The 131,270-nt window shown below is 43.4% G+C and overlaps 4 protein-coding genes across 10 annotated transcripts in view; 3 read left to right on the top strand and 1 right to left on the bottom strand.

Annotated features, from left to right (window-relative positions):
- Nucleotides 1–9,604: 9,604 nt before the first annotated feature.
- Nucleotides 9,605–91,158, bottom strand: PTPN11 (protein tyrosine phosphatase non-receptor type 11). Of its 3 annotated transcripts, none has more exons than XM_035017041.1 (17): nt 90,938–91,158; nt 71,570–71,665; nt 69,118–69,240; nt 62,395–62,589; nt 59,770–59,962; nt 55,307–55,423; nt 54,525–54,638; nt 38,372–38,468; nt 35,581–35,660; nt 35,298–35,456; nt 31,498–31,629; nt 27,393–27,559; nt 26,376–26,443; nt 25,726–25,877; nt 16,217–16,329; nt 14,293–14,394; nt 9,605–13,612 (listed from the first exon to the last, which is right to left on the bottom strand). In XM_035017041.1, exons 2-16 carry the CDS (start codon nt 71,641–71,643, stop codon nt 14,325–14,327), a joined length of 1,854 nt encoding a protein of 617 aa, XP_034872932.1. In that variant the 5' UTR covers nt 71,644–71,665; nt 90,938–91,158; the 3' UTR covers nt 9,605–13,612; nt 14,293–14,324. The 3 variants fall into 3 exon arrangements, with proteins under 3 accessions (XP_034872932.1, XP_034872933.1, XP_034872934.1); XM_035017042.1 differs by having other exon boundaries at nt 27,393–27,547; nt 90,938–91,157; XM_035017043.1 differs by lacking the exon at nt 71,570–71,665 and having other exon boundaries at nt 90,938–91,157.
- Nucleotides 74,892–76,036, top strand: LOC118018300 (charged multivesicular body protein 4b-like). The gene is made up of 3 exons (XM_035016694.1): nt 74,892–74,909; nt 74,992–75,144; nt 75,704–76,036. Exons 1-3 carry the CDS (start codon nt 74,892–74,894, stop codon nt 76,034–76,036), a joined length of 504 nt encoding a protein of 167 aa, XP_034872585.1.
- Nucleotides 91,159–105,412: 14,254 nt separating the features above from the next.
- Nucleotides 105,413–111,006, top strand: RPL6 (ribosomal protein L6). Of its 2 annotated transcripts, XM_035017039.1 has the most exons (7): nt 105,413–105,475; nt 106,374–106,610; nt 106,704–106,802; nt 107,966–108,109; nt 108,870–108,918; nt 109,709–109,893; nt 110,814–111,006. In XM_035017039.1, exons 2-7 carry the CDS (start codon nt 106,374–106,376, stop codon nt 110,964–110,966), a joined length of 867 nt encoding a protein of 288 aa, XP_034872930.1. In that variant the 5' UTR covers nt 105,413–105,475; the 3' UTR covers nt 110,967–111,006. The 2 variants fall into 2 exon arrangements, with proteins under 2 accessions (XP_034872930.1, XP_034872931.1); XM_035017040.1 differs by lacking the exon at nt 107,966–108,109.
- A 19,677-nt stretch (nt 111,007–130,683) lies between these two features.
- The window catches only part of HECTD4 (HECT domain E3 ubiquitin protein ligase 4), a 180,547-nt gene continuing 179,960 nt past the window's right edge, over nt 130,684–131,270 (top strand). For all 4 annotated transcript variants that reach the window (XM_035017036.1, XM_035017035.1, XM_035017038.1 and 1 more), the window contains exon 1: nt 130,684–131,087. In XM_035017036.1, the coding sequence (XP_034872927.1) occupies nt 130,911–131,087 (177 nt within the window). In that variant the 5' untranslated portion in view covers nt 130,684–130,910. The remainder of the gene's footprint in view (nt 131,088–131,270) is intronic.

The raw sequence follows: 131,270 nt of genomic DNA, 5'->3' as shown, positions 1-131,270 counted from the left end.
AAGAAAGAAAGAAAGAAAGAAAGAAAGAAAGAAAGAAAGAAAGAAAGAAAGAAAGAAAGAAAGAAAGAAAGAAAGAAAGAAAGAAAGAAAGAAAGAAAGAAAGAAAGAAAGAAGAAAGAGAGAGAGAGAGATAAAGAAAGAAAGAGAGAGAGAGGGAGGGAGGGAGGAAGGAAGGAGGAAAGAAAGAAAGAAAAAATGAAAAAAGTTAAATTTTTAAATGGTTGGAAAAAAATCAAAAGGAAAATGTAATCCTGGGACATGTGAACATTAAATGAAATTCAATCTTCAGTGTCCATCAATAAAGTTTTATTGGCACACTGCGCTACTCATTCATGCATTATCTCTGGCTGCTGTCTTGCTCCCACAGCAGAATTGAATGGTCATTAACAGACATCATATGGTCCACAAAGCGTAAGATATTTAGTATCTGGCCCTTTGCCGGAAAAGTTTGCCAACCCCTGGTGGAAAGCCGTGTTTTCGGTGTAGCGCCCAGGCTTGCTGGAAGATGAAATAAGATTATGCAAGGATAAGTCTACCGCCGGTGCCTCGCACTTAGCAAGTGCTCCATCCAAGTGTGTTGGCTTTCTGCCTCAATTCTCTCATCTGTAAAATGAAGGCAATAAGAGCACCTCCCTGGTATGGTGGTTGTGTGGATGTAATAAGAAAATGCAGGTCAAACACTTGGTACAGTACCTGCGTATAGTAATCACTCAATACACGGTAATGACTGGCTGTTAATGCAGCTGATTGCAGCAATGCAACTTCTATGGACAGGCTGATTGTCACATTTATTATCTCGGTTAATCTGCTTAATGTTTCATGCAGAAGTATTTCAAATGTTCAACAGAATACACAGAACATATAATCTTATAAACCTATGATCTTCTATAACTGGCTATAAAAATTGATGACTTGGAAACATTTAGCGAAAATAGGCATTTTTGAAGTCCCTGGCACCCCACTTGGCCCCTCTCTGATCCCGTTGTCCTCCTCCCTTCCTCAGGCCAAAGCGACAACTATCCAGAGAGTGGGGGTTCTCTTTCCCATACTTTCCTCTCTAGTTTTAGTTTCTCCGCACATGGCATTATTGTTTTCGCATGTTGCCAAATATGCAAAATGAATGGTCTCATTCTGTTCATGTTCTTCCATGACTTGCTTGCCCCTTGGTTCGTATGGTTGGCCCACCCTGATGTGATCTAATCCTCTCCTCTGCTGTATCAGACATCGGCGTATGGGAAATTCCCCCACTGAGTCTGTCCATTCTTCTGCAGAGGGGGCCATTTGGGGCATCTTCCATTGCTTTGCTCTTACAAACAAGTGGCTGTTCTTGTTTGTGTATGTCTGCTAACTCACTGATTCTGCACAGCTGCACAGGCAGTACATTATGACAGCCAGCCCCTTTCTCAGTGAGGCTCTGAAATCTTCTTTTTTTGTTAAAGATTTTATTTATTTGACAGAGAGAGACACAGCGAGAGCAGGAACACAAGCGAGGGGAGTGGGAGAGGGAGAAGCAGGCTTCCCGCTGAGCAGGGAGCCCGATACGGGGCTCAATCCCAGGAGTCTGGGACCATGACCTGATCCGAAGGCAGAGGCTTAATGACTGAGCCACCCAGGCGCCCCGAGGCTCTGAAATCTTAAGTTACTTGCCCAAGTCACACAGGCAGGACTCCAGACTGGGCCTTTATTCTCTGCCTTCCCCCAATCTCAGCTCTTTCAAATCACCCCCTTCTCACATTGAAGCAATTTCCTACTTTTCCAAAGCAGAGGACATGACCGACCCATTTCTGTTCCCAAGGTTAAAAGCCATTAGCAAAAAAACAAAAGAATGTTGGCACTTCCAAAAAAACAAAAGCATGTTGGCATGTTTGAATTAAGTTTTGCATTCTGTGCCAGGGAGAAAGGCTAATGGAGGATTTGCAATACTAATTGACTAAAGGAGCAAGAGATTTCTGCTCAACAATGACCTTTTCTAAGGGCCGTGTAAACCCAAATGCAATCCGTGAATTTTATTCACATCTTCCCTACTATGTGCCATCAACTGGTAAATTTGTATAACACAGGAACAGACTATGTCAAGGATCTTCCCAAGCCCTACAGGAAGAACGTAGATGTTTACTGAGCACGTACTATGTGCTGGAGAACATCTACAGTCATAAACTTCTCAATGGTCCTTCACGGAAGATACCATGATTTGCATTTTCCTAAACAGGAGTCAGGATCAGAGCCTTAACTGACTTGTCCAACATCACAGAGCTAGTAATTGGCAAAACCAGGAAACAAATTCAAGCCTGTGCTGTCCCAAAGCCCTGATTTTCCAAGGAAATCCGCACACCTAGGACAGAAATGTCCTATCTCCACCTGGACCCTAAAAGTCAAATGTATTTAATATCTTAAACCAAAATGTTTATCCTAACTTATCCTTAGCAGAAACCTGATGGCTTATTCTAAAATCTAAAGATAAGAATTATATGGTCCCAAGCAAGGATTTTAGTCCATTTTCAAATGGGGAAAATGAACTAAACACAATAAATCAGTTCACAATGGGGCACGGCTAGAGGATCATTCGTGTGGCTGAAGCTCAGGGGTTTTTCTGTCCCTAACTCAAACCTTTGTTAGGCATTTTCTAAAGACTTCATACAAAGTAACCCTTGGGGGAATCAACGCTTTAGAAAGACGGAAATTGATTTTAATGTGAGAAAAAAAAAACATGGTAATATGGAAAGCAACAATCAAACATGTATGAATGGAGATGGAAAAAAATTGCTTTTACAAGTCTAGAAATCTATCAGGACCCAGACATCTGTCACCTCCTGAACAGACTTTAATTTTAGAGTTTGCTTCCTTTAAAAATTTTTCCCCTTTTCTTCCCATAGTTAGATGGATTTCACATATGCTTGGGATTTCACAAACTCGGTCTTGGTAGGTGTGATATCTAAGAATATCTGAAGCTGTTTCCAAGTCGTTGTGGGATGACGCTTGTCCTGTTCTTTGAAATCCAGCCTTTGGATTTTTCTTACTCCTCGTGGCTACTCTTGTGACGTCAGGTGATTCTCAAATCCATGTCTGCAGACAAGAACTGACCCAAGACCGAGTATCATTTCCGGTGGCCTTTTTCTGCTCATAGAAATCCTCCAGTGCATCATGTTTCAAACTACAAATGCCTCCTCTGGTGATCTTGTAAAAATGCAGATTCTGATTCAGTAGGGCTGAAGTCAGACCTGAGACTGCATTTCCAACAGCCCCAGGTGATGCTGATGGTGCCGGCCGGCAGACTGCTCCTTGAGTGGCGAAGCTCCAGCGGGCTTGTTATTCTCTGCTTACCCCCTAGCCCCACCCCAGATCCATTCTCTGCCCTATAGACTGTAGCACCTGGACTCCTGGCTCTCTGGCTTCCGGATGGGTTAGGCCAATGGAAGGTGGGGCCAATGGATTGAGCCAATGGAAAGCAACAGCAGGAGATCAGAGTGCCATATACTTAAGATAGCAAAGAGTACTTTGCAGGTGTGATTAAATTAAGGATCTTGAGATGGAGAGATTATCCTGGATTATTTGGGTCGGCCCAATATAATCATCTGGGTCCTTATAAGTGAAATAGGGAGTAAGGAATGTCAGCATGAGACGCGATCAGCTGTTCATGGCTTTGAAGACAGAGGAAGGGACCAGGAGGCAAAGAATGTGGGAAGCCTCTAAAAGGTAGAGAAGGCGAGGGAATGAATTCTCCTCTCCAGTCTCCAGAGGAATGCACCCCTCCTAAAACCTCAACTGTACTCCAGTGAAACCCATTTCAGATTTCTGACCTCTAGAACCATAAGAAAGTAAGTTTGTGGTGTTGTTTTTTTAAGATTTTAGTTTTAAGTAATCTCTGCACCCAACGTGGGGCTCAAACTCGCAACCCTGAGGTCAAGTGTTGCATGCTCTACCAGCTGAACCAGCCAGGCACCCCAAGTTTGTGTTGTTTTAAGCCACTATGTTTGTATTAAGTTATTAACACAGCAATAGGGGATCCAGAGAAGAACAAGACAAAGTCCCTGTCCTCTCGGAGCTGACATTCTAGTGGAGAAGACAATCAACCAACAAATAAACAGAGCAGGATAATTTGAGGTGGCGACGTGTGCTGTGACAAACACAAGACAGGGTGACATAATAGAGAGTGCCTGGGGAGGTCTCCACTTTGCTTAGGGTGGTTCAGAAGGGTATTTTTGGGAAGATGACATTTGAACTGAAATATAAATGACAAGAAGAAGTCAGCCATGTGACAATCTGGAGGGAGAGCCTTTCAGCAACGGGCGATCAGCATGCACAAATGTCCCGCAGAGCTTCTCAGCCAGGGAAGGTATTAACCCCCTCCAGGGGAATTTGGGGTGCCTGTGGTTGCCACCGTGACTATGGGCACCATTGACATTTACCAGGTCGGGATCAGGGATGCAAAATACTCTAAAATATGGAGGAGAGGGGCGCCTGGGTGGCTCAGTCAGTTAAGTGTCTGCCTTCAGCTGAAGTCATGATCCCAGGGTCCTGGGATCAAGCCCAGCATCAGGCTCCCTGCTAGACACCCCAGAGGGAGTCTGCTTCTCCCTCTCCCCCTGCTTGTGCGCTTTCTCTCTCTCACTTGCTCACTCTCTCAAATAAATAAAATCTTAATAAATAAATAAATAAATAATAAGATATGGAGGAGAGTCCCATGCAGGGAAGTTCTGTCCACTCCAGAAGCCCAGCAAGGAATTGGGATTTGATTCTGACCATGACGGGAAGCCACTGGAGAGCAGAGGACTGTTGGAATCCGATGTGCGTGTTTAACAGACCCCTCTGTGGGGAGAAAGGCAATAGTGGAGCATGATTGGAAACGGAGAGGCCACTTAAGATCTTTCCAGGCTCCAAGAACACTGTTGCCCTATCTCCCTGACCTTCACAAGTGCCTGTGGCTAGATGAGAGTGGTGGTAGTAGAGATAGGGAGAAGCGACGGAGTATAGATTTTGGAAGGACAAAACCGGCTGGTGGGTTGGGCAAGCCGAGGGTGGAATGTGAGGCTCAAGGAGTTGAGGGCGAGTCCCACGTTTCTGGCCTCAGCAACTGGGTGGTGGTGACACCGCTCTCCACACAGATCTTGAACTACTGAGCGACAGGTGCATGCAGGCGCCAAGCACCGGACACACGGCAGCGAGCAACATAAGACGGGGGAGGGTACCTACCTTACGGGTAAGAAATAATCTGTCCAAACCTTCCAATAGTGGCGGACACGTAACTGTCCCTTAGTGAATGAGGGGTAGCGTGGGCATGTCCTTCTAGCCCCTTAGTCTTGAGCCAGGCCTCGCCCATAGCTGTTCTACTTTCCATCTTGTATTCAGCCTGTGTGTGTCTCCTTCCCTTAAATGGGCCATAAAGTCCTTTAAGCCATGGATTAAGACAGACACCTGTTTTGTTATTCCCCCCAGCACCCAGCCCGATGCCTGACTCATTGTACTCATTAATAGGCAGTTGAATGGATGCATGCTTGCATGCATACTGTTCGGCACTTTTGAATCTGAAAGAAAATCTGAAGTCATTCTCAACCCAGTGGCCGGGATAATTAAGACCGGTCTCACGTGACCGCTGATGTAGAGATCCAGCATCACCGGGGGTGCTGAGAACGTGTTTCCCGGGCTGGTCTCCTCATTCCCCCCTGAGAATTATAATCACAAGCAAGGCCAAAACCACAACTCCCAGCCCAGACAGGTGTATCCCACACACACCTACAGAAGAGTTTACAGAAACAGATCCTGGTGACTCAGTAATTCCAGTCACCTCAGTCAGTTGTAGAGAATTAAACATCTTTATTCCCCCCGGAGGTGGGGAAAAAATAAAATTAGAAAAATATAGCTTTATTCCTAAACTCAAAACAAGACAGATCCAGAACCCAATAGAAAAAAAAAAAAATGTCAAGCAACCTGAAGAGTTCACAGAAAGGCCTAAAAATGCTCAGCCTCACTTTTGTGAGAGATGCAAACGGAGTTACATCGAGCCATGATTTTTTTACCCGTCGGACAGACAAGGTGTGGGTCTGACAACATGCCAAGCGGATGAAGGTGTGAGGCAACAGGCTGCCAGGGATAAAGCAGGTACACCCTCACTGGGGGACGATTCAGCATTACCTATCCTAGTAAGAAGTGTAAGACCCCAGCAACCAGCACCTTTACCGAGGGACATGTGTTCGAAGTTGGTCCCGGTCCTCGGGGTATGATGGGAAACTCTTCATGCGAGGTAAGACGTGGAGAGATCTTTCCCCGTGTGCCCTACTGAAACTTCGACATTTTGTTCTAAGTGAATGTATTATCGATTCAAAAAATACGCAAGATTCCAAAATTCAGAAGAGCCTTAAGCCTCAGGAGAGGAACACTTTAAGAACAAAGCCATGTTGGTGAATGGGTGCAGAGTTTTGGTTGGGATGATGATATGGTTCTGGAGATGGACGGTGGTCACAGTCATACAACAGTGTGAACAAAATGGTTAAAACGGTGAATTTTATGTTTTGTGTATTTTACTACAATAGAAATAGTTTGAAAACAAAACAAGCACCTGAGACTGAATCATGAGGCCGCATTCAAATGCCATCATTTGGAAGACTCCGTCACACTGCTAAAACCTAGGGGCTTAGACCACCCAAATTCTCTATGAATAGTCCTGCTTGAATGTTATTGTTCTTTTTTTTTAAGATTTATTTATTTATTAGAGAGACAGCAGAAGCAGGAGGGGCAGAGGGAGAAAGAGACTCTCCAGCAGACTCTGCACTGACCTTGGAGCTGGACACAGGGCTGGATCTCACGATCCTGAGAACATGACCAAAGGCAAAACCAAGAGTCCGATGCTCAACCGACCACACCACCCCAGGCGCCCCATAATGTTATCATTCTTAATAAAGGAATTTTATTAATTGTAAAACTAAATGGCAATTTTTTAAAGTTTTTTATTTATTTAAGTAATCTCCACACCGAACATGGGGCTCAATCTCACGATCCCCGAGATCAAGAGTCACATGTTTCTCAGACTGAGCCAGCCAGGCACCCCAACTAAATTGCAATTTAACTTTGCTTTGTGAGTTTCTATGAAAACACGACGCAGGAAAAAAAATCCTTTGCCTCTACGACATGAATTTTGATTTTTCCCTTAAAAAATGTGATGTTGGTGATGATTATATTCAGAATTAAATGGCTCATTCCAAACCATAGTGTACACTCTAAATTACACAAGGAAGTCCTAGCAAAACTGGCCTAGATGACCCAAAATAGTGAATTTAGACAAGAACTGAACAGTTAAAAATGCAGTGGATAGATACACAGAGACTGGAAACACTAGAATATGTAAAAATGTACTCCATTTCGTTGCAAAAATGTGTCCCTAAAGTTCTAGAAAGCCATCCATATGGATCACGATAATTATTCTTTGTTCAGTGATAGAGATGCAAGAGTTGAACAGAGAAACAGCTATTGTCTTGCACGTTCATTTTTAGAAAGAGATACACACACACACAGAGGTTCCCCACTGGTCAGGAAGAAGCTCAGGCGACCCCCACGACTGAATTCTAACTCCCCCCTAATTCATTCCTCTACGTATTCATTTGACATTAACACCCCGAATATTGACTACTCCAGTCCAGTTAGAACTATCTACCTCAGGGGCGCCTGGGTGGCTCAGTCGCTTAAGCATCTGCCTTCAGCTCAGGTCATGATGCCAGGGTCCTGGGATAGAGTCCTACATCGGGCCCCCTGCTCCTCAGGGAGCCTGCTTCTCCCTCTCCCACTCCCCCTGCTTGTGCTCTTGCTCTGACAAATAAATAAATAAATAAAATATTTTTAAAAAAAAGAACTATCTGCCTCCCCGGCTATACCCAGTGCCTCGAAAGCAGGAACTGTTTTGTTCATCCATTCCTCAGTGCCTAGCCCCTTGGCGGGGTGGATTTCATCTTTGCTGAATGGAAGAGAATCTGACCCCCAAATCCCTGCCGGTCCGGTATAACTCTACAGTCTGATCAGGTAGAGAGGACTTCAAGTCTGAGAAGCACGTGCAATCTCTTTGTCCATACGCTGCCGGCAGGTTTTTCAGGGCAATATCACTTTCTCACAACCTTTATTTTAGGAGTGGTATTTTCTATCATGATGTCACTTCAGGATTTAAATCATCTGACCTCAAATGACATGAGTATCAGCTCATTGGTAACTGCTGCTATTGATAAAACAGCAAATCTCTATTTTGGACTCATTATCATTTTGCAAATTCAGTTATTTGGAAGCGTAGCTGGGTCCTGGGGAAGGGGGGTGCGGAACGGCACCTGCAGTGAAACCATTCGCTCGAGGTCCTGCCAGTCCCTTTATGCGGCCTCTCACAGCACAAGCAAATGGCTGGAGGCAAAGCATACATGTAATGGGATCCAACAGTGAGCAGGTACTTTCTTCAGAAGCTTTTCACTGACAAGAGGACCGAGTCAAATAAACCCTCAGTTCTCTGTCCACAATTGATTTGTTACGGGAATTCCAGCTTTGTCTCTAATCTGCACATTTCCTTGGGGGTTTTTCTTGTGAGTAGGAACTGTAGAACTAGAAGGCTCTTTCAGGACGTGTGGAAGACAAGATATCGTCACTGCCTTCTCAGGATCTCAGGAAGGATTACGGGGAATGAGGCGTCTCCAGGCCGCCGGCGCACCCAACACCTCCTCTGGGACCCCAGAGGGTCACCACCACGGTAGCACAGAGCCCCTCCTCCTAATCCTCATCGTTTGGAAGGACTTGTCTCATCTCTGTCTTTCCTGCTGTCTGGGCAGCCTGCATCTTCAAGCACTGCCTGTATCCGTTAGCATTTCTGCCTTCTGACTCGTGCGAGGCCCAGCTCCCACTAGAATGTCACCCCTGGGAGGGTGGCCACCATGTCTGTCTCAGTCACCGCTTGGCCCGAGTCTAGCACACGGGAGGCGTCTGGCATTGCCCAGGGGCTCCCTATTTTGTGAATGGCTAGAGGACTGGTCTCACCACCAAAACCAGCTGAATCTGACTGATAGGCGTTAAGTAACTCGGTTGAGACCGAGAGGACAATAGTTGTTTCACAGTGCAAATGAGTAATATGAATCTCTCCTTAGATTTACAGCAGAGAACTGGGAACTACCTGTTTTGTTTCTTGTAAAATGGGTTTCTTTCTGCCAATGTTCATGCAGTGCTGTCAGAAGCAGCAAATGGCCTTGTTTGCTTGTGGCCTAAATCTATTCTCAAGGGACAAGCTGGTGTCCTGTGGTATACAATTTACTCCTACGAGCCTCCTCCGTCATCTGCTCTCCACATCCCCACCTGGCACCATTTACATTCAGTTTGTATGTTTCCTGATCATTTCCTGTATGTTTTACAGACATACTTTCTATTCGTTACTCCTAAGTTCTTGCAAATAGAATCCCCTGCCTCCCGAAGCTATTCACTGAGTGGGTGCTCAATAAATGCTTGAGGAACTGACGCATGTATTCTGTATTCCGAGTTATCCTCTAGATAAGAGCTGCTAAATGTCAGCATTTGGCCGGTAGAAGAGGTTGAGTGACCTATAATCCCAGTTTTTCCTGGACATTTCCAATGACGTAAATGACCAATACCATAATATAAGAAAATGGTTTTATTCCTAATTCTTAGTTCCCATACAGTTTACAAATACACGTTTACTCTGATAATACGGCTTTGCAACCAGCAACGCAGTTGAACTAACACCCATAAATACAGGTGGGGAGACCATTAACATCCACTAATGTTTCTCTACATAAACTATTCTTTTCATGTCATTTTTTAAAAACAATTGCAAACAGACTACATAATACGTGGGCAAAAAGGCAATGAAGTGAATGTCTTGAAACACTAAATGTATAATAAACAGTGCATATTATCAACATTTACATGATTCACATCAAAATGATGACATCCTAAAATGTATTCCTTTTAAAGGATAGATTTATCAATAAAATATTACATATCTTTTAATACTCTGGTACAATACTTCATATAATGCAGGAAAATTAAATGTAGGTCTAGTCATCAGCTTAATAAAGGATCCTTTTCCGTTAGCTTTTATTAATAAAAGAATCACAATTATGTCATAAATAAACAGGCAAATTATTAATTACATGATTTGAGGTTTAGGATGAAAACTTGTAGAAATTAGTTTGATATACAGTAAAGTTATACAACACACTAAAACCAACTGTTTAATATTTTTGCCTTGTGTGAACTGCCCATAGTGAAAAAAGAACAAACTTTTCAATGATGGAAGATACAATAAACTGTATTTTGGAACTTATTTTTCAAGAGGAAGAGGGAGAAAGGTTTCAACAACATTAAGGGCTAATACAGATCCTAATAAAGGCATCTTGAAATCAGGGAGGCCATGTGCTTGCTATATAAAACTTTATTGCCCCAACAACATACAGAAAACAGAAACTGTACTGGGTGTGTCCTTATGTCTACAGTCTAAGTTCCCCTTATGGATTAATAAGCTACAACAAAACACTTCACAATTGCATACTCTTTCCACATTCCCCCCAAACTAGAAATAACCCAGGATGTCATATTAGTTCTTCAGATCCCCAGTAAAATAGCCCCTAAAAATAATCTTGATAATCTTCTTGGCTGTTCCAAAGCAACTAGGCTCCATAAAGAAAGTACAAACACCAAGAAAGTCATACGGCAGTTTTCTCATCCCCATTTAGCCGCATCTGAAAAGTCACTGATTCAATGGGAGAGAGGTCCGTGATTTTCAGGAGGGTCACACACTGGAGGTGAGGTGTCTTTTTTATTTATTTATTTATTTTTAAAAAAAAGCTCTTAAGACTCTGAAATTTGTTTTAAAAAAACCCCAATACCATGTGTCAGATAATTTCTTCACCCCAAATATAAAACCCTATGCTTATCATTTTAAAATACTCAACCAGCTACAGGATATTGTGCAAATTTAATGTCTACCAGCAACCCGGGAGCAGCCTGCATCCCTGTATCTATCACACCTACTTGCCAGGTAACCTGATTCAACCTACTCAAGTTCTGACTGCGCTGGCCCCGCGCCCTCTGACCTCCTCACAAACCACCTCTTTCGAACTTTCATTTCCACTACTTTTTAACACCTGCACCTCCAGCTCCCCACATCTTCACGGCCTCTCTCCCTGACTCCAACTCGGGGAGAGCAATCTCATCTGAGAACCTGCAATCCCCTTTTCACCAGACACACGACAAACCTCAACAACCTCGGGACTACTGCAATCTTGTCTTGGCAGAAGTTTACATAACATGATAGTTTGCTGACTTCGTGGAGGGAAATCTAAATGAAATCAATGTCCTGTAACAAACAAAGCTAGCCGAGATCAGGCGTTTCTGTTCCAAGCACAAAACAACTTGATCTTAAGCTACAGGCAGAGACGTTAATGCAGCACATATATTTGTACAACCAAACCCTTGTATGCTGGTGAAAGACTTGGCCCCCAAAGTCCAGAGTCTCAACTGTACCACAAAATCAAGGCAAACTAGAAAATTTCAATGTGACAATGCAATAAAAAGAACAGGACTCAAGATCGTTGTTGCACATACTGAACTGGAATCTCTTTCTTTACAAGCTTGACAAGAAGACAGCAGTTATTGACATTCCCCTTAGAAGGTAATTACCTCTGGGCCACACCTGCGTTCTAAAGCCATTCTAGGCTCAATGGGGGGGGGGGGGTCAATGTGCATTTTATCTGTGAAAATGGCAGCGAAGGCAGTCCCCAAACTACCTCAAGTTTTCACGGGAGGTAAAGACCTCAGAACAGAAGTACTACCGGGGCTGGATCGGGAGCCAAAGTCAGAAGAATCTGCGTGAGGAGACCGTAACCTTATGGCCAAGTCACCGTGGCATTTTATTATCTTTACAAAGTCAACCAATGACACTTCCACTGAAACATACTCACTGAAGGCTGATTCCACACACAGGGCAAAGAGGATGTCTTTGGAGAAGGCACTTCAGGTAGAACGGTAGCAAATCTTACTGCTTGATTAGAACCAAAATGAACTACTGCTAATTCAGTCTGAGGCAAGGCCTCATGAGGAGCACCCCCTCTGGGCTGCAGCCTGCCTGAAACCACGGGCAGGGAGGAAGCACTGCCCTCTGCGGGGGGCCCCGGGACAGGGTAGTTCTGCTTTCAGATGCTCTGCCCCCTCAACACATCCATCCTTACGAGACCAGTTTCCCCAAGTGATGGCTCAGAAAATATGCTCAGAGCCAGCAGAAGTGGTTCAGGAAGCTTCTAGAAGGCCCTCTATTTCTCAGTTTGACTTCCAGCTTACACCAGCTATTGGAAGCAGCTTCCATTTCCCAACGTCACCAGCAGCTTCTACTTTTGCTAACAACTGCTGTTTTCCTGTGACACTGGTTCTGACAGCCTATTACTCTGGGGGGCCCCCCGTGAATCACACCTCTGCTTCATGCGCTCGTGCCATCCCCCCTTCCTGAATCTGGGCTGGGCCTGTGATGCTCTAATCAATAGAGGGCAGCAGAAGTTCTGGGTTTAAGTCTTAAGAAGGCCTGGCCATTGCTGCTTGATACCCTCGGGAGCTCTGAGCTGCCATGTAAGCGGTCCAGCTACCCTGCCGGCGGGGCCCCTTGGAACCATCGCATGGAGGAGAGGCCTGGGGACCTGCAGAAAGCAGCCCAGCCACCCCAGTGTCTTTGGGCGACCAGCTGACCACACGGGCAACACCAGCGAGAGGACAGGAACAGCTCAGCTGAGCCCAGCCCAGACTGAAGAAGAACAGGGAGGAGGCAAACAAAAGAAGTATGGTTTCAGCCACTGCATTTTGGGGTGGTTTGTCACCAACAATCGATAACCACGACACTGGTTGGTTATCCACAGATGCGCTTTTTCTAAATACAAGACGATGACTCAAATGAAAAGAAAACATGACAAACATTTTCCCACCACCTCCTTCTCAGCCAACAGGCTGAATGGTGACTGGCGATCCGCTAAGAAGAAAACACACCTTTTCTCCCAAGTTTCCATGATTCTTTTTTCCCATGATTTTTTAATGGCAATGCAAAGGTAGAGAGTCGACTTCTGACAGTCCGGGGCCACTGGCTTAATGATCATTTAGCCAAAAAAAGAGGCCATCAAATGACTTTTCCACTACTGGATAAGCAATGATAAATGAAACTGTTCTCACTCCCACGGGATGTTGTCACCCTTCCCAAAACGTTTTTCCTCTTAGAAGTGCCCTGTCATCCCTCACAAAGAGAAAAATAATTGAATTTTTAAGGTTATAAAAAGAGAAGAAAATGCCAATAAGTAGAATTTGAATCACTGTCATCTGTAAAACACAAGAGCACAATTAACTGCTTCCTCAATTTAAAATAAAATTCTATGAAATATAACACTGTCTACATTGTAGAGACGATTTCTTCTTATCTGAGGAAATGAGTAATTGGTAATCAGGTATTGTTGAGTTAGAATACAGTGGTCTTTAAATGGTTTCGAGTTTTGCTTATCCAAAGGTAGTCAACCACAACACAAGCCTTCCAAATTCAAATCATTCTTCACACATACTTTCTTGCGTCTGGTCTTGATCTTTTTAGGGAGAGGGTAAAGGTCCACATCTGGGGAAGAAATAAGTTAGAATTTTTAAGGAGCACACATCTAAAAGTTTCTCAAGGCATTAAACCATTTTTCAAGGAGATGGACAGCTTTTAAATACACTACCCGCTGCAATGGGAATTTCACCGTGCAATACTGAAACTGTGAGTTTCCAACACACATCACGAAGTGGGTCACTGTCTACAGAGGTGACTGACAGGGAAGAGGCGAGAGGAGTTCCCAGCAACAGAGCTCGTAGGAGTGTGGAGGTGAGAGGGGTGCAGGCCCAGGGATGCCAGGGCCCTGGGTCAGACAGCCCGGCAGGGGCCAAGGGGGATGACAACTCGGGCATCCTGGTGCCGACCCTCCAGAGCTGAGTCCCCCCGCTTCCCGGGTCCCCACAGATCATCTCCCAGCATCTCCCAGGGGCACTGACATCTACTCTTGCTCACTGGTACCAACCATCGCTCCACAATGAAGTACCAGCGTGGCCCCTCCCAGAATTAATTCTGTATTTGGTTTCAATCCTTAATGAACTTGAAAATAAATCCAGCTTAGAAAAAAGGAGCTTAGGAAGAGAAAAAAGAGGCTGGTTCGTAAAACTTCGTCACGGTGCCCCTCGCTAGAATACTCACAAACGATCTGCCTGCTTAAAAACACCACAAGTGATATCAACAACCGGTGAGCGCCTCCATTTAAATACCTAGGTCTGTGCTGACGTCCTGGTGGGTGTTCTCATCTGAAACTTTTCTGCGGCTGCATCAGACCCACGTTTTCATAGACTCTAGCATTATCTTCTCTCATTCTGAGAAGAAAAAGAAAAAAAAAGAAAGGAAAGAAAACATGAATAAAAACGCCGACCATGCTGTCCAAGCTCGCATGGTATTTATAAAGCACATACTCCATTCTTTGAGGACCCGATACGGTGCAGACACAGGCCCCAGGAGTTGCGTTCTAGGACGGGCTGTAAGACATAAAACATACAGCAATATCAAGCTCAAAGTGGAGTAAGAGCCTCGAGTCCCCGTGCTCTCTGGGGTTGGAGGAAAGCGAGCCTTTTTTCTGGCGGGCAGAGCAAAGGAGGCCTATATGATGAGGCCTTTGAGTAAGACCTTCAAGCCGGTGAGACGCGAGCACATAGAAAGGACAGGTATTCGTTTCACGCAGAGGGATCCTAATGGGCAAGAGGTCCAAGGAAGGAAAGTGCAGGAGCAGTGAGACCCACAGACCCATGTAGCCCCAAACCCAGCTACATGAAGGGGAACAATGAGGGTGAAGCTCAGTGGTGGTGCAGGGCCCTGGGATGGAGGGCCAGTGCATCCGAGGCCAGACTCCATTCTGCTGAGCAGGGAGTGGAGATCAGAGCAGTCTTAGGGGGACAGGGGACCCGGCAGCCATAGATGCCACTCTGAGAGGAACAAGAAGGGGCTTGGGGTCCGGGGTATCCTGCGTTACACCCTGTAAGGAACATGGTGGGAGTGGAGAGGCAGAGAACCTGCCGCACGGCGAGGCCACTGGCAATAAGGGAGTCGTCAGAGTTCATGAGCTCTGCCAATATTCGGGGAACGCTCTCTGGCCAGGACTCAGAGCCCTGACGAGCTGGTGCCAGGGCAAATGACTGCAGATAGCAATTTAAAATACCAACTTTCCCCATCAGTCCACCGGGAAAGGAAAAAGCAGGCAGAAGGAAGAGGCAGCTTGGTGGAGAGAACACTTTTACTGTATAATTTCATTTCAATGTTAACTAGAAGCCAAATGTAAATACAAGCCTCATATTTGCTATCTAAAACGTGTATATAAAGTATTAAAGTCAGCAGGGCTTTAAAAATTCACATCAGAAGCAAACAGAGATAAGACTCTTGGGGGAAAATAAAAAGTAAATGTTATACCACAGACTACCTTAGAATATAGAGAAAAACAATAATTTACGACTGCGGTTCACATAATCGATTTAACAAATGTTCTCCTAACACATGTTTTAGCTTAAACAAGGGGTTGGCAAAGTTCTTCTGAAAAGGATCAGAGGGTAAATAGTTTAGTCGCTGCAGGCCATACTCAGTCTCTGGCATATAATATTTTTTGTGCTGCCGTTTTTATTTTCATTTTTTTTAAATATAACCCCTTAAAAACCATTCGTGAGCTGTACAAAAACAGGGCATGGCCAGAATCTGTCCCGGGGGCTGTAGTTTGCAGACTCTTGGTTTAAAGGCTCAAAGTAGATGTCTGTTCTCTGTTGACCAGAAAATTAACAGATCATGACGGTGTCGAGACATTAATGGTCAACTTATTTACTTTTACTTAGCAAAGAGTCTTAACCAAAGGGGTGTTACCCACTTTTGTTGTCTATCATTAACAACAGAAGTTATCCCCACCCCATAAAAAGGAAAATGAAGATTCTTCTTAGAGAACCACCACTTGATATACCGATAACCTCACATAATCAGAAATAGTGTACCAATCGGCCTTTGGTTTAGGTGAATTAAAATTTAGTTCAGAAAGCCACTGACACACTCACCAATCAGCTGGGCAACAATAATGACAGGCTTGTGCTGCAAAGACCTGCTGTTTTTTAAGCTTTTCTATAGGATTGTGTTCAGGTAGCAAGAATGTCCTTCATTATTACTTACTCTGCACAAGATGGTGTTGGGGTACAAGGCGGGAGGGGACTCTGATCTCCACTTGTCTGGTCCGTTAGAGAATACTTAATATTTGTGTATTCATGCCCTTTCCTCTTGCTTTTCTGAAAAGTGAAGATTGCATATATGAGGAATTGGACTTTTTTAAAGGGAAAAAGAAGCAAAGAAGGCATTTTACCAGAGAGAGACGGACAGACAGGCAGACAGAAAGGCTGGACCCTAAATAATGATATGTTGATCAAATGTCAGGGAATTCACCTCAATGTAAGTAACACCGTACAAGTGAAAAGTACTTTTGAACCATGTAATTCAAAAGCACAGAGTCATGCATTAACAACTGAGTATATTAAATCAAATGTATCTCTTTCTGAGCTAAGAGAGAATTCTCACTTTCTTTGCCACATTAACATCTAATCATTTCATAGTTCACTTGCAACACATTTAATGATTCTCAGATAAACAGCTGGGAGAAGAGTTCCAGAAATAAGTTCACTCCAAGTAAAACTGGCCCACAGGTACAGAGGATGGTAATGCTTTAGCGTCTCTTCCCCGCCTCCCACCCAGAAAAGACCCTAGCACCTTTAAAACTTCATTTTTGGCTCTAATGATACTCTTGAAAAAAAAAAAAAAAATTGGCAAGGAAAACCAGCAGAATGTAATCTCATTACAGATGCAGAGTGAACTGTATTTGGTAGGAGTCCCGGTTAGATGATTTATCACTCTTCACTCTTAAGTTCACCTAAAAACAACCAATTCTGAAAATCGAACCCACCAATCATCATTATATAATGTTGCCTTCATTCTAGGATTATTCAAGAAAACCAGCAAATATTAGAAAGCGTGCCCACATCAAATACTGACGTGTAGCAGAGACTTCCATTCGGCGCTGGGAGAGGGTAAATTGGTGCGCTCTTAGTCTGAACTCGCAATACTGACCAGTTAGTATCCAGTAATAACAAAACTATATTCGACAACCTTGAACATTCGCTTCTTGAGAAACTCACACACAGAAGCCTAGAAGGGCTATGAAAGGATGTCTAGTGACATGTTATTCTTAATAATGTCTACACCAAGAGAATGAATCAATGTGATGTATTCCTATCATGAAATAATCTGCAACAGTGAAGAGGAGCAACAAAAAGAGAGACTGTGTGTGTATCAAAACAGGTGTCATAATCAATGTTAAGTGGAAAAACACAAATTACAGAACAATAAAACAGTAAGATACCATCTGGCTAAACATTTTAAACGTATCAAACAATGTTATCTACTATGTGTAGATTATTGGTATTTGTATTTTAAAATATAAAAAGAGACTGCAAGCAGGGGTACCTGGGTGGCTCAGCTGGTTGAGCGTCTGACTTTGGCGCATGATCTCTGGTCCTGGGATCGAGCCCTGCGTCCAGCTCCCCACTCAGTGGGGAGTCTGTTTGTCCCTCTCCCTCTGCCCCTCCCCCTGCTGGCACTCTATCTCTCTGTCTCAAATAAATGAATAAAATCTTTAAAAAAAAAGATTGCAAGCCTAGTGATTGCCCTGGGGTTCCAAGGATAGAAATGAGGGGTGCACTTGGGCTGACAGCTGTACCTGCCACATTTGATTGCTGTTATAAAAGGAAAAAGAGGGGTGCCTGACTGGCTCACTCAGAAGAGCGTTTGACTCTTGATCTTGGGGTCGTGAGTTAGAGCCCTACGTGGGGTGTAGAGATTACCTTAGTAATAAATAAATAAGTAAATGGGAAAAGACTTGGGACGAAATGTGACAAAACGTCCAATTTAGGTATAGTACTATTACTTTAAATTTTTTTCAAAATGAAACATAAAACAAATTTAAATTCACTGGTGAAGGTTCTTCTTCCTCTCCTTACTCAAAACTCACCCCAAAACAGTAGAAAATCTTATTTCACATACAACAAGAGTTGTTACGACTCTAACCTATAAATTCTAAAGCATCTCTGCGACCATATGTGAACATGGGACCAAAATAAAAAGGCAGCTGGACAGCCTAAGAGATTCCCTGTCTGACTCTCCACAGAAAAAGCCTGACATGAACAGGCAGCTAGCTGCTTGCTGTCTGCCTCATCGTGCTGTCTGCAACCGTGTGGAAAAGGAAGCGTCCTGAAGGACGACTGGGTGCCCGGGCCCCTGGATGACCCCATGGAGCCGAGCTGCCCACTTCCTTCCCAAATGGCCTGCCAGCTCAGATTTTTACGTTAGGAGAGAAGTGAGCTTCTATCTTGTTGAAGCCTCTGTTATTCAGACTCTGTTAAGGCAGCCCAACCAGTTTGTTAACTGACCAAGCAGCCGTCACGGAACTTACAGTCTAGGGAAGAAGTTGCAGAAAAGAAATCCAAGGAGAAAACGTTTTGCTTACTCTACACAGTATTTTAATGTTTTGAACAACTGTTTTTAAAAATCGGAAGGCCTTAAAAAGCAGTCACAGATTTTTAGCACTGAAATACTGACTTCCACAGGAAACATTTTTTTTTTTTTTTTAAGATTTTATTTATTTATTTGAGACAGAGAGAGCACATGAGAGGGGGGAGGGTCAGAGGGAGAAGCAGGCTCCCTGCCGAGCAGGGAGCCCGATGCGGGACTCGATCCAGGGACTCCAGGATCATGACCTGAGCCGAAGGCAGTCGCTTAACCAACTGAGCCACCCAGGCGCCCAGGAAACAATTTTTTTAAAGCTAGAATTTAAAATGAAACATGAAGTGGAAGACCTGGCAGAGAACATCACTTATTTTAAAACTTATTCTGGACAGTTGGGCACCGACTCTTGGTCTCAGTTCAGGTCTTGGTCTCAGGGTTGTGAGTTCAGGCCCTGTGTTGTGATCCACACTGGTGTGGAGCCTTATTAAAATAACTTAAAAAAAAAAACAGGGGAGCCTGGGTGGCTCAGTCGTTAAGCGTCTGCCTTCGGCTCAGGTCATGATCCCAGGGTCCTGGGATCGAGCCCCGCATGGGGCTCCCCACTCAGCGGGAAGCCTGCTTCTCCCTCTCCCACTCCCCCTGCTTGTGTTCCCTCTCTCGCTGTGTCTCTCTGTCAAATAAATAAAATCTTAAAAAAACAAAAACCTTAATCTGGAGTTGAAAAATCCTACCTTGTTTTTTTTTTAAATAAAAATGTGAAATATACAATCAGTAAGTTGAAGCATAAGCTTGCTTTCTACTCAACACTTTTTTTAAAATTGTGGTGAAAGGAAAACAACAGATAACATGAGATGTAGGCTCTTGACAAAATTTGGGGTGCAGAGGGCAGTACTGTCAAGGATGTGCGATCGGTGGGCAGCAGGCCGCCAGAACTCCTCCGTCTCATGTGACTGAAACTCTATACCCGCTGAACAGCAACCCCCATCTCTCCTTCCCTACTACTTTCTTGAAGGGAAAAAAAAAAAAAGTACTTCTACATAAATTACAAAAGAATTTTCTAATGGGGAATACTTAATACAAATGAGACAGGAATTATTTCAATGAATTAAGTCATTCAAAGAAAAACATAAAAATGTTGGAGCTTCTTAGCTTATTGAGAAAGAACAAGAAATAAAACTGATCCACAAATCAGATGAGTTTATTTCTGAGTACTGTGACAGCCCAGGCTGTCCATATAGAACAAGAAAAAAATCTCAGGGAATAGGGGTTGTTTTGATTTTAGGGGGGGCGGAGGGAGACTTGTTACAGAGCCCTAAAAAAATGGTCTGAAATTGATCTATCCTTCACCTGGATTCAAGGACACAGCAGAGTTACCAAACTATTTGTAATATTTATAATAAATCTTACGGGCTTGACAGTTGATACAGTCAAGGTTGAGAGGAGGGTCCAACCACAAGTCTCAAAAATCATCTGGCATTAAATATCCTGCCATGTGAAGTAATTGCAGTCCATTCTTAAACTGTAAATTACAAAAAAAAGCCTGTGGTGCCTGGCTGGCTCAGTTAGTAGAGCATGCGACTCTTGATCTTGGGGTCGTGAATTCGAGCCCCATGTTGGGCATAGAGATTACTTTAAAAAAAAATTAAGACTACAAAATAAAGCATATATTAATTAAAAAAAAAAAAAGAAAAGAAAAGCCCCAAAGCCAAGAGCAGGAAGAAAGGATCAAATGAAAATGCTCTAGGGGCATCTGGGTGGCTCAGTCGGTTAAGTGTCCAACTCTTGATTTTGGCTCAGGTCATGATCTCAGGGTCGCTGAGATCAAGCCCCATGCCATTCCGTGCGGGGGGCAAGAAGCCTGTTTAAGATTCTCTCTCCGTACTATGGACTCCAAGAAACAAACTGAGGGTTTTAGAGGGGAGGGGGGTGGGGGGATGGGTTAGCCTGGTGATGGGTATCAAGGAGGGCATGTATCGCATGGAGCACTGGGTGTTATATGCAATGAATCATGGAACACGACATCAAAAAAAAAAAGATTCTCTCTCCCTCTCCCTCTGCTCCTCCCCTCCCCTGCTTGTGTGCACATGCACTCTCTCTCTCAAAAAAATAAAAAGAAAAGAAAAAACAGGATAAATAGAGAGAAGAGACAAATCTTCCTTACAAAGGAATTCTAAATAAGTTATGTAGAAACTACCCATTCTAGAAGCTGGAGCTTAATTCCTCCCCTTCCTTTGGGTATGGTCTGCACTAAATGACTCACTTCCAAAGAATAGAGTAAGGACAAGGAAAAAGAGTCACTGTTACAGTGAGAGAAATCTGGCAGACACCACCTAAGCCTAGTGATGAAGGTTAATATCCCCAGGCCATGTTGTTATCAGGTGCCCCTTGAGTGATGAGAAGGGCACCTCGCAACTCACCTTATTGGTACTCTGCCCAAAAATCCATTACTCTAATCAAATCACGAGAAAACATGAGACAAACCCACACTGAGGGGCATTCTACAAGATACCTGACTAGAACTCTTCAGAAGTGTCATGGTCATGAGAAACAAAGACTAAGAAACTAGTACAGACCCACAGGGGCACTAAATTCAACGTGGGATCCTGGACAGGATCCTAGAACAAAAAAAGGACATTTGTGGGAAAACTGGTGAAATCCAAATAAATCGCAGAGCTTAGTTACCAGCAATACATCGGGGTTAATTATTTAGTTTTGATAAAGGTACCATGGTTATACAAGATGTTAACGTTACAGGAAATGGATGATGCACACATAGGAACTCTGTATTATCTTTGCTACTTTTCTAGAAGTTTAAATATTATTCCAAAATAAAAAGTTAATTTAAAAAAACTATCGGAGGGAGGAGAGTATGTGTGTGTATATATATATATACACCTCATATAATATATAAACCTCATATAAATATGAGGTTGTAGAGCAAGGGCTCAACTAGAGCACGAATTAATTAGCAATTAGCCATACAAATAATGCTATACCAGTACAAATAAGCACAGCCAGTACCCAGATCTTGGCTTCCAAATACCACTCTACAATAAAGAGAATCAGGGCCCCTATGAAAAACAGCTGGGAAAGTACAGGATGAGTCTTCATATTCTGGTGTCAAAAAGTATAAGGAAGTGAGATGGGGGCGCCTGGGTGGCCCAGTCGGTTAAGCGGCTGCCTTCAGTTCAGGTCATGATCCCAGGGTCCTGGGATCGAGCCCTGCATCGGACTCCCTGCTCAGCAGGAAGTCTGCTTCTCTCCCTCCCTCTGACCCTCCACCCTGCTCTTGTTCTCACTCGCTCTTTCTCTCTCAAATAAATACATAAAAAATCTTTAAAAATATAAGAAACTAAACAAATGAATGGGGGGGGGCAAACAAAGAAACAAGACTTTTTTCCCCCCCAAGAAACAGACTCAACTACAGAGAACACACTGATGGTTACCAGAGGGTGGGGGATGGGTGAACTAGGTGAGGGGATTAAGGAGGGCGCTTGTGAGGAGCACCTGATATTGTACGTAAGAAGTGCTGAATCAGTAAATTCTACACCTGAAACCAATTTTACACTGTATGTTAACTGGAATTTAAATAAAAACATCATTTTAAAAAAAGGAAGTACTTAAAAATAGGAACTATCAAAAGAACGCAAGAACCAATTTGAACAGGTGCCCAACTAGCCAAATTTGGGACAATTTAAGCAACAAAATAAATAGTAATGAACTATCACCCATTCTGACATGAATGAATGAATGATGAATGAATGAATGAATGAATGAGAAGGGAAAGCTCTTCCTTAGAGAAGGCTCCCACCTAATAAATGAAAAGGGAATTAAGGTCTACGGCCATACCACCCTGAACGCGCCAATCTCGTCTGATCTCGGAAGCTAAGCAGGGTCAGGCCTGGTTAGTACTCAGATGGGAAAAGGGAATTATGGACGTAGGAAATCACCACTGGGCAGATATCACAGGACTAATTTTTCCAGGCAAGAATAGTGAATACATGACATGTAAAATCAGTGGGCAAAAGGTATGATGGAAAGGAGGTTATTTATATAGTCTCATACATCTTCCTGTAAGATATTAATTAAAAAGGGGGAAATCGTCCCTGTATGGTGGAGAAAGAGAACATTGCCAGTCGATGAAATGCATCAATAGAGGTGCTCCTGATGGGAGGTATCAGGATGCAACATCACTTCTGTGCCAGGCCTGTCAAAAACACAAGACCTGAATCTAATCGAGAAAGCACATCAGACAAATCCAAATTGAGGGGCATTCTACGACATAACTAGCCTGAACGCTTTAAAAATGGCAAGGTCGAGGAAGATGAAGACTGAGAGACTGTCCCAGACGAAAGTAAAGAGACTTGACAACCACATGCACCAGGGGACCCTGGACCACAGAAAGACCGGAGGAGGACAAACTGGCAAAATTTGAATATGGTCCGCAGATTAGAAAACAGTGCCGTATCAATGCTAGCTCCCTGGTTCTGCTCATTTCACGATGGTCAGGGAAAAGAATGTCTTCATTTCTAGGACACACACGTCAGAGTATTAAGAGGCAAGGGCGCACAAATGGTGGCAACTTAGGAGCATTTCATTTTTAAAAGTACATATTGTATATATAGAGAGAAAATACAAATGAATGATAAAGTGTGTTAAAATGTTAACAGGGTGAAGGGAATTCCATACACTGTTTTTGCAAATTAAAAAAAAAAATTTAATATTGTTAAGTGGAAGTTAACAAAGAAATCTACTTTCAAGTAAATGGCAGAGTGTGGGAAGAATCCTTTATAAAAACTTGAGAATTTTCTCAAGCTCGCCTCACTTGCACCTTCCCCTGGACGCCCCCCTGTCTCTGCTTCGCCTCCTCCTGGTGCTACTTCCTGCTTCCATCCCCGGGCTCACCACCCCTGAGGCACTGTCTTTTTTCATTTACCCTCTTTGGCAAATTCCTTCAATCCAGAAGGTCCTTAACTCTTTAGAATTGTGGAAATGATGGTATTTAAAAGGATTAACCAATGATCCTAAACGAGTTTCATTCTTTTGCTTAATTTAAAACTCAGGCAGCTTCACTGTTTAAGGAACATGTTCTGTTTTTGTCTAGCTCCTCCCGACCCCCAAAAACAGCAGTGATAAAGATATTTTTAAAGGAGCTCCTAAATCCAAATTACAACTTGAGATTTAGGGTCAGAGAGACTATATATGGTAATGAGAAGATGTGAAGTGCTATCAAGGATGGGAGGGGAAGGCCCTCAAGTCGCCAAAACAAGAATAAATAACAAAGCTTCTGAATGAAATAAAGAGAGCTTTTCCCCCAGCTTTTCTAAACAAGATTGCATTATATGCCTCAAGATATTCCTGAATTTGTACCAACTGTGTTTATACTGTTTATAAATACTCTTTGTATTTATTAGGAGGTCCTTCTCTTTGGGGAACTTTATGCTTTAACTATTCCTGGCCCAAATTCAGAATAACTGGAAGACAAATACAAAATAGCCTATAGTGGGGCACCTGGGTGGCTCAGTTGGTTAAGCATCTGCCTTCAGCTCAGGTCATGATCTCAGGGTCCTGGGATCCAGTCCCACGTCAGGCTCCCTGCTCAGCGGGGAGTCTCCTTCTCCCTCTCTTGCTCCCCCTGCTTGTGCTCTCTCTCTCAAATAAATAAAATCTTCAAGAAAAGAAAGAAAGAAAAAAGAAAATAGCCTGTAGTAACCATCTAAATATTTCACAACACTTAACGATAACACCAAGTCAGATTTAAAGCACTAAAGGTCAAAACTGGTACTTTGTTGATTATTTGACCTTACATATCTATACATACATACACTATTGCTGAAGATGTTTTTGTACAATAAAACAATCTGGTGTTTGGGTTTTTTTTTTAAGATTTTATTTATTTATTTGAGAGAGAGCGGGGAAAGGAGCACAGGGAGAGGGACAAGCGGGCTCTGCACTGAGTGCAGAGCCCGATGCCAGGCTCAATCTCACAGCCCTGAGATCATGACCTGAGCCGAAACCAAGAGTCGGATGCTTAATCGACTGAGCCAACCCAGGTGCCCCTCTAGTGTTGTTATGTGAACTGAGAACCTACTAAGCTAACTAACAGGTATCTTACTTTGGTTAGCCAATCTTTGATAATGTGGCTGCCATTCTGCTAGGCTGGAAGTCTCACAATTTGCCAGCAGGTACCATTCTAAGAAGCCGGGTTCTCTGGAAGGCAATACACAGGGTAAAGCAGGCAGGCAGGTATCCGTGCTGTTCAGACACTTCCTTGTCTGCAGCAGAGCAGCGGGGCTGAGGGGGGGGGGTGGGGGGAAACGCCCAGATCCCCAAAGGAGCAGTCTCCTCATTTTCCTCCTCTCAGCGTATTCCTAATTAACTCAGCTTTGTGTCTGTTATGAATAGCTTCAAATGGAAAGGATCCAACTCCACATTCTTCTTCATTATGCATGGCTTATTAAAATTGAAGTTTCACTGTTTCCAACTCAACCAAATTGATGGTTCAAACTGCTGTGTGCTATGAAGAGTGAAGCATTCGTTTAAAAGATGGGATCCAGATAAAGACAGTCCGGATCTAAACCAGAACAGGCTGGAAACTTCGAGGCTTTCAGTTCCAAACTTACCGTGTGAAAGTCCTGGGGTCTGTCTGGGAAGATCCTAACCTTTCCATGGGGCAGTTCCCCAATCTGCCAGGCCAGAACGACAGCAGCTACCTCCCTAAGCTACCCCCTACTGAAATATCAGAGTTGTGAAGAGAGGCCCTTCCTGGTTGGGAACGAGTTTCCCATTCCCAAACAATGGCAGCTGTCTCTCAGAGGCTCATTCTGCTCAAAAGGAGAGCATATCTGACTGAGCTGCCCAGAAAAGAAAATGAAAATCTCACGGGGCGCCTGGGTGGCTCAGTTGGTTAAGCGACTACCTTCGGCTCAGGTCATGATCCTGGAGTCTCTGGATCGAGTCCCGCATTGGGCTCCCTGCTCAGCAAGGAGTCTGCTTCTCCCTCTGACCCTCCCCCCTCTCATGTGCTCTCTCTCTCTCATTCTCTCTGTCTCAAATAAATAAATAAAAATCTTTAAAAAAAAAAAAAAAGAAAATGAAAATCTGCACTCCAGCCCCTCCAGGATTGGTACCTGCTCTTCTTCAATCCTGCGCTGTAGTGTTTCAATGTAATGCTGGACGGCCATATAGATGAATCGGTACTGTGCTTCTGTCTGGACCATCCCTGACCTCTGAGACCGCACCATCTGAATGGTTTTGGGAACATCGATGTCACAGTCGACGCCTGCAAAGCAAGCACCATGAGGCACTAGGAGAAACCGCAGCGCTGGGATGAAGTGGTGTAATGCACAACTTTTAGCAGACTCAGAAATAGAGCAAATTTAGTCTTTAATGTTCTAACTGAACGTGTTCCAATGGCTACAATGGCCTTCTGACCGATACAAATGATTCCAGAAAATTACCTGAGAAAGTGTCGGAGGTCGGGACCCCCTCACTTTCCAACCCCATAACGTCCAGCCAGGATGAGGTGGGTGGGCAGAGACCACCGAAGCACATTCAACAAAAGTCCCTGGCAGTGGAACCCATAGCTCCTAAGCTTTATTTTATGTCAAAAGCTCAAATAGAATCAGTTTTGTTCTCTCGTAAACATACTGAAAGTCAAAGTCTTCAGCCCAGATTTTGTGAAAATGTTTTAACATTCAAATTCTCTCCCCCGGGCTATTTTCACTAGCACATAAACTAAAAACAGGAACTATCGCTTCTTGCCCTCCAGATGACCTACCTTTCTCTCTGATGATGTCAATAAGGATATCAATCACAATGAACGTCCCTGTCCTGCCGATTCCAGCACTGTGGGCAGAAGGACAAAGAGCAATGACAATGGAGTCGTTCATGGGGGTTTCAGACTCAAAACCAAGCTACTAATATTAACAGAAACAATGTCTGCTCTTGGGAGTATTTATAAGATTGTCTATTTGAATAGATTAGCTAAGAGCACAGGGCTTTGGAGTTAGTCCAACCTATACTTGGAGCCCAGCTTCTCCAGTACAACGTGCCTGAGGTAAGTCCCATACCTCTCTGACCCTCAGTTTCCTCGTCGGTGAAATGGGGATAATGGTACATACTTCACTAGGTTGTTGTGTGGCTCAAATGTCAGTAATGTATGGAAAACACTAAGCTCAGAGGCTGGAATGGAGCAAGTGCTCAATAAACAGTAGCTTTTAAGAAAGCGAATAGTTTCACACGCAGCTACTTGCCCAATGTATGGATGAGCTTTGGGAAACTAAACTTTCCCCGGTATAACCACGAAGCCCAGACTTGGGTGCCAGCAGGCTGTAAACCGTGGTAGAGGCCACGGGCGGGGCTCCAGAGCCTGGGTGGGGAGTGGTCCAAATCTTTTGAAGCAAACAAGTGTCTTATCGGGGGGGAAACGTATCCTATTTCTGTGGCAGAAGAGAATAGGATCACAATCAAAGCGATGAATTCTAAATCACCATATTTTTTAAAAAAAGCAAAAAACACAAGCAGACATTACTAGACTATGTAAGGGCTCCCTGAGGATAAGGATCAAGTTCACCACCCTCTGCCCGGCCACCGCCAATACCTGGCAGTCCCGTAGGACCCATGAGAAAAATACTCTGGGGTCAAAGTGTCCCTTAATGCAGTTTATGCATGCCTCAAACAGAGATTAAATTTTTCTCACAGTTCAAGAAGCTGGGGTGAGTAGGTAAAAGCAAGCCCTAGTGGCATTAAGAGCTGGGCCAGGCTGCTGCCCAGACAGGGGGCAGGGGCCGGTCACCTGCAGTGAACTACCACAGGCCCTGCGTCCATAATGCTCTCTTGCTTATGGTGGACCTCCTCCAGGAAGTCCAGCACGCCCCCAGGGTCACTGGGCACTCCGTGGTCCGGCCAGGTCCGAAAGTGGTATTGCCACACGGTTCTCTCTGTATTCCCCTGGAGTAGAGCCAAGAAAAACCAGAAAAGAATTAAATAAATCAAGGGGTTGAGGAATCACCCAGCTCTGATCTTGCCCAGACCTGGGCCAATGGAGCAGGCCAGCACCGAATCTCCTCACGCTCCATTTAAAACTCAGAGGAGTTTCCCAATCACGTCCCCTTTTGGAGCTGGCTGAGCAATCCTGAAGGCAACTCTTTGCCTCTGTCCTAAGAACCGAAATGTCCAGTTCAGCAATTAGCTCCTCAGGAAGCTATAACCTGAGTCACCTTTCTAAATCCTCGGTAGCAGGCAATGTCCCCGTTCCTCATCATCCGTGTGTAGTCCAACTCAGGGGGCAACTGAAGCCTCTGGACCTGGGGCTCTCTTCCCAGCAGATGAGAAAACAACTATCCTCTCAAGACACGTGTTCCTCTTTGTCTTTTTACACCCAGCCCTCCTCCCCTCTCCCAAAACATCCACTTCTATTATTACATCATAGTGTTTTAACCTTCTGTTCAATGCAAAGTAGATAGAAAGACAAGCTTTGTAATCAGAAGGCTGGGTTTAGGCCCAAACCCCACCATTCATAATCACTGTGGTCTCCAGACATCTCTAAGCCTCAATTTCTTCATTTGCAAAGAGGAATAATAATCTCTCTTGCAATACCACTGAGAGGGATTAAACAAGACCAGTTAAACACATAGCCACTCCTTGGCAGCAATAAGAGACTCAGCCACCAGTGCTCTCCTGAGGAGAGGGATCATTAACAAAGGTCAAGACTACAGAAGACCAAAAGCACCACGTTCTGGGTCCACCCAGATGAGGTCGCTGTAGCAGCACTGTTGACTGCCCCATCTTCGTCCTCTGTAGCTGAAGGAAATCCAAGCTACTGATGTTTTTAAAGGAGATTTAAAAAAGGAAGAAAAAGAAGCCAGTGTCCACTACCAGTGACCTTCAGGACATCCAAGGAATCTGAACCACAATTAAGATCTTTTCGTGAATCATGTGCATTTAATTTACTGATATCACGATAAAAATTTTTCTTGATGTTACCAGTTAGCTAAAACTCAGGGGCTACACAGGAAGGACAGTCAGGGAAGGAGAGCCAGCTGCCCAGCACAGCCCTGCTCCTCCTCCTTGGTAAATCTCTGTCCCAGGAGATCTCTGACCCAACCCCTCCCTACTAGGAAACTTAACGAGATCATGTCACAGCACTTTAGAAAAAAATGTAATGTGTTCTATAAAAAGCAGTTAACATGTAACCAATAATTCTGGAGAAATCACCTGTTCTATGACGGCACCTGAATCCACGGGTATAAAACACAAACCCAGATGCCAACATTTCCTGTACCTGATGCTTAAAAACCACTGTTAGCACTAAAACTGAAGAAACATCCACCTGCTACTCAGAAACACCTGATAACAAGCAGATGGGCGGTTTAGCCTAAAACTGAACAAACCTATGTGGAATCTCTGGCCAGTGTCCTCTAAATCTCTTCCATTTCTGCTTGACAGCTATGTTTTCCCAGCCTCTCTCTCAGTCTCTGCAGCAGAGTAAACCTCCCCCTACCCCACCATCAGCAGAAGCACACCCCTGCTAACATCAGAAGTTCCAGCATCCCATCCTGGGCCACAACCGCCCAGGCTTCTAGCTCGCTTTGGTCCCCTGACCACCTCATGGAGCTCAGCAGACCAGTGAGCCCTCTTCCACTCTCCACCCACCTCCTCCTGCCCCCACTGCTCCTTGTCGGGCTTGGAGTCTGCGTACTACTTTTTTTCTTTTTAAGTAGGTTCCACGCCCAGCATGGTGCCCAACATGGAGCTCAACCAACTGAGCCACCCAGGTGCCCCCCCTCCATGGTGTACTATTCTGACAATCACCCTCCACTCTCTCTCCATCCACTGCACCCCTGAACAAAGCCCCAGGCCTGGACAAAACCAACCACCCACCTTCTCTGTTTTATACCCGAGGAACAGTGTCCTTGGAGAAAAATCACACCAGGGGATTGGTGTCGCTAAATGTTCAAGTTCACCAGCTCAACTGGGCATTCAGCACTGCCTAAAAACTCGCTGGATTCCTCATCACCTCTACCCATTACTACTGGATACTTTTCCCACTTTCCAAGGATAATTCGTCTCTGATTCCCTTCGAATGCCAGTTGATGGCCTTGCCTCATAGAGAACATTGAGAAATTGCACGTCGGCTCCTCTATCTGCATCTGTGGTCACCTCCTCCTCCTTCCGTCCTGCTGCCATCCATTCATCCACGATGCACTGGAGCCCACCTCCCCTCCTCGGCCATTCTCCATTCCTGCCTCCCTGGCCTCTTCATTTTGATGTCTCAAAGGCATCTCACATTTTACCTGTCCAGGAGGTGTTCATCCTTCCCTCCCTTCTCAAATCCAGTGCCACCAACCCCACGCTCAAGCTAGAAAACTGGTGGTCATCCTTAACGCCACCCTTGCCCCTCGCCCCCCATCCACACCGTCACCAAACCCTTCCCACCTACTCCTGTTACCTCCAGGCGGTCCTCTTCTGTCCACGGCCCTGCCACCACCGCACCACCTTTCACTTGGACGATTCAAGCCCTGCCTTGCTGCACAGCTTCTGCCCGCTCCTCTGCCCTCACCGCAGGGCCACTCACACTGCGTTTGGTTCTCCCCCCTCCTCCTCCAACAGCCCAACCATCCCCACGTCCTGCAGGTGCCGCCTCAAGGCATCTGGCACATGGTCGCTCCTCTTCCATTTATTCTGGCATTTTGTGTAATATTCATTTCCAAAGGCAGGAATAAGGAAACAAACAAACGTACAAACAAAAACCAAGTGCTGGAGGCCCTGGGATCTGACCTGGAGAGGAGGCTGCCGGACCCACACCACCCAGCAGCCTCCTAGCGGGCCTGCTGGCCACTCGGGTCACCCGGCCCGGGCCTCCCCACCCAGGGCTGTCACACACCTTCCTGGCACGCAGCTCTGCGTGTGCGTTCTCCTGGAGGGAGCCTCGGCCACAGGCACCCAGCTGCCTAACGCGCAGAGTTCACTGTTCCGAACACGAGAGTTAAGACTCTTCCCGCCTTGGTCCCCACCTCTCTCAGGCTGATTCCCTCGATTCGCTACTTGCCTTTGTTCCCCATAAATCCCATTTCCCTTCAGTCTGCACATCAGGGCCAGGGCTCACAGTGACACCTCCACCTGGGAGGCCCTCTCTCCATCATCTTCTCCAGTGGAAACCTCACCCAGAAAAGCCCAGCGTCTTCTGAAACCGCCTCCCTGATGCCCCAGCTGGAAGGAAGCCCGGCCTTCGCAACATCCCACGGCACATGGCTCTGGGGCACAGCTGTCTGAGCGTGTGGCTTCTCGCTGCTACACGATTTCAACTCCTCAAAGACTTCGTTCATCTCTGGGTCCCCAAAAGACCCGGAAAAAGTAAGCCCCCTCGAACCACAAAATTAAAATGAATCTAAATCTAACCCTGCTCTGTGAAGGCGGTCACCCCCGTGACAAACTTAAACTACACGCAATTAAGATCTGAGGCCATAGAATCTGATCACGAAACAGGCCTCAGGGGCTTTGCAGCCGCCGCTCCCGCTGCTCGGAACACTGTTCTCCGGACTCTCTGGATGCCTGGCTCCCCCGCCTTCAGCTCAAGTGATACCACCTCAGAGAGGCTCTCCCTGATTACTCCATCTCAAGTACCCAGTCGCTTCTAACATAACTTCCTGCAGCCTTCGCAGACGGAACACCATCAGAAAGCTTAGTTGGTTGTTTACTTTTTAACCTTCTATCTCCCCAGGCTCTTTGGGGGCAGGGATTGCACCTGTCGTGTTGGCAATGTACCAGTATGCACCTGGTCCATAGAAGGCACCCGATAAATGGCATGAATGCATACAAACACGAGTAACTGCATGACCTTGGATTACTGCATGCCAAAACCAGTTACCGAAGTCCCTAAAATACGACAATATACTTACTTGTCCAACTTTTGAAAGTTTAAGTTCTCTTAATGTATAGTCATGAGCAGCACTTTCTTTGACGTTCCTAACACGCATGACCCCATATTCTTTTAGAGCATACTCGTCAGGCCAGTATTTGACACATTTACTCTGAAAGGGATCAGAGAAAAGACAGTTAATCTCTCTGAACTCTGAAATTAAAAGCCTAAACCAGAGGAAAATAAGTATTTGGGGAAAAAAATTATTCAAGTCTTGCTTAATGAACAATATTCGGAAAATGGCCTGTCTGGCATCTGGTGGATTTTCAAAGAAAAGGAGAAAAAAGTTCAAATAAGAAAAGCAGGTGCATGGAAAGCTTGCAGAGTTGTCTGGTCTAAGATGCATGTCAAAGGACAGTCAAGGACTGCTCATTTATCTCTAAAGAAGCGAAGATGCAGAGTGAGGGACTAGCTGGTTTGAGGGTTCTGTCTAGCAATCACTGAATTCTGACTTCCAGAGATCTGCCAGTCACTCTGCAGGGAAGGCAAGAAAGCAAGCACTCTGGAGGTGGACGGGTTGCCCAAAGAGCAGACGGTCTGGCTCACTTCCGCACCCATGCAGGAGGACTCCATGCCTTATCTAACCCAAGTGTGAACAACTCCAGCACAGCAAGGCAGCCGGTGGGGTTTTGAACCAGCTGCTTCTTCTATATCCAGATCCATTTGCTACCTACTACACACGTCACCTTCGCTTCCCTGGGTGCCTGGGAACACCGAGCCTGCAACAGCTGCTGGCTTCAGAGCAGACAGATTGAAAAATATGGCACCAAGTAAACCATTCTTGGTACCAAAGAGGAAGATATTGGCTCAATGAGAGATGAGTCTGTATATATTTGGTGTCCTGGGCAGAGAATGTTTTCGTGTTCTGTTTTTTTCTGGGAGCAGACTTTCCACAACCACCAAGACACCAGTATCAGCAAGAGAAATTTAACTCTTATACTAGGAAGACAGAGAAATTCAGTTATAAAACTATAATTAAGAGAGCTGCTGCAGGCATCCCCACAGTCAACGATTAACTGAAAGAAAAAAAAAACAAACATGGCAGAAGGAAAGTTGAACAGAAGAATTAATAGTGCAACTTTTTTGCCTGGCAATGGTTTACATGGTCTTTGATTTATTATTATTCTGAATTCAGCTTTCCCTGCAGTATTTGGTAGACCCAAATACCTCTTTGACAGATTTGGTACAATTTTTATTATCCCCAAATAAGCACTTTTAATATTAATTGCACTCAGTGCTATTGCTGGCCAATCAATTCTGTGACTGTTGGTTGCTCAGGAGACTCAGCAGAGAACAAAAAATGAAATCTCTCTTCACCCCCAGGTTCCGTGAGGAGAGGTATCCTCCTACGAACCAGATAACAGGCAGGACAGACGGCTCCGTTTTCCTTTCTATACTCAGGACAGGTGACACTCATCTGAAGCAGAAACTACGAAGACATTTTAACCTGTCCATCAAACACCTCATGTTACTGCAGGAAGGTCTGTTTCACAATGACCGGATCTGGCCTCTAAGGTTTTCAGAAGCATAACGACTAGCTAGCAAATGATGAAAATCCTACAAAATCAATGTGCCCTTCAAAACGGAAAGGAAAATTACACTGGGAGCGCCCGACACCAAAATCACCCCTCTATCTTAGCTTTAACTTAAAGGTATGACTGCTATATTCCATGCAAATTTTATGTAAACTAGTTAAAGTATAACTACAAAAGAACTTGGACAAAAATGCAGAACTTTTCCATATTAAAAACCCACATGGGGGCGCCTGGGTGGCTCAGTCGCTGAGCGTCCGTTTTCGGCTCAGGTCATGATCCCGGGGTCCTGGGATCGAGTCCTGCAACGGGCTCCTTGCTCAGTCGGGAGCCTGCTTCTCCCTCTCCCACTGCCCCTGCGTGTGTTCCCTCTCTCGCTGTCTCTCTCTGTCAAATAAATGAAATCTTAAAAAAAAAAAAAAAAAACAAACCCACATGGATGGGCTCACTTTGGGATAACACACAGAAATGTCACTCAATGAGATCTGTCTGCTTCTCTGTAGGTGTGGGATGTTACAATTTTTAAAAAACCTGAAGTGTCATGAAGAGTGTGGGGAGATGAGTACTTGACATAGCAGCTGGGTGGTGGTTGGAGGGGGCATGCTAGTACAACCACTCTGGGAGCAGTCTGGCCGAATCACTTCAAATTTACAACACAACACGCATACCCTATGACCTAGCATTCCTTTTGTTGACATCTAACCTAGAGAAAACTTGCCATACAAACACAAGCAAGAATAGGATTATTCACTTTAGCACTGTTTGTTAAGAGCGAAAACTGAAACATTTAAATGCTCAATACATGGGGCGCCTGGGTGGCTCAGTCGTTAAGCAGCTGCCTTCGGCTCAGGTCATGATCCCAGGGTCCTGGGATCGAGCCCCACATCGGGCTCCCTGCTCCGCGGGAAGCCTGCTTCTCCCTCTCCCACTCCCCCTGCTTGTGTTCCCGCTCTCGCTCTCTCTCTCTCTGTCAAATAAATAAATAAAATCTTTAAAAAATAAATGCTCAATACATAACAGTGAAATAACCTATGGTACGTCCCTACTATGGAACATAATGCAATTACTAAAAAAAAGGAAATAGGCCACTATGTACTAACAGTAGGTGTTAGAACATTCATTTGGGTGGGGCCCAAGATGCACAATAAAGTTAGTGTATGAAAACACTTTTACATACAGTATTTTTCAGAAAACAGTACTATATACTTCCATAGGCACACATACATTATATAAGTACACGCATACACATAAATGCAGGTACGTAACGCCTACGGTAATGCCTCTCATACATGTATGTATGTATGTACGCGCCAAGAAGATCGCATCACACTGGTAACAGGGATTTTAAATGGGTGGACAAGGGACAGTGACAAAGGCAACTTTAACCGTAACCATAATGTGTTTGGATATTTACATGAATATACTGCTTGAATAATTCAAAGTAATGTTTAAATGCTTATGTGTTGTGATAAGTATAATTTATATGACCAATGAAATCACTATTTGTTAGTACTCTAATCCCCTGAAGGAACCAGACGGGCCTTCTCACACTCCCTTGGGGACCTCTGCTCCTGTATACAATAGAGTAACAGGGTCTGGATTTACCTTCCCACCTTAAACAAGTAAAAAACAGGAAGAATGAAAAGACATACATAACAGAATTAATAACAAGGACATTAACACAGTTATTACAAATATACTCCACATGTCCAAAAGGCTTAAGTTAAAAAGAGAGACACAGAAGACATTAAAAACAATGACAATAAAACTTCTAGAGATGAAAAAGACAATGTCTCCTATGGAAAACACACTAAATAGTACTAACAGCAGGTGACACACTGCAGAAGAAAAGATTAACTTAAAGACACACAGCAAAAGAAACTATCCAAAATTAAACAAGGGGGAAAAAAAGACAACGGCACAAAATGAGCAAAGCCTCAGTAAGCCACAGGACAACGTCAAGCAGCCTAATATACGTGTAATTGGTGTCCTGTGTTTGCAGAAATAATAAACATTTCCAAATTTAGAGAAAACTATAAATCCACAGATTCAAGAAGCTCAATGAACCCCAAGCAGAAGGAACATAAAGAAAACTACCCCAAGGCGTGTCACAATCAAACTTCTTTTACTCCCTTTTCTCCAGAGGGTCAGTTAGAGTAAGCTTAATTTGTTTATTCGATTCTTAACTTGTTCAACCTGACATGGCCGATACTTTACAAATGTTTTATCAGACGAGCATGGAGTGTACCTTTCCTCTCTCCACCTCCTTCGTTGTCATGACAATCACTCGGGAGTTCTCCTGAAATACCATCCGCCAAAAGTCGTTCACCGTGTTCTGCAGGCAGCCTTGTGTGGCGATGTAACTTTTTTTGGGCTTTGAATTGTTGCATTTGGTTTCAAACTCGGGCTAGAAATTTAGGAAGAAAATCCTTCAAATACTTGAAAGTTGCTTTCAGGTCACAAGAAATACAAAATACAAAAAAATGGCTAGCAATGTATGGTCAGAAAACACTGTGGAAAGCAAAGATTACCATGATAATATTTGCATTGATGTAATCTGAAACAGGCTCATTGGGATCACCATCGTGTAGGACAACCCTGGTATGATCAACTGGAAGAAAAAGAGACCACAGTCACACCTCTTCAGGACAAATCATTTCAGATCAGTTAATCCTCAACCCAGTCCAAGTTTTGCTCACTTAATGATAAAACCACATAAAAAATCAACTCCCAAATGAGCACGACTATGATCTGATCACCACACGATGCCTCAAAATGCTATCTTTAAGAAGAATAAAGTAGCGGGCGCCTGGGTGGCTCAGTTGGTTAAGCGACTGCCTTCGGCTCAGGTCATGATCCCAGGGTCCTGGGATCGAGTCCCACGTCGGGCTCCCGGCTCAGTGGGGAGCCTGCTTCTCCCTCTGACCCTCTCCTCTCTCATGCTGTTTCTCTCTCGCTAGCTCTCTAATAAATAAATAAATAATCTTTAAAAAAAAAAAAAAAGAAGAATAAAGTAGCAACAGCAACTCCCTGGTCTTGATAAGGTACTACAGATATACAGGATATTATCACTGGGAGAAGCTGGATAATGGGTACATGGGAACCCTCTGTATATTTTTGTAACTTCTTGTGAGTCTAAAAGTATTTCAAAACAAAAAATGGGTTTGTTTGTTTGTTTTAAACAAAAAGAAGAGTAAAGTACAGATAAATGACATAATGTCTGAGATTTGCTTCAACATAATTTGGGGAGAGAGGAGAAGTGGCTCAGAGTATAAATGAAACAGGACTGGTATGAGTTGACAATGTTGGGAGCTGGGAAGCAGGTATGTATGCTTCTTTATACTATTCTGTCTACTTATGAATATATTTGAAACTTTCCATAATAAAAATGGTGGCTTTTTTTTAATGAAGCAGAATGAAATATAGTATCTAGAAGATAAAATTCTGATAGTATCAGATGACTAAATTCTGTACAAAAGTACATTACTGGTAGAGAAATCTCAGTGCTCTACCTAAGCAACTTATTTTACAATAGGAGGGGCAGCTGGGTGGCCAGTTGGTTAAATGTCCGACTCCTGATTTCAGCTTAGGTCATGATCTCTGGGTTGTGAGATCGAGACCTGAGTCGGGCTCCACACTGGGCATGGAGCCTCCTTAAGATTCTCTCTCTCCCTCTCCTGTGCCCCTCCCCACCCTCCCTCTCTTAAACAAAAAATTACTTTACAATGGGAATTAGTAATATAGCTGTATGCCTTGGACTCCCCATCTCTAAAGAAATAAGATGTTAATCAAGAGGAAGCATCTGACTGGGATTAAGAGAGGAAAAGGCAATGATACTCTATTCAGATACTGCATACCATTGTTCCCGTCACCTTTTCCTACATCCCTGCATCTTACTAATGAGTTCCATTAGGTCTCCTAAGCAGAAAGGAAAACTTAGACATAAACAGGATGAGGCTTCCCCAAGGTCATCAGGACCATGGTGTGACTCAGACTGATTCTCTGCAAATTCCTATTGCCTTTTCTCACTATTATTAATGCCCCCACTTCCTCCCATCCTCACCTACACAAATCTCAAATAACCATATCGATGTGAGGTACATATGTACCATGTATGTGTACATATGTACACAGAAAGAGAAAGACCATGCTACACACACACACATACATGCGTGTTTATGATACCTGACAAAATGGCTTGGACCTGATGAGACATTAGAGCAATGCTCACCGTATTTGCTCATGCATCCCAATGAACTTTAATTGTGAAGTTTTTGAACACTGAAATATATACACACATACATATAAACAAGCCCTATTTTTAAGTTGGTAAATACATTATGCATGCACTGCCATCAATCTGTATGTCAGATTTAAATTTTTCTTTCTTTCTCTTTTTAGAGAAAGGATATAAATCAAGAGAAGTTCTAAATGTTCCTTCCCTTCCCCCCAGTGGACTGCCCTGCACAGCCCACTCTGGAGATCCCTCCAAGAAAGAGCATGGTACTTTGGGGGTTCCTATGCCAGTCCTCCCTTGCTTGCAACCTTGCTAAAATGGCCTATAAAACCAGGGAAATAAGAACACCTGCTTTCTGTGCTGTGGTAAGAAGTAAGTGAGACAGATGCAGAGCCTGGCACAGAGTCAGCCCTCATGAGAGGGGAGCTACGACAACTGCTTCGTGCCATCTCTGGGGTCCTCACCTAAGACCTCCATCCCTCCAGGCCTCTGTTCCCTGTGGCTCAGCTTGGGCTCTACCAGGCAGCATCTGGGGATTAAACGCTTTATGGATACCTCAGGGTCCTTCTCAGAGCAGAGTGTAGGTATGTACCTATATCTCCTGTAACTCGAGCTCAGGAGATTAGGGAGCAGAGCAGTTGAAGAGTCCTTGGGGGGAAGCTGCCTGTTGCCCAGAAGAAGGAATGGAGTCCCGGCAAGGAGGCGTGCATTTCCCAAGCCCCACAGGCTAAGTGCTGAAGTGCAAGGACACAAGCCTGGAACCTCTGAGGGCCTTGATGTGGCCTGATCCAGGGAGATGGCAAGCCTTGAGATTCTCACTCTTAGGCAGACAAAATTAATTAAGAGAAGGAAACAACCCACTCAAGACCACCTGGTGCAATTTTACCCAGTACAGGCATCACAGGAACTCAGTGAACGTCAACTCTCCCCACCACGTTGACGATTTTGGAAACCACTCACAACTGAAAGAGGCTAAGACCTCGGATCTTCTGAGGAGGCATGTGGCACCCAGGAAAAGTTACAGGGACACTGAGGAATCAAACTCTCCAAGAGTGAATATTACTGAACAGAATATTAATACTTACAGGGCAGGATGTTTTTATATCTATTTTTGTTCTTATTTTCTTGCCTCTGACCCTCTTTTCGGCTGTAGAGAAGTTTGCACTCCTGTTGTTGTAGTGTCTGGAGAGGAAAAAAAGTAAGTATTATTCCACGTCAAAAGCTTAAAAAAAAAAAAAAAAGCCTGGCTCATCATTTCTGCTTTAAGAAATTTATCCTAGGAAAGGCTCAGGGTTGCAACAGCTACAGGAATGCTCATCTTAAAACTGTATCAACAGTGCCAAAAACAATTTCCAGTAAGAAAGGGCTGCCTGTATAACACTACCATTAATTCATACTAACAAATGTTCTGCGGTCATTTAGAAATACATTCTAGGAGAATTTTTAATGCCTTGAAAACAAGATCAGAGTAAGTGTTAAGTGAAAAGAAGGTCAGACTTCCAAAACAGTATTATTACATAAGCCATATGTTTGCATTTGCCTGTGTATCTAAGAAATGGCAGAAGAATATGCACCAAAAAAGTAATGGGGATTTTTTTTTTCAGGGTAGTGGGATTATGAAGGCGTTTTCTTCATTTTTTGGCCTAAATTTTTTTACAGTGAGTTAATATTTATTAGTAGAGAAACCTTTTAAAATAACAATTATTAAGAATGAAAGTTGGGGGGGCGCCTGGGTGGTCGAACCCCACATATCCCTGCTCTGTGAGGAGCCTGCTTCTCCCTCTCCCTGCCCCTCACTCATGCTCATGCTCTCTCTCTCAAGTAAATAAATAAAATCTTCACCAAAAAAAAAAAAAAAATGAAAGTCAGGGTGCCTGGCTGGTTCAGTCAGAAGAGCATGTGACCCTTGATCTCAGGGTTGTGGGTTCGAGCTCCACATTGGGTGTAGAGATTACTAAAAATAAATAAATAAATTTAAAAAAAAGATGAAAGCCAATGAGCATCTGCGTAGAGTATATAAATAACAGTTGTGATCATGCTCTTGACTTTATGATCTGCTGCCTACTTTCACCACTGTGTAATTCAGAGCAAGCTATGCTTCAGCTCTCCCAGCTGGATACAACAGAAGTGGTGCTAGGTATCGCTGTATCGTGGGCATGCAAGCTTTGTTCCCCCTGTGCCAGAAACCCACGTTGGTGCGCTAGGCAGCCAGGCTGCGTCTACTGCAGCTACACAAACACCTGCTCCCTAGCTTTTCCCCAGCCAGGGAGTGAGGAAGAGACCGTCAGGCTCCTGGAGCAAGGGGTCAGGAGGGACACTTCTGCAGGGGAAGGAGGTGGGGAACGCGATCAGGGAGAGACTAAATGAGGCAGCCACAGTGAGGCTAGCCCCAGTGAAAGAGGAGACGTGGGGAAGCAGAGAAGGACCAGCTGCAGAAACAGACAGGAAGGTGGACAAGCCAGGTTGATGCCTGTTCAAGAGGTAGGTTTTATTTTCAAAATTATAAAAAGTACCTCTTTTTTTAAGACTTATTTATCTGAGAGAGAGAGCACAAAGGATGGGAGAGGCAAAGGGAGATGGAGAAGCAGACTCCCCATTGAGCAGGGAGCCCGACCTGTTACTCAAACCCAGGACCCTGGGATCATGACCTGAGCCAAAAGCAGACGCTTAACCGACTGAGCCACCCATGCACCTCCAAGTGTACCTCCTCTTTAAGGGACCATTAGTTTCCAAAAAGTCTAATTTGTAAGCAGAAATCACAAGTGGGCAAATCAAGAAAGTGGAAGGCAAACTAAAAAGAAAATACATGTGTGTTGTATATGCATATATAAATTCCAAAATGGCTAGCTCATAAAGGTTTCTACCAGGAGAAAGAGTCAATGTTTCATAACAAGCGGCCCACTATATTTCCACTTCATTTATCTGACTTTTACAGGCAGTTATGAAAGTCAGGATTTTAAATTGCTATTTGACTCCTGGTTTGAAAATGCAGTATTTGGCCTTGACGCACAGCTCATAACAAAAGTAGTTAGCTAGCTGGAACCTGGGCAGGAATAAAATACAATGTACACAGAACTCTGATGATGAGACGGTCATTCCAATTTTTAAAATGAGCTCAGATTAAGTAATTAAAGCCGTTTGCCTTCTGCGGGCTGGCATTTCCTCTGAACTGTGAGCCAGTCTTACCGAGCGATATTGCCGTGTTAGGAAGAAGGTTCAATCGTGATTTTCAGACAGTTAAGGTGAGGTTCAAATAGGGGGCGCCTGGGTGGCTCAGTTGGTTAAGGTGAGGTTCAAATAGAAGCTCAAACACTGCAAACTGACTCACCACTTAAAAGTCAAACCAGTGAAGAGAAACAACATCAACAAAAGCTATAAAGGGTGGGGTTGTCCTAGGAAATAATTAGCTGCTTGATTCAAAACCAACCTGACAGTGAAGCGCTCGAGCGCTCACTTACGAGCCAAACTTCGTGTGACACTTCGCTGGTGGAGGTGCAGGCCCGAGCTCGCTCTATAAAAGGCAAATTTCACCCAGGCCCTCCCTGTTCAATCTTCGATGGCTCCCCCTGCCTGAGACCAAGTCTAAGCTTTTCAGAATAACTCACACTCTTCTCTGAGCTAACGGAGGCTGGCCTCTAACCTCAGCTTCTACTTTGCCGAGATACTATCCTGTCTGTGCCTCAGTTTCCTCGAGTATAAAGTGGGGATAGTCCTAATTACCTACGCCGCAGGGTTGGTGTAAGAGTTAAGTGAGATTACTGTGGCAAGTGCAGAAACGTGCATGTTGGCTGGACCATCTACTCAGGTCGACCAGGGGCTCCCCTTGTCCTGCATCAAGTTACCAATCGCCCCTTTCATGCGGATTTGGGGCCTGAACAGCACAAAGGCTGAGACAGGCGTTTGGGCCCCAGAGTCCTCCAGAAAGGACAAGCCCAGAGCGCCTGCGTCCTGGGCACAGTCGGTGCTAATTGGCAGTGGCCGGCAGCTGTCACAGATTACTAATGACTAACTGTGTGTCTCCCCCTCAGCTCCTTCCTCAGTGACCATTAGCCCATTCTCATCTGTGCCTGGGGCCCAAGTTGTCTGAACACATTTCATTTCCCACTGAGGAAGGCTGCCATCCATCTAGAGTGAGGCTGAAAATAAAAAGAACTCAGAAGGGTGACTTGCCATGCTTCGCCCACAGAGGCTCCCCAACTGCACCCAAGATAATCAGGTACCACCTGCTATGGGGTGCTTCCTCCCTAGCACCAGGCTGATGGCTGAAAGAAGCCGAAGAATATCATACAAGCCTGCCCCTGCAGGCTACGACCCTTTCGTGGTTTATCTTCCACAACCTCTCTCTCACCAGCAGTCCCTGGGGCACAAAAAAGCTGCAAACGACCTGTCAAGCTAAATGTCACTGTCTCCATCCCCATTCTCCACCGGGCAGTGGCAGGGATGCTAATGATAATGACAGGCAGAAAAAGGGACAATGTAAAGTTGGGACACAGGCTGCAAAATACCCATTTGCCCAAGTAATACAAACAAAGAATTTGGATCAAACGATGAATCCTTAAAACGTGCCAGAGACCAGTTACAGTCTCCTGATTGCATGACTCAAAAGAGATCTAGGCCAAAGGGATTGCATCAAATTTTAAGCCTTAAAAAGCATCAAGAGAGAGTCAATCCCTGATCCACACTGTACATTCTGAAGTGCCCAGCAGCTGGGCGGGGTCTGGCTGGCTCAGTTGGTGGAACGTGGGACTCTTGTTCTTGGGGTCATGAGTTCCAGCCCCACACTGGACAAAGAGATTACTTAAAAATAAAACATAAAAAAAAAAAGTGCCCAGGAGCATGACCAACGGTGGACGGGACAGGACAAGTGCTCACTGTGCAGAACCATCCCCTGACATTTATGACCAAGGAACACCCCTGCTTCCTACCCCCCAGGGCCCCTGTCAGCCTAAATGCCAGCAGCAGCATCCCCAGTCACTGTACTGACCCAAAAAGACCCCCACATGGCTTCCAAAGCCCTGACTGAAAACCACTGGACCTGGCTCTTGACCAGAATGTCATGAATCCAAATGGAGGAGCAAGATCAAGGAGAGACAGATAGACAGCAAACAAAATGGCAGAGCCACGCATACCCAGGTACCATGACAACAGCCCAATGACCGTTCTGCCTGCACTGCTCTGAGCAATGGGGACAAATCACAAAAATAACGCCACTAACCATTAACGTCAGACCAAACTGTACAATTACTTTGCTTTTTTTTTTTTTTAAAGATTTTATGTATTTACTTTGAGAGAGAAAGAGAGAGCGAGCATGAGTAGAGGGCAGAGACAGAGGGAAAGGGAGAAGCTGACTCCCCGCTGAGCAGGGAGCCTGACATGGGGCTTGATCCCAGAACCCCGAGATCATGACCTGAGCTGAAGGCAGACACTTAAGTGACTGAGCCACCCAGGCACCCCAATTTACTTTACTTTTTTTTTTTTTTTTTAAGATTTTATTTATTTGACAGAGAGAGACACAGGAGAGAGGGAACACAAGCAGGGGGAGTGGGAGAGGGAGAAGCAGGCTTCCCACCGCGCAGGGAGCCCGATGCGCGGCTCGATCCCAGGACCCCGGGATCATGACCTGAGCCAAAGGCAGATGCTTAACGACTGAGCCACCCATGTGCCCTTACTTTGCTTTTAAAAACAAAACTACAGGGGTGCCTGGGTGGCTCAGTCAGTTAGGCGGCTGCCTTTGGCTCAGGTCGTGATCCCAAGGTCCTGGGATCGAGCCCCGCATCGGGCTCCCTGCTCGGCAGAGAGCCTGCTTCTCCCTTTCCCTCTGCCTGCCACTCTGCCTACTTGTGCTCTCTATCTCTCTGTCAAATAAATAAATAAATAATATCTTTAAAAATTAAATAAATAAAAAATAAAAACAAAACTACAAGGGTGTATATATATTGGATGAGGTGGGGGAGGGGTGCAGATGGAGGAAAGAAGATTAATAAAATGTTGGTAAGCTGGGTGTTGGGAAAAAGAAGGTCCACCACACTATTTTTTCTACTTTTGGGTGTTTGAAACCTTCGATAATAAAGGAAGGTTTTTTATAAACAGATTAATAATAAATAAAAATGTAAAAGCTCCTACTAGCTCTCCCCGCCACACACATACCCCACTCTTGGCCATGGCCTCCTGAAGGACAGAAAGGGAGCTGAGAAAGGCTGTCAGGCAGATGGTCTCCCTGGCTCTGATGCCGTGAATAATTATTAAGAGAGCGGTAACCACCTGGGCAGGATCCAAAACCAGGCCTTCTACCCGGTCTGAATGAACTTCTGTTTTCCTTTGGCATCTGTCCTCTGTGCAGAGGAACGCTGCAATTTCTCATCCCGTCCTCTTTACTGCAAACTCTGCAGTGTCACCAGGCACCACGGGCGGGTGAAAGCCCCCACCTCCTGACACCACGCTGCACGGCCCATCACCATTTCTGTGCAGTAGACTTGGGGCAGCTTGTCCTGAATGAGTCCACAGCACCACCCGGGAATGAAGGGGCAGCTGCAGACTCCCATCACCAGAGAAGGTCCCAAATGATGGATAAGCACTTATGAAGATGACGGACAAAACCAACCCAAGATCTGGTCCCCTTCCAGTTGCCTGTTGTAAGCCCAGACAGCCCCCACCCTCCAAGAAGGTGGAGAATCAGAAGAAAAATGAATTAAAAGGCATGGTCCCTGTAGAAGAACAGGTTCAGACACACGAAACTGCAGCAGTCATGACAAATCTATAATTAAGTGTGGAATTAATTATGTGGTGTGGAATTTAGCGAGTGAGGTCCCTGAAAACTAACTTAAGCAGGTTTCTGGAAAGAGCTGAGGCCTGAAGCAGGTGAAATATTGAGACGGGTCCAAGGAAGAAAGGAAGACATCCCAACAAGTTAGGGAAGGCAAGCAAACATGGCTAAGAGGCCAGAGCTACTAAGGGGTGAAGGAGACTGGCAGATGAGTCTAGAAGCTGTGTGCTAGGAAGTGGTGGCAAATGGCGTTAGTTGCAAAGAGTCAGAAAAACAATGGTTGGCCTTAAAAACCAGGCAGAAGAATCTTCAACAGCTGAGTGAAAAGAAGCATGGACTTGGGAGTCAAGTCTACCTGGAAGTGCACACCACAGCCAACCATTTGCACCCTGGACACAAGTTTCTCACTTCACTTTGGGCTTCAGTTTCTTCATCAAAATGCAAAGGCTATGTCTCAGGTAGGAAATAGGGAGCCACTGATGGTTTCTGAGCAGAAGGGGGAACAGGAGAAATGCTGAGTGCAGATTCACATGAAGGGTGAATGGAGGGTCAGACACAGAGGGAAAAGGAACAGCTCATGTCTTCTGGGGTGATGAGAGCCTGCACCCCTGGTGTCAGGCGAGACCCCTATCTCCACCACTGCCCACCTGGGCAGTCCTGAGCAAGTGTGTTGAGCCCTCAGAGTGCCCACGGATGCAGTGAGGTGACTTCCCTAGCCCAATATGCAACACCAAGTAGACAACAAAGGCTAGTTTCCTTCCACCCTCTGAGAGCAGAAAGACATTAGGAAAGAAGAATCAACAGCAGTTGGTGAATGGCAAGGGATGGCAGAAAGGGGACACAGAGGAGTTAAGAGAGGCTCTGAGGATTCCAGCCCATGCAGCCAAAGGATAAATAGCATGAGCACCAGAGACAGTGAAGTAAAGGGAGTTATCTGGTTTGAAGGGAGAACTAATAGGCTCCTATTTTGAATCCTCAAATTTGAAAAGACAGGACAGCCAAGAAACGTGGAAGGCATAATTTAAAAGGCAAAACCTGAGCTCAGAAGCACGATAAACTCAGGGGTAACCAGAATAGGTTGAGAATGGATGTGCTCCCCAACGAAGAGTGAATTTCAAGCAAGATGAACAGACGGCCTGGACCGTGTCTTCGAGAACCACCAGAGTTAGCCGGTCAGAAGAAGAAAAAGCAGCGAACAGCAAGAGGCACAAGGAGAGGAAGAAGGCATAAACCAGGTGCATGCTGCCACAGGTCAGAGAAACCCAGAAAATAAAACTGTGCGAATGAGGACCGGGACAGTGGTCTCCAAAGCAGCACCCAGGAAAGAGAGGCTAAAGCAAAGACTATTTGTATCACAGTAAGAAAGCCAGTGGGGTCTTTCACCAGTGTTCTCTCAGTATGTTAGAAGAAGTCACGTCCAAAGGTGAAACAGGCAGGAGCTCAGAAGAAATGGAGGCCGCAGCACTGGCCCCTCGAAGAAGAAGACAGAGGACGATGGCGGACACAGAAAGAAGCAAGGTCGTTTAAGCGCAAAAGGGAAGCATGAGGCAGAGGTGATAAAGTCCCAGAAAGCACCTTCACTCTTATTCTCTGGGAAGATGTGAAGCGGCTCCAGCAAAATTAAACAACTCGAAAGAGAAAAACCTGACACTGGAGGGGCAAAGATCAGAACAGAGAGAGATGCTGAAAGAGAAACAGTCCAAAGGAAACAAAAGAGCATTTCGAGTGTTTAGCTTGAGGAATAAAACCTCTAACTACGGCAATGCTCTGCCCACAGGAAGGCAGCAGCTTTTCTATTAAGCAACTGGGAGCTCAGGCCTACGTGGAAAATCCTGGTTCCAGCTCAGGCCTGCCGCCCTGGAACATTTTTTCAGCACAAACCTGGAGCCCTGGTTGGGGGCTGTTGTTCAGTGCAGTGGGGCTCAGGCACCACGGGGAAGGAAGATTTCTGCTAGAGATCACCAGCAAGAATTACTATTCTAGACACAGCTTTGGGGTGCAGTTAAAGTCTTGTTTCCATAAAACCTAACGGTCTCCAAGTAGATTTTATAGCTCCCCTGAGCAGGATGTAATCACTTTAAAGAAATCAAACCGGACTATGGGTTTGAAGACAGGCATTAGCTCCTCCTGGAGACACGCTGGTTGGCAGAGCTGCTGGAAGGATCCAGGACATCTGTGTAGCTGTCAGGGAAATGACTGTAATGCCCGTGCAAACTGAAAACAGCTTCAGACCACGGCAGAGAGAGGCTTGCGTAACAGGAGGAGGATGGGCTTTAAAAACAAAAATCAAATTACTAAGGAAAACAAGCTTTACAGCGCTGGAAAAAAATAACCCCAGTTATTATGATGTTGTGTGGGGTTTGTATGGATGTGTGTTGTGGGTTTGGTTTTTGGTGGTGTTTTTTGTTTTTTTGTTTTTTTTAAGTCAGAAACAGGAAGTTCAGAGCTAAAATTTTTCTGAAATTCATTACTGCCACCCTGAATTAGATCCCCTTGGGCAAGTGTGTAGACCAAAGTGTGTAGTCTCAAAGACTAAAATGTGCATTCACAATCCTCAAGCAGGGCCTCCACATGAAAACTGCACAGGATTAAGGAGGAACATCTCAAAGCAAAGCCTGGAACATTCCTTCATACTTTTTAAGCATCAGAAAGCTGTTCCCTATTGAATATACAGAGTCTGAATCCATACCTCTCTCTCTCCTGAAAACAAATTCTATTCAATACTCAACACAAACACATCCTCTGTGTCTACCATGCACCAGGCTCTCCTATAGTTTCTCTTGGGGCCTGCAGGAAACAAGACAGGACTACCTGTCCTTGTGGGGCCCACAGACTGCTTTGGGTTCTTGGGATAATATTCACACGGCAGACCTAAAATAGCAGGATCAAAATGTATCTCTTTATGTGTTTACCGTTTCATTTCAGCAAAACCTCTCATTATTCCAACAGACCAAGTAAGTCATCTGCTTCCGTGAATTCACGGTACAAGAGACAAGCATGAAAACAATAGCCACACAGAGTGCCCGTGAACCCCAAGGAGAGCAAGGATTATCAAGGGAAGGGCTGCTACTAGGTGCACCTGTAATAAGAACCGATCCATGCATACGGACAGGGATCCAGGAAGGTTTCCCTAAGAAAATGACTCTGAGGCTGGGAACTGAGGAAAGTCGTTAGTAAGGTGAAGTGAGAAAGGAATATTCTAGTACAAGCCCACCCATAACACCATATGAACAGTCATATTCCCATCAGATGTCTAACAGGCAGTTCAAACTTTAACATGTCCAAAATGAAAGTTGACCACCTGCCCCAAACCCGTTCCTCCCAGTCTCCCTATCTCAGTAAACTGTGACTCCATCCTACCAATTGCTCAAGCCAAAACCTTTCATCGTATCCTTGCCTCAGCTCTGTCGTACCACACAATCCATCAACTCTACCTTCAAAATATCTCGAGAACCCAACTACCCCCACTCCTGCTACCCTGAACCAAACCACTGCCATTTCTCTGCTCGGATTACTGTGATTTGCCTCTTTGCTGGTCTCCCTGCTTCTATCTACCCCTTACAGAGGGTGTCATGTGGTAGCCAGAGTGACTACATCCCTCCTATGCTCAGAACCTTGCACAGACTTTCTATCTTTCTCCAAGTGAAAGCCAATGACTTTACACTGTAAATATTATAATACCTTGGAAGAGAGTGCAAATACCCTATAAATGCAGCCATGCAATGTGCACCTCATCAAGACGCACAAGGGCTGAGTTCAGGTTTCAGGTAAGGCACATCGCAGGCACAAAATTCTAGGATCATAACCTGCCTTTTCATTTATGTAGTGAGTATCTCATTTTAGCAGAACTTTACTTCATTACAACAAATCTAGAACTATTATCCGCCTCTTCATGTTTATAAGTAGGGATATGCAAGAGATACAAGATGTTTACACAGATAAAAAATGGGCAGTCTCTAGAAAAAAATCAGACTTGAGGTCACAACATCTTCATCCCACAACATACCCCAGAAGAAGATCAACAAGCTGAATTTATTTTAGAAACAAAGGAGAAAAGACCCAAAGAGATGCACAAGAGACTTTGTATTTAAGATGCGTCAAACGCAGAAGTAATTTGTAAGTGTCTTCTGGGGTAACATACCTGAAAGGACACACAGAGTTTTACAGATAACCAAGAGTCGGGCATAGAGACAAAACACAGCTGTCAAAGTTAAGTTACGAAAGGCATTGCAACTTAGATCTCTGGTTCACTTTTAAAGACTATCAGAACACATGGTAAGAAGGAACTGATGCAAATTTATCACCTCCCAGGAAACAACTGAAGTACGATCGCTAAAATAATAATGCCTTGCTGCTGGGATCAAACTTCAGTTTCAGAGGATTTAGATTATAATGAGTCTCTGCTTTCACACATCTAATTTTTTCTATAATGGTTTGGTTCTGTTCTTAGCCATATTCCCTTGGCCCCAAACTTAAAGGCAATTTTTTTTAATTAACTGGATGTGATAAGCAGGTACCTAAGAGATCCTGAAAGCAGACCATCAGCTATTTAGCTGAAGCACCTAGCTTCAGTTATCAGATTTAACCTTAGTAACTCTGATTTAGTGAATGACAACTTATCACATCAGACTGACCTCTACGGAGAAAAGACATGATCTTGTTTTTTTCCATTTCCCCCAAAAGCCAACTCAACCCCCCTCACCTTTGTTGTTAATGATGTATAAAAGATGACCTGAATTTGAAATGTCAGAGAGTGAAACCATCAGGTTAGCATTTAGAATCAACCTTCTTTTTCCAAGGCCAGAAAAGTCAGGCTAGGAGTTGTTCTAAGTTCACATCCTGACCCCACCAACAGGATCGTGAAAAACACCCCTACTGCCGTAAGCTCTCTGGGAAGGTCTGACTTTGTTTCCCTAAGCACTGCCTAAGTGAACTTAGTGTTCAAAAACCCACCCCTATGACAGACACCCACCTCACTGCTGTCGTTTTTTTGAAAGTTCACAGTCACTAAAGAAAAAGTGGTGTGTACGAATGATCGCCTCGGCTACCATTTTAAAAGAAAGTATAAGATGAACATGGATCTAGATTATAAAATAGCTATTTCTTATCTTTACTAAGGTTTGACATCTTTTAATTTTAATTAAAAACGGTATTTTTCAGACTTTAAATGCACTAACCAAAATCGTGTACAATAACATAATAAAAATTAAAGATGAGTAACAACCATTGTGTTTTTTAAGGTGAAATATTTAAAAATGTTAATATTAACAACAGTCAGCAAAAATAGGAAAAGATGCATGCACAAGGCTACTCCTTGTACTCTCTCTATGATACACTAAAACTATCCAAATGCCCATCAATAGGCTGAAAGAACGATGGTACATCCACATAATGGAGTACTATGCAGTAAAACTGAATGAAGACTATCTCTAGATAATACTGTGGAGTGATCTCCAGGACAGTGAAAACAACAAGGCTGGAAAAAAATGTGTAAAGTTACGCTACTGTTTATCTATGAGAGAGAGGGAATATGGACATATATACATATTTGCTTATACTTTAAAATGTAACGATAAACTACAACTTTTTAAAAAATGGCTATACATACAGGGAGAAAAGGACAGAGTACAAGGGAGATTTCTCTGAATATACTTTTTAGGATCAAAAGCAACATTTCATATAATTATAAATAAAACTTCTAAAATCCAAACCTAATATGAAACCCATAATCTAATTATATACCCAGTTAGTTTACAACCACACAGAGAAGACTATTAGAAATGAGTTTAAAGCTCAGGAATGAGATTACCCATCTCTGAAGGATCTACCCTAAGAGATGTTGTTTTTGTTGCTCTTTAATGGAAAAAAATATTAAACTATTTTTAGTAATCACAACTCAGCAAAATCTAGACCATAAGGGAACTTTCAGGACAAAGGACCTGCTTTCTCCAACAACAACATCAACAAAAAAGAGGGTGCTATGGTCTGAATGTTTGTGTCCCCCCAGAATTCATGTTGAATGAAATTCTTGCCCCCAAAGGTGATGATATTAAGAGGTGGGGTATCCTTATAAAAGAGACCCCACAGGGGCGCCTGGGTGGCTCAGTCAGTTGAGCGTCCGACTCTTGATTTCAGCTCAGGTCATGATCTCAGGGTCTTAGGATTAAGCTTAGGATTCTCTCTCTCCTCCCCCTCTGCCCCTTCCCCTGTGCCCCTGTTCCCTGCTCCCATGTGTACATGCACTCTCTTTCTCTAAAAAAAAAAGAGACAGACCCCACAGTGCTCCCTCATCCCTTCTGCCATGTGAGCATACAAGAATTCTGCAACCCAGAAGAGGGCCTTCACCTGACCATACTGGCACCCTGATCTCAGACCTCCAGAACCATGAGAAATACATTTCTGTTTATAAACTACCCTATAGCAGCCTGAACACACTAAGATGAGGGAGAGGGGGAAGAAGGAAGGGGGGTAAGAAAGGATGGAAGGGAGCCAGAATATTAAGAGACAGAAGACTTTTAAAAGAGACAGATGTGTGAAGCTTATCTGAATCATAATCCAACAAATTTTTTTTAAATTATAAAACAGCTAGGGCGCCTGGGTGGCTCAGTTGGTTAAGCGACTGCTTTCGGCTCAGGTCATGATCCTGGAGTCCCTGGATCGAGTCCCACATCGGGCTCTCTGCTCGGCAGGGAGCCTGCTTCTCCCTCTGACCCTACCCCCTCTCATGTGCTCTCTCTCATTCTCTCTGTCTCAAATAAATAAATAAAATCTTTAAAAAAAAAATTATAAAACAGCTAGCATAATATAGTGATGTTTGATGAACTTTTATTTTTTCTAGATGTGGAACAGTATTTTGATTAATTTAAGAATTCCATAAACACCGAAGTATTTATGAATAAAATAATAATAATTGGCAAAGTTGATAATGATGTATGGGGGTTCTTTATACAAATCTATTCTATATAATACATTCAAAATTTTTTCTTAATCAAGTAGGAAAAAGCACTTCTCGATGCACACAAACTGCGTGTATGTGCGCGCATGCACACATGACAATCAGGAAAATGTAAACAGTGAATGACATCCGTTAATGTTAAGGAATTATTGTTAATAGCTTCAGGTGTAAGAATGATATTCTGGTTAAAATCTTTTGTGTGGTTTTTTTTTAAGATTTTATTTATTTATTTGACAGAGACACAGCAAGAGAGGGAACACAAGCAGGGGGAGTGGGAGAGGAAGAAGCAGGCTTCCCACGGAGCAGGGAGTCTGATGCGGGGCTCGATCCCAGGATCTTGGGATCATGACCTGAGCCGAAGGCAGATGTTTAATGACTGAGCCACCCAGGTGCCCCTGGTTAAAATCTTTTGAAACGAAATAGTTATAGATTAAAAAAACACCTGGAATTTACTTCAAGATAAGCCAAGGCTGGGGGCACCTGGGTGGCTCAGTCGGGTGAGCATCCGACTCCTGGTTTTGGCTCAGGTCATGATCTCAGGGCTCCACGCTCAGTGAGGAATCTGCTTGAGATTCTCTCTCCCTCTCTCTTTGCCCCTCCCCCCCCCGCTCCTGCTTGCTCTCTCTCTAAAAATGAATAAATAAAATCTTTAAAAAAAAAAGATAAGCCAAGGTTGGGAGAATTAGTGGGGAGTAGTTAAAAAAGACTGGCCAGGGACGGCTGGGTGGCTCAGTGGGTTAAGCAACTGCCTTTGGCTCAGGTCATGATCCCGGGGTCCTGGGATCAAGTCCCGCATCAGGCTCCTTGCTCAGCAGGGAGTCTGCTTCTTCCTCTGCCTGCGCTCCCCCTGCTTGTGCTCTCTCTCTCTGACAAATAAGTAAATAAAATCTTTTTAAAAATAAATAAATAAGACTGGCCATATATCAACAATTGTTAATACCTGGTGACAGATACATTGTTATGATTATGCTCTCTCTCTGCTTTTGTATATATTTGAAATTTTGCATAATAAAAAGTTTTGAAAAATAGGTTCTCCAGACTCCCATAACAGCCCTGAGCGTCTGTCCATCAGCAAAAGAACAGTCCGCCCCTGTGCTGAATCCACAGAGGAAGATCAGGCAGCAACCAACAGAACAAACTATGCGCACCCATGGCAACCTGGACAAACATCTCGGACGGCAGGTAGAGCAGGGGCGGCCAAACAGAAGGGCATGCGGCTCCATGTATATGAGCTTCCCGAGCCAGCAGCAACCCCCCCACCCCCAGGAAACACCCAGGAGCGTGGCCTGGACCAGAAATGCATGCGTGCAGGCTCACAGCAGCATGACCCACAGCGTCCGGAACGTGGACGCCACCCAGCTGTGCATCACGGAGGCACAGACGCACGACACGCTATTCTTTAACCTTCAGGGAATGAAGCCCGGGCGCGCCAGGACACTGGTGACCCCTGAGGGCGTTATGATCTGCCAGGAGGCCAGTCACAAAAGGACAAGTCCTGTAGGATCCACTCTCAGGACATCCTGCAGCGATCCGACGCACAGAGACAGAGCCGCTGGGCCGGGGAGCCGCTGGGGACGGAATTCCGGTGTGGGACGATGGAAATGTTCTGGAGGGGGAGGGTGGCGACAGCTGCTGGACACCGAAAATGTACTCAATGCCCCTGAACCGAACGCTTAGAAATGTTAACGTTAAGATGTGAAATTTTGTTTTCTGTATTTTACCACGATTTGAAAGGAATGAGAACACCTAATGCTGAGTGGAGGAAAGCCATCAGCGGTCACCCGGCAGGGGTGGAGACGGGGAAGGCACACCTGGGAAGGAACCTCCCAGAATGACAGCAACGCGATGCCCGAGGGCTGGGGTAGTGGGTACACAGATGGACACCTGTGTCAGAAGCCAATGAGCAGAACTCTTCAAATGGCTGTACTGTGGGGCGCCTGCGTGGCTCAGTTGGTTAAGTGTCTGCTAAGTGTCTGCCTTCGGCTCAGGTCATGATCCCGGGGTGGTGGGATCCAGTCCTGCATCAGGTTCCCTGCTCAGCAGGAAGCCTGCTTCTCCCTCTCCCTCTGCTCCTTCCCATTGCTCGTTCTCTCTCTCTCTCCAATAAATAAATAAAATCTTTAAAAAAAAATTTTTTTTTAAATAGGTTCTCCAAATTTTAATGTAAGGTTTGTAAAATTTCTGTACTTATCCATCCTACCTCATGAGGCTTTATGAAGACTACATGAAATGAATGAAATAAAGTGAATGTAATTAAAATGAATAGAAATCCTGCCCTTTATTTTCTCCGCTGGTGGGACAGAATGAAAAGAGTACTGAGCTTGAGGTTTAAAAATCCTGACTCATTATGTTGATCATCACTTTCTTGGTGATGCCCTTCATCACTGTCTTCCCTCTCTCGACCAGAAGCTCCTTAAAGACAGAAACCCTGTCTACCTTGTTCGCCACCGTGTCCTTGGTGATTAACCCAATGCCTGGTATGAACGAATAAACTTGAGCTCAAGTTCCTGTTCAGTAATGTGGAGCAAGGACTATGACTGTTCTATTCTGTACCCAACCTCAATGCTGCAGTGCAATCAGTATTTGTGGTATAGAGGCTGGACAATTTACTTAACCTCCCCAAACCTCAGCTTTCTCCTCTATAAAATGGAAATAACGTCTTTCTCAACAAGTTGATCTGACCTACTGTGGTTTTAAGGACTTCATGTGGCCATTCATTCATTCGTCCCACAAATATTTATGAATTTTAAAGTCCTATAGAAAGTATGTAATAATCTATTGTTCCCATAAACAGAATAGTAATAATAAAATGACACAAACATTAGCTAAATGTAAATACCCATTCAACAAATATTTATGGAGTTTCTACTGTGTACTAGGCACCGTGCCACATGCTAGGGGTAACTATGAAGGTAAGTATGATACAATTCTTGTTTTTGGAGGAAGTTTTCAGTCCAATGGATGAGAAGAGAAAGAACGACGTTACAATACGAATTGGTAAGTGACATACCAGAGTGAAACAGGAACACAGCACATTCCCTCTGGAGACATTCTCCTACCCAAGTTGGTTTCAGGAAAGAAATCATTCACTTAACTTCCCAAAGTTATAAATGTCAACTCCCAAATTAAAACCGCCGTGAGGTATTTCACTTTTACTTATTCACTGCAGTAAGGCTATAGATTCTTTCTAAAGAAGCCAGCCAATGCTGGAAATCTTCCAAAGGAATTAGATCCTTTTGTTTTTCTGGGTTTTTGCCAGCAGTCCAAACCAAAAGAGGCAAATGGAGCTATTGGCTCATCCATTTAATATTAACTGCCAACTCCCTTCTCCCAGAACACAATGCCCTTCTATTTCAAAGAAGCCCCCTCAGCAACTTGTTCCATGTCAATCAATGGCTGAATTAAGAAAGAACACAGATTTGAGTCTTTCAGATCCAATTCCAAATACAGGGCCAACTTCTCTCTCATTAAAAATAGGATTTAATAACTCGTGTAAAAAAAATTTTTTTTAATAACTTACCTCAAATTCTTCCCAAAAGCCTTGTTTGACTTTATCTGTGGTCTCAGCTAATTTGCTTAGTTCTCGAACCCGGCTTTCTATTTCAGCAGCATTGATACGTGTTGTGTTGAGGGGCTAATCAAATTCAGCAGTTGGTGTGAAATGAAGAAAGTATTACCAAAAAAAAGTGTTAATGCAAAAAAAAGAGTTCCATGTTGATAATTCGTAAGGCAAGGACAGGAAATTCAAAGGACATGGTAATTCACAATAAAAGTTTTCAAATACAGTTTCACTTTCTTTTCTATTTTGTGAGGAAATATATCTTTCTTCAATCTCCACACACACTTTACTCTGGTAATATAAATTCAAACCTATTTTTCTTTATAAATAGACCACAACATTATTTAGAGAGATGATATAATCTGCCACTAGGTAAACTTCGAAATAGCAGTAACTCCAAAGTGAGTTGAGTGTAATAGCCCAAAGATAACCAAAGGTAGATCTAGATTGCAAACTTGGTAAAAGCTTGCTTTAAAAACTCTATGAGGCCTTTTAGACATACACATGGAGATAATCATGGAAATGATGTAATATCTGGCATTTGTTTCCAAATACCACAGGAGAAGGGCAGTGAGCACAGTAACAATGAAATAAGACTTGGTAAGCTGATCACAACTGCAGCTGGGTAATGGGTGTTTGGAGGTTCTTGAGACTATTCTACTACTCTATATTTGGAATATTCTATATTAGGATTTTTTAAAACTTTATAAGGAGATGGAGCTTTAGCTTTCCAATATGCTCACCTGCTTGAGTTGTAGTACTGTGCCCAATGTTTCCACCATGGGATTCTTCTTGTAATGCTCCACAAGATCTGTCAAAGAGTCAAACCGTTCTCCTCCACCAACATCATATTTCAGTTCCTTTAAGACAAAACAAAACAAAACAAAACAAAATCCTGCTTATCACCTTTATGTTAAATTACAGTTTTTCCCAACTGAAGTACAGAGACTAACTCTCCCCCTCAGATCAAAGAGCTGTAGGAGCAGAAAGGAGAGGAAGCGAGGATGATGAACCTGAAAGGCTGGCCCAATGTGAAAGAGCTGACTGTGAGGTGTGAGAAGCTCTAAGTAAGTATCTCTCAGCAACTAGGGAACAAAAAATTGTCCCCTTTGTAAGTTAACTAATTAGTTAAAGAAATGAAAAACAATATTCTTTACTATTTACTTACACATACAGGCTAAGGAACTACAGAGCAGGCTGCTGAAGAGAAGGTAAATAACAATTTCCCTCTGAAATACAACAAACTCCAAGGCTGGGTAGGCAGCACTGAAGGCCAACATACATGTCTCTACTTTCCTCTTCTAATGAAAATTTAAAAGGGAAATTATAAACAGAGGCCAGGAAATTTCTTCTGACAAAAAGATCAAAATAGGCTATTTCAGGGAAACAACAGGAAAGGATGTTATTATTATTAAGAAAATACAATACCCTAGAAATTATATATGAAGATATTTGGGTACAATCTTTTATTTAAAAATAAAACAGAGGGGCGCCTGGGTGGCTCAGTCGGTTAAGCATCTGCCTTTGGCTCAGGTCATGTCATGATCCCAGGGTCCTGGGATCGAGTCCCACAAAAGGCTCCCTGCTCGGCGGGGAGCCTGCTTCTCCCTCTCCCACTCCCCCTGCTTGTGTTCCCTCTCTCGCTATGTCTCTCTCTGTCAAATAAATAAATAAAATCTTTAAAAAAAAATAAAATAAAACAGTGATGGAAGGGTGGGAAAGAAGCACTTTCAGAATGACAAAGTCAGGACACCTCTGAAAATCCATTCTTTCATAAAAGCAACAAAAACACTAGTAGGGACGCCACGCCTGGGTGGCTCAGTCGGTTAATTTGGGGGAAAAAAAAACTTAATTGGGAAAAAAAACTTCCCACTTAAACTGGGAGGAAAAAAAACAAGCTTTAGGGATGCCTGGGTGGATCACTTGGTTAAGTGTCTGCCTTTGGCTCAAGTCATGATCCCAGAGTCCTGGGATGGAGTCCCATGTGAGGCTCCTGCTCAGCGGGGAGTCTGCTTCTCCCCCTCCCTCTCCCTCTGCTGCTCCCCCTGCTTGTGAGCGCGCACTCTCTTTCTCTGACAAATAAAAAAAAAAACAAACCACTAGTAAAAATTGTCATCAAATTTTTCAGAACTCTGGAAATTAACCAAGAACTTGCAACAGTCCAAGGAACATTCATTCAAGAAAAATGACTGAATCTTGGTAAGGAGCAAACTGTGGCATTTTAACTTGCCATATATTCCCAAGTATCTCTCTCTAGCTCTTCTGTAGCCTTGAAAACCAACAGCCTCATAACCACGGTAACTGTGAAAGCCAGCAACCTAGCACACCTAGAGGGAACAGAATGAATTTCGGAGCTCTCGAGTCACCTATCCCCAGAGAATAATCCCTGTGGGCAAACCTTGTTTTACTGCACTTTGCTTTATTGAATATATTTCAAGTCTTTATCTGGGCTTTGCAAATATTGAATATTTGCAGATAAATATTTTTAACAAATTAAAGGTTTGTGGCAACCCTGCATCAAGCAAGTCTATTGGCAGCCATTTCCCAACAGTATTTGTTCACTTTGTGTCTCTGTGACATTTTGGTAATTCTTTCAGTATTTCAAATTTTTTAATTATTATTATTATATTTGTATAATAATATAATACTGTGATCAGTATTATGACTCACTGAAAGCTCAGATGATGGTTCGTACTTTTTAGCAATAAAGTATTTTTTAAGGTATGTTGTCCAAAAAAAAAAAAAAGTATATTGTCTATTGTTTTTCAGACATAATGCTTGCACTCTTAATAAACTACAGTGTAGTACAGCATAAACATAACTTTTATATGCACTGGGAAACGAAAAAATTAATTTGACTTGCTTTATTGCAGTATTCATTCTACTGCAGTGGTCTGGAATTGAACCCATAATATCTCTGAGATATACCTGTATTTGACCTATTTAGCAGCTCCCTGGAAAAGTCCTGTTTTCAGAGCTTATGTTTATTTGACCTGACTTAGAGCTCACTCAGCCCTGTCTTCAGGGGATCTGTCCAAAACAATCAGCAGCAACTGTTTAATATCATAGCAGCCCGTGGCGGCAATACCAGTTAAGGCAAATAAGAGACTGACCAAAATGAAAAAAAGGAAAATTTAGGCAATGTCCACAGAGGGCTTGGAAAACCTCTAACATAGAGAGACAAACCAAGAAACAGACTCTTAATTATAGAGAGCAAACTAATGGTTATCAGAGAGGAGGCAGGTGGGAGGATGGGGAAAATAGGTGACATGGATTAAGGAGTGCACTTGTGATGAGCACCGGTTTTTGTACGGACAAGTTGAATCACAATATTGTACACCTGAAACTAATATTACACTATATGTTAACTAACTGGTATTTAAATTAAAAGTTAAAAAAAAAAACTCTAACATAGTCTTGAGAAGCTAGAAGGCTTTGTGTATGTGCAGGGCTGTGTAAAGTCAGGGGAGGATCCAAGAAAAACCTAATCTTCACCTCTAGCTGACCTTGAGGTTCTGCACAAACAGAAAGTGAAGGCTAAGGCAAAGTTGTAATCCGCCAGGGCGCTGAAACCGTGCCCCAACACACACACACACACACACACACACACACAGCCCCCTTGGCAAAGGTTGGGAGACTTAATGGTTCATGGCATTTAAGGAAACCTCTGTCCAATCATTAACTGACCACTAAGCTAACCAAGCAAAGACTTGTGGCTACACATGGCAAAGAATAAAGGAAAGTCACCAAACATAGAGTAATGTAATAACTACAGCAACAATAAAAAGTAGCAACAACCCTGGAAAAGATGACATCTGATTTCCAGAATCACCACATCATATTATTTAAAATGTCTAGTTTCCAACAAAAAAATTAGGAAACATGCACAGAGATGGGAAAGTATGGACCAAACAAAGGGGGGAAAAAGCACTCAATAGAAACTGTCCTTGAGAAAGCCCAGATAAAGACTTGAAATCAGCTAGTATAAATATGTTCAAAGAACTAAAGGAAACTGTACTTTATAAGTTAAAAGAAAATATGAGGATGTTGTCTCACCAGATAGAGAGTATCACAAAAATCTGTACACAAATGTTCATAGCAGCATTATTCATAATAGCCAAAATGCCCATAAATTTTTTAATGGAGAAACAAAATGTACTCCAGCCATACAATGGAGTATTTGACAATAGTTTATTGACACACACCACAATATGGATAAACCTTGAAGACATTATGCAAAGTAAAAGAAACCAGATGCAAAAGCCACAGATTATATGATTCTATCTATATGAAATATCCAAAACTGGCAAATCCATAAAAACAAAAAGTAGATTGGTGGATGCCAAGAGGTGGAGGGAGAGGAAATAATGGGGAGTGACTGGTAACGGACACAAGGTTTCTTTTTGGGGTGCTGAAAATGTTCTGGAATTAGTGTCGGTAGTTGCATAATATGTGCATATACCAAAAACCTGTCCACTTTAAAAAGGTGAATTGTATGGTCTGTGAATTGTACCTCAATAAAGCTGGGGTCTTTTAATATATATTTAATTTAAAAACTGAAGAAATACGTGAATAGACAGTTTCTTTTTAGGAAAGTTTGACATAGTTGACCAAGAATCAATCTCCTTAGTCCAGTCGCCACATTAAAAACAAGAAATTGTGAGTTCAGGGGCGCCTGGCTGGTTCAGTTGGTGGAGCACGTGACTCTTTACCTCGGGGTTGTAAGTTTGAGCCCCGTGTTATGCGTAAAGATCCTTAAAAATAAAATCCAAGAAAGAAAGGAAGGAAGGAGGGAAGAAAGACAGTAAGAAAGAGTGAGTTCAATTCTCCTAGCCTTGACACAGGAACTCTAATATGAAGGAAAATGCAGGCACAGGCCAGACTGTGACAATCCTAAGGAGGAGCTGAGGCCATCACTTCAGAAACAGGGAGACTGAGGCCGACTCTAGCAAAAACAGATCAGGTGCTCCAGGGCAAAAGGTGATGTGCTGAGGCATGACTTAATCTGCCAGCAATAGACTGGAAAGAAATAATTTAATAAAGTTCTGAAATGATGAAACCAATGTAATAAATAATACTCTAAAAACATATAAGCCTGTGACTGAGCAAAGAAAATCTGACTTTGGAAGTGATGTCTGTCTTCCTGAGCAGAAGAATCACCCAAAGACGACATTTTGCCGGACCGGTAGTTCAAGTGGGACTTTACCTGACAGCGGATCATGACGTGGGTCACTTTAGACTTGCCATCATTGCTCTCCCCTTTGTCGTCACCAGTTCGGACAGACAGAACAAAATCTCCGGGGTGGCTCTGGCTCTCTCGTACCAGAAAGCTACCGTGTTTTCCTTTCTCAGTTAGTAATTTCTCTGCTTCTTTCCCAGAGAGGTGTCCATGAAACCACCTAAATTTGTTTAAATGAAAATCAATTGAGTTCTGCCACGGGTTCACAGTATTCTTTCACAAAACTACCATACATGGCCAGCTCTCCCAAACACTATTAAAAAACAGACCCATTCCTCCAAGGGACTGGCCAATCCCACATGAGATAATCTGCATCCCAAGCAGGCAGAAAAAATGAGAAGGATGTTAAGAATAAGCATTAAACTTTTTAAATGAGCCCACAGTCATTTGTAAACAAAAGCCCTCAATCTTTTCTATTTTCTTTTGAATCTCCCATCTTTTAAAAATGCACTTTGTCAGGCACCTGGGTGGCTCAGTTGGTTAAGCGACTGCCTTCGGCTCAGGTCATGATCCTGGAGTCCCAGGATCGAGTCCCGCATCGGGCTCCCTGCTCGGCAGGGAGTCTGCTTCTCCCTCAAACCCTCCCCCCTCTCATGTGCTCTCTTTCTCATTCTCTCTCTCAAATAAATAAAATCTTTAAAAAAAAAAAATGCACTTTGTCTTTTCTCCATGCCCTACACCAAAACGACCAACTATTTAATCACAGCCATTTAAAGAAATTAAAATAGTGGTGCCCGGGTGGCTCAGTGGGTTAAGCACCTGCCTTCAGCTCGGGTCATGATCTGGGTGTTCTGGGATCAAGCCCCACGCTGGGCTCCCTGCTCAGTGGGGAGTCTTCTTCTGCCCCTCCCCACTCCCCCACCCCTCCCATCCCCACTCATGCTCTCTCCCTCAGGTAAATAAAAAAAAATCTTAAAAAAAAAAAAAGAAATTAAAATAGAAAGTCATGGTAGAGACAAAAAAAATCATTTGAATGTTTGCCCTTGCTTTGGTATATGAATACTACATAAAAAAGGAAACTATAAATTAATTTAAGCATTCCAAATTTCTTAATATTTCCCACCAATACTTCAAAAGCCTCTAAGTTTGCTGTCAACATCTTTGGACTGTATACTGGGTTATCATTTCAAGCTCTAAAGCATATAACATCTAGAGAAAGGGTGAGGGATTTTGCTAAAAATGTGAATTCCCATACCTCCCAACCAGAGATAGCGATACACTAAGTTTGAAAGGAGCCCAGCAATCTGCATTTTTACCCAGCACTCCAGAGTCCTGATGCAGGTCATAAGAGGAAAGACTCTGAAACAACATTACTCTAAGATACTATAAAAAACATTGTAATGGGGCACCTGGCTGGCTTGGTCGGAAGAGCCTGTGACTCTTGATCTCGGGGTCATGAGTTCTAGCCCCATGCGGGGGGCGGGGGGGGGAATTATATACATAAATAAACCTTTAAAAAAATCTTAACACAGGGCGCCTGAGTGGCTCAGTTGGTTAAGCGACTGCCTTCGGCTCAGGTCATGATCCTGGAGTCCCGGGATCGAGTCCCGCATCGGGCTCCCTGCTCAGCGGGAAGTCTGCTTCTCCCTCTGACGCTCCCCCATCTCATGCTCTCTCTGTCTCTATCTCATTCTCTCTCTCAAATAAATAAATAAAATCTTTAAAAAAAAAAAAATCTTAACACAGTTATATTACTAATGTGGCTTTTCCCCTCAGGATCTTGGTAAGAAAGCAAGCACTGTCGTGGCAGAGAGCGCTAATGGCTCATTGCTAGAGGAATATCCTTTGAGTTATTTTTCATCCACCCTCACCTGAACAGAGTAAAATTCAGAAATAAACTGAGTTGGCTAACAGCCTTTTGCTTGAAGCTACAGTGGTAACTGGAGAAACAAATGATCTGCCTGTAACAGCGCTGACATAAAGGTGCAAGTTGAAGAAACCTATCTGAAGATATAAAATATACAAACCTAATCAAGAGACCCGGAATTTGTACTGAGTTAGAAAGGAGGATGGGAATGTAGAAAACCAATAAAATCAATAAAAATAAGTCAAGTCCCGGATTTCATCAGCTTGGTTCCAACACAAGGGGAAGAAGATCTCTGAAATAATTTAATTCCCTCTAAGCAAGGTCATTCTCCACATTTGTGGATACAACATAACAGAACTGGTGAAAAATCTGACCCTCCGCACTCTGCTTTTCGGCTTCTGAGCTTAAACTGACATCTGTTGGTGGCCTCGCTGAATAGCTGGTGGGAAGCTACTCCGGGACCTGCTGCTGACTGGGCGCCTCCATTAGTACTTGTTTTCCTCTCCTAACTCTCAGAGATTATCAGCTCAAGTTCAATAATCTTAAGATTACTGCATGTACCAAGTATAAACAGGAATTGCCTGAGACCCTGCGAAATTAAGTGTAAGGAACACTGATCGAAGCTTTTACAAGAAAGGGGCACTCTGCAAATCATCTGATCCTATGATTCTGGTTTCAGTAAAACTGAACTTTAGTTACAAAGATTACAGCTTGGGAAACAGGTAAAGCCAAAGCCCCACAAATTCATTTGTATAGCATGAGAGAGATGCCCCACAGTCACTGACCTTTCAGAGGTAGGATCTGCACAGTTCAGAGGATATTTAAGCTCAATAACATCTCCATTCTTCTCTTTTAATTGCCCATGATGTTCCATGTAATACTGGACCAACTCAGCCAAAGTGGCAAACTTCTCCCCTCCGTACAAGTCATAGTAATCACCAGTGTTCTGAATCTTGATGTGGGTGACAGCGCCATTTCTTCTAAAAGAGTCCATTAGGGGGAAAACAAAAACTAATGAAGAGCTATACTAGTAAAAATGGATGTCATATTCAATATCAAATTTCACCTAAACCTTGAAATACACCCAAGAAGCCAGTTTACACTTCTCCTGTAACAAACGCAGTGAGTGAAAACCACACAACCATTTCAACACAAAGGTCTTTGTTTCTTGGCTCCTTTCCCTTCTACAACTTCTACTTTGGAAGTTTGACCTATCAAATTGCATATATTAAGTGACAATAATTCTTCTCATCAGTAATTAATAGAGACACATATACTAAAGTTAAACATCACTCTATCTTCTAATCCAGTAAATCCACCCATAAGTATTTTGTCCCCCCCAATGAAACTGTATAGCTAACCTAGGACTTGTATAATATTCATTGCAGTTTTATTTGGAATAGAAAAATACTGGAAACTCAAACATTTATTACCAAAATGGATAAATAAATAGTTACATACTCATACCCTAGAACACTACACAGCAATTAAAAAAAAAAACAAAAACAAAACACTGATAACATACAACTACATGGATGAACCGCAAAAACATTATGTTAAAGAGAAAGAGGCCAGGGGTGCTTGGCTGGCTCAGTCGGGAGAGTGTGTGACTCTTGGTTTTGGGTTGTGAGTTCGAGGCCCACACTGGGCGGAGAGATTACTTAAAAATAAAATCTTCAAAAAAAGAGAGAGAGAGAAAAAGAAGACAGACACAAATGAATATATACTGTATGACTTCATTTGTCAACGAAGTTGTAGAATAAGCAAAACTAGTCTATAGGGTTAGAAATGAGAATAGTGGTAGCTACTTAGAAGGAGGGAGATTAGAAAGGGGCACAAAAGAATCTTCTAGGGTGATGAAAATATTTTGACTGTGGTGTTGGTTACAAAAATAAAAACATTTGCCAAAATTCATGTCACTGTACACATAAGATACTGTATATAATCGTACCTTAAATAATCATTTTAAAAACACAGACAACTGACAGTTTCCAGCATAAGATGGCTAAAATGCTATCCCACTAACATAACATTCATCAAAAGTTTCTAAAACTTGGTATTTTAGTTAGCCCAGGCAGCCTGTGATTTCCATTCAGTTTTCTGAACAAATGAATATATCACAAGGATACTCATTATAACCTTGGGGGGGTAAGACCCCCACAAGTGGCCAGGCACTTCCAAAATGATAACCATTAACCTATATGAGCTTTTAGTCTGACCCTGTAGCATTACTGACGAAGCCTCTGGAAAATATAAACACATTTCTACCAAGAAAAAAAGAATATGGGAACTAAAGAAAATAAGAAAAACTGTCCCATAATGTTTCTGACAATACCTGCTTCTGATTTTTGGTGACATTTTCCAGTGGGTAAAAAGGGTCCTTCAGGTCACCCTCACCTCCAGTCAACTACATCTGACTCTACTTTAACACCTGAGTTTCCCATTTCTAGCCTTTACTTAATGCCATAACACAAAGAAAGATATTTCAGGTATGAACTACATTAATATACAGCCACACAGATGGATCTCAAAAACATAACAGTGCATGAAAGAAGCACAATGTAGAATGATATGCTCACCATGTACCATTTATGAAAATTTAAGCACACACACAAGTAATACTACGTATTATTCAAGATACAGACATACATACACATATGTGTTATATTTTATTATTGTAAAGATATTTTTCCCTGTAATGTTACTTATTGTATTACTTAATGAATTAGAAGTACGACAAACTCATGAGAGTAGCTGTCAATGGGACAAAAGGAAGAACAGGATCAAGAGTGTTGAGTAAAGGGAAATTGTTTTATTTTATATTCTATTTTGAAGGAAAAAAATCACTGGCAGTAAATACAACACGGGTGATTGTACATAATTTTATGTATTTTTCTGTATTTTTTTCCCTCAAAATTAAAAAGGGAGAGCAGGAGGAGATGGGGGAAAAGAGGGAGGGGGGATGTTCCTTGACGAGCTAAATATAAGGTAACATAATGATTGAATTTTAAGCATGGGCACATAATAAAAAGGTTAGATTGTCTGCCCAGAACCAGAACAATAAACACATCATATGCACACGCATACACGCACACACAGAGGCCCGGGCACATTTCTAACAGCTGCTGTATCACGTATGAAGAAACAAAAAAAGTGAAACTTGGCAGTGTTGGACAGTTGTCAAAAGCAGTGGTTCTAAGTTCACAAAAAAGATATACAAATGGCCTTTAAACACATTAAAGGATGTTCCACTTCAATCTTGATAGAAATAAAAATTAAAATTCAGAGATACTTTTTATCAAGCTGATAAAAAGGAAAAGATTGACCACACTCAAATGGTGAAGCTGTGGAAAAACGGGCCCCTCGTATATGACTGGTGGGAGTGCAAAACGGCACAATCACTATGGAGAAGAATTTGAAAAAACAATGCTATCTGTGCATTTCCTCTCTGCCCCAATCACCTCACTCCCAGGAATTCACCCTGAAGACAGCTTTTCAAAAGCACAGCACATATGCAAAATGTGATCACATTTACTGTAGCCTTATCTATCACTGTTAAATACTAGAAAAAACTTGGGCGCCTGGGTGGCTCAGTTGGTTAAGCGACTGCCTTCGGCTCAGGTCATGATCCTGGAGTCCCTGGATCGAGTCCCGCATCGGGCTCCCTGCTCAGCAGGGAGCCTGCTTCTCCCTCTGAACCTCCCCCCTCTCATGTGCTCTCTGTCTCTCTCATTCTCTCTGTCTCAAATAAATAAATTTTAAAAAAAATCTTAAAAAAAAAAATACTAGAAAAAACTAAATTCCCATCTGTAGGGAAATTGTATAAATTTATATGCTATTCAGTTGACTACGAAGATGAGAAAGATCATTAGAAGATTTCTGTTAAGTGAAAAAAGTAAACTATAAAGAAAGATAGATAGTATTCTACTTCATAAGTGTAAAAAGAAACCAAAGGATAAACTAGAAATTAAGGGAAATGATTACCTACAGTGATGGATGGAAATGGTGCAAGGCATGGATATAAGAATGGGATTTCTCAGAAAATACCTTTTTATACCGTTTGATTTTTAAATCTTGTAAATGTTTCACATATTCAAAAAATACAATTAAATCAACAAAGATCATAAAAAGATGAATACCTGAAAAACACTGAAACAAACAGAAAGAAATGAATCTCTCTTTGTAATTAGCTCACAACTACACAGAAAACTAATTACAGTACCTTTTGAGCAGTACTGACTGTTTGCCTTTAGTGGGATATATTCTAAGAACAAAAAAGACTGAAAAAATCATGAACTTCACTTAACAGGTTCGTAGTTAGAAATGACAATGGTATAGTAATTCTGGAACTATTTTTGTATTATAGAACTGGCCAAGTGAGGTCATATATTGCTGCTGCTGGAAGCAGGGTTCTCCACAGAGGAGAAGGTAAATACAAATACGGAAAGGGAAAAGGTAAGAAAGTTGCACTGAACTTGAACTATCAGTAAGAACACATGGTTCGAGGGGCGCCTGGGTGGCTCAGTCGTTAAGCATCTGCCTTCAGCTCAGGTCATGATCCCAGTGTCCTGGGATCAAGCCCCGCATCAGGCTCTCTGCCCGGCGGGAAGCCTGCTTCTCAATAAATAAATAAATAAATAAATAAATAAATAAATAAATAAATAATCTTTAAAAAAAAAAGAAGAACACTTGGTTTGAAATATATAAATATTTATTTCCCAGCTCTGTCTACTGTGAGGGCTGAGAAGCAATAAACACACCTAGCTTCTAAATCTTGGTTTCTGAACACCATTCCCCACTGAAAGAATCAAGGCTCTTGAGAGAAAAGAATGATTCCAGGCTTGGGGAAAAAAAAAAAAAAAAAAAAAAAAAAAATATATATATATATATATATATATAAATGGCCTGAAACATCTCACAGAACCAGAAGGCAAGGATGTAATCAAAGATCACTGAAGAAATGTCAAAAGGATACAGGAACCACACAGGCCAAATGTGGGGCAACTTGAACATCAAAAATAATAATAAGGCTGGGGCACCAGGGTGGCTCAGTTGGTTAAGTATCTGTCTTCAGCTCAGGTCATGATCTTGTAATCTCAGGGTCCTAGGATCCAGCCCCACATTGGCTCCCTGCTCAGCAGGGAGTCTGCTTCTCCCTCTGTCTCTCCCCACCTGACCTGACCCCCTCCCCTGCTTGTGCTCTCTCTTTCAAATAAATAAATAAAATCTTTAAAAAAAAAAAAGAACAGAATTAGAAAAATAATTTTTCAGGTGCCAATATAATGATTTATTCAGACAAACTTCATCAACATATGCTAAAAACATGAAATGAGAAAATACTGGGGAAGAAGACACAAACTATCACCCATCAGACCACTTATTAATTACAAAAAGAAAAAGGTGCCTTTGTAATGAAAAAATCTGGCAAACACCTGAATCAAGCGATTAAACTGAATACCACCGAAAGATGGGGCAAATAGACACTCTGCGCTTCCTCCAGTGAAATAACGGGGTGGATCCAGCATCACCTCTGGAGTGTGCTTGCCAAAAATGTTTCAGCTGAATGTAAAAATGAGGAAACAATCAGCGAATTGAGATTGGAGGACAACCTAAGAAATGACTGGCCTGACTGCCCAAAAGACAGGGATAAAAAGAAAAGGTCAGGAGAGAGAGAGACTAGAAACATAAAAATTAAATGCAATGAATGATCTTTGATGAGATCCTCCTGAATCTAGTCTGGGGGAAGGGGCAGGGGTGCAGGGGGAGACTCAACTGCTTCAAAAGCCATTTCTAAAATAATAAGGGAAACCTGAATACAGATGATATATTATATATTCGACAATATTATTAAAGCAAGGTTAAAATTTACCTATAATAATGGTATTGTAGTTATACAGGAGAATGCCCTCGTTTATCCGACATACACACTGAAGTATTTAAAGGTAAAAATAGGGGCGCCTGGCTGGCTTAGTCAGTAGAGCATACGACTCTGGATCTCGGGGTTATGAGTTTGAGCTCCACGTTGGGTGTAGAGATTACGTAAAAATAAAATCTCTAAAAAAAATGTTTAAATAAAATAAAGGTAAAAATAAATATCCTGATTATCTGCAATTTATTTTTAAAAAGTTCAGGGGGAAAAAAAGTATATACACAAACATACTCAGAAAGGGCAAACATGACAAAACTGGCAGGTGAAGAGAACGTGGGTGTTCACTATATTCATCTTTCAACTTTTCTACAGGTCAGAAATTTTTCAAAATAAAAAGTTGAGGGGGCGCCTGGGTGGCTCAGTCGTTAAGCATCTGCCTTCGGCTCAGGTCATGTTCCCAGGGTCCTGGGATCGAGCCCCGCGTCGGGCTCCCTGCTCAGTGGGGAGTCTGCTTCTCCCTCTCCCACTACCCCTCCCCCTGCTCACGCTCTCTCATGCATGCACTCTCTCTCTCTCAAATAAATAAATAAAATCTAAAAACAAAACAAAACCAAAAAACCACAACTAAAAGCTAAGGACAGGGGCTCCTCAAAAAACTAATCTAAGCCAAAAAGAGATTTCCCAAGTCCCAAAGGGATCCTAAATAAACCTACCACAGTTTATCCAACCCTCTATTGTGGGACACAGAGTTGCTTTTAGTTTGTTTTAAATTTTCTTGAACAGTATGACCAACATCCTGTTACATGTCTCTTTGAGCAAGTGTGACAGAATTTTTCTAGAAACTGACCTTCTCTTATGTACTTATTCCCTTTACTCTAGATTATTCCAGGAGCTATAACTTTACTGCTTTATGAATTTGCTTTTATTATTACTGTTTTTAAATAAGGAAGTAAATAAATTATGTTGGCCATTAAAAGGAATAATTAGATCTATATGTACCAGCAGAGAATTCAAAAACTTTAAAAAGGAAGTTGCAGAATAATAGATATAAGACCATGCATGTGAATTCTAAAAACACACAAACCAACTTTATATTGTTCACAATAGTACCCAGACAGTGTAAGTATAAAAACACATTCAGGAAGGATATATGCCAACCTCTGGAGAGTGGTTTCCTCTGGGGAAAGAGGGAGGGGAATGGGACTGGGCAGGGGGACAAACGGGACCACAACTTCCTCAGTGATGTTAATTTCTTGAAAAAGTGATCTGAACAGACTCTTAAAAAGCATTCCTCCCATTAAGAAATCAAAAGGAAAAATGCAGGCAACCAGGTTCAGGATGAGTGGAACCAGGATCAGGCAGTGCGTGGCTTAAGGACCTGCAACACTCTGTCCACCTCACCCTCAGGGGTCTCTCAGGGGAGAAGAAATGCCCATCATGACGCCCCTTCTGCTGCATTCCCACATGCCCACTCTCAGGAGGCCACGCCTGAGCCCCGCAAGCAGGCTTGAGTCACATCTGACCCATGGGCCAGGCCTTCAAACTCTCAATGAGGGTAGCAAGCTATCCTGGGGGGGGGGGGGTTCAATATTTCCCACCTGAAAAACCCTTGCAGGGTTCTCTTTTCCTTCCAACTTACCTGACGGAAAGGGTGAAGTCTCCAGGGTTGCTTTTACTGGGCCTCGCCAAAAAACTGCCATCAACTCCTCTTGTCAACAGCAGGTTTTCTGCCTCCACGCCAGTGATGTTTGGGTGAAACCATCTTGAGTGAGAGAAAAATGGAGAGAGCGATGAAAACCAAAATTCTCCATCAGTACTACTTTCCACACCATCACAGCTAAAATGCCTATGAGTAGAGCAGCTAATAAAAATACAAAATAGGACCTTCCCTTCCTCTTCCCCCTCTTCTCCTTGGTCACTACCCTCTGCTTGACTTCCTCTTGATAGGAGCCTTCGATACTGCCAGCATAGTCGGTGGGGCCGGGGGAATGGGTATGAGGCTGAGCCCAAAGCCCAGGAAGATAGTCCATATGGTCAGGAGATTGAACACATGGAGTAGAATTAAACAAGGAAAGAAAGAAACTAGTGAATATGTAAACATAGTAAGGATGATGAGAGCCAGGTTTCTCACTATTGGAGAGGGGATACAACCAGATCTGAAGAAAACCAGAATAAACCAGATTAGAATTGGAGGTAATATAAACTCTAATTTTTAACATACATACAGAGATGGCTATAGAAATACAGATGTATGGTTCTGGGTATGTCCGTGTGCATTTGTGCATGCATATACATACGCATCTTCCTAGCTCTCTCTTCTAAAAGGGCCTGGAAGCAATAACACCCCAGTAGCCATCAGCATAACCAGCACCGTTATCATGGTTTCTAAATACCATTCTCCAACAAAAGGAACTGGGTTCCTTGAAGAAAAAGCTGATTCCAGGTCTGGTGCACTAAAAGTAAAATGAGTTTGGAATACCTTACTATATGCCACGGTACCCTGCTCAGCAGGGAGCCTGCCTCTCCCTCCCCCTCTGCCGCTCCCCCTGTTCATGCTCTCACTCTCTCTATCAAATTAACAAATAAAATCTTAAAAAAAAAATACATGGAGACAAAGGGAAAGCTCTTTGCAGTAGAATCACAAAGAATGATATATAATCACTATAGGAGGAAGAACAGAATTAGAAAAATCACCATTTGGTGACCATCACATTAATAGTTCAGGCAAGAATCATCAGAGGAGGGGTGCCTGGGTGGCTCAGTCGTTGTCTGCCTTCGGCTCAGGTCGTGGTCCCAGGGTCCTAGGATCGAGCCCCGCATCGGGCTCCCTGCTCCGCGGGGAGCCTGCTTCTCTCTCTCCCACTCCCCCTGCTTGTGTTCCCTCTCTCGCTGTGTCTCTGTCAAATAAATAAAATCTTTAAAAAAAAAAAAAAAAGAATCATCAGAGGACACTAAAACTGGTGGGTGACCATTTCAGGAAGGACAGGGTATTTACAGCCACTCAAAGTACCTCCCCACAAAATACTTACTAATTACTCGTTAATTAACAAAAAATCCTCATGAACCTCACAGTGGAGAACTTGACAGATACTATCTTAACCAACTGATAAAAGTTAACAACATCGGCGCCTGGGTGGCTCAGTTGGTTAAGCGACTGCCTTCAGCTCAGGTCATGGTCCCGGAGTCCTGGGATCGAGTCCCACATCAGGCTCCAAGCTCAACGGGGAGCCTGCTTCTCCCTCTGACCCTCTCTCCTCTCATGCTGTTTCTCTCTCTCAAATAAATAAATAAATAAAATCTTTAAAAAAAAAAAAAAAAAGAGGGCGCCTGGGTGGCTCAGATGGTTAAGCATCTGCCTTCAGCTCAGGTCATGATCTCAGGGTCCTGGGATCGAGTCCCGCATCGGGCTCCCTGCTCCTTGGGAGCCTGCTTCTCCCTCTGTCTCTAATGAATAAATAAATAAAATCTTTAAAAAAAAAAAAAAGTTAACATCAGTTATGGCATCATGTGCCTCCTGACATCACACACTGAGAACACGTGCCATTTCTGTGATACTCCTGCCAAAAATGCATTACCTAATCTAATTATGAGGAACATGGGACAAACCCCAAGTGCATGACATTCTACAAAGTAACTGTTAGCACATACTCTTCAAAAATGTCAAAACTGTGAAGGGGGAGGGGACATCCCAAGAACTTTCCAGGTTACAGGCCAGAAACAGGACACAAGTAATACATTGCATGGTTCCTTCTGGACCATATCATTGACCAGGGGGGAGGTAGGAATTTGATGATAATACCATTATAATCTAAATTTCCTGATTTTGATATGTGTACTATAATTACATCTGTGTCTCTGTTTTTAGGAAATACACACTGAAGTATTTTAGAGTAACAAGATATCATGTCTGGAACTTAACTCAAATGGTTCAGGATGAAGTTATATATACAGTATGTATAAATACGAGGGAAGGCAAATGTCATACGTTAGCTGCTAAATCTGGGTTAAAACTAAACAGAAGCTGTCTATATTATTCTTACATCTGTGTAAATCTGAAATTATTTCAAAATTAAAAGTTTTAAAAAACACACAAATAACGAAGTCCACCATGAATGCCATCCACTTCAGAGGATTCCTCTCTAGCTCCCAACAAGATTTCCTTCATGGATTCCAAAAGTCACCAAGATCTGTGGTAAAAAGAGTAATTTCTGAAGTCAAATTATCCGGGACCTTTAGAGGCTAATTCAATACTCCAGGGAACATACATCAATTATTAAACGTAGAGTCCTGGTCCTGATAATCAAATGAACTTCCAAGATACTTCTCAACAACTATTAGCCCAATTAAAGCGTGCTACAACAGTGAAGAAGAGAGAACACAAGGGTGAAAAGCTGTCATAAATCATGCATTAAGGACATGGAAAGCTCTGCAGCCTTGTGGCTAGGGCTCCTCCGATCACACAGACCCAGGTGCACATCTGAGCTCTACCACTTACTAGCTCAGCAACCTGAGAAAGTTATTCCCACCTCAGATTCATCATCCTCAAAAAGGCAATGACTGACCGGGTTTTTTTTGCCATAATTCTTATGTTCCTTTTAAGAATAAACTGAGAGTCCATACAGTATACTGTCAGTCAGCCCTTAAAAGTAACAAAGTACTGGGGGTTCCTGGATGGCTCGGTCGGTTGAACGATGGACTCTTGGTTTTGGATTGGGTCATGATCTTGGGGTTGTGGGATCGAGCCCTATGTTGGGCTCCATGCTCAGCACAGTGTCTGCTTAAGAAATTCTCTCGTTCCCTCTCCCTCCCCTTCTGCCCCTCCCCCCACTCATGTTCTCTCTCCCTCTCTCTCAAATTAATTAATTAATTAATTTTAAAAATGCTACGATTCGGATGAACCTCAAAAATATTATGCTAAAGGAAAGAAATCAAACACAAGAGGCCACATGTTGTATGATTCCATTAATGTGAAATGTCCAGAGTAACCAAATCCACAGAGATAGAAGTAGATTAGTGCTTGCTTTGAGAAGGCGGATAGCTAATAGCTACAGGGTTTCTTTCTGAGGTGATGAAAATGTCCTAAGATTATAGTGCACTACGTAAATATACTAAAAACCACTGAGCTGTGTCCTTTAAATATGTATGGTATGTGAATTATATCTCATTAAAGCTATTTAAAAAAAAAATAGGGGGTAGGCAAAAAATTAAATAAATAAAAAATGAAAATAATAAAGAATAAAATGGAATAATAAAAAAGAGGGCTTACTAAATTCACTCATTCCACAAACACTGAGTATTTATCACAGGCACTAAGCTGACACGCCAGCTAACAGAATAACATCCCTGAGGGTTCCTTTGCAATGAAGGAGATTAAAAAAAAAACAACAACAACAAGGAGGGGCACGTGGGTGGCTCAGTCAGTTAAGCGTCTGCCTTCGGCTCGGGTCATGATCTCGGGGTCCTGGGATCAAGGCCCCCGTCTGGCTCCTTGCTTGGCGGGGAGCCTGCTTCTCCCTCTCCCTCTCCCTCTGCCCCCTTGTGTGCATGCGCTCGCGCTCTTTCTCTGCCTCTCTTGCTTGCACGCTCTCTCTCTCTCTCAAATAAATAAAATCTTTTAAAAATATATAAATAAATAAATAAACAAGGAAATAAAAGTAAATAAATAAAACATCAGATGGTGATAACTGCTACAAAAGGAATAAAGCTGTGGGGCACCTTGGTGGCTCAGTCGGTTGAGCACCCGACTCTTGACTCTTGGTTTCAGCTCAGGTCATGATCTCAGAGTCCTGGGATCAAGCCCCACATCAGGTTCCCTGCTTGGTGGGGAGTCTGCTTCTCCTCTCTCTCCCTCTGCCCTCTCCCCTGCTCATGCTCTCTCTCTCACACTGTCTCTCAAATAAATAAATAAAATCTTAAAAAAAAAAAACGTTCAAAAAAGAGGAATAAAGCAGCGAGAGGGATGCTACTTATACAGGATATATGGGGAGGGCTTCAGTGATAAGGTAACATCTGACAAGACCTGGAAGAAGCAAGGCAGCAACATGCCCATATGCAGGAGAGGAGCATACCAGGCAAGGGGTGGACCATATATGACATTATGCAAGAGGCCAGTGTGGTTGGGGCAGGGCAAGGGACAGAGAGGTAGAGGAGGCCAGTGAGGTAATGAAAAGCCAGAAGATGTAGGGCCTCAGAGACACTGTAAAAACCTCAATCTTTATTTTTTGCGAAATGGGAAAGGACTGGAAGGTTTAGGCAGAGGAGCGACATGATCGGACTTATATTTTTAAATCACCTTTCAAACTACTGAGCAGGGATAACACGCAAGTCAGTTAAGAAAGCCACCGTGATAAATAATCCAGACAAGAAATGATGGTACCAAGGACCAAGGTGCCAGCGGTGGGAGGAGTGATAAATAGTCCAACTAGGAATATCTTGAGAGTAGCCAACAGGATTTCATAAAGGATTATACATGGAATGGGAAAGAACAGAGTAAGAACACTCCTAGGTTTGGAGTCTAGTCAACTAGAAAGTTGGAAATATGGAAAGGGTGAGGAGAGGAACATCAAGGGATAGATTTGGTGTGTGTTAATTTGAAATGTTAAGTTAGTTGTCCAAGTGTTGGTCCACACTAAGCACTAAACGTTAGATATTATTATTGACAATCATAATACTAAACGTAAGGTTGTTCTGACAAATAATCAGAAAAGGCAAGAGTGCAGACATAGTCTATCAACATTCCTGCTGTTTACATTAACTGAAATTCATTTTATTAATTTTTCCTATACCATCTCACTAGTGTTTTAGGGGGAATCTAAACATCATTCTGATTGGCCTTGAGAAAAATCACATGGGCTGAAGCTAGACTGCCCTTGTTCACATCCCAGCTCTGTGTGCTCATGGGCTAGTGATTTCACTTCGCTGTTAACTCACCTAGAAAATGGCCATAGTAACAAATGCACGTGTGCAAACACACCATTACCTCTACAGACACACACACACACACACACACACACACGGAATCCTCCTGATCTACACCCCAATTTTTTTCACTTCCTACAACTTGAAGATCCTTCTATAGCAGTACATTCTTCTTAATGGCTACACAATATTCCATCGTATGAATATACCCCCAGGAACTTAATCCCCATTCCAGGACATTTATATTATGCCTAGGTTTTGTTATCACAGATAATGCAGCAGAGGAGTGCAGTCGGCTCAGTCGGTTAAGCATCCAACTCTTGGTTTCAGCTCAGGTCACGATCTCAGGGTTGTAAGATTGAGCCCCACATTGGGCTCTGCGCTCAGTGGGGAATCTGCTTGAGATTCTCTCTCTCCCTCTGCCTCTCCCCCAGTGCATGCTCTCTCTCTAAAATAAATAAATCTTTGAAAAAAAAAAAAAGACAAGGGGAGCAGATGGCGCAGGCCAATTTGGTGAGCAGAAACCACGTCAGTGTTCGGCAAACTATTCGGAGCAGGAGTGGGTAAGGCCAGCAAGGGCGGCCTGACCCCTCAGGATGCCCTCCAGCGGCTGCCGGACACGGAGGAGATGCTAAGCAAGAAGCAGGAATTCCTGGAGATGAAGATCGGGCAGGAGCTGACCGCCACGCCAAGAAGCCCAGCACAGAAACAAGCCCGCAGCCCTCCAGGCCCTGAAGCAAAGGAAGAGGTATGAAAAGCAGCTGGCGTGGGGCGCCTGGGTGGCTCAGTTGGTTAAGCGACTACCTTCAGCTCAGGTCATGATCCTGGAGTCCCTGGATCGAGTCCCGCATTGGGCTCCCTGCTCAGCGAGGAGCCTGCTTCTCCCTCTAACCCTCTCCCCTCTCATGTACTCTCTCTCTCCTTCTAGCTCTCTCAGATAAATAAATAAATCTTTAAAAAAAAAAAGAAAGAAAGAAAAGCAGCTGGCGTAGATCGATGGATGGCACACTATCCACCATCGAGTTTCAGCGGGAGGCCCTGGAGAACGCCAATACCAACACTGAGGTGCTCAAGAACGCGGGCTCTGGGGCGCCTGGGTGGCTCAGTTGGTTAAGTGGCTGCTTTCGGCTCAGGTCATGATCCCAGAGTCCTGGGATCGAGCCCCGCATCAGGCTCCCTGCTCAGTGGAGAGCCTGCTTCTCACTCTCCCTCTGTCTGCCGCTCTGTCTACTTATGCTCTCTATCTCTGTTAAATAAATAAATAAAAATCTTTAAAAAAAAACAAAAACGCAGGCTCTACTGCTAAGGCCATGAAGGCTGCCCACGACAACATGGACATCGATAAAGTTGATGAGTTAATGCAGGACATTGCTGACCAGCAAGAACTAGCAGAGGAGATTTCAACAGCTATTTCACAACCTATAGGATTTGGAGAAGAGTTTGATGAGGATGAGCTCATGTTAGAATTAGAAGAACTAGAACAGGAGGAACCGGACAAGAATTTGCTGGAAATCAGGGGACCCAAAACAGTCCCTCTACCAAATGTTCCCTCTATAACCTTACCATCAAAACCCACCAAGAAGAAGGAAGAGGAAGAGGATGATATGAAGGAATTAGAGAACTGGGCTGGATCCATTTAACTGGTCCAATGTGGGCTGGGCCCAGACAGACTCTGGTGGCCTGTGCAGCGGGCCAGGGTGGGGGGGGGGGGGACGGACAGGACATGATGCAGGCAGGTTCCATCACTCCTGAATCGCCCTCCAAAGCAGTAGGGCTGCATCACTGCTCACTCTGCATAGCACGATCTGCACTCAGCGGGACAGGGAGGGGGGTGGGGGCAGGCGGGTCGGGTGGGGTGGGAGGTGCCTGCTGTTTATAATGTTGAATTTCTGCAAAATAAACTGTATTTGCAAATCCAAAAAAAAAAAATAGAGCAGAAGACATCGTTTACAATCATCATTATACACTTTTTCAAGTACATCCATAAATTAGATTTTCAGAAAATTGCTTTGGCAAGAGTTTGCCTTTCACTTTGACAAATCTCCCCAGCTGCACTCAAAAGAAGGTACCAGTTTTGACTCCCATAAATTGAATGTGAAAGCCCCTGTTTTCTCTCACTTTTGCCAATACTGCATATATTACCAAATTTTTTCATCTTTGTCAATCTGATTCACGGAAAAAAGGACCATTCTAGTTTGCATTTCTGTGTGACACTAAATACTTTTTTATGTTTTCAAAGCCCCTTTTTCTTCCTTTTCTGTGAGTTGTCGGTTTGTCATTGTTCATTTTCTCCTGCATTTTTTTTTCTTCTTACTGACTTATAGGAGCTCTTGATATACCCAGAAAATGATCCTTTATTATACGTGTGGCAAATATTCATCTTAGCTTTTTGCACTTTTCACTGTTTGCGGTATTCTTTTTCACAGAAATTCATCTTGGCATGGTTAAATTTATCAGATTTTTCCTTTACGATTTCTGGGTTTCTGCTTAGAAAAACTTAACTCACAGCACTGTTGTGAGACAGAAATAAATTAATACACATAAAATACTTAGCACAGAACCAGCCCTTAGAGTTTCACCTTGGGAACCAGGAATTTAGTTTTTAGTCAGAATAAAATAACTTACAATAAAGACACAGATGCCCCATGTGGCCTTTGCACGTGCTGTTCTGCAGACACCCCCACCCCCCCTTTTCACAGCACCCTGAGCGTCCCCTGGGGGATATCAACATGAAATTGAATCACACATCCCTCCGACCACCAGGTTAAAGACGGGACTGGCAGCCACCAAGGGAGAGAACCTGTCTGCTACCATACCAATGTGTACCTCCAGCTCCACACAAAGGGGCTAACACAGGATTCCTTAAATATTTGTGGCTAGAAGGGAAGGACAAAAGGAGCCATTGGGGGTGGGTGGGGATGCCTGTCACTGCTCCTCCACATCCACAGTTCCCCACTGACATAGGTCATAGGTGGTGTCACGAAAGGCTGTCAGAAGAGACCTAAGTGTCAGCTGGCAAAGACTCTTCAGACCTGCCCCACCAGCTCTTTTAAGAAAGAAAGAAAAAAAAAGATTATTATTTCTAGTACACAGTCAGTTTTTATCCGATTTGTAGTGCTAAGGTGGTTATATTCCCTTATCTGTATGCTATTACAATTTTAATAAGAATTTCCAAAGCAGGGACACCTGGGTGGCTCAGTCGGTTGAGTGTCTGCCTTCAGCTCAGGTCATGATCTCAGAGTCTTGGGATGGAGCCCATATCGGGCTCCCTGCTGAGCAGGGAGTCTGCTCCTCCCTCTCCCCCTGCCCCTCCCCCCAACTCCTGCCTGTGCACGCAGGTGCACTATCTCAAATAAATAAATAAAATCTTAAAAAAAAAAAAAATTTCCTTACGCACAGGTCCAGGACACCTTGTACGTAAGGCAAAAACTTGTCCCAAAGCCTCCCCATGCATTCGAAAACACTAAAATTTGATATTTTAACTAAGTTAATACCAGTAGGGAAAGAACTCTTGGTCTACTTCTCTTCATCTCTGTTACCACTCTTGCACTTCACCCAACTTTGTTCTGTGCCCCTCACCTGTAAATGTGTAGGTGTTCATAACCATGGTAACAAATACATATTAAAAAACAAACGGGATGCCTGGGTGGCTCAGTCGGTTAAGCATTTGACTCCTGATTTCATCTCAGGTCATGATCTTAGGGTCGTGAGATCGAGCCCCACATTGGCCTCCGCACTGGGCGTGGAACCTGCTTAAGATTCTCTCTCCCTCTCTCTCTGCCCCTCCCCCACCTTGCACTCTCTCTAAAAACAAACAAATAAAACAGCTACTCAGGGTTCTTTCTACAGGACAAGCTAAATAAAGTAGACCACATTGTGTAGCCCCATAAACAGACCCCATTTAAAGCAATGAAATTTTATATTTAATCGGGACATTGGAGGAAAAGAACCAAAGTCATAAACATCTCTACAAAGTTTGGCAACCATTCTACCAGGGTTGTGGTAGATAGAATATAAACTGTTTAGTTTTAGGCTTTCATTTATAAGTCAGAAGAAAATATAATTTTCTTTCTATTAGGTGCATTTTTTAAAAATCACACCTATATTCTGGATTTGTTTTTCCCCTCAGTAAAGCCAGTAAGCATACATATTTGAAAGAAATATATGCTTGCTTGTGTTCCCTCTCTTGCTGTGTCCCTGTCAAATAAATAAAATCTTTAAAAAAAAAAAAAAAGAAAAAGAAATATATGTATTTTCATTTACTAATGAGTTGCATTTTTCTAAACATTAAGTAAGTCCAGACATCATAGCATGAAAAAATGTAAAATACTAAATTTTTCTTTCCCTTCCTTATTATTTGGATTGAAAAAGGTCAGGATAAGGCACAGGTTTATGTTTTTGCATCTTGCAATTTTTTTTTTAAAGTAGGTTTTTAAAGATTTTTATTTATTTAACAGAGAGAGCACAAGTAGGGAGTGGCAGGCAGAGGGAGAGAGAGAAGCAGGCTCTCCACCGAGCAGGGACCCCGATGCGGGGCTCGATCGCAGGACCCTGGGATCATGACCCAAGCCGAAGGCAGCTGCTTAACCAACGAAGCCACCCAGGCGCCCCTGCATCTTGCAATTTAATTTGGAAAGAAGTATTTCAAAATGTGTAAAAAAAAATATTTCCAATCTGTTTTTAAAAAGCTACGGCTATATAAAGCTCAAGTATAACTTTAAATGTTCCTGCTATGCAATTAGCAAGCATCACAGTAAAGACTGGATATGGCAAGAATCATCAATGGGTGCTAAACCTAGGGAGAAATGGAGTGGGGGGAGCAGGATACCTGCATGGTCTTACACTGTGTCTTCATCAATCACTAATTCGTTACAGGGCACCTGGGTGGCTTAGTCGTTAAGCATCTGCCTTGGCTCAGGTCAAGATCCCAGCGTCCTGGGATCAAGCCCCACATGGGGCTCCCTGCTCGCTGGGAAGCCTGCTTCTCCCTCTCCCACTCCCTCCCCCCGCTTGTGTTCCCTCTCTCGCTGTCTCTGTCAAATAAATGAATAAAATCTTAAAAAAAAAAAAATCACTGATTAGTTACAAGGGAGAAAATATGGGGCACCTGGGTGGCTCAACTGGTCTGCCTTCAGCTCAGGTCATGATCCCAGGGTCCTGACATCGAGTCCCACACTGGGCTCCTTGCTCAGCGGGGAGCCTGCTTCTCCCTCTGCCTGCCACTCCCCCTGCTTGTGAATGCGCACTCTCTCTCTCTCTCTCTCTCTCTGACAAATAAATAAATAAAATCTTTACCAAAAAAAAAAAGGGAGAAAATATTATACAAAGGAGAAAGTGGACAAAACCTTCACCAGGTAGTCACTGATGATAATTAACGTCATCAGTGGACATCATGTACCTCCAGATATGATACCCCAAGAAGGTTACAATACCACCTACATAGTACTCTGGCTGGAATCTAATGATGATGAAACATTAGACAAATCCAAAACGAGAAATATTCCATTTTAAAAGGGGAAGGGGGGGTGCCTGGGTGGCTCAGTTGTTAAGCGTCTGCCTTCGGCTCAGGTCATGATCCCAGGGTCCTGGGATAGAGCCCCGCATAGGGTTCCCTGCTCCACGGGAAGCCTGCTTCTCCCTCTCCCACTCCCCCTGCTTGTGTTCCCTCTCTGGCTGTCTTTCTCTCTGTCAAATAAATAAAACCTTAAAAAAATAAAATAAAATAAAATAAATAAAAGGGGAAGGGGGAAATGTATTTTTCCCAAAAATCACTAGCATAAAAGACAGAGGCTGTAGAAGTATTCCAGATTAAAGAGATCTTACAACTAAATACAACTGGATCCTGTACTAGAAGAGGGAAAAAAGCTAAAGGACATGACTGGGTCAACTGGCACAGCTGGAATACAACAGGTTAGACAAAAGGATTACAGATGGTAAAATTACCAGTTAAAATTCTTAAAAGACAGGGGCGCCTGGGTGGCTCAGTTGGTTAAGCGTCTACCTTCAGCTCAGGTCATGATCCCAAGGTCCTGGGATCCAGCCCCGTGGCTTCTCCCTCTCCCTCTGCCTACTTGTGCTCTCTCTCTGTTACATAAATAAATAAAAATACTAAAAAATAAAAAAAGAAGATAGTTTTATTCTTAGAAAATATGGCGCCTGGGTGGCTCAGTTGGTTAAGCGACTGACTTTGGCTCAGGTCATGATCCCAGAGTCCCGGGATGGAGTCCCGCATCGGGCTCCCTTGCTCAGCAGGGAGTCTGCTCCTCCCTCTGACCCTACCCCCTCTTGTGCTCTCTCTCTCACTCTCTCTCTCAAATAAATAAAAAACAAAATCTTTAAAAAGAAAAAATCTTTATTAAAAAAATAAAATAAACACTGAAGCATTTAGGAGCAAAGGGCTATGATCTATGTAATTTAGCCTCAAATGTTTGGAGAAAAAAAATATAAAATATTATATATGCGTATTTACTTACATACACACACACAGAATGTAAAGCAAATGGGATGGAAAGTTAATAGTAGTGAGTCTGGGTAAATGGCATTCCATTCATATGTGTATTCTTTGCACTATTCTTATTCTTGTAACTTTTCTCAAAGTTTGAAACAAATGCCAAGTAAAAGATAAAAATCATTTAAAATTTTCTGAAAAATCCATTTGCTCAACTCACCAGCTCTGATTCCCATCATCAGTAAGTTACCCATCCTTACCCCTGAAGCTGGCTGTACTAGATACCAAAAAGGGATGACAGGGAGAAGACAGAGATGAGAACTTACATGGAGAGAGTGTATGGGGACAGAAAGAAGATTTATAGTTGTTGTTTTTTTTAAGAATTTATTTATTTATTTGACAGAGAGAGACACAGCCTGAGAGGGAACACAAGCAGGGGGAGTGGGAGAGAGAGAAGCAGGCTTCCCGCGGAGCAAGGAGCCCGATGTGGGACTCGATCCCAGGACCCTGGGATCATGACCTGAGCCGAAGGCAGACGCTTAACAACTGAGCCACCCAGGTGCCTGACAGATTTATAGTTTTACTACCAATAATATTATATATTTAAATAAGAACTTACAAATTATTAAATAAAGAGATCTCTCCATGTTTATTAAAATGCCTCTTCTCAGCAATTGTGAACCAGTTCTGATAGCAAGGACAAAATAGTGTAGTATTGGCTATCATACTTTATGGCTGGTTAAAATTACTGCAGCAGTTACTGAATGCCATGTGTCAATGTAACCATTACATTCTGCTATTTACTTCTAAAAGTTTCTAAAGCAGGATCTAAACCCACACATTGTAACCACATGTTCTCACCTTTGCATGTTTCACAGAAATAACGCTTACATAGAGTATCCTGCCAATGCTGAGGGTGCAAAAGACATTATAAATTGACTTCCACTGCTGAAGGTATATGTAAACCCTATCCTACCCCAGGTAGATTGGCAACAGGAGATAAGGCCAATGGCTGTCTCTTTACCCCTTTATTAAATAAACTCTATTATCTCCTTTACAACTTACAATTATACCTATCATGTTACTAACAATAAACAGAGGAGGGTGATGTTTACAAGGGAAACAGTAACCAGCATTTAGCACAAATACCTGACAGAGCAAGGGCTTAATAAACATTGGCTATCACCTTTGTTATCATTATTATTACTAGTGGAAAACAGCAGGAAAGATTCTTCTCATGCATAATTATGTCAGTATCACATAGGCCATTCTGACATATGTATCATTTATGTCAGACTGCCTTTTAATAAACTTAACTTCAGCGTTCAGGGGCTATCCCTACATTATTTCAAATAGCATATAATTAGAAATTAAAAGTTCTAGTCCATAACCTACCTACTTGAGCTTTGATTTATTTTAAACTCTTTTTCCTCAGCTATTTTTTCAAAAAGTAATCAACAAAAACTTTTTCCCACTTACATTTAATATTTGTGTTCAATCACTGACAATTCTGTGATGTGCAGCATGCTTATCACTAATAAGGAGAAGCTGGAGTGAACTCCATCCCTTAGATCTTAGGGAGGGCAAAGACAAACAGTAGAATTAATACAATTAATATTATGGGGCTGGCCTCAAGGATTATGAACAATTGTTAATATTAGGTACTGAGACCACACATCTTGAAGGCTGGCCCCATCTCCCACCTGGTGTGAATGTAAACAGCAGAGCTAGTTAGTCTAACCAAAAAAAAAAAAAAAGGTAACAAATGAATCTGCATTACCTTAAAAGATGGGGAAAGGCAAATTAGCAGAACCCTATTTGAGTTTATCAACAAAGTGATTAATACCACGGGTCCAGAAGGTATTAGATGAGAGGAAACAGATACATTTCCAGTCCTCCCATGTACATAATAGGCATTTGATGAATGGCTGTTGACTGAATGAATTTGGGGGGGGGGAGAAGGATAAAAAAAACAGATAGGATAAGACATCGGGAAGAGGGAAGTAGAGAAAAAGTCACATGAGGAAGGGAGAGGGATGGAAAAGTGTCCCCCTTTTGCTCATTTTAACATTGGCAAACCTGCCGGCCCCTGACAACCCCTTCTAACTGGCCATCCTCTGGCGTTATTATTTAGTAAGGGTCTCGGGTCATACATGGCCTAGGCAGGTGCCACCCATCTCTTCAAAGGAGTTGAAAGCGTGTGTGTGTGCGCATGCCCACACACACACACCACCGCCACTTGTGAAAGAGCCACAAATCAACGTATACAACAAAATGCCTAAAACACATGAGCCTGAGTGAGCTTGAAGACACAAAAGACAGAATCCCTGCCTGCAGGGGAATTTACAAACCCAAACAATTTGCTGGGAAATCACACCAGAAATCTAAATAACCACCCACACTACCCCACCCCTCCCCGTCAGTGAATGCAGATTCTGCAAAGGCTTAGCTCTCTGAGGCTAGGAACTTATTTATGTCAAGTGAGTCTTAAAAAAAAAAAAAAATGCTGATAAACCAAAAAGAAAATACAATGATGCTGAATATTTTGTTTTATCTACACACCCTCTTCCCCCAGTGGTGTGGGGAAACAGTCAAGCAGGCCAATAATTTCAGGAACTTATTCTTATTCAAGGCTGCCATGCTAAGAAGAGAATTTAAAGTAGGGATCCAAAGTGTAATTTCGGTTTCTTGACTAAATATAAAGTGACACTGGGTATATCTTTCTTACCAGCTGCTCCAGAAAAAATCATTATCTTTGTCCTTGGGGAGAAAGTTTATAGTTTGGTACTTTCTGCAGATTATAAGAATATTCTCCTTTTCTAATTAAATTTTAATATCCTATAGGAAAAGGGTAAGTCATGAAGAAAGGGCAGTCAGTAGGGACAAGCAGTCTAAGTAACAGAAACTAGAAAAAAGTTGTTAAGGCAGCTTTTTAATGGTAGCGCATAGCTCTGTCTTTGTATCTTCCCGTGGGGTTTCAGCAGTCAGCATCATGACTCTTGATGACAAGGCAATAAAAGCAAACTGCCTCCGAAACTTTCCACAAACGGCTTCCACCTTAGTTCAAAGCCTCTCTCTCACTTGTCTGCTCTCCCCAAGTCCACTCGTGTCTCCTACAATCCTTCCTTCACAGTAGCCAGAGGGATATTTTTAAACTGACCAGCTCATGCCACTCCCCTGATCACATCCTTCCTTCTATGGCTTTACACTGCTCTTAAAATACAATCCAAACTCCTCTCCGTGGTCCACATGACCCTCGAAGACCTCACAAGGTCCTGTGTGGTCCAGTCCCCACCCACCTCCTCAGTGTCCCCAACGTGCTCCCTTTGGCTCCTGAAGTACTCCAAAAGCTTCCCCACCTCAGCACTTCCACACTTGCTGTTTCCCAACACCTGAACACCCAGGGCCGCACAGTGCCTGGCACACAGTAATCCCACAATAAGTAGTTCTTGAGTGAGTGGATCAGTGTTTCATTAGAATGGTTCCATGGGAGGATGAAGACTTGGACCTAGAATCCATTATCTTTACAAGAAACATATAGTATGTCTGTATGTATGTAGGTGTGTATAGACAGACATATACAGTGTGTATATATATGCATATATCAGTATACATGTACATTTTTTTTTTTTTTTAAGATTTTATTTATTTGACAGAGAGATAGCGAGAGCAGGAACACAAGCAGGGGGAGTGGGAGAGGGAGAAGCAGACTCCCTGCCGGGCAGGGAGCCCGATGTGGGACTCGATCCCAGGACCCTGGGATCATGACCTGAGCCGAAGGCAGACGCTTCACGGCTGAGCCACCCAGGCGCCCCTGTACATATGTATTCTAAACAGAATATTCTATCCTGATAAATTTCTATTTCAGTTTGGTACTAGCTTTATCAAACTCATTTGACCCTGGCACACAAGTCTGTCTCCCTCTGAATTCACTGCTCCTTGCAACCATGACTAGTACCTTCCACACTTCAACGTTGTCAAGGACCACAGCACATGTAAGTTTGCAAAATGCACACAACCCTCCAAAACTCAGTAGTGAACTGAGCGCCAGTGTAGGGAGTTTGAATTCAGTTCAGGGTCTTAGAGCCTTGGCTGCAGTCCACAACTCCCACAGAGCGTGAGTATTTGCCTTGCCTTCAAGGTAAGGCAGTATCTGCCTAGCCTTAGAAACATCAGCACTGGATGGCAAGTGCTGTCTGTTTCCCAAAGGGAAAGAGGAATAAGGACAGTATCCTATTGTTCCACAGCTGCCTAACAAAGTGCACTAAGGCCCACCGGTAACAATCACAAACATGAGCTGGCTCTGCTTTTTCAGGATCTTGTGTGCTCTCCAACAGTCTCTGCACTGACCATGTATAAGAAGGAGAAGTCGGGGCGCCTGGGTGGCTCAGTTGGTTAAGCGACTGCCTTCAGCTCAGGTCATGATCCCGGAGTCCCGGGATCGAGTCACGCATCGGGCTCCCTGTTCGGTGGGGAGTCTGCTTCTCCCTCTGACCCTCCCCACTCTCATGTGCTCTCTCTCACTCTCTCTCTCTCAAATAAATAAATAAAATCTTAAAAAAAAAAAAAGAAGGATAAGTCATCTTAGCAGTGCCCCCTGCATTTGAGCAGTTCTGGCCAAAACTCTGAGCTTACATTGGGACACAACGTTAATAAAGACATCCCAGTCCCAACTAGAAAGGCACAGGCCTGTTATTTTTCAGCAAGGCAAGTTTATTTATTCCCACAGGAGATAAACCAACATGGCCACCAGGAAGGGCCTGGGACAAAATGTACTTGACCTGCAATAGATAAACCAAAAGCGTGGAGTCTGAGAACAAGCTAAATCTTCTGCTCCTCTCAGCTCAAGTCACCATACATCATCTTTCAGAAGAACAAAAACAAATGTAGGAGCGCCTGGGTGGCTCAGTCAGTTAAGTGTCTGCCTTCGGCTCAGGTCATGATCCCAGGGTCCTGGGATCGAGCCCCATGTCGAGCTCCCTACTCAGTGGGGAGCCTACTTCTCCCTCTCCCTCTGCTGCTTCCCCTGCTTGTACTCTCTCTGTGTCAAATAAATAAATAAAAAATCTTAAAAAAAAAAAAAAAGCAATGTAAAGGACCTGCCATATGCTGAAAGAGGGCCTGGAGAATACAGGCAGTTTTGTCAGCTGAACAAGGCTGAGTGGTGCACACAAGCAACCTCAAAATCTAAATTCAGTACTACCACCGCTAAATCACCTGTGGGAGGGTTGGTCACTCAGGAGCTCACCTCCTCAGAGAGATCATTCCTAAACTCATCAAACTAACATTATCCCCATTTGTTTTTTTTTCTCCCAGCAGTTATTACTACCTGAAATTGCAATCTTCATTCATAGGCTTTTCTTTCCTCTCTCTCTCTCAACCAAAAGAATAGCATCTTTGCCAATCTCACTGCTTTATCCTGCCTGGTTCAATAACTATTTGACTGAATTAATACCGAGGTTAAAAATAATTTGAAAAAGAAAAACAAAGCTGGAAGACTAACATTGATCTCAAGTCTTATAATAAAACTACAATAATCAAGACCATGTGGTATTGGCATACAGACAAATAGATCAATGAAACAGAATGGATTCCAGAACCAGACCCACATATAAATGGACAATAGATTTTCTACAAAGGTGCAAATTCAAAAGAGAGTCTTTTCAACAAACAGTGCTAAAACTGGTTATCTATACGTACATGTGCACATATCTATATACGTATATACATAGCTCCACACCTCACCATACACAAAAATTAACTCAAAGTGGATCATAAACCTAAAACCTTTTGGAAAACATGTGAGACCTTGGGTTAAGCAAAGATTCCTTAGCATGATCCACTAAAAAAAAAAATGGTTGAGGGGCGTCTGGCTGGCTCAGCCAACAGAGCATGCGACCCTTGATCTCTGGATTGTAAATTCGAGCCCCATGTTGGGTGTAGAGATTACTTAAAAATAAAATCGTTTAAAATTAATGAATTAATAAAAAATAAAAATGGATAAACTGGACTTCATCAAAATTAAAAACCTCTGTTCTTTCAACAGAGACTGTTAAAAAAGATGAAAAGACAATGGGGCTCAGTCAGTTAAGCATCCAACTCATGGTTGCAGCTCAGGTCATAATCTAAGGGTCCTGGGATCCAGCCCCGTGTCAGGCTCTGCACTCAGAGGGGAATCTGGGGAATCTGCTTCAGGATTTTCTTCCTCTCCCTCTGCCCCTCCCGCCACTCGTGTGTGTGTGTGTGTTTGTGTGTGTGTGTACTCTCTCAAATAAATAAATAAATATTTCAAAAGGGGGGGGCACCTGGGTAGCTCATTCAGTTACACGTCTGTCTGCCTTTGACTCAGGTCATAACTTCAGGGTCCTGGGATGGAGCCCTGAGTCCTGTTCCCTGCTCAGGAAAGAGTCTGCTTCTCCCTCTCTCCCCCCCAGCACCCCCCTCCCCAGTTTGTGAGCAAGCCCTCGCGTGCTCTCTCTCTCTCTCTCTCTCTCAAATAAATAAAATCTCTTTTAAAAAAATAGATGAAAGACAAGCCACAGGCTAAGAGAAAATAGTTGCAATTCTGATAAAGGACTTGTTTCCAGAATAAAGAATTCTCTTCTTGTAAGATTTTATTTATTTATTTGAGAGAGAGAGCAAGAGAGAGCGTGAGCACAGAGGGAGAGGGAGAGGGAGAAGCAGGCTCCCTGCTGAGCAGAGAGCCTGACCCAAGGGCTCAGATCCCAGGACCCTGAGATCATGACCTGAGCTGACGGCAGATGCTTAACTAACTGAACCACCTGGGTACCCCTGGAATAAAAAATTCTTGAATCTCAATAAAAAAACAACTAAATAAAAATGGGGGGAAAATATTTGATCAAATAGACGTGTCACCAAAGAAAATATACAGATGGCAAATAAGCACATGAAAAGATGATCAACATCATTAGTCACCAAGGAAAACATGAATTAAAACTACAATGAGGGGGCGCCTGGGTGACTCAGTCAGTTAAGCATCTGCCTTCAGCTCAGGTCATGATCCCAGGGTCCTGGGATTGAGCCCCACGTCGGACTCCCTACTCAGGGGGAGCCTGCTTCTCCCTCTCCTCCCCACTTGTGCTCTCTGTCGCTATCTCTGTCAAATAAATAAGTGAAATATTAAAAAAAAAAAAAAAAGAATAAAAACCACAATGAGGGATGCCTGGATGACTCAGTCAGTTAAGTGTCTGCCTTCAGCTCAGGTCATGATCTCAGGGTCCTAGCGTCTGGCTCCGTGCTCAGCAGGGAGTTTGCTTCTCCCTCTGCCCCTCCCCCCCATCGCTCATACACACAAGCGCTTGCGCTCTCTCCCTCTCAAATAAATATCTTAAAAAAAACAACAAACTACAATGAGATACCATGACACACCCACTAAAATGGCTAAAATTTAAAAATTGACCATACCAAGTGTTGGCAAAGATGTAGAGTAACGAGAACTCTTACATACTACGAGTGGGAATGTAAATGGTATTACCACTTTGGAAAACAGTTTGGTAATTTCTGAAAAAGTTAAATATACATTGACTGTATGATCCAGCCATTCCCCCAAGAGGTATTTTGGTAAATATCTCTTATGCACAAACATTCACAGCAGTTTTGTTTGTGATAGACAAACTCGAGAACATCCCAAATGTTCCCACCAACAGGTGGATGGATAAACTAACAGTAGTACACCCATACAATGGAATATTACCAAACAATAAAAAGAAATGAACTTTTTGATACATACTACAACATGATGAATCTCAACATAAGTATGCTGAGCATAAGAAACCAGGGGCGCCTGGGTGGCTCAGTTGTTAAGCGTCTGCCTTCGGCTCAGATCGTGATCCCAGGGTCCTGGGATCGAGCCCCACATCGGGCTCCCTGCTCAGCAGGAAGCCTGCTTCTCCCGCTCCCACTCCCCCTGCTTGTGTTCCCTCTCTCGCTGTGTCTCTCTCTGTCAAATAAATAAATAAAATCTTTAAAAAAAAAAAAAAGAAACCAGACATAAAATTCCATTTATATAAAATTCTAAGAATTGCAAACTAAGGTGTAGTGACAGAAAGCACAGGAGTGGTCACCTGACAAGGAAAGGATTAAAAAAGACACAAGGAAACATCATAAGGGATAATGGGTATGTTCATTATCTTGACTATGACGACGGTTTCACAAGTATATGCATGTGTCAAAACATCAAACTGTACACTTAAATATATGCAATCTATTGTGTGTCATTTATACCTCAATAAAGCTGGTTAAAAATAATAAAAAAGACCTACAATCTAGAAAATATAATAATTTCCACTTATCTGTGTTATGTTCACAAGCTGACTTTTCAGGTGGCACGCATTTCTTTTCAATAATGTAGGAGCGCCAGAGAAAAGGAATGATCTTTGCCACTTGCAGCTTTGGCTATACCCCCACTTCTCCGCTTCTACACTAACAAGCTGGACAATGTAGGGTCTATTACCACCCGGCCCCTTCCCCACTCCCAACCCCCAGTCTTTTTGTCTCCTAAAGAAGCAGATCCTTACTTGTCTGGAAGAGCAGACACAAGGAACAAAAGGTTCAATGACTATTTGACAGATGAAAGAATAGACAACTGTTTTATTTAAAAGCTCCCTAAAGAATTAGAACATTTGAGGCTATACACTGTTCTGCTGAAATACAGTTATATATTACCCAGATCTGTAAGCACTTGCCAACAGACCTGTCCAAATCACTCACTTCCTAAGAGTTTTTGGTTTTCTTTTCTCTCCCTCTTTCCATTCCATGAATAAATAATGGGCAGGTGTATTTTGAGAAAACATTCTTAATATTTTGAAAATTCTCTCAAATAACCCCAACAGCTTGAGACAATTTTTCAAATGTCTAAGACAGTGACCATAACAAGCTCATAAAGGAAAAGACCAAACAATGGCTCTTATGTGTGAATCGTATATAAAGAGTGGCAATACAAAATAACAGAATCATTATTATCTGAAAACAATAGGTCACACTACAGTTCTACAACATAATAAGGCTTACAAATGATTCACAGTTATAAAATAATAATAGCAATATGGTGATTAAACAGTGGAGATTCTGGCTCCACCACTTATTGGTTGAGTGACTTCAGGCAAGTTGCCTAAGTTCTGAAAATCAGTTTACTCGTCTTTAGAACCAGGATAATATTAAGAAGAAGAAGAATTCCTCTTCTCATAGGGTTATAGTGAGGTTTAAACGTGTTTGGCTTACAGTAAGAGCTAAATAAACGTTAGCTATCAGAAGTATTATTACCCTGAACTTCCAAGGGATCCCATTAATTCACTAATCCTCCTGACTCTTGGTGCAAATCCTGTCATTTACTAACAGGAAACTTCCGAGCCTCAGTTTCCACATCCGTAAAACGGGGGCGATTAATGTTACCTGACTTTGAAGGCTGTGGTTAAGGATTAACTAGAGATACAGCTCCCTTCCCTCCCATCTCCCAAAGCGAAGACCGCGGAGGAAGGAAATACTTCTAATAGCAGCAGATACAGTCAGTTTTTCCATTTCTGGCACGTGAGGTGGGGGGAAGGAGGTGCAAAGAGCCACATAAAGGGGTCAAGTTCCTGAACGAAGCCCCCAAACGCACGCGAGAGGCAGAGTGACCCAGAGCGGCTCGACCGTCGGGGGCCCGACCCCGCGCAACTCCCTCCTCTCCCCTCCCGCGTCCCGGGCTGAGGAGCCTCCCCAAGTGAGCGGGGTTATTTCGGAATCACCATGAGGCAATTCTCATGAGGCAATGGGTCAGGAATGCGGCGCCGAGCCGGGCCGCTGGCGTCCGCGGTTCCCCGGGCGGCTCTACCTGCCCCCGTCCTGACGGGCATCCCCAGGGCTGCGGGAGCCGGAACTCGGAGAGGCAGGAAATGAATGGGGACCCGAGAGGTGGGGGCGCGGAGGCGCCGGGCCCCCGGCCCCCGGAGGACGAGAAGTTGGGAGGGAGCCTGCCCCCCGCGACCCCGGGCGGGAGTCCGAAGCCCGGCCGGGGCGCCCCCTCCCGGGCGGGGCTGATCGAACGCGGCGGGGGCCGGGCCGAGGCCCGGGCCCGGCCCTCGGGGCTCCTCACCTCCGCGATGTCATGTTCCTCCCGCCCTCCGGCTCCGCGACGGACCCGCTCCTTGCTCAGGCTCTGCTGGGCCCGGTCACATCGGGCTGGCCCGAGGGAGGCCCGCTCGGGACCGGGCAGGGGGGCAAAGCCAGCCGGCCGCGCGCAGACCCCCCTCCAGGCCTGGGGATCCCGGAGACTGTGCAGCCGCCCCCCAAGCCCGGTTCGCTCCTCCTCCTCCCCCCGCCTATCCCGGCCGGCGCCGCCGTGACGTCACCCGCGCGACGCCCGCCGCCACTTCCTGCTCCCACTCCTCCCGAGACTGAGCGGCGGCTGCTAATGGCAGTTCAGCGTCTCCGTGGAGCCGCCGCGACGCAGTTAGCAAAGCTCTGACCCTTCTTTAGACCTGGGCTGCAAGGCGCGCGCGCGGCGCCCTCACTACTGTGCGCATTCCCACGAACCGATCGCGTTCGCTCCCACCGTGTCGATTTCCATCCCTGCCCTGACGGCCAAATCGAATTTCATTCATTTCATTCCACAAATCGCCGCTCCACTTTTTAGCTGTGTAACCTTAGGAAAGTTGCTGAGCGTCAGTTGTTGAGTCTCTGAGCTTCAGTGTTCTCCGTTTCTTCCTTTCTGTAAAATGAAGATCGTAACTGTATTCTCTTCATAGGATTATTATGGGGATTAAATATGCAAACTGCTTAGAACCAGGCCTGGCCTATTTAATAAGTGCTTTGTAATTCTTACCTGGATTATCATGATAATTAAACATCTGGTAGGCACTGTTTTAAACTATGGGGATACAAAAAAAAAAAAAAACTATTAGGGTAGTGAACTGAGGACAAAAATCCCTGCTAAAATACTATATTTCCATCTTCCTTTCTTTTCTTTATATCCCTTTATATTATCATTTGTAAAAGATTTTTATTTATTTATTTTAGAGAGAATCCCAAGTAGACTCCTCACTGAGCCCATGGAGGGGCTCTATCCCACAACCATGAGATCATGACCTGAGCAGAAAGCAGGTCACTCAACCAAGTGAGCTGGGCACTCAACCAAGAGTGGATTCTCCACTGACTGTGTCACCAAGGCATCCTTTATCGTTTTTTCTAAAGATTTATTTATGTATTTATTCATTTGAGAGAGAGCACAAGCAGGAGGGGCAGAGGGAGAGGGAGAAAGAATCTCAAGCAGACTCCATGCTGAGTGGTGGGCACCACCAGAGGCTCAATCTCCCAACCCTAGCCTAAACCAAGAGTTGGAGCTTAACCCACTGCACCATCCAGGCACCCCTATATTTCATCTTAAATACAGTTGTTAGGTAAGTCTTCACTGAGGATGACAAGCTGAGTACAGATCTGATCCTGGAGTAGTCAGTGGGAATAACTCTGGCAAATAGCATTTCACATCAGTGGGAATAACTCTGGTGAATAAGGAGAGGCAAGTGCAAAAGCCCTGAGGCAGCAGGCTGCCTCCTGTATTCCAGAAACTATGAAGAGATCTCTGACTGGAGTGCAGAAGGCAGTGGGAGGGGTGAAGGGAGACCAGTAGAAGATGAGGTGAGAAAAGCATAGAGGATCTAGGGTCCTATAGGCTATTTAAATGAATAGTAAAATGGAGAGCCATTGAAAGATTTTCAGCAAAGAAGGAATATAATCTGTGTTTTGAAATTAAAAGTAAGGGGGGTGCCTCCGTGTCTCAGTCGTTAAGCGTCTGCCTTGGGCTCAGGTCATGATCCCATGGTCCTGGGATCGAGCCCCACCTCGGGCTCCCTGCTCAGCGGGAAGCCTGCTTCTCCCTCTCCCACTCCCCCTGCTTGTGTTCCCTTTCTCGCTGTCTCTCTCTCTGTCAAATAAATAAATAAAATCTTTTTAAAAAATTAAAAGTAAGGGTACTCTGGGAGAATCAGATCAAGAGGGCAAATCTGGAAACAGACCAGTTCAGAATACTAGAATACTATAATATTCCAGGCTAGAGATGATGGTGGCTCAGACCACAATGAGAAGGTAGAGCCTTTACCTGATGAATGTCCTCGTGATTCATTAAAGGCCACAGATCTAGTAAGTGACAGAGTCAGAATTTGAACCCACATCTAGGTAGCTCCAAAATCTTCATTTTTATTTCCTCCCAATGCTTCCCACCCATTCCTATACAGAGAACTCTGATATAGTGTGCTGACTCTTCAGCCTTGGTGATACCAAAAAAAAAAAAAAAACCCTTACAAAATTTGTCTTTAACATATGTCAGTTTAATTTAGGTAATAGGCCTTCAACAAGCAGTTGTCCACCCTGTTTCTTTCTAGACCCCCTAAAAGTCCTGGCCATCTAAATGAGTCAAACAACACTCTAACTGATCTTAGGCCTATAGGCTTGCCCTTTCCAACCCATTCTTCACATAATAGCCACAGTAATCTAAAATGCAAAACTACTCACTCCCTACATTGAATACTTCAATGGCTACTCATTGTTTTTAGGATGAAATCACAAAAAAATTTTAACAACCCAGTCTGGTCCCCACTTACCTCACCAGCCCCTCTTCCCACGACTCTATGACCCAGCCATGCTGAATGACCTTCAGTTCCCCTCAATATACCATGCTCTCTCGCAGCTCAGGATCTTTACACAATCTACTCCCTCTCCCTGGAGGCTTCTCGACCTTTTGGCTAAGATCAAGTGTAGTATCTGGCCTCTTTCCTCATGAACTCTAGTCTATACCTCAGATCTCACACTAGAAGTCACCTCCTCTGGGATAGGAAGACTTACCTGATTCTCCCAGTCCAGGTTGGATGGTCCCCAAGACACCTATCCTAGCTTAGAACTGAACACAGTCCACTATAAATCTAAGACACAGTACCACATGGGAGTTAAGTTCTTGATCTCCAAAGCTCAGCCTGCCTACCTGGGTGTCCAGAGGTAAGTCACAAGACTTCTCTGTGTCTCAGCTTCCTCCTCTGTAAAATGGAGGGATCAACATACCACCACATAGGATAGGTGGTAAAGCATATGTGTGTGTATTTGTATAGGCATAGAGAAAAGTGGAAGAATACATACCAAACCATTAACACTGGTGGGGGTTTGAGTTGGGAATATGTATCCATGAGGAGCAGGGAAAATTACTGTCTTTATTAGGTTTGTTGCAAGGAATTTGTATTGCTTTTGTGGTTGAGAAAGAAATCAACTTGTGCTCTCTCTCACTATCTCTGTCTCTCTCTCAAATAAATAAATAAAATCTGAAAAAAATTTAAATGAATATTTCTATTTTTTCCTAAATGAACATTTCATAAGCCTATTCTAAAGCAGGCACTTTAGACTCTGGGCATATATAAAGATGAAGAAGGGGGTGCTTGGGTGGCTCAATCAGTGGAACATGTGACTCTTGATTTCAGGGTCGTGAGTTCAAGCCATAATACGTTGGGTGTGGAGCCTACTTAAAAAATGAGTATGAAATTAAGGTGAAGAAGCAAAGGAACTCGTGATCTAGGGGAAGAGACAGAAGAATGAACTAACAGTGATGTTAAACTGTGTTAGGGGCTTACTGTTTTCCAGAGTGGCTGCACCAGCTTGCACTCCCACCAACAGTGTAGGACGGTTCCCTTTTCTCTGCATCCCCGCCAACATCTGTCCTTTCCTGACTTCTTGATTTTAGCCATTCTGACTAGTGTGAAGTGGTATCTCATTGTGGTTTTGATTTGTATTTCTCTGATGCCAAGTGATGTTGAGCATTTTTTTCATGTGTCTGTTGGCCATTTGAATGTCTTCTTTGGAGAAATGTCTGCTCATGTCTTCTGCCCATTTCTTGATTGGATTATTTGTTCTTTAGGTGTTGAGTTTGATAAGTTCTTCATAGATTTTGGGTACTAACCCTTTCTCTGATACGTCGTTTGCAAATATCTTCTCCCATCTTGTCGGCTGTGTTTTGGTTTTGTCGACTGTTTCCTTTGCTGTGCAAAAGCTTTTTATCTTGATGAAGTCCCAATAGTTCAGTTTGCCTTTGTTTCTCTTGCCTTTGGAGACATGTCTAGCAAGAAGTTGCTGCAGCCGAGGTCACACAGGTTGCTGTCTCTGTTCCCCTCCAGGATTTTGATGGATTCCTATCTCACATTGAGGTCTTTCATCCATTTTGAGTCTATTTTTTGTGTGTGGTGTAAGGAAATGGTCCAGTTTCATTCTTCTGCATGTGGCTGTCCAATTTTCCCAACACCTTTTGTTGAAGAGACTGTCTTTTTTCCATTGGCTCTTCTTTCCTGCTTAGTCGAAGATTAGCTGACCACAGAGTTGAGGGTCCATTTCTGAGTTCTCTATTCTGTTCCATTGATCTATGTGTCTGTTTTTGTGCCACTACCATACTGTCTTAATGATTACAGCTTTGTAATAGAGCTGGAAGTCTGGAATTGTGATGCCACCAGCTTTGGTTTTCTTTTTCAATATTCCTCTGGCTATTTGGGGTCTTTTCTGGTTCCATGCAAATTTTAGGATTGTTTGTTCCAGCTCTGTGAAAAATACTGGTGGTATTTTTTTTTTTTAAGATTTTATTTATTTGCGAGAGAGAGAATGAGAGACAAAGAACATGAGAGGGAGGAGGGTCAGAGGGAGAAGCAGACTCCCCGCTGAGCAGGGAGCCCAATGCGGGACTCGATCCAGGGACTCCAGGATCATTACCTGAGCCGAAGGCAGTCGCTTAACCAACTGAGCCACCCAGGCGCCCAATACTGGTGGTATTTTGACAGGGATTGCATTGAATGTGTAGATTGCACAGACATTTTAGCAATATTTGTTCTTCCAATCCATGAGCATAGAACATTTTTCCATTTCTTTTGTCTTCTTAATTTCTTTCATGAGTGTTCTATAGTTTTCTGAGTACAGATCCTTTGCCTCTTTGGTTAGGTTTATTCCTAGGTACCTTATGGTTTTGGGTGCCATTGTAAATGGGATCGACTCCTTAATTTCTCTTTCTTTTGTCTCATTGTTAGTGTATAGAAATGCAACTGATTTCTGTGCATTGATTTTATATCCTGCCATTTTGCTGAATTCCTCTATGAGTTCTAGCAATTTTGGGTTGGAATCTTTAGGGTTTTCCACATAGAGTATTGAGTCATCTGCAAAGAGTGGGAGTTTGACTTCTTTGCTGATTCAGATGCCTTTATTTCTTTTGTTGTCTGATTGCTGAGGCGAGACCTTCTAGTACCATGTTAACAACAGTGGTGATAGTGGACATCCCTGCTGTGTTCCTGACGGTAGGGAAAAGCTCTCAGATTTTCCCCATTGAGGATGATATTTGCTGTGGGCTTTTGTATATGGCTTTTATGATATTGAGGTATGTTCCCTCTAACCCTACACTGTGAAGAGTTTTAACCAAGAAAGGATGCCGTACTTTGTCAAATGCTTTTTCTGCATCTATTGAGAGGATCATATGGTTCTTTTCCTTTCTCTTATTAACGTGGTGTAGATTTGTGCATGTTGAACCACCCTTGCAGCCCAGGAATAAATCCCATTTGGTCGTGGTGAATAATCCTTTTAATGGACTGTTGGATCCTCTTGGCTACTATTTTGGTGAGAATTTTTATATCCATGTTCATCAGGGATATTTGTTTATAATTCTCCTTTTTGGTGGGGTCTTGGTCTGGTTTTGGAATCAAGGTAATGCCGGCCTCATAGAAAGAATTTGGAAGTCTTCCTTCCATTCCTATTTTTTGAAACAGCTTCAGAAGAATAGGTATTAGTTCTTTTTTTTTAAGATTTTATTTATTTATTCATAAGAGACAGAGAGAGAGAGGCAGAGGGAGAAGCAGGCTCCCTACTGAGCAGGGAGCCTGATGCAGGACTCGAACCCAGGACCCTGGGATCATGACCTGAGCCAAAGGCAGATGCTTAACCATCTGAGCCACCCAGGCACCCAGGTATTAGCTCTTTAAAAGTTTGGTAGAATTCCCCTGGGAAGCCATCCAGCCCTGGGCATTTGTTTGTGGAGAGATTTTTGATTACTGCTTCAATTTCCTTGCTAGTTATGGAACTGTTCAGGTTTTCTATTTCTTCCTGTTTCAGTTTTGGTAGTTTATACCTGTCTAGAAATGCATCCATTTCTTCCAGATTGCCTAATTTGTTCGCATATGGTTGATCATGATATGTTCTTATACTTGTCTGTATTTCTTTGGTGTTCATTGTGATCTCTCCTCTTTCATTCATGATTTTATTTATTTGGGTCCTTTCTCTTTTCTTTTTGAAAAGGCATTTATCAATCTTATTCATCTTTCAAAGAACCAGCTCTTAGTTTCATTGATCTGTTTTACTGTTCCTTTGGTTTCTATTTCATTGATTTCTGCTCTAATCTTTATTAATTCTTTTCTCCTGCTGGGTTTAGGCTTTATTTGCTCTTTTTTCTCCAGCTCCTTTAGGTGTAAGGTTAGGTTGTACATTTGAGATTTTTTTGTTTCTAGAGAAAGGCTTGTATTGCTATGCACTTCCCTCTTAGGACTGTCTTTGCTGCACCCCAAAGGTTTTGAACAGTTATGCTTTCATTTTCATTTGTTTCCATGAATTTTTTAATTCTTCTTTAATTTCCTGGTTGACCCATTCATTCTTTAGTAGGATGCTCTTTAGTCTCCATGTATTTGAATTATTTCCAAATTTCCTCTTGTGATTGAGTTCCACTTTGAAAGCTTTGTGGTCTGAAAATATGCAGGAAATGATCCCAATTCTTGGTACCAGTTGAGACCTGATTTGTGACCCAATATGTCATCTATTCTGGAGAATGTTCCATGTGCACTCGAGAAGAATGTGTATTCTGTTGCTTTAGGTTCGAATGTTCTCAATATATTTGTGAAGTCCATCTGGTCCAGTGTGTCATTCAAAGACCTTGTTTCCTTGTTGACCTTCTGCCTAGATGATCTGTCCATTGCAGTGAGGGGGTGGGGGAAGTGTTAAAGTCCCCTACTATAATTGTACTATTATCGATGTGTTTCTTTAATTTTGTTATTAATTGGCTTATATAATTGGCTGCTCCCATGTTAGGGGCATAAATATTTACAATTGTTAGAACTTCTTGCTGGATAGACCTTTTCATTATGATATAGTGTCCTTCCTCATCTCTTATTAGAGTCTTTGGTTTAAAATCTAATTTGTCTGGTATAAGGATTGCCACCCCAGCTTTCTTTTGATGTCCATTAGCATGATGAATGGCTTTCCACCACCTCACTTTCTATCTGAAGATGTCTTTGGGTCTAAAATGAGTCTCTTGAAGACAGCATATTGATGGGTCTTGCTTTTTTATCCAATCTGACACCATGTGTCTTTTGATTGGAGCATTTAGCCCATTTACATTCAGAGTATCTATTGAAAGATATGAATTTAGTGCCTTTGTGTTACCTGTAAAGTGACTGTTTCTGTATATTGTCTCTGTTCCTTTCTGGTCTATGTTACTTTTGGGCTCTCTCTTAGCTCAGAGGTTTGGTGATCACAAATTCTTTTCGTTTCTGTTTGTCCTGGAAGCTTTTTATCACTCTTTCTATTTTGAATGACATCTTAGCTGGATAAAGTATTATTGGCTGCATACTTTCTCATTTAGCACTCTGAATATATCATGCCAGTCCTTTTTGGCCTGCCAGTCTCTGTGGATAGATCTGCTGCCAGTCTAATGTTTCTACACTTGTAGGTTACAGACCTCTTGTCCCCAGCTGCTTTCAGGATTTTCTCTTTATCTCTGAGATCTGCAAGTTTCACGATTATATGTCAGGGTGTTAACCTATTTTTATTGATTTTGAGGGGGGTTCTCTGTGCCTCCTGGACTTGCATGCCTGTTTCCTTCCCCAGATTAGGGAAATTCTCCACTGTAATTTGCTCCAATATACCTTCTGCCCCTCTCTCTCCCTCTATCTTCCCTCTTCTTCTGGGATCCCAGTTATTCTAATATTGTTTTGCTTAATGGTATCACTTATCTCTCGAATTCTCCCCTCATGATCCCTCAGTTGTTTATCTCTCTTTTTCTCAGCTTCTTTATTCCATCATTTGGTCTTCTATATCACTAATTCTCTCTTCTGTTTCCTTTATCCTACCAGTTAGAGCCTCCATTTTTATTGCATTTCATTAATAGCCTTTTTATTTCTACTTGATTAGATTTTAATTAGATTTTAATTTTTTATTTAATTTTAATTTTAATTAGGTTTTAATCTTTAATTAGATTTTAATCTTTTATTTCTCCAGAAAGGCATTCTCTAGTGTCTTCTATGCTTTTTTTTTTTTTTTTTTAAGATTTTATTTATTTATTTGACAGAGAGAGGGAACACAAGCAGGGGGAGTGGGAGAGGGAGAAGCAGGCCTCCCACTGAGCAGGGAGCCCGATGCAGAGCTTGATCCCAGGACCCTGGGATCATGACCTGAGCCGAAGGCAGACGCTTAACAACTGAGCCACCCAGGCGCCCCTGTCTTCTATGCTTTTTGCAAACCCAGCTAGTATCCTTATAATCATTATTCTGAACTCTGGTTCTGACATATTACTTACGTCCATACTGATTAGGTCCCTGGCAGTCAGTACTGCCTCTTGTTCTCTTTCTTGAGGTGAGTTTTTCTGTCTTGTTATATTTGCAGGAAGTGCTCGCTTTTCTATTTGTAGAGTTGCAGCAATTCTTTTCTTAGATCTCTGGTTGAGTTCGCAGGTGTTCAGAATGATTTGATAGCTATCTAGCTGAATTCCTGGGACCAGACAAAACTAAGGTCTCCTACTCCTCTGCCATCCTGGACTCCTCTGGGATTTTTTTTCTATCCTGTTTTTTAAATGAGTTTGTAATATGTATCTATATTTATGGATTCATAATGTATATGAATCCACTATTATAATATAATAGTTATATTGTGTATGTATATATATGCATATATAATCACAAAGATTATATATATTTGTGACTTAATTTTTTCTCTTCATATGTAGTGAATACCCCTAGACCAGCATTTTTGTCCAATACAAATATAATGTGAGCCATATATGTAGTATTAAAGGTTAGGGTATTCACACTTAAAAAAGTAAAAAGAGGTGAAATCAGTGCAAATATGTTTACCCCTATATATCAAGGTATTATCATTCAACACATAATCAAAATTATTGAGAATTAAAATTAATGAGATATCTTACATTCTTTTTTTTCTTATTAAGCCTTCAAAGTCCAATGTGTATTTTACCCTTACAGCACATCTTAATGTGATGTGGCTACATTTCCAGTGCTCCATAACCACATTTGGCTAATGCTACTGTACTTGACAACACACTTAGATGTAAGTCATTCTTTCCCAGAGCTACATAATATTCTGTAGAAGAGATATACATTTTTTAGTCTATTTCTATGTTAATGGACATTCAAATTATTTCTAGGATTTGGGGGTGGGGAGTTGTACTGAAAATAGTGTTTCCATGAACTCTCTTCCTTTCTGGTCTATGTTACTTTTGGGCTCTCTCTTAGCTCAAAGGATCCCTTTTAATATTTCTTGTAGGGCTGGTTTGGTGATCACAAATTCTTTTCGTTTCTGTTTGTCCAGAAGCAGGCGTCCGGCTGAGCAGGGAGCCTGATGCGGGGCTTGATCCCAGGACCCTGAGATCATGACCCGAGCCGAAGGTAGATGCCTAATAACTGAGCCACCCAGGCACTCTTCTTTATTTTTTTTAAGATTTTATTTTTGGGGCGCCTGGGTGGCTCAGTCGGTTAAGTGTCTGCCTTCGGCTCATGTCATGATCCCGGGGTCCTGGGATTGAAACCCGCATTGGGCTCCCTGCTCAGCAGGAGGCCTGCTTCTCCCTCTCCCACTCCCCCAGCTTGTGTTCCTTCTCTCACTGTGTCTCTCTCTGTCAAATAAATAAATAAATAATCTTAAAAAAAAAATTATTTTTAAGTAATCTCTACACCCAACATGGGGCTCAAATTCACAACCCCAAGATCGAGTCCCATGCTCTATCAACTGAGCCAGCCAGGCACCCCTTCATGAACTTTCTTTCTTTTTATTTTTTTAAAAGATTTTATTTATTTATTTGAGAGGGAGAGAGAGAAAGAACGATTTGGTGGAGGGGCGGATGGAGAGGGAGGAGCAGACTCCCTGCTGAGCAGGGAGCCTGACATGGGGCTCAATCCCAAGACCCTGGAATCATGACCTGAGTGGAAGGTAGATGCTTAACTGACTGAGCCAGGCGCTCCTTTCTTTCTTTTTCTTTTTTTTTTTTTTAGATTTATTCATTTGAGAGAGAGAGAGGGAGAGAAAGTGATTGGGTTAAGGGCAGAGGAAGAGAATCTTCAAGCAGACTCCCAGCTGAGTGCAGAGCCCGACACAGAGCTCAATCTCATGACGCATGAGATCATGACCTGAGCCAAAACCAAGAGTTGGATGCTTAACCAACTGAGACACCCAGGCGCACTCCCATGAACTTTTTATCGAGAAAATTGAGTGAATGAGTGAATCATATTTTGATCTTGACTTAGGGAGGTTTTATCAATGTTGTCAATATCGTTCCCATTTTATATATTTTTTAAAGATTTTATTTATTTATTTGAGAGAGAGAGAGAGCATGAGGGGGGGCAGAGGGCGAGGGAGAAACCGACTCCACGCTGAGCAGGGAGCCCAACGTGGGGCTTCATCCCAGGACCCCAAGATCATGACCTGAGCAGAAGGCAGACACTTAACTGACTGAGCCAGCCAGGCAATGCCCCATCCCATCCCCATTTTATAAACAAGAAAACTCATGTGCAGAAGCTTATCGTAAGATCATATATCAAGTGAGCTCCAGGTTCCAAGGTCAGTACCCTCTCTGCAGCACAACTGTCTGCTGATTTTCTGTCTTTCTGTGGCACCAAGAAGTAGGATTCAATGTATCTGTGTGACATTGGATAAATCATTTATTATAAATGAGTTTCAGTTCTTTCACCTTAAATTCCTACTTCAAGGGTACCTGAATGGCTCAGTTGGTCGAGGATCTGGCTCTTGATTTTGGCTCAGATCATGATCTCGGGTCGTGGGATGGAGCCCCGCTTGGAGCCCCATGTGGGACTTTGCACTCAGCGTGGAGTCTGCTAGTCCCTCTCCCTTCCTCTCTGCCCCTCCCCCCCAAAATAATAAATAAATAGAATCTTTAAAAAAAATTCCTACTTCACAGTGAGGTTGCCCTGAGGCTTAAAATGATTTAGTGTCTGCAAAAATGTCTGCTTTGCAATTAATGAAGCACTGAGCAAATTTAAGAACATTTTACATATGACAAAACTAGGTGCTTGATAATAAAGTTTACTTTATAACTAATATGTTGACAATATTTTGTCCAAGTAACGAAGGGTAAATTTTGCAGTACCACAACGAAACACAAGAGGGGGTTCATTTATGTTTTTATTTCAATGGCTGGTCGTTTAACAAATACATTGGTGTATTTACTACGTTAAAGTTTATGAAATTGTTAATTTTTTTAGGGGCTTAAGTGAGCAACTCTGCACTTCCTTCATTCCAGTACATTTTCTTTTTTCCAATACATTTTCTGAAGCAGCTGTTTCTAGGAGGTGTTTTGCTCAGGAGGCTGAACAAGTAAAGCTGCTGACACTTCCATTCTTAAAAAAAGAGCAGTGCCCAAGCTTTTCCTAGGGAATATTACAGGCTTGGACAGTGAATAATCATACACTGGCATAAAATACAGCCTATTAGGATCACACTCATCCTTAATTTGTATGGAAGGAAGACAGACTCGTTTAGAACCCACATGTTTCAGCAAGCATAGCCAGTCTGCATTCACTGTAGTCTGAAAGGATCCACGGAAATCTTTGAGGCCTTTGGAGATCACTATATTTGTATCTTCAGTCATCCAGAATGGGAAAAGGCTACATGATTCCCAGGGAACACAGCCACAAAGCAGAAAATCAAGGTGAAGAAAATCAAGGTGAAAAGCTCTCACCACCAGGAACAAGCAAATGAAAGAGAATGGAAAATTCAAGCCAAAAGGTGTCACATACGTGGACATGTTGCCTTAAGGGCTTGAATGAAGTAAAAAACTGTAAGATATAGTGTTTTGTTTATTTTCCAAAGGTAATAAGTATTCTTCTTCTTAATTCTAATATGAGCAAAGAACTCTCTTATTCATCTTCATTTGTCATCTTTTTAATCTTTTTATATGGATGGTTAAAAGTGAAATCTCTGAAATCAGATCCATGTTATGAATAAGTTACTCAACCTCTTTGAGCCCCAAATTCCTCATAACAGTATCCTTCATAGGTTGTTGAGAGGATTGAATGAAATAAAGCAAGGCACGTAACACTGTTCTAACCACATAGCATACAATATTGTTTTTATTATCCCCAGTACACAAACATTAGCAGAATATTTGGGATCTAGTAGGATCTCACCAACAACTATGATGTTGATGTTGATGACAGTGGTGTCATGCTTGGGGGCAGGTGATGATAAGAAAAACTAACACTAGCACTTACCGTGCATCAAATACTGTTCTTCGTGATTTTGTCTATAGTGACTTATTTAATCTTCCCAACAACACTGTGGGGCAGGGAATATTGTTTTTTCTTTTTCTTTTCTTTTTTTTTTTAAAGATTTTATTTATTTATTTGAGACAGAGAGAATGAGAGACAGAGAGCATGAGAGGGAGGAGGGTCAGAGGGAGAAGCAGACTCCCTGCTGAGCAGGGAGCCCGATGCAGGACTCGATCCCGGGACTCCAGGATCATGACCTGAGCCGAAGGCAGTCACTTAACCAACTGAGCCACCCAGGCGCCCCTTCTTTTTCTTTTTTAAATATTTTATTTATTTATTTGACAGAGAGAGACACAGCGAGAGAGGGAACACAAGCAGGGGGAGTGGGAGAGGGAGAAGCAGACTCCCCACTGAGCAGGGAGCCCGATGCGAGGCTCGATCCCAGGACCCTGGGATCATGACCTGAGCCGAAGGCAGACGTTTAACGACTGAGCCACCCAGGCACCCTGTTTTTTCTTTTTTAAGGTTATATTTATTTATTTGAGAGAGAGAAAAAACATCAATGAGCACGCGTGCCCACGAGCACGGGTAGGGACAGAGGGAGAGGAAGAAGAAGACTCCTGCCTGAGCAGGAAGCCCCACACAAGGCTCCATCCCAGGACCCTGAGATCATGAGCTGAGTCGAAGGCAGATGCTTAACCGAATGAGCTACCAAGGTGCCCCGGCAGGTAATATTGTTATCCTCATTTTAGAAATGAAGAAACTGGGGGTGCCTGGGTGGCTCAGTTGGTTAAGTGTCTGACTTTTGATTTCAGCTTAGGTCATGATCTCAGAGTCATGGGATCAAGCCCATGTGGAGCGTCCTGCTCAGTGGGGTGTCTGCTTCTCCCTCTCCCTTTGCTCCTCCCCCAACTCATGCTCTCTCCCTCAAATAAATAAATTAAATTAAATCTTAAAAAAAAAAGAAGAAATGAAGGAGTACAACACCTGAACCTAATGTAACATTGTGTGTCAACTATACTTTGATAAATAAAATAAAAGGAAACTTCCAAAAGAGAAGAAATGAAATGAAGTACAAAGTAGCCAGAAATGCTTGTAGAATGGATGAACAGCAATCCTCTTATGTTTCCATGCCTCTTGCATTTATTCTTCCAATTACCACTTTCACCTGCCAAATTTGTATTTATCCTTCCAAATCCAACACAAAACCCAACTCTTTCGCAAAACTTTCCAAAATCTCCCAGAAGAAATAGCTTATGATTATTCATTTTTTTCTGTTTGTTTTTCCTTTGAATGTGTGTTCTTTGAGAGCAAGAATATATTTTATTCATTTTATTTTATTTTATTTTAAAGATTTTATTTATTTATGTGAGAGAGAGAGAATGAGAGAGAGAGAGCATGAGAGCGGGGAGGCTCAGAGGGAGAAGCAGACTCTCTGCTGAGCAGGGAGCCTGATGTGGGACTCGATCCTGGACTCCAGGATCATGACCTGAGCTGAAGGCAGCTGCTTAACCAACTGAGCCCTTTAAAAAGATTTTATTTTAAGTAATCTCTACACCCAATGTGGGGCTCGACCTCATCAACCCCAAGATCAAGAGTTACATGCTCTACCAACTGAACCAGCCAGGCACCCCTATTTTACTTATTTTAATTCTATCTTTTCTGACTCTTCGCCATTGAGCACAGGCTATAGTCTGGGATATAGGCATTAAGTTAACTGCAGAGAAAACGTCCATGGAAGGTTCCCAACTAGCCTTTCATAGGAAAGATTTCACTTTATTTGCAGATTTGTCTTTCATCTCTCTCTCCCTACTTACATTGAAAATGGTAGTCCTTTCTAATGTCCTTAGTAAGCAAAATAAAAAGCTGTAATTTATGTCGGCTTCCAAAAATATTTTGAGAATTTTATTGTTCTATAAAGTGAAACATTTCCAAAATGTTCTTCGCTTTTGCCTCTTAGAAGAAGAAAGAGCTCTCCATGGCGGGGGCGGGGTGACTGTCAAAGGAGGAGAAACTACATTTCCCATAATGCCCCAGATCCGGAAGGAAGTGAGATTCAACACCGCCCGTGATTCCTTATAGACCGGAAGCCGGGACCTTAGTTCTCTTTCCCATCTTGCAAGGTAAGAATGGCGGGTCCTCCGTGGAAGACTCGATATCGGGATCCCCAATCCTTCGCCATCCGAATCAGGAGGGTGTCAAGTGGACACCTGCAGGGGTCGGACATGCTCCGGGTCAACTGAGAGGCCTCCCAAACGCTTCCTTTATCTCGCCGGGGTTTGCGCAGGGGCACGAAGAGGGTGAGGTGGAGTGCCGAAGAGGCTCCGGAGCTCCCGGCTGCTTGCCACCCTTCTGGGCTGGGGATACAGGGCCCTTCTGGGGATCCGTAGCGGGGTGGTGGGGCCGCAGGGACCAGGATGACGGCGCGCGCTCCGGAATCGCGGGTTCAGGTTCCAAAAGAGACCGCTGGGTTTGTTTGAGCCACGTTGAGCTTTGGGGCTGAGACCAAGCGCTACTTTGCCTTCTTCCCACGTCTGCGACCGGAAGTCGCCTCTTGGCTTTGCGCTTTTCAGTCTGGCCTGAGTTTGGGCTGGATGTTAGTGTGTGCTCGGCTCCTACGCCGAATTTCTTGAATGAGACAGCAGGCTGAAAAGCGCAAAAGGCCTGGAAGCAAACGGTTTCGGGGTCCCTCCTCGCTGCTTCATAGCTATGGCAGTTTGCTAAGATGTCCACAAAACCGGAATAGTGAACGAATGGAATAGGGACTTCAGACCACTAAATATGTAGCAAACAGATGCAAGATCTCTTCCGATTCTTATAAATTAGCCACTCTGAGGGTTATTGCAGATGTCTGTGGCTTGGGATCTTAAGGGGAGGGGTGAAAGGATGTTACAGCTACTTGGGGGGAGAGGGTGAGGGTTCGTCGTCTCGGAAGCCTATCGATGTACTGTTTAGACACTGCTTTGTCATGGGATAATTGGTGAAATACGTTTCTTTTTATTTTAATGTGTGTACTGATAGATGGCGGGCGAAAAAGCTGAGAAGCCGGATACTAAGGAGAAGAAACCTGAAGCTAAGAAGGCTGACGCCGGTGGCAAGGCTAAGAAGGGTAACCCCAAGGCTAAAACGCCAAAGAAGGGGAAGCCCCACTGCAGCCGAAACCCTGTACTTGTCAGAGGAATTGGCAGATATTCCCGATCGGCTATGTATTCCAGAAAGGCCATGTACAAGAGGAAGTATTCGGCAGCTAAATCCAGGGTGAGGGATGAGGAGAATCGCTGACCGCGACTTAGGTCTTCACCTTAGAAATTTTTGTCTGCCTCTGACTCTGATGCGTTTGTGTCCTGATAGGTTGAAAAGAAAAAGAAGGAGAAAGTTCTTGCTACTGTCACAAAACCAGTTGGTGGTGACAAGAATGGTGGTACCCGAGTGGTTAAACTTCGCAAAATGGTAAGATCTGGAAGAGACCGTAAACGGGAAGCTTGATTGCCGAATACAGTGAGGGGTTTTTTGTGTTCTCGGGTTTTAGAAGTTTGTATTGGCCAGAGATTTACTAATGGAGGATTCTGGGTTTACAGCCAGGCCCCGTAAATATTTGTTGTTTGATCTTAAGTAGAGTTGCTTTTCTGCGCTTTCGTTTCTTCGCCTGTAGAGCAGGAACAAAGGTCTGCCCCACAGTGTGGTGAGAGTTAAGAGGGGCATGAATTCTCAGGTGCTGCCAGGCCTGTAGAACCGCCGTGTACCAGAGCACTGTTGCTTGGCTCATCTATCCCGCACAAGACCCAACACTTCCTCAGCGTTTGCTCTCTAATTTCCGTTAGGGAAATATTCCCAGATGTGTTATGGTCATCACAGTTGAAAACCACTGCCCCAGAGGGGAAGTGGCGCTTCGATTCCTTGTCACTGTTTTTGTGGGCCTGGTTTTTCTATTAGGAACTAATGTTTGTGGTCAGAGCAGGAGGTTATTGTGAGTTACTTGTCATACACTTAATAGTCTTTGTGTGGGGTCCTGGTTTTACAATAAATGAACTGGTGGTCCTGATCTGAGCTGTGTTTTGTTTTTCTTTGTGCATGACATGGTAGTGATGTACGTTAATGTGGAGGATGTGAATACAGTGGAAGAACAAGCCATGCCTCCTTCATAATCTCCAAAATATGTGTCAGACATGTTTCTGGAGAAGTACAGTTTAGGTTAAGGTCAGGGAGCCCAGGAGAGCTTGAGAATCACTGCTATACCACAGTGTGTGATGGTAGGACAGTGTATGAGAGCTTGTCTAATTCCAAAGTTTGGGTTAATCCCAAGTCTACAAAGTTAACTTGCTTGATTCTTTCTTTTTTTTTTTTTTAAGATTTTATTTATTTATTAGAGAGAGAGAGACAGTATGAGAGGGGAGGGGGTCAGAGGGAGAAGCAGGCTCCCCGCTGAGCCAGGAGCCGGATGTGGGACTCGATCCCGGGACTCCAGGATCATGATCTGAGCCGAAGGCAGACGCTTAACCACCTGAGCCACCCAGGTGCCCTGCTTGATGCTTTCTTCTTTGCCTGACCACACAGTTCCTTTAGTTAAATGGATTTCCTCTTGTGTATAAGTGGGACCTATGGATTCCTTACAGCCTAGGTATTACCCTACTGAAGATGTGCCTCGAAAGCTGTTGAGCCACGGCAAAAAACCTTTCAGTCAGCACGTGAGAAAGCTGCGAGCTAGTATCACTCCCGGGACCATTTTGATCATCCTCACTGGGCGCCACAGAGGCAAGGTGAGCAGAGCAGACCCGTCAGCTCAGGTGCCAAGGTGCTTGATGATAACGTGTTCACACTCTGGGTGGAGTTTCTTTATTTACCTATGGTAACTGTAGTTCGCAGGGGGGCTGGTGGGGAGTGAGTGTGTAACAACCAGTAGCCCAGTCACTGGCATAATGTGTTTAGTCCATAGTGTACAATAAATTACCATTTCCCGCTGGTGGGAATACTTACTACAGATGATTTAGATGTCCCTGTAACCCAAAAGTATTTATATTTTTCAGTTATTTCCTTACAATAGTTTTGCAGGGATAGAACTACTGAGTTAAAGAATGTTAATTTTTTTATTGTTAGAAGTAATCGTTGCTCATTATAAACAAGCACACAAAAATAGTGCTCATATCCAAGGGTCACCCCTGTTGGTAGTTTGGTATATTTGATTCCAGAGTTGCTGAGCAGATACATACTGAGAAATTTCCTTTGCCAAATTTAGAAGCCTATGATTTGATTCATTTAGAAGTCTTTTTTTTTTTTTTTTAAGATTTTATTTATTTGCAAGAGAGAGAATGAGAGACAGAGAACATGAGAGGGAGTAGGGTCAGAGGGAGAAGCAGACTCCCTGCTGAGCAGGGAGCCTGATGTGGGACTCGATCCCGGGACTCCAGGATCATGACCTGAGCCGAAGGCAGTCGCTTAACCAACTGAGCCACCCAGGCGCCCTAGAAGTCTTTTTTTTTTTAATCACAAGGATGTCTGACATGTCTGTTTAATTTACAGAGGGTAGTTTTCCTGAAGCAACTGAGCAGTGGCTTGCTACTTGTGACCGGTAAGAAAATCCTTGGATTTTATATTTCTCTGAAATTTGGCTTAAACTTACTTATTTATTTAAAGATTTTATTTATTTGACAGAGACACAGCGAGAGAGGGAACACAAGCAGGGGGGAGTGGGAGAGGGAGAAGCAGGCTTCCCGCCGAGCAGGGAGCCCGATGCAGGGCTCGATCCCAGGACCCCGGGATCATGACCTGAGCCGAAGGCAGACACTTAACGACTGAGCCACCCAGGTGCCCCTGAAACTTGGCATTTTTAAATGTACTTTTGCTCCCACCTACATGAAAGTTCCAGTATTGTGAGATTATGTGCCCCATTTTATTGTCTTGCATATACCTGAGTTCTAAGGGAGCAGGTATTTAAATTTTGTGTGGCCACATAGCACCAAGTGCAGAATGGTTGGCTGTTAACCCCAAGGAATGATCCTGCATAAGACTTGTATTTGGTCTGCCACTTGGAACAAGAGTACATTTGCCAAACAAGTAAAAAGTGAACTGTTCACTCTGGAGAGCAGTGCTTGGTTGAAGTTTGTCAGGGACCTGTGGCTTTGGCCAACGTCTGTGAGTGACTATGCCATCTCCCAGCTTGGGTGACTTAAGATTTGAGGAAGGGGGAGCCTTGGACAAACTGAGATCTTGAAAAAGTCTGGATGCTGGCTGTAAAAGGGCAGTTTGAGATTTCTTCAGCTGAACAGAAAATTCAACACGCCAGCTTTCTTTAAATCCAAAGTCTGTTCTTAAATCTTTGCTTTCTCTTTCCCTCAGTATATTGATTTTTCCCCCCCCAGGACCTCTGTCCCTCAATCGAGTCCCTCTGCGTAGAACACACCAGAAATTCGTCATTGCTACTTCTACCAAAATTGATATCAGCAGTGTGAAAATCCCCAAACATCTCACTGATGCTTACTTCAAGAAGAAGAAGCTGCGCAAGCCCAGACACCAGGAGGGTGAGATCTTCGACACCGAGAAAGAGGTAAGCTTCTCTTTCTGTCTTGGCCTCTGATAGCTCCAGCTTCCCTAGGTGGGAGTGAAAACAAAGTTTTCACAAAGAATTGACAAAGAAAAGTTGTTAATAATGAGGAATATTTGGGGAATAATATCGTTCCAGATGGTGCTACATTCAGTGCCTCTTAATGGCAGCTGAAAGCTCGCTCAGAATCTTTTAAGATTTTATTTGACAGTGATGGGGCGCCTGGGTGGCTCAGTCGTTAAGCGTCTGCCTTCTGCTCAGGTCATGATCCCAGGGTCCTGGGTTCGAGCCCCGCATCTGCTTCTCCCTCTCCCACTCCCCCTGCTTGTGTTCCTGCTCTCGCTGTGTCTCTCTCTGTCAAATAAATAAAATCTTAAAAAAAAAAAAGATTTTATTTGACAGAGAGAGCACAAGCAGGAGGAGCAGCAGAGGGAGAGGGAGAAGCAGGCTCCCCGCCGAGCAGGGAGCCCGATGCGGGGCTCCATCCCAGAAACCTGGGATCATGACCTGAGCCAAAGACATGCTTAACTGACTGAGCCACCCAGGTGCCCCTAACTCTACTGTTCTATTGGGCATTCCCCCCAATATCCTTGTTTATCCTTTTTTTGGGAAGGAGAGGGAAAGAGAATCTTAAGCAGGCTCCGTGCCCACCTCAGAGCCCCTTATGGGGCTTGATCTCACAATGCTGAGATGATGACCTGAGCCAAATAAGGCTGAGATGCTTTACTGACTGGGCCACCCAGGCTCTCGCACCCTTGTTTATCTTTGATACATATTAAAGTAGACAAAAGGAAAAGAGCTACTTAAAAACAAGGTTATACTATTTCACAGCTCTCCAAGGAAAAGATTATCAAAATAGTCCCCGGGAATTGAGTACTTGTGCCCTATTTTTAAATGATTTTCTTTTCTTTTTCTCCCCCTAGAAATACGAGATTACAGAGCAGCGCAAGGTTGATCAGAAAGCTGTGGACTCGCAAATTCTGCCAAAGATCAAAGCTGTTCCTCAGCTTCAGGGCTACCTCCGCTCTGTGTTTTCTCTCACAAATGGAGTTTACCCTCACAAATTGGTGTTCTAAATTTCTTACAAAGAACGTAATTAAATAACTGATCCATTTCCTTTGTGTCTTTTTTAAAATTTTTATCTGCCTAGAGGTGTGGTTTGACTCAGCCAGCTTGTGGGATCTGAACCTCTCCTGAGAGGAGTGGGATTTGGGAGGGTGGTACCAGCTACAATGGGACGTCCTCTGTTTTGGATCAGCATTTTAAGCTTCCTTAGTGTCTGGCTTGTCACCCAGCACCCACCTGTATGAAATAGCACCATTTCCCCGGGCATCACCGAACAGGTCAGTGCTGGACCATGAGGACAAGAAACAACTCTGCTTTTACGGCCACAGACTTTATCCTTCCTTTGACGATTTCTCCCTCGTCGGCCCAACTCCTACTAATCATTGCTCTTAGTCTTGTGTATCTAGTTTTTTATAAGCATACACAGCAAATGAGTATAATGATTTACTATCTCTTTTTTTTTTTTTAAGGCAAAAACCTTGTGTGCTATACATACTGTTAACAGATAACAGTCTGTTTTCAGCATTCCATAAAGTCCATTTTCACTGATGCCCCAGGGTAGTGTACCATTGTATGGATATTTGGGTTTACATCATTTGTTAATTGTATACAAAGTAGTAAATTCAAGTGTGCACACAGATAAGTATCAGGTAAGAATTGTTTAGGGCTGAGTAAGGATTTATGCATTTTAATTTTAGTAGATTGTACTCCTATACAAGAGTGTCCATTTCTCCATGAGCTCCCTTAAAAAACGTCATCAGACTCAGGGCTTTGGCAGTAGATGAGTGGAAGATGGCCCTGGTGGGTTTTTGAAGTTGCTTTTGTTGACCGTTTACATTAGGTGAGAGAATTTTGTGTGTGTTTGTGCGGCATCTGTGCAGTTGGGTAAGCATCACCACCACGAAAGTTCCCTCATGCCCGTAACGTCCGCTCCCACTCCAGGCAGTCCCCGATCGAACTTCTGTTCCTATAGTTTCACTTTTTCAGAATGTCCCACAGTATGCTGCTTAGCATAATGTTCCTGAGATTTGTTCATATCCATGGCTCAGTAGCTCTTGTCCGTTGCTCCAGTAGATCCTTATATCACTGTCCTAAAGTTCACCCAGTGAAAGACATCTGGGTTGTTCAGGATTCCTGGAGATAATGAATAAAGCCACTAACAACATTCACATACAGGTTTTTGTGTGGGTACGTTTTCATTTCTGGTGGGTGAAAACGCAGGATTCCTGGGTTATATGGTCAGTGCATGTGCAACTTTGTAAGAAACTGGCAGACTTTCCCACTTTGTGTTCCACCCGCAACATGTGACAGTTCCAGTTATTCCACTTCTCAGCACTTGGTATTTACGATTTTCCATAATTGAGATATAATTGAATACCGTCAGTGGGTGTACAGTTCAGGGGTGTAACGTAATGATCACTACCATAAGTCTAGTTAACATCCGTCACCATGTGTAGTTAGAAAATCTCGTGACAACTTATAAAATCTGGCAACTTTCAAATGATACAGTATTAGCAGTAGTCCCCATGCTGTATGTTACATCCCCATCCCCATGATTGTCTTAATTCTAGTCTCACCATTAGGTATATAGCATGTGCTCTGATACATTTTTGAAACAAATCCAAACATGCCACTTCTGGCTATGGTCTCTTTAGTGGTTCTTTTTCACTTCCAAAATCATTTTGGCCACAAGGCCCTTGGGCCCATTTCTTAAGCCTACTCTTCCTCTCTGCCCTTCAGACACCAATTAGGGAGTAGATACCCCAGGTTACCCCACTTGTGTCTGACCTGGTTACGTTACAACCCTCATCAAGTTCAATGTTTATGATGACTTGAACAGAACTCAAACACCTGATTGCATTTGTTACTGAAAAGGATACAACTCAAAAGAGCCAAATGGAAGAGCTCTATAGCACAAAGGTAAGGATAGTGGGGGAAGCATGGATTTTGCATGTCCTCTCCAGGCAAGGCTCTCTCCCAGCACCTCTTCACCAACCCGGAAGCCCAACAAACCTTGTTCCTCAAGTTTTTTGTTTTGTTTTTTTCCCCCAAGAGTTTTTGCAGAGCTTAATCTCCAGCTTCTTCTCCACCCCAATCCCAGGCCCACCACCCTGCCCTTCCTTGCCTTAAGTCTAGGGAGGGCTGAAAGTTCCGACCCTATAATCAGTTGGACTTTCTGGTGACCAGCGCCATCTTGAGGCTGGGGTCCTATCTTAAGTCACTGCATTACCATAAACTCAGTTACGATCTAAAGGAGCTTCTTAACAGTAACAAAAGATACCCCTATCACTGGGGAAATTCCATGGGTTTTAGGAGCTCTGCCAGGAACCAGGGACAAAGACCAAATATATATATATTTTTTTTAATGCTTTATTTATTCATAGAGACAGAGGCAGAGGGAGAAGCAGGTTCCCCGCCGAGCAGGGAGCCCGATGCGGGACTCGATCCCAGGACCCTGCGATCATGACCTGAGCCGAAGGCAGACGCTCAAACATCTGAGCCACCCAGGTGCCCCCAAATGTATTTTTGTGTTACATCACATTTCCCATCTCAAGATCTTTAGCTTAATCACACGGGCCAAATTCCTTTTGCCATATGAAGTAACATACACCACGAGTTAGGGATTAGAGCATGGACATAAATTGGGACCATTATTCAGCCTGTGGCACCTCCCAAGCTGTCGTGACCAGGGTCTAGGGCCTGATTCCCAACTAGAGACTAACAAGTGTTGAACAGAGCTCCATGTACTCTGCCATGGGCAGTTCAAAAAAAAAACCTCAAGTACAAAATACATGTGAGGAAAGGCAACAATGTTCTGAATTTCCCCATACATTATGGAAGTATAAGATTGGAATTTCTTTGGGAAAAGGGTGTGGGATAATTCATTCAAAAGATATCCATCAAGTGCAGGTCAACTGGAAACAGTGTAGAGGTTAATGCTAGAGCTTTGGGAATCGAAAAGACTTGGATTTGAATCCTGGCTTTGCTGCTTATTCATTTACCTTTCAGATAATCAATATAATGATAGGAAATGCTACGATTCTGAGTATGTGCTAAGCAGTTAAAGTATATACTTTTTTCTGTATAATTGTTTTACTCTGATAAAATATAACAATATGTACTATTTTAAACCTTTTTAAGTGTGTAGTTACTTTTGAGCAACCATTACCACCATCCATCTCCAGAACTTTTTTGTCATTCCGAACTGAAACCCTGTACCCTTTAATGGCTGACTCCCTATTCCGCCTCTGCCCTAGCCTCTGGTATTCTATTCTACTTGGTCTCTAGAATTGGACTATTTTATTTTTTTAAAGATTTTATTTATTTAGTTGACAGAGAGAGACACGGTGAGAAAGGGAACACAAGCAGGGGGAGTGGGAGAGGGAGAAGCAGGCTTCCCGCTGAGCAGGGAGCCTGATGTGGGACTCGATCCCAGGACCCTGAGATCATGACCCGAGCTGAAGGCAGACGCTTAACGACTGAGCCACCCAGGCACCCCTAGAATTGGATTATTTTATGTACCTCACATACAGTATTTCTATCTGGCTTATTTCACTTTGCATGATGTCTTCAAAGTTCATCCATGTTGTATCACGTGTCAGTACTTTACTCCTTTTTATGGCTGAATCATATTCCATTGCTTGGATATATTACATTTTGTTAACTCATTCACCCATGGATGCAGATTTGGGTTGTTTAACCCTTTTGGCAACCGTGAATAAAGCTGCTGTGAACATTGATACACAGATATTTATTCAGGTCCCTGCTTTCAATTATGTTTGGTATATTAGAAGTGGAATTGCTTGGGGGTGCCTGGCTGGCTCAATTGGTAGAGCATGCAACCCTTGATCTTGGGGTTGTGAATTCAAGCCCCGCTTTGGGTGTAGAGATTACTTAAAATTTTTTTTAAAAAGAGTACCTTGAGGGACACCTGGGTGGCTCAGTCGTTAAGCGTCTGCCTTCGGCTCAGGTCTTGATCCCATGGTCCTGGGATCGAGCCCCGCATCGGGCTCCCTGCTCGGCAGGAAGCCTGCTTCTCCCTCTCCCACTCCCCCTGCTTGTATTCCCTCTCTCACTGTGTCTCTCTCTGTCAAATAAATAAATGAAATCTTAATAAATAAATAAATAAATAAATAAAAGAGTACCTTGAGAGCTTGTTTGGCGGTTCTAGCTGGGTAGCGCAGCTACTCGTATACCCTTGACCAAAGAACGGCCCTCCTCTATCGGGGAAGGCCGTCCTCTTCGACCGAGCGCGCAGCTTCGGGAGGGACGCACATGGAGCAGTGAGGGAGGAAGGGGACACCCGCCTAGCCAGCCAGATACCTTAAGAGCCTCTGTAAGCCGGCTACTGGCAAGTGATAGCACCGCGGAGCACAAAGTTGGAACTTTAAGAAGTCTGCTCTGGTGAGAGACATAGCTCAGGCTGCTAAGCGGGGGCGGGACCCTCGCTGGGACAGTGTGGTCTCAGGATCCCCGGGGTCACAGAAAGACCGGGAGTGCCTGAGTGTGGCAGAGCTCCAGGCATCGGAGCGGGGAAGCCGGCTGCAAACAACGAGCGCAGGAGTGGGCTCCCAGCTTGGGGTTGTCATAAACCGTGAACCACGGCACAGTCAGGTGACTGCTCTCCGAGCAGGGGCCCAACAAGCGGCAGAACTGGCGAGACCTCCCCCCATCCTCCCCTGGGAGGAGCGGTGCAGGAGCTCACCACAGGAGTCTGCTGGGTTTGGAGACTCCAAACGGGGTCATGCGCCAGAGATAGAAACGCTTGATCACAGGCTGGGTGAACACGAAGTGCAGACAGAGACCAGGGAGACAGGAGTGATTGCTTTTCTCTGAGGGCACATTGAGGACTGGGGCCCCGAGCTTTTGGCTCCAGGGCCAGAGATTGGGTGGCTGCCATTTTCATTCTCATCCTCTAAAGCTGCATGGAAAGCCTTCAGGGAACATGGGCCACATAGAGCAAACCAGAGATTACTTAGCCTGCCCCCCTCGCCCCCCGCAAGGGCAGCACAATTCCGCCCAGGCAGAGACACTTGAGAATCAACTCAACAGGCCCCTCCCTCAGGAGATCAGCAAGAACATCCAGTCAAGGGCGCCTGGTGGCTCAGTTGGTTAAGCGACTGCCTTCGGCTCAGGTCATGATCCTGGAGTCCCTGGATCGAGTCCCGCATCGGGCTCCCTGCTCGGCGGGGAGTCTGCTTCTCCCTCCGACCCTCCCCCCTTTCATGCTCTCTCTCTCAAATAAATAAATAAAATCTTAAAAAAAAAAAGAACATCCAGTCAAGACCAAGTTTACTGATCAATGAGAATTGCAAAACTCCAGCACATAGAATTCATGGATTTTCCCCATGATTCTTTAGTCTTTAAACATTAATTTTTTTTAATCTTTTTTCAAAAAGAAAGAGAAAGGACCCAAATAAATAAAATCATGAATGAAAGAGGAGAGGTCACAACCAACACCAAAGAAATACAAACAATTATAAGAGCATATTATGAGTAACTATATGCCAACAAATTAGGCAATCTGGAAGAAATGGACGCATTCCTAGAGATGTATAAAACAAAACTGAAACAGGAAGAAATAGAAAACCTGAACAGACTGATAACCAGCAAGAAAACTGAAGCAGTAATCAGGGGCTCCTGGGTGGCTCAGTCGTTAAGCATCTACCTCCAGCTTAGGTCATGATCCAGGGTCCTGGGATGGAGTCCCACATCGGGCTCCCTGCTCAGTGGGAAGCCTGCTTCTCCCTCTCCCACTCCCCCTGCTTGTGTTCCTTCTCTTGCTGTGTCTCTCCCTGTCAAAAAAGAAATAAAATCTTTAAAAAAAAAAGAAAATTGAGGCAGTAATCAAAAATCTCCCCACAAACAAGAGCCCAGGGCCAGATGGCTTCCCAGGGGAAATATACCAAACATTTAAAGAAGAATTATTTAAATAATTCTGAAGCTGTTCCAAAAAATAGAAATGGAAGGAAAACTTCCAAACTCTTTCTACGAGGCCAGCATTACCTTGATCCCAAACCCAGACAAAGACCCCACCAAAAAGGAGAATTATAGACGAATATCCCTGATGAACATGGATGTAAAAATTCTCACCAAAATAGTAGCCAAGAGGATCCAACAGTCCATTAAAAGGATTATTCACCACGACCAAGTGGGATTTATTCCTGGGCTGCAAGGGTGGTTCAACATCCACAAATCAATGTGATACACTACATAAATAAGAGAAAGGATGAGAATCATATGATCCTCTCAATAGATGCAGAAAAAGCATTTGAAAAAGTACAGCATCCTTTCTTGATTAAAACTCTTCACAGTTTAGGGATAGAGGGAACATACCTCAATATCATAAAAGCCATCCATGAAAAACTCACAGCAAATATCATCCTCAATGGGGAAAATCCGAGAGCTTTTCACCTAAGGTTAGGAACACGGCAGAGATGTCCACTATCATTACTGCTATTCAACATAGTACTTGAAGTCTTAGCCTCAGCAATCAGACAACAACAAAAAAATATAAGGCATCTGAATCAGCAAAGAAGCCAAACTCTAACTCTTTGCAGATGACTCAATACTCTATGTGAAAAACCCGAAAGATTCCACCCCCAAATTGCTAGAAATCATACAGGAATTCAGCAAAGTGGCAGGTTATAAAATCAATGCACAGAAATCAGTTGCATTTATATACACTAACAATGAGACAGAAGAAAGAGAAGTTAAGGAGTTGATCCCATTTACAATGGCACCCCAAACCAGAAGATACCTAGGAATAAACCTAACCAAAGAGGTAAAAGATCTGTACTCAGAAAGCTATTGAACACTTATGAAAGAAATTGAGAAGACACAAAGAAATGGAACAATGTTCCATGCTCATGGATTGGAAGAACAAATATTGCTAAAATGTCTATGCTACCTAGAGCAATCTACATATTTAGTGCAATCCCTATCAAAATACCATCAATATTTTTCACAGAGCTGGAACAAATAATCCTAAAATTTGTATGGAACCAGAAAAGACCCCAAATAGCCAGAGGAAGGTTGAAAAAGAAAACCAAAGCTGGTGGCATCACAATTCCAGACTTCAAGCTCTATTACAAAGCTGTAATCATTAAGACAGTATGGTACTGACACAAAAACAGACACATAGATCAATGGAACAGAATAGAGAACCCAGAAATGGACGCTCAACTCTATGGTCAACTAATCTTTTTTTTTTTTTTTAAGATTTTATTTATTTATTTATTAGAGAGCAAGTGAGAGAGAAACAGCATGAGAGAGGAGAGGGTCAGAGGGAGAAGCAGGCTTCCCGCAGAGCAGGGAGCCCAATGTGGGACTCGATCCCAGGACCCTGGGATCATGACCTGAACCGAAGGCAGTCGCCCAACCAACTGAGCCACCCAGGCGCCCTATGGTCAACTGATCTTTGACTAAGCTGAAAAAATAGCCAATGGAAAAAAGACAGTCTCTTCAACAAAAGGTGCTGGGAAAATTGGACAGCCACATGCAGAAGAATGAACCTGGACCATTTCCTTACACCATACACAAAAATAGACTCAAAATGGATGAAAGACCTCAATGTGAGACAGGAATCCATCAAAATCCTAGAGGGGAACAGAGACAGCAACCTGTGTGACCTCAGCCGCAGCAACTTCTTGCTAGACATGTCTCCAAAGGCAAGAGAAACAAAGGCAAACATGAACTATTGGGACTTCATCAAGATAAAAAGCTTTTGGGGGCACCTGGGTGGCTCAGTTGGTTAAGCAGCTGCCTTCAGCTCAGGTCATGATCCCAGGGTCCTGGGATCGAGCCCCACATCGGGCTCCCTGCTCAGCGGAGAGCCTGCTTCTCCCTCTCCCTCTGCCTGCCACTCTGCCTACTTGTGCTGTCTCTCTGTCAAATAAATAAATAAATAATATGTTTAAAAAAAAAAGATAAAAAGCTTTTGCACAGCAAAGGAAACAGTCGACAAAACCAAAACACAGCCGACAGGATGGGAGAAGATATTTGCAAATGACATATCAGAGAAAGGGTAGTATTCAAAATCTATGAAGAACTTATCAAACTCAACACCTAAAGAACAAATAATCTAATCAAGAAATGAGCAGAAGACATGAACAGACATTTCTCCAAAGAAGACATCCAAATGGCCATAGACACATGAAAAAATGCTCAACATCACTTGGCATCAGAGAAATACAAATCAAAACCACAATGAGATACCACTTCACACTAGTCAGAATGGCTAAAATCAAGAAGTCAGGAAAGGACAGATGTTGGCGGGGATGCAGAGAAAAGGGAACCGTCCTACACTGTTGGTGGGAGTGCAAGCTGGTGCAGCCACTCTGGAAAACAGTATGGAGGTTCCTCAAAAAGTTGAAAATAGAGCTACCCTCCAACTCGGCAACTGCACTACTAGGTATTTACCCCAAAGATACAAATGTAGTGATCCGAAGGGGCACCTGCACCCCAATGTTTATAGCAGCAATGTCCACAATAGCCAAATTATGGAAAGAGCCCAGATGTCCATCAACAGATGAAAGGATACAGAAGATGTGGTATATATACACGATAGAATACTACTCAGCCATCAAAAAAAAAAGAAAAGAAAAGAAAAGAAATCTTGCCATGTGCAAATACGTGGATGGAACTAGAGGGTATTATGCTAAGTGAAATAAGTCAATCAGAGAAAGACAATTATCATATGATCTCACTGATAGGCGCCTGGGTGGCTCAGTCGCTAAGCGTCTGCCTTCGGCTCAGGTCTTGATCCCATGGTCCTGGGATTGAGCCCCACATCGCATGAGCCCCGCATCGCATCAGGCTCCCTGCTCCGCAGGAAGCCTGCTTCTCCCTCTCCCACTCCCCCTGCTTGTGTTTCCTCTCTCGCTGTGTCTCTCTCTGTCAAATAAATAAATAAAATCTTTAAAAAAACAAAAAAGAACATGGGTTTAAAAAAAAAAAAAAGAGGGCGCCTGGGTGGCTCAGTTGGTTAAGCGACTGCCTTCGGCTCAGGTCATGATCCTGGAGTCCCAGGATCGAGTCCCGCATCGGGCTCCCTGCTCGGCAGGGAGTCTGCTTCTCCCTCTGACCCTTCCCCTCTCATGCTCTCTATCTCATTCTCAAATAAATAAATAAAATCTTTAAAAAAAAAAAAAGAAACAAAACAGAGGATCATAGGGGAAGAGAAGAAAAAATAAAACAAGATGAAACCAGAGAGGGAATCAAACCATAAGCGACCCTTAATCATAGGAAACAAACTGAGGGTTGCTGGAGAGGAAGGGGGGGCGGGGGTGGAGTGATGGGGTAACTGGGTGATGGACATTAAGGAAGGCATGTGATGTAATGAGCACTGTATATTATATAAGACTGATGAATCACATCCTGTACCTCGGAAACCAATAATACATTATATGGTAATTAAAAAATAAAATTAAATTTAAAATAAAATTTAAAAAGTACGTAAAAAAAGAAGTGCAATTGCCTGATTATATGGTAATTATATGTTTAGTTTCTAGTTTCTTGAGGAACAGCCATACTGCTTTTCACATTAAGATATATACTTTTAACTCTCTTAATACTACCACCATAGCAAGGAGGTTCTTGTATTTTCATTATCATTCCCATTTTACAGATGGGAAGACTAAGGCACAGAGAGGTTAAGTAACTCCTCCAAATGCGATGAACCTGGATTGTCTGGCCCTTGGACCCATCCTCCTAACCATGTCCTCTATCACCTCTCAAATTATTAAAGCAGAGACTTGGTTCAATTAATCTCCCTACCTATGGACTTCCCTATAAAAGATGACCTGGTGTTAATTCATTTAGTGATTCTTCAACTCTGTATTAAGCACTGACTATGTGCCAAGCATTGTGCTAGACATTATGTATCTTACAGTCTATCAAGGGAGAGAAGGCACCAAAATTTTTATTACGAATTATTCAATTGCAGTTAAGGACTACTAAAAGAGGCAGACCTGTGATGTTTGGGGGTGGGGAGGGCAGGGACGATCTCTGTGAGGTAGCTGAGACCTGAAGGATGAATAGGAGTTTGCCAACCTACCCAGGTGGGGAAGTGCATCTAGGCTGGCGATCAGGAAGTATAAAGGCCAAGAGGTAGGAACAATTATACAATTGGTAAAGAAATGGAAAGAAGCCAGGGTGACTTTCTTAGATCACCATGGACACTAGTCTAAGACGAGGTGAAGAAGCAGCCGAGGGGTAGGAGCATAGGGAGCATGTAGTACATGTAAATCATAAAACCACAGTGTGGGTGAATGTGTGAAGTTTTTTTTGCACAGCATCTTCAGATTCCCTAAGCAGGAAAACCCTTTATGAAGCAACTACTTTATTCCAAGCACCATGCCAGGCACTAGGGAATTAGGGATTAACCATAAAAAAAAAAAAAAAAAAAAAAAATCTCAGTATCGTCAGTGGCTGACTAACAATAAAAAGGCATGTATTCATCCCTCCTGGGTCTGCGGGTAGGCTGTGGGTTGGTTTTACTTCAGGACAGGGATCTGTGGGGCTCAGCTCCAGGCCATGTGCTGGTAGCTCAGGTCTGCCACATGTCTCATTTGGGGACCAACAACTCCCAAAGCACAAACAGATTTAACCTCTGCTCACATCACATCTGCTAAAACTCCATCGGCCAAAGGATGTCACATGGCCAACCCCAACCTCAATAGGGAGGGGAAATCTACTTGACCTGCTCTGATGAGAAGTCTGGAAAGTCCCTCCATTAGTGTCCTGGGCTGTGGTAACAAAGTACCACTAACTGGGTGGTTTATTTATTTTTTTAAAGATTTTATTTATTTATTTGACAGAAAGAGACACAGCGAGAGAGGGAACACAAGCAGGGGGAGTGGGAGAGGGAGAAGCAGGCTTCCTGCTGAGCAGAGAGCCCGATGCTGGGCTCGATACCAGGACCCTGGGATCATGACCTGAGCCAAAGGCAGATGCTTAATGACTGAGCCACCCAGGCGCCCCTAACTGATGTTTAAAACAACAGAAATCCAATCCCAAGGTTCAGGAGGCTGGAAGTCCAAATTCTTGGGTATCAGCAGGGTTTATTCCTTCTGGAGGCACTTAGGAAGAATCTGTTCCATGCCTCACTCCTAACTTTTGGTGGTTGCTGTCAATCCTTGGCGTTCCTTGGCTTATGGAGGTGTCACTCCAATCTCTGCCTCTGTTGTCACATGGTCTTCTTCCCTCAATGTCTCCTCTGTGTCTCTGTGTCCAAATGTTCCTCTTCTTATAAGGTCATCAGTCTTTGGATGAAGGCCCCCTCCTCAACCCCACTCAATCTAGTATAACATAATTTTGACTTGATTACATCTGCAAAGGCCCTATTTTCAGATACAGTCACATTCACAATTCTGGATGGACATGAATTTGGGGGGAACACTCTTCAACTCAGTACAGTCACATAACAAAGGGAAGGGCTGTACAATTTTAATAAAGGGAGAAAGTAAAGAATTGAGAAAACTCTTTCCAATCTACCACAGAATTACAGCAAAAGCCCAGAGAAGGGAATGAAGCTATCTAGTCTGTTAACTGTAAGTATCTTAGTGTGTTCAGTGGGTAGAGAGGGGATGAGGACCATGAGGAGTGACACTATAATTCAACAAGAGCCTGATCCTGAGAATTTTGTGAGGCACCAGACAAAGTCAAGAGAGATCAAGATGTTAGAGCCAGAGAGGAACCTGATAATCATATTTGCATTTTTGAAAGATTCTATATGGACACAGGTTTAAAGGGGACACAAGGGAAAACTAAAATATGTTAGTAGATGGACAGTTGCAGGAATCTGATGAACTTACTGATTTTTAACTCATTAGAGCCTTCAGTGTGAATTTTTATGGAAAAGAAACTTGCTGACATAAATATAAGTAACTTCTAGGGCACAGCCTTAAATAATACTAAAATTGTGGGGAATAAAATCCCCACAGGTGTGACCCTGGAGTCCTCATGCTGCTTCAGATTGAATTCCTTCATGACAAGAAAATATTAAAGAGAAAATATCCACTCTTATGCTCATCTCACAATTTTCAAGTTACCAGGTGCACACATCTGTGTTCCTATGAGTGTATGTAAATTTCTGTGTTCTGATTTTCTTCATAGGATATTGTTTCATAAATCTTTTACATTGCTATATAAAAACTTCAAAAGTATTCTTTTCAATGGCTGCATACTATTCTATTTTATTTTAAAAAAAGATTTTATTAATTCATTTGAGAGAGAGAGCATGAGCAGGGGGAGGGGCAGAGGGAGAGGGAGAAGCAGGCTCCTCACTGAGCAGGGAGCCCGAGGTGGGGCTGGATCCCTGGACCCTGCCTGAGATCATGACCTGAGCTGAAACCAAGAGTTGGACGCTGAACTGACTGAGCCACCCAGGCACCCCCTATTTTATGTTAAATATACATTATTATCTCTCATCTCTTGAATTTTGCACATGCTATTCTGAAGGTCTGGAACACTCCTTTCTACTACTGCCCTTCCCCTAACTTCAGTCATTGCTTTGTTTTTGTTTTTTTTAAAGATTTTTTATTTATTTATTTGACAGAGAGAGACACAGCAAGAGATGGAACACAAGCAGGGGGAGTGGGAGAGGGAGAAGAAGGCTTCCCGCCGAGCAGGGAGCCCAATGCAGGGCTCGATCCCAGGACCCTGGGACCATGACCCCAGCCAAAGGCAGACGCTTAATGACTGAGCCACACAGGCGCCCCCATGTAATGCTTTTCTTCGGGTTACTGGATTTCCCGTACCGTCCTCACTTCATTTAACCAACTCACACGCATCATTTAATGCGCGGTCCTCAGGGAACCTTCCCCATGTCTCAGACCAGGTCCCTGGACTTCTCATTCTCTGTGGAAGTTCTTGCTCCAAGTCACTTCCCCATCCTAAGCTTCACGAACCTAATCTTTCCTTGCACGAAGTAGACACTCAGCCCAACTATGGAGCAGGTGCTTCTGCTCTATATGGTCTACTTCCCCCATCACAGATAGGACTTTGTGCACTCAGGGACTACTGAATTAATGAAAACATAAAGCGTTTGCTTTTCTTTTTGTGCAAACTCTATGATTGTATCTTTGGCTCACTTTTCCTTTGCGGGGCGGGGGGGGGACCGTTTCTTAATCTAAGTGTTTGCAGCAGGGGAGGTTTTTTTTTGCAAATTGGCAAGTCGGAAATTTAAATTTTAGTGCAGCAATGCCTCTAGTGCCCACAAGGGGACGCCAGAGGACATAGCAACTTTCAGAGCTCCACGGTGCCTGATTTTTCCAGTAAGAGCTGAGCTGCACTTAATACCGCTTCATCCTGGGCTTTTCATCAGCGTGGAGGCTTGTCCCTTAGTTATGGTAATTCAAAGGAGCGCCAAGGAGAATTTCTCCCTCTTCGTTTTTTCAAATATCTCTTTCATCCTATTTCCTTTCCCTGCCGCTTCATAGACCCACCCATGAGCCGAAATAATCTTCCTTGAATAGAAGAAGGAGAAGAAGGAAGAAAGAAAAAGAAAAAAAGAACAGAAGAAGGAGGAGGAGGAGGAAGAGGAGGAGGAGGAGGAGGAAAAAGAAAAAAAGAACAGGACCTACCAGATCATTTGGGAAAAAAAAGATATTGAGTAGGTGTATGTTTCCTCTTTGAGACTATGATTAGTGAGATGGAAACAATCAATCTCCTCCCCCACAGTTTCTGTCAGTGTGTGTGTCTGTTTAGCAGATGTGTGCATGTGTTTTTTTCCTTGGTGTTTTGAAAAACCTTAAAAATTAACATGGGGGCGCCTGGGTGGCTCAGTTGGTTAAGCGACTGCCTTCGGCTCAGGTCATGATCCTGGAGTCCCGGAATCGAGTCCCGCATAGGGATCCCTGCTCGTCGGGGAGTCTGCTTCTCTCTCTGACCCTCCCCTCTCTCATGCTCTCTGTCTCTCATTCTCTCTCTCGCAAGTAAATAAAATCTTTAAAAAAAAAAAAAATTAACATGGATGCTTTGTTTAAAGCTATTTCAAGCTCTATTAAGGCTTTTCAAGGACCACTTATCTTCACGCCACACTCACATTTTTGTGAGCCCAGTAAGGATTAGAGACTCATTTTAGACAGTCAGCTGGTACAGAGAAGCCAGCAGAAGGGAGAGATACTGCAAAATCCCAGAGGGGCCCCAGCTTGAGCTGAGGCCAGTGAACATCACGTCAGCAGCTGGGGCAGCAGGGAGATGGTCTCCATCAACAAGCTTGCTGTCTCTTGGGGAGATGCCTCCCAGGGAAAACTGAGGTCCAAAAGCTATTCCTTCCTGCTTTCTCATGCTTCCTCTTTGCTTCCAACTTAGGGTTGCTCAGTCAATACCTTATCTTCCCATCCCAATACCCCATTCTCGAATGGAAGAGTGGAAAAGGACAACTCCAAAGAAAAGAAAACATCAACCATGAAACTTTTCTTTCTATGAACCTATGAATGTATGTTTCCTGTGTGCATAGTGTGTGTATGTGTGTGTGTGTGTGTTGTCTTGACTAAATTTAGATGCTCTGCCCCAAGGCTTCCAGCATAGAGTTCTTTTGACCAGGGACTTTCTTTGTCTTTCTAACCATTCTAGAAATTCCCAGTAAATTATCTTTTTCCGGAGGGGTCTCTATAAATATTAATTCATCAGCTGCCTCATCATGGTACGGTGGCAGGCATGCAGTCCTATGACTAATTAATTACTGTTGTTAAAATATTAAATAACTATTCATTATGCAGTCTAAAGTCTTTCAGCCCTGGATATGTGCTGCTTTTATTAATTGGGGTGAAGGACAATAATTCCTGGGCATCTTGACTCCTGATCTTGAAATATAAACAATAAGAGCAGGATAATGTTTCTCTGAGCTACACTAGAAGATTTTAGATTCTAAAACCTGAGGGCGCCTGGGTGGCTCAGTTGGTTAAGCGACTGCCTTCAGCTCAGGTCATGATCCTGGAGTCCCAGGATCGAGTCCCAGGATCGAGTCCCAGGATCGAGTCCCAGGATTGAGTCCCAGGATTGAGTCCCGCATCGGGCTAGCTGCTTAGCAGGGAGTCTGCTTCTCCCTCTTACCCTCCCCCCTCTCATGCTCTCTCTCTCATTCTCTCTCTCTCAAATAAGTAAGTAAAATCTTTAAAAAAAAGAAAAAGATTCTAAAACCTGAGTTTTTAAAAAATTGTGATGGTTGCCATTAGGTTTGGAAGTTGTGAGCAAAAGGAAAGAGTGATTTCTTTAGAGTCCAAATAAGGAAGTAGGGGGGCACCTGGGTGGCTCAGTCAGTTAAGCAACCAACTCTTGATCTCAGCTGAAGTCTTGATCTCAGGGTTGTGAGTGTAAGCCCCGCGCTGGGCTTCATGCTGGGCGTGAGGCCTACTTAAAACAAACAAACAAACAAAAAGCAAAGTAAGGAAGCTGGGATTGTAGAATGAGACAGACTTGAGTTCAAATCTGAGCTTTAATATTTACTGGTTGTGAGACATTGAGCAAAATATCCAATTGAGCCTTGGTGTCCCAACTGGAAGGGGGGAATGATATGACCTCACTCGGAGGGTTATTGTGAGGATGTGTGAAACGGTCATTTCATCACATTTGCCTGTTTTATTGTTTTCACGGCACTGATCAGTTCTGAACTATTGGACTTAGTGTTCTTTGCTTCCTGTCTGTCTCCCCCACTCGATTGTCACTTCCTAATGAGAAGACTCTTCTGCCTGAGAGTAATGTCTGTTACACAACAGGAATCAAGAAATATTTGTTGAATGAATAAAAGGAGAAGGGCCATCTTTCCGTGGAATATTTTCAACACATGTTATTATAGCTGTCCAGGTCTCTGAGAGCGGGGAGTCAATTTTTCATACATTAATCCTGGTATTCAGATAGATCTCCATTCTATATACCTCCCAGGATTTGACATCTACTAGGGGCTTGGCAAATGCTTGTGGAGGGCGCCTGGGTGGCTCAGGCCGTGAAGTGTCTGCCTTGGGCTCAGGTCATAATCCCAGGGTCCTGAAATCAAGCCCCAGATTGCGCTCCCTGCTCAGAGGGAGTCTGCTTCTCCCTCTCCCTCTGCCCCTGCCCCCTGCTCATGCTTGCTCTCGGGCACGTTCTCTCTCTCTCAAATAAATAAATAAAATCTTTAAAAAAAATGCTTGTGGAATAAGTATCATAAAAATGAAATTAAAATCATGATAAGGGACATGAGATTGTTGTAACAGTGCTATGATATGAATTATTTATTTAGGAGGGAGGCAGTGCAGGATGAAGCCTGCTATGGGTTCAAATCTTGATTCTGCCAATTCCTAGGCAGGTGCCAGTCACTTAATTCTGAGCCTCAGTTCTTGTTAATGAATACTCTGAAGGGTATATGGTAGATAAATGAGTAGATGTATTCTGACACCTAGGTGCTCAATAGCTTTTATTTATTTATTTATTTTAAAAGATTTTATTTATTTATTTGAGAGAGAGAGAGACAGAGTGGCACACAGTGTGAACAGGGAGGAGAGGGAAAAGCAGGCTCCCTGATGAGCAGGGCTTGATCCCAGGACCCAGGGATCATGACCTAAACCGAAGGCAGACACTTAATTGACTGAGCCACTGAGGTGCCCCAATAGCTTTTATTTTTAAATTTTTTTTCTTTTTTAAAGATTTTATTTATTTATTTGACAGAGAGAGAGATACAACGAGAGAGGGAACACAAGCAGGGGGAAGTGGGAGAGGCAGAAGCAGGCTTCCTGCGGAGCAGGGAGCCCTATGTGGAGTTTGATGCGGGCTCGATCCCAGGACCCTGGGATCATGACCTGAGCTGAAGGCAGATGTTTAACGACTGAGCCACCCAGGCGCCCCTCTTTTTTTCAAAAGTAATACATGTTCTAGGAAGAAAACTGGGAAAACATTCCAAAGTACAAACCACAGATCCCCCAGTCAGCTGTAAATGCATTGCTGAGATTCACCCAAATGTTATATCAGGCATGATACCCTCCAGGTTTTTATATCTAGTCATACATGCATGTAATTTTAAGATGTAATCATACATAAACATAATTCCAAAATTTCCTTACTATTTTAGCCTGATTTTTTTTCCATTTAGCAATAGATCATGAACATTCACTTGCATTACTATTCTTCATAAACATTATTCTGAATGGCTTCATATTTCATCTTATGGATATACCATTATTATGGTTAACTATTTGCATATTGTTGGCCGTTTAGAAGGTTATAATTTTTCCTCTTATGAACAGTATTGACCTGTACATCCCTGTATATGCATCCTTGACTATGGGTCTGATTATTTCCTTTGAACAACTTCTTCAGAGTTGAATTGCTGGATCAAAGGGTTTGCACCTTAATGTTCTTCTGATTCATTTGCTTATTTATTCTTTTTAAGATTTTATTTATTTATTTATTTATTTGACAGAGAGAGACACAGCAAGAGAGGGAATACAAGCAGGGGGAGTGGGAGAGGGAGAAGCAGGCTTCCCGCTGAGCAGGGAGCCCCATGCGGGGCTCGATCCTAGGACCCTGGGATCATGACCTGAGCCGAAGGCAGACACTTAATGACTGAGCCACCCAGGCGCCCCATGCTTATTTATTCTTTATGAAAACTATTTTTCAGAGCAGTTTTAGGTTCATAGCAAAATTGAGAGGATGGTACAGAGATTTTCCATATACTCCCTGCCTCCACACCTGCATAGCTTCCCTTACCTTCAAGTTTCCCCACCAGATGGTACATTTGTTGCAACTGAGGAACTTATACTGAACATCATCATCCCCAAAGTCCATAGCTTACATTATGGTTCACTCTTGGTGGTGTGGATTCTATGCATTTGGACAAATGAATAAGGACATGTATCCATCGTTATGGTACCAGAGTATTTTCACTGCCTTAAAAATCCTCCATGCTCTGCCTATTCATCACTCTCAGCATACCCCAAAACCCTGGCAAACCACTGCTCTTTTTACGGTCTCCATAGTTCTGCCTTTTCCAGAATGTCTCATAGTTGGAATCACACAGTATGTAGCCTTTTTTCTTTTTTAAATTTTATTTATTTACTTATCATAAAGATTTTATTTGACAGTGAGAGAGAGAGAGAGAGAGAGAGTGTGCAAGCTGGGGGAGTGGCAGGCAGAGAGGGAGAAGCAGACCTCCCCCTGAGCAGGGAGCCTGGACTGAAGCGGGACTCTGATCCCAGGACCCTGGGATCATGACCCGAGCTGAAGGTAGACGCTTAATCGACTGAGCCACCCAGGCGTCCCTTAATTAATTAATTTATTTTAGAGAGAGGGGAGGGGCAGAGAGTCTTAAGCAGAATCCACGCTGAGTGAAGAGCCCAATGGGGGGCTCAATCCCACAACAGAGCCCCAAGCAGGCTCCATCTCACGATCTGAGCTCAGTGGCTGAGCTGAAACCAAGAGTCCCACGCTTAACCGACTGTGCCACCCAGGTGCCCCATACGTAGCCTTTTCAAATCGGTTTCTTTCACTTAATAATATGCCTTGAAGTTTCCTCCATGTCTTTTCATGGCTTGATAGTCATTTCTTTTTAGCTCTGAATAATATTCCATTGCTTGGATGGACCTCAGTTTATCCATTCATGTACAAAAGGGCATCCTGGTTACTTCCAAGTTGTGGAAATTATGAATAAAGCTGCTATAAACATCTCTGTGCATGGTTTTGGTTTTTTTTTTTTTTTTCTTTTGGTGGACATACATACATTTTCAAGTCCTTTGATACCAATGAGTGCTTTTATTTTTTTTTTTTAAGATTTTATTTGTTTATTTGACAGAGACACAGCGAGAGAGGGAACACAAGCCGGGGGAGTGGGAGAGGGAGAAGCAGGCTTCCTGCTGAGCAGGGAGCCTGATGTGGGGCTCAAACCATGACCTTGGGATCATGACCTGAGCCGAAGGCAGACGCTTAACAACTGAGCCACCCAGGCGCCCCATTGAGTCCTTTTTTTTAATTATAAAAGCAATACAAAGATAGCAATCTTCACCTCAACCATACAGACCGGTCCCACTCTGCATAGCAACTCGCATTAAAAATTTGGAATGTGTTCTGCTACACATTTTTCTCTACATACATAGTTCTTTCCTTTCTTGTTTTAATAAAAATGGGACGGCGTGCATATTTTTAAGGTGCACGTCAATCAGTGTTGACTATTGGTGGAATATAACAATAGTTTCAACCCCACTAGGGAGCACTTACTAAGTGTTAGATGCTGGGCACTAAGCATTGTGACCGGTGCTTTATTTTCATCAGGTTTTGAGTGCTTACTGAGTACTAGACATTTTGGTAAATATGAAACACCTACTGTGAGGCGCTACCCAGTGCTTATGAACAAGTGTGCACTGTGCCAGATTTTTGCATATATCTCATTTAAATACGAAAGCAGGGAGTGAACCTCCATGTTCTGCCTAGGGTGGGGGTTCTGCCCCCCTGCAAGGGGTGCATACCTGAGTAGGTAGAGGAGGGGAGGCGGAGTCTTCTTCTCCCGGTGGACTGCAGACCCAGGGCGCCCCCGAACGTCTAGGGGTAGGAGCAGGAAAGGTCAGTCTGAGGACAAGACCGAGTGAAAGGCAGGGCAGAGGTCCAGCAGACCGATTAGCCCCGGGCCGCCCTGGGTGGGCGGGGCCAAGTGGCTGGGCGGAGCCTGTATTGTCCGCTCCGCGGGGCATGCCGGGAGCCCCGCCCCCAACATGGCGTCTCACTGACAGTTGGCTGCTGAGCGGCAGAGGCGGGTCCTGCTCCTCGGCGGCGGCGGTGGTGGCGGGGCCGGGGTCTCAGGGGCCGGGGGTGGGGGGATGGCGGCTCGGACCGCCTAGGGCGGAGCTGCACAGGCGAGGCTGCGAGCGGGGCGCTGCAGGCGGGCGCGGCGGCTGCTGCTATGGACTGGTGATCGCGGCGTCTCCTGCTCGCGTCTCCCCCGGGCCGGGCGGCTGCTCCTCACCGTCAACCCCTCAGCCGGGGCCATGGGCTCGTCTGCGGCCGCGGCAGCTGCGGCGGCGGCGGCCGCGGACTCGGCGCAGTGGCTCTCAGTGAAGGAGGAGACCATCTTCCTGCACGACGGGCTGATCCGGGTCACCGACCTGGCCGAGCTGCCCAGCGAGATCCTCGGGGCCCCGGAGGCCGCCGACACCGACTTGGAGGTGAGCGAGGCTGCTCCCCGGCGTCTGCCAGCAGATTAGCCCACCCGCCCCGCATCCCCGGGGTCGGGCCATCCCATTTCTGCCTCACCCCCGCCCCGGGACCCCCCCGAAGACTGCCCCGGCAGGTGTGTGGGCGCGGGGAGGACAGGTGGGGGGCCTCGGCTGCAGGTCCGCAGCCCGCCC

Source organism: Mirounga leonina, unplaced genomic scaffold (assembly GCF_011800145.1).
Source record: "Mirounga leonina isolate KUSES-001 unplaced genomic scaffold, KU_Mleo_1.0 Mir_171, whole genome shotgun sequence".
NCBI lineage: Eukaryota > Metazoa > Chordata > Mammalia > Carnivora > Phocidae > Mirounga > Mirounga leonina.
The sequence above is the reverse complement of the archived record's forward strand: the minus strand, read 5'-3'. Positions and strand labels throughout refer to the sequence as shown.

Excerpts from the sequence above, each read along its gene's own strand:
- PTPN11 (XM_035017041.1), bottom strand. The coding sequence starts at position 71,643 with ATGAAGGAAATCTTGTTGGGAGCTAGAGAGGAATCCTCTGAAGTGGAT. Across the intron at positions 54,639-55,306 it reads CAGTACTACAACTCAAGCAG|CCCCTCAACACAACACGTAT; the intron begins GTGAGCATATTG and ends GAATTTGATTAG. Across the intron at positions 35,457-35,580 it reads TCAATGCAAATATTATCATG|CCCGAGTTTGAAACCAAATG; the intron begins GTAATCTTTGCT and ends CTAAATTTCTAG.
- LOC118018300 (XM_035016694.1), top strand. Across the intron at positions 75,145-75,703 it reads GCCCTGAAGCAAAGGAAGAG|GCCATGAAGGCTGCCCACGA; the intron begins GTATGAAAAGCA and ends TCTACTGCTAAG.
- RPL6 (XM_035017039.1), top strand. The coding sequence starts at position 106,374 with ATGGCGGGCGAAAAAGCTGAGAAGCCGGATACTAAGGAGAAGAAACCT. Across the intron at positions 106,803-107,965 it reads TGGTTAAACTTCGCAAAATG|CCTAGGTATTACCCTACTGA; the intron begins GTAAGATCTGGA and ends GATTCCTTACAG. Across the intron at positions 108,110-108,869 it reads CTGGGCGCCACAGAGGCAAG|AGGGTAGTTTTCCTGAAGCA; the intron begins GTGAGCAGAGCA and ends TTTAATTTACAG.